This window comes from Salmo trutta, chromosome 33 (assembly GCF_901001165.1).
Source record: "Salmo trutta chromosome 33, fSalTru1.1, whole genome shotgun sequence".
Lineage (NCBI taxonomy): Eukaryota > Metazoa > Chordata > Actinopteri > Salmoniformes > Salmonidae > Salmo > Salmo trutta.
Window position 1 is genome coordinate 2964529 of NC_042989.1, and position 144179 is coordinate 3108707.

Below are 144179 nucleotides of genomic sequence, written 5' to 3' on the forward strand. Positions count from 1 at the left end.
ACTTCATTTGCACACACTGTATATAGATTTTCTTCAACTGTATTATTGACTGTATGTTTTGTTTATTCCATGTGTAACTGTGTTGTTGTATGTGTCGAACTGCTTTGCTTTATTCTTGGCCAGGTCGCAGTTGTAAATGAGAACTTGTTCTCAACTTGCCTACCTGGCTAAATAAAGGTGAAATAAAATAAATAAATACAGTTTATAGATTTTCTGATGTCTTTTCTTGCCCGATCATGTGACATATGCAATTATCATTGCAATAGAAACCAGGTGTGTGTGCTGATAATTTACACTGATGAAGGCCTGAGGCTGAAACGTTTGTTTTTACCTTTAATTGATGCACTATCTTGCACTATGATATATTCTTTGGGCACCATGATGTTGCAATAAACATCTTTATTTTGCATTCAAGCCTCAGTTTTGGATCTATTCCTTTTTTGGACAGTGTGTAGATCTCTTTCTTCCAGTAAACTTAATTGTGGTAATATCAAAAGTAAGTCAAGCCATTGTTTATAGGAAAAATACGAGCAGAAGAGCAAATGTAAACAATGAAAAAACAACCTACCCTCCCCTGTGCCCCCCCCCCCCAAAAAAAAGAAATCACACAACCCTCCCCAAAGCAATTTTTGGGGGGGACAACCCTCCCATATTTTTCACCACCCCTCCCCCCAGTAAATTTCAATCTGTCCCCCACTTGTAATGTTTAAAATTGAAGGTGTAACATGGAAAACAAAATGTATTGTCACGTCCTGACCAGCAGAGGGAGTAGTTGTTTAGTATTTTGGTCAGGACGTGGCAGAGGGATGTTTGTTTTGTATGGTGGGAGATTGTTTCTTGTTTTGCGTGTGTGAGCCTGACAAGACTGTTTTGTTGTTCGTGAGTTCTTTGTTTGTTATTTTGGTGTTCTCTTGGTTGAAAATAAATACAAGATGAGCATCCACATTCCTGCTGCGTTTTGGTCCTCCATTCCCGACGACAACCGTTACATGTATGTTACTTCATTACCAGATCAAGGTGTGAATAGCCCACTAGGCTATGTCATTTGTTGTCATTATATCCAGAATAATTAATAGGAATAGTGTTGAGTGTTGTGCAGTATTCTATCCTACACAATTGTGCACATTAAAGTCGGTGTCCAATCCGACGCAAAAAAACATGGACTCATTACCTTGATCCTTTCTCTGTTAAATCGAACTAAACCCTGCTGTATATCAAGCAGACAACAGATGATCAACATCAATTCGCTAGGGATATTAGATCTAAAGTGGATCCAGGCACAATTAGGGTACTAGGGAGTAACTAGCCCCCCCTAAGAACAATGTCTAATTGCTAACACAAAAAAACTATGTTTGGAAAAGAAATTGTATGTGTATGAAGGTCATGCTAAGGCGAATAAACTATAAAGGGAAATAAATCAAATCAAATTATATTTATCACATGGGTCGAATGCAACCTTACAGTGAAATTCTTACTTACAAGCCCTTAACCAACAATGCAGTTAAGATAAATAAGTGTTAAGTAAAAAAAAAGATAAGTGGGAGGGGCAATGCAAATAGTCTGGGTAGCCCCTTGATTAGCTGTTAAAGAGTCTTATGGCTTGGGGGTAGAAGTTGTTAAGAAGCCTTTTGGACCTAGACTTGGCACACCGGTACCGCTTGCCGTGCGGTAGCAGAGAGAACAGTCTATGACTAGGGTGGCTGGAGTCTTTAACAATTTTTAGGGCCATCCTCTGACACAGCCTGGTATAGAGGTCCTGGATGGCAGGAAGCTTTGGCCCCAGTGATGTACTGGGCCGTACACACTACCCTCTGTAGTGCCTTGCGGTCGGAGGATGAGCAGGCAGTGATGCAACTGGTCAGGATGCTCTCGATGGTGCAGCTGTAGAACCTTTTGAGGACCCATCCCAAATATTTTCAGTCTCCTGAGGGGGAATAGGCTTTGTCGTGCCCTCTTCACGACTGTCTTAGTGTGTTTGGACCGTGATAGTTTGTTGGTGATGTGGACACCAAGGAACTTGAAGCTCTCAACCTGCTCCACTACAGCCCTGTTGATGAGAATGGGGGCGTGCTCGGTCCTCCTTTTCCTGTAATCCACAATCTGCTCCTTTATCTTGATCACGTTGAGGGAGAGGTTGTTGTCCTGGCACCACACGGTCAGGTCTCTGACGTCCTTCCTATAGGCTGTCTCATTGTTGTCTGTGATCAGGCCTACATGTACCATTGTTGTGTCATCGGCAAACTTGATGATGGTGTTGGAGTCGTGCCTGGCCATGCAGTCATGAGTGAACAGGGAGTACAGGAGGGGACTGTTGTTACCTACCCTTACAACCTGGGGGCGGCCCGTCAGGAAGTCCAGAATCCAGTTGCAGAGGGAGGTGTTAAGTCCCAGGGTCCTTAGCTTAGTGATGAGCTTCGAAGATACTGTGGTATTGAATGCTGAGCTGTAGTCAATGAATAGCATTCCCACATAGGTGTTCATTTTGTCCAGGTGGGAAAGGGCAGTGTTGAGTGCCATAGAGATTGCATCATCTGTTGATCTGTTGGGCCGGTATGCAAATTGGAGTGGGTCTAGGGTTTCTGGGATAATGGTGTTGATGTGAGCCATGACCAGCCTTTCAAAGCACTTCATGGCTACAGATGTGAGTGCTATGGGTCGGTAGTCATTTAGGCAGGCTACCTTAGTGTTCTTGGGCACAGGGGCTATGGTGGTCTGCTTGAAACATGTTGGTATTACAGACTCAGTCAGGGAGAGGTTGAACATTTTGTTTTCTGTTTTGTGCTTCTGTACCTGACAGAACTGTGCGCTTTCGTTTCCCTTTGTTATTTTTGTTCGAGTGTTTGTTTGATTCAAATAAATTAATCATGAACACGTGCCACGCTGCATCTTGGTCCCCTCTACGACGATCGTTACAGAACTACCCACCACAACTGGATCAAGCAGCGTGCCCGGGTGGAGATGGATTCCTGGTCTCTGGAGGAGTTGGAGGAGAGGAGAGACTGGACTTGGGGGCAAGTATTGGAGAGATACAGAAGCCTGCCGGGGAAGCAGGTGAAGGCAGCAAGAGAGGAACTAGCACGGCAAGGACGGAAGCACGAGAGGCAGCGCCCAAATTCTTTTTTGGGGGGGGGGCACACGGGTAGATTGGCGGAGTCAGGGTTGAGACCTGAGCCAACTCCCCATGCTTATTGTGGTGAGCATGTAACTGGTCAGGCACCGGGTGGTGTGGTGATGCACGATGTATCTCCAGTGCGCATCCACAGCCCAGTACGTCCTGTGCCTGCTCCTCGCACTCTCCCTGCAGTGCGCATCCACAGCCCAGTACGTCCTGTGCCTGCTCCTCGCACTCTCCCTCCAGTGCGCCTCCACAGCCCAGTACGTCCTGTGCCTGCTCCTCGCACTCTCCCTCCAGTGCGCCTCCACAGCCCAGTACGTCCTATGCCTGCTCCTCGCACTCTCCCTCCAGTGAGTCTATTCAGCCTGGTACGCCCGTGCTCCACGTACCAGGCTGTCAGTACGTCTCCTCAGTCCGGTGAGACCTGTTCCGGATCCACGTAAGAAGCCTCCAGTGATGATCCATGGTACGAAGCCTCCAGTGATGATCCATGGCACAAAGCCTCCAGTGATGATCCATGGCAAGAAGCCTCCAGTGATGATCCATGGGGTGGAACCTATAGTGATGATCCATGGCACGGAGCCTGCAGCGACTCTCTCCAGTCCGGAGCCTTCAGCGACGCTCTCCAGTCCGGAGCCTCCAGCAACGCTCCCCAGTCCGGAGCCTCCAGCGACGCTCCCCAGTCCGAAGCCTCCAGCGACGCTCCCCAGTCCGGAACCTCCAGCGACGCTCCCCAGTCCAGAGCCTCCAGCGACACTCCACAGTCCAGAGCCTCCAGCGACGCTCCACAGCCCGGAACCTTCAGCGACGGCCTGCAGCCCGAAACCTTCAGCGACGGCCTGCAGCCCGGAACCTTCAGCGACGGTCTGCAGCCCGGAGGTTTCAGCGACGGTCTGCAGCCCGGAGTCTTCAGCAGCGGTCTGCAGCCTGGAGTCTTCAGCGGCGGTCTGCAGACCGGAGTCTTCAGCGGCGGCCTGCAGTCCGGAGTCTTCAGCGGCGGTCGGCAGTTCAGAGCCTCTGGCGATGATCCACGGTCTGGTTCCTCCGGTGACACAGAAGCGGGGGGATCAGCGGGCGGAGCCAAGAATAGATGCCCACCCGGACCCTCCCCTATAGGTTCAGGTTTGCGGCCGGGAGTCCGCACCTTTGGGGGGGGGGGGGGGGGGTACTGTCATGCCCTGACCTGAGAGAGAAGGTTTATTTCTCTATTTTGTTAGGTCAGGGTGTGGGGTGGGCATTCTATGTTTTGTATTTCTTTGTTTTGGGCCGAGTGTGGTTCCTAATCAGAGGCAGCTGTCTATCGTTGTTTCTGATTAGGAATCATACTTAGGCAGCCTTTTCCCACCTGTGTTGGTGGGTAGTTGTTTTCTGTTTTGTGCTTCTGTACCTGACAGAACTGTGCGCTTTCGTTTCCCTTTGTTATTTTTGTTCGAGTGTTTGTTTGATTCAAATAAATTAATCATGAACACGTGCCACGCTGCATCTTGGTCCCCTCTCTACGACGATCGTTACAGAACTACCCACCACAACTGGATCAAGCAGCGTGCCCGGGTGGAGATGGATTCCTGGTCTCTGGAGGAGTTGGAGTCTGTCTCTCACTGTTCAAATAAACCTTCCATTAAAATTATAGACTGATCATTTCTTTGTCAGTGGGCAAACATACAAAATCAGCAGGGGATCAAATACTTTTTTCCCTCACTGTATAAACACCATGGGACCACGCAGCCGTCATACCGCTCAGGAAGCAGACATGTTCTGTCTCCTAGAGATGAACGTACTTTGGTGCGAAAAGTGCAATCCCAGAACAACAGCAAAGGACGTTGTGAAGATGCTGGAGGCAACAGGTGCAAAAGTATCTATATCAACAGTAAAACGAGTCCTGTATTGACATAACCTGAAAGGCTGCTCAGCAAAGAAGAAGCCACTGCTCCAAAACCACCATAAAAAAGCCAGACTACGGTTTGCAACTGCATATGAGGACAAATATTGTACTTATTGGAGGAATGTCCTCTGATGAAACAAAAATAGAACTGTTTGGCCATAATGACAATCGTTATTTTTGGAGGAAAAAGGGGGAAGCTTGCAAGCCGAAGGACACCCTCCCAACTGTGAAGCAGGGGGGTGGCAGCATCATGTTGTGGGGGTGCTTTGCTGCAGGAGGGACTGGTGCACTTCACAAAATAGATGGCATCATGAGGATGGAAAATTAATGTGGATATATTGAAGCAACATTAAAGCTTGGTCGCAAATGGGTCTTCCAAATGGACAATGACCCCAAGCATACTTCCAAAGTTGTGGCAAAATGGCTTAAGGACAACAAAGTCAAGGTATTGGAGTGGCCATCACAAAGCCCTGACCTCAATCCTATGGAGAATTTGTTGGCAGAACTGAAAAAGTGTGTGCGAGTAAGGAGGCCTACAAACCTGACTCAGTTACACCAGCTCTGTCAGGAGGAATTTGCCAAAATTCACCCAACTTATTGTGGGAAGCTTGTGGAAGGCTACCCGAAACGTTTGACCCAAGTTAACCAATTTAAAGGCAATGCTACCAAATAATAATTGAGTGTATGTAAACTTCTGACCCACTGGGAATGTGATGAAAGAAGTAATAGCTGAAACAAATTATTCTCTCTACTATTATTCTGACATTTCACATTCGTAAGATAAAGTGGTGATCCTAACTGACCAAAGAAAGGGAATGTTTACTAGGATTAAATGTCAGGAATTGTAAAAAACTGAGTTTAAATGTATTTGGCTAAGGTGCATGTTAACTTCCAATTTCAACTGTACGTACTGTCACTGTGGGGACGATGTCGTCGATGTACTTATTTATGAAGCAGATGACTGAGGTGGTGTACTCCTCAATGCCATTAGATGAATCCCGGAACATATTCCAGCCTGTGCTAGCAAAACAGCCCTGTAGTGTAGCATCTGCATCATCTGACCACTTCCATATTGAGCGAGTTACTGGTACTTCCTGCATTCATTTTTGCTTGTAAGCAGGAATCAGGAGGATAGAATTATGGTCAGCTTTGCCAAATGGAGGGCGGGGAGAGCTTTGTATGCATCTCTGTGTGTTGAGTAAAGGTGGTCTATCATTTTTTTTCCCTCTGGTTGCACATGTGACATGTTGGTAAAAATTTCGCAAAACTGATTTAAGTTGCCCTACATTAAAGTCCCTGTTGGTTGAGAGCGGTCTTAGTGCCAGCTTCGTTCTGTGGTGGTAAATAGATGGCTACGAATAATATAGATGAGAACTCTCTTGGTAGATTGTGTGGTCTACAGCTTATCATAACGTACTCAACCTCAGGCAAGCAATACCTCGAGACTTCTTTAATATTAGACATTGCGCACCAGCTGTTATAGACAAATAGACACACACCCCCACCCCTCGTCTTACCAGACATAGTTTCTCTGTTCTGCCGGTGCATGGAAAATCCCGCCAGGTCTATATTATCCGTATCATCGTTCAGCCACGTCTCGGTGAAACATAAGATATTACAGTTTTTACTGTCCCGTTGGTAGGATGATCTTAATCGTAGGTCATCAATTTTATTTTCCAACGATTGCCCGTTAGCCAGTAGAATGGAGAGCAGTGGGTGTTTACTCGCTCGCCTATGGATTCTCAGGAGGCAGCCCGATCTGCGGCCCCTTTTCCTGCTTCTTTTCTTCAAGCAAATTATGGGGATCTGGGCCTATTCCAGTGAAAGCAGTGTATCCTTCTCGTCAGACTTGATTAAGAGAAAAGTTTCTTCCAGTCCACGGTGAGTAATTGCTGTCTGATGTCCAGAAGTTATTATCAACCATAAAAGACAGTAGCAGCAACATTATGTACAAAATAAGTTAAAAAAGAAGCTACACAATAGGCAAAAAGACAATAGCACAATTGGTTGGGAGATTGTAAAACGTCAGTCTTGTTCTTCGGCTGCATCTTTTGATGTCCATTGCTCATGTTTCTTGGCCCAAGCAAATCTCTTTTTATTATTGGTGTCCTTTAGTAGTGGTTTCTTTGCAGCAATTCGACCATGAAGACCTGATTCACGCAGTGTCCTCTGAACAGTTGATGTTGAGATGTGTCTGTTACTTGATGTTACGTACGCCTCTTGGAGGAGGGAACGCAGCACCCTGCTACACCTCAACTCCCCGTGGAGTGAAAAAGTAGGTGACCGTAGGTGTGGGTGAAGTTGCTAGCTAGCAAGTTAGCATAAACTAGCGCCTACTGGGCAAGTCAGGTAGAAACACATTCATAACCATAAAGGGGTAACTAGCCCCCAGTTGCCCCCAACACACTCATTCAACATTTTACTACTTTACTCAAAAAATGATGTGAATGTTTCCTTCTAAACAAGTGGATTATTTATCTTAAGGCTTTCCTCCTTGTATATTAAACAAAAAATTAGATCAAACTTCAATGGAATATATCTACAACTTTTTCAAAATGTAAAAAAATGGTTCAATTTAGCACAAAATCGTTTCGTTGAATTATCTCCAAATGTTGTGATGAAACAGGAACATTTTTGTTGAGCAAGAGCAGTGGCAGCCAGGGAAAGTGTTGGGAAAACAGGGGAGACACAAATATTCTGGACGTTCTTCGTGAACACCTTCTTCTTCTTTCAAAATCAAATTAAATGTATTTATATAGCCCTTCTTACATCAGCTGATATCTCAAAGTGCTGTACAGAAACCCAGCCTAAAACCCCAAACAGCAAGCAATGCACGTGTAGAAGCATGGTGGCTAGGTTTTTCCTAGCCACCATGCTTTCCTAGCCACCACTCCCTAGAAAGGCCAAAACCTAGGAAGAAACCTAGAGAGGAACCAGGCTATGAGGGGTGGCCAGTCCTCTTCTGGCTGTGCCGGGTGGAGATTATAACAGAACATGGCCAAGATGTTCAAATGTTCATAAATGACCAGCATGGTCAAATAATAATAATCACAGTTGTTGAGGGTGCAACAAGTCAGCACCTCAAGAGTAAATGTTAGTTGGCTTTTCATAGCCGATCATTGAGAGTATCTCTACCGCTCCTGCTGTCTCTAGAGAGTTGAAAACAGCAGGTCTTGGACAGGTAGCACGTCCGGTGAACAGGTCAAGGTTCCATAGCCGCAGGCAGAATAGTTGAAACTGGAGCAGCAGCACGACCAGGTGGACTGGGGACAGCAAGGAGTCATCATGTCAGGTAGTCCTGAGGCATGGTCCTAGGGCTCAGGTCCTCCGAGAGAGAGAAAGAAAGAAAGAAAGAAAGAGAGAATTAGAGAGAGCATACTTAAATTCACACAGGACACCTGATAAGACAGGAGAAATACTCCAGATATAACAGACTGACCCTAGCCCCCCGACACATAACTACTGCAGCATAAATACTGGAGGCTGAGACAGGAGGGGTCAGGAGAGACTGTGGCCCCATCCGACGATACCCCTGGACAGGGCCAAACAGGAAGGATATAACCCCACCCACTTTGCCAAAGCACAGCCCCACACCACTAGAGGGATATCTTCAAACACCAACTTACCATCCTGAGACAAGGCCGAGTATAGCCCACAAAGATCTCCGCCACGGCACAACCCAAGGGGGGGTGCCAACCCAGACAGGAAGACCACGTCAGTGACTCAACCCACTCAAGTGACGCACCCCTCCTAGGGACGGCATGGAAGAGCACCAATAAGCCAGTGACTCAGCCCCTGTAACAGGGTTAGAGGCAGAGAATCCCAGTGGAGAGATTCTCTCTCTCTGGCCGGGAACCGGCCAGGCAGAGACAGCAAGGGCATAATTGTTGAAGAAACGTTAATGACAGTATCGATTTAGATTTTAAGTATCAAGGTAAGGTGACTCTTTCGTTTAGAAACATTTTTCACCCCCTAACATGAGACACGAAATGTTACACTACATTTCTGAGATCTCTATACATAAAAACTGTCTGACAGCTAGATCCAGGATTCGTACAGGGTTCAAATTCAATGTCTAAATTAACTGATTAATGCTTAATACTGTATATGATATAATGACAACTAATATTGTCATAAATGAAAAGACAGAAAAGTAATGTAACACAATTTTGGGCAAATCTGTCAACACACCAGCAGTGGTGCGTGGGTAAAATCACGGGGGAAGCCAAGCAAGTAAAAAAGCCATATTACAACTTATGTTGTGATAATTGCATTGTTTGCTCTGCAACCCTTTCGCAACCGTGATATACGATATGGTCGTGACAACAAAAAGACAACAGTCACACAGTGGCGGAATAAATCAAATCAAATTTTATTGGTCACATACACATATTTAGCAGATGTTATTGCGGGTGTAGTGAAATGCTTGTGTTTCTAGCTCCAACAGTGCAGTAATATCTAACAAGTAATATCTAACAATTTCACAACAATACACACAATACAACCAATTTAAAGTAAAAGAATGGAATTAAGAATATCTAAATATTTGGACGAGCAATGTCGGAGCGGCATAGACTAAAATACAGTAGAATAGAATAGGATGCAGCATATACAGTTGAAGTCAGAAGTTTACATACACCTTAGCCAAATAGATTTAAACTCAGTTTTTCACAATTCCTGACATTTAATCCTAGTAAAAATTCCCTGTTTTAGGTCAGTTAGGATCACCACTTTATTTTAAGAATGTGAAATGTCAGAATAATAGTAAAGAGAATGATATATTTCAGCTTTTATTTATTTCATCACATTCCCAGTGGGTCAGAAGTTTACATACACTCAATTAGTATTTGGTAGCATTGCCTTTAAATTGTTTAACTTGAGTCAAACGTTTCGGGTAGCCTTCCACAAGCTTCCCTTCCACTATTCCAGCACCATTTCAACTTAAACATTTAAACATCATCAAATCAACAAGGGTATATATGCTTCGTTTAATACACTGAAAACAAACATAAGTTATAGGCTACCTAGCTAAAATGCTTTCTAGCCTAACTTCCTTGCATGGGCAACAATGAACCAGCTATGTTAGCTAGCTAGTTATCTAGGATACCTATTGATCATCTCAGGCCAGTGGCACAAGATAATTAATTTATGATTAGATCAGAATCGCTGTCATAATCATTGGCCTGTACAGAGAATTAAGTCAAAACCACAAGTTCAAATCCACATCTCCATCCATGGCTTAGGAAAGCGCCAATTTAGCAAGGACATCAACACAACATCAACACTTGCGAATTGACGGAAAACACAGAGAGAAGAAAGATACATTATTTTATCATTTAGATTTTTTTATTGGTCAGATTTTTGGGGAAGCTTAGCTTCACTTGGCATCTATGAATACACACAACTGCAAGACACCAACCACGAGAAAGGGTTATTAAGCAGGTTTTAAATCAACTTGTGAATTTAATTAAATAGATAGCTATGTTCCACCTTTATATCTTAATGTAATGACATGTGTCACTATTTCTGTGTTATTTGATTGTTGTTTCCTTAGGTTACCGCTGGAGGGCACCCTTACCTTGTTTTCTAGTTTCCAGGTCACCCTGATTATTACTTATTGGATTCACCTGTGTTTAATTACTGTCACGTCCTGACCATAGTAAGATGTTATTTTCTATGGTAGAGTAGGTCATGGCGTGACGGGGTGTTTTGTGTTTTTCTATGTTTTGTATATCTATGTTTAGGTTCTAGTTTTCTATTTCTATGTTTTTTTGGGGGGGGGTGATCTCCAATTAGAGGCAGCTGGTCCTCGTTGTCTCTAATTGGAGATCAGACTTACGTTTTTTTTTTCCCACCTGTGTTTGTGGGTAGTTGTCTTCTGTTTAGTTTTCTGTACCTGACAGAACTATGCGCTTTCGCTTTTAGTGTTTAGAGTTATAATGAGTATTCATCATGAGCAATCAACACGCTGCGCTTTGGTCCCCTCTCTACGACAGCTGTTACAATTACCTTCTCTGTTCACCTGGTTGCCTTGTTATTTAGGTTTCTCAGTTGGCCTGTATCATTGCTTAGGTCTCATGTTTTATTAGTGTGCTCTTGTGCGGTTGCCTTGTTTTTGTTAAGACTCTTAAGTAAATGTTCTGGATTTACCCTTACCTCTGCTTGCTGTGTTTTTCTGCGCCTGGGTTGGAGTTCTTACTAGCATAATTTGTTACAGACATGAACAAAATTGGCAGATTATTATCAATGACTTATCAACAGCTGTAACAAGTTGTCCAGAGTAGGAAATCCTCACTGGTAGCCTAGTTTATAGAAAGACCCATATGCATTTCAGCTGTATACCTCAAGAGGGCTATAGATCCAACCCTGCTCTAACACACATGATTCTACTCCTCAGCTGAAGGACAGGGTTTGGGGCCTCGCGGCTAAGGCCTGTTAAACTGTCTGCGTTCATCTCATCTCAGATGTTCTGTTCAAATGCTCCAATTAGTCTCCAACCCCCTCTGGCAATAACATTATTAACCTAACTACACACACACACACACACACACACACACACACACACACACACACACACACACACACACACACACAGAGAGTGAGGTCCAAAAGTATTTGGACAGTGACACATTTTCTGTTGTTTTGGCTCTGTACTCCATCACTTTGGATTTGAAATTATACAATGACTAAGTGCAGACTGTCAGATTTAATTTCAGGGTATTTGCATCCATATCAGATTAACTGTTTTGAAATTACAGCACTTTTTGTACATAGTCCCCCATTCTAAGGAACCAAAAGTATTTGGAAATATTCACTTACAGTTGAAGTTGGAAGTTGGAGTCATTAAAACTTGTTTCTCAACCACTCCACAAATTTCTTGTTAACAAACTATAGTTTTGGCAAGTCGGTTAGGACATCTACTTTGTGCCTTTAAACAGCTTGGAAAATTCCAGAAAATTATGTCATGGTTTTAGAAGCTTCTGATTGACTAATTGAAATTGACATTGACTAACTGGCTAATTGACATAATTTGAGTCAATTGGAGGTGTACCTGTGGATGTATTTCAAGGCCTACCTTCAAACTCAGTGCCTCTTTGCTTGGACATCATGGGAATATCAAAAGAAATCAGCCAAGACCTCAGAAAAATAATTGTAGACCTCCACAAGTCTGGTTCATCCTTGGGAGCAATTTCTAAACGCCTGAAGGTACCATGTTCATCTGTACAAACAATAGTACGCAAGTATAAACACCATGGGACCACGCAGCTGTCACACCGCTCAGGAAGGAGACGCATTCTGTCTCCTAGAGATGAACGTACTTCGGTGCGAAAAGTGTAAATCAATCCCAGAACAACAGCAAAAGATCTTGTGAAGATGCTGGAGGAAACAGGTACAAAAGTATTTATATCCAAAGTAAAATGAGTCCTATATCGACATAATCTGAAAGGCCACTCAGCAAGGAAGAAGCCACTGCTCCAAATCTGCCATAAAAAAAGCCAGACTACGGTTTGCAACTGCACATTGGGACAAAGATCGTACTTTTTGGAGAAATGTCCTCCGGTCTGATGAAACAAAAATATAGCTGTTTGGCCGTAATGACCATCGTTATGTTTGAAGTAAAAAGGGCGAAGCTTGCAAGCCGAAGAACACCATCCCAACCGTGAAGCATGGAGGCGGCAGCATCATGTTGTAGGGGTGCTTTGCTGCAGGAGGGACTGGTGCACTTCACAAAATAGATGGCATCATGAGGATGGAAAATTAATGTGGATATATTGAAGCAACATTAAAGCTTGGTCGCAAATGGGTCTTCCAAATGGACAATGACCCCAAGCATACTTCCAAAGTTGTTGCAAAATGGCTTAAGGACAACAAAGTCAAGGTATTGGAGTGGCCATCACAAAGCCCTGACCTCAATCCTATAGAAAATTTGTTGGCAGAACTGAAAAAGCATGTGCGAGCAAGGAGGACTATGAACCTGACTCAGTTACACCAGGAATGGGACAAAATTCACCCAACTTATTGTGGGAAGCTTGTGGAAGGCCACCCGAAACGTTTGACTCAAGTTAAACAATTTAAAGGCAGTGCAACCAAATACTAATTGAGTGTACTTCTGACCCACTGGGAATGTGATGAAAGAAATAAAAGCTGAAATAAATGATTATCTCTACTATTATTCTGACATTTCACATTCTTAAAGTAAAGTGGTGATCCTAACTGACCTAAAACAGGGAATTTTTTACTAGGATTAAATGTCAGGAGTGTTGAAAAACTGAGTTTAAATGTATTTGGCTAAGGTGTATGTAAACTTTCGACTTCAACTGTATGTGTATATTAATGTAGTTAAAAGTTTAGTATTTGGTCCCACATTCCAAGAATGCAATGATTACATCAGGCTTGTGACTCTACACACTTGTTTGAAGTATTTGAAGTTTGTTTTGGTTGTGTTTCAGATGATTTTGTACCCAATAGAAATGAATGGTAAATAATGTATTGTGTCATTTTAGATGAACTTTTATTGTAAATAAGAATATAATATGTTTCTGAACACTTCTACATTAATGTGGTTGCTGCCATGATTGCTGATAATCCTGAATGAATCATGAATATCGATGAGTGAGAACGTTACAGATTCACAAATATCATACCCCCAAGACATGCTAACCTCCCCTCTTATTGGTAATGGTAAAAGGTTAACATGTCTTGGGGGTATGATCTTTGTTCCTCTGTATCTTTTTCAGTCATCAGTATTCACGATTCATTCAGGATGATCCGTAATCATGGTAGCATACACATTAATGTAGAAGTGTTCAGAAACATATACATTATTTTCTGTTGGACACAAAATAATCTGAAACACAATCAAAACAAACTGCAAATGCATCCAACAAGCTTGTAGAGTCACAAGCATGATGTAGTCATTGTGTGCTAAGAATATGGGACCAAATACTAAATATTTGACTACTTTAAAAGGGAATTAAGTGCACTTACCCCAACCAGCGATTCACTTCCTCATACTTGTTGTGCAGTACAGGGGCTCAGAATATTTTTTTAAAGACCAAAAACATTTAAAGACCTGCATCACTGTACTGAGAGCTTTTCAGTTTCTAAAAGGACATATTTGAGTGTTTGTGGAGCATTTGTTCATGAGCCCCCGTACTGCACAACGAGGATGAGGAAGTGAATCGCTGGTTGGGATTTCTCAAAAACAAGTGAAAAAAAGTATCTGGACCCTTCTATAACATGCCATTTACATCAAAAATAGAGATTTGGTTGTAAAAAAATATCCTTTAATACACATTCTAAGTTAATTTGTTCAAATACTTTTGGTTCCCTAAAATGGGGCGACTCTGTACAAAAGGTGCTGTAATTTCTAAACGGTTCACCCAATATGGATGAAAATACCATCAAATGAAATCTGACAGTCTGCACTTTAACCTCATCGTCATTGTATAATTTCAAGTGCAGAGCCAAAACAACAAAACATTTGTCACTGTCCACACACGCACACACATACGCGCGCGCACACACACACACACACACACACACACACACACACACACACACACACACACACACACACACACACACACACACACACACACACACACACACACACACACACACACACACACACACACACACACACACACACACACACACACACACACACACACACATCCTGAATGTTTTAGAGCTGAAGCTGTGTAAATGAATTTACTCATGAAGGAAATCTATATCTGAGTGCACTGTCAGTTCAACTGAGCTTAACTCTGATGTAGCCTGAATGAATCCTGTCTGGCACTGAGGTTAAACCCACACTAAGCCAATATTACACACACACACACCCACACAAACACATGGCTTTTATCATCCCTAACCTGGCCCTGAGGTCAAACCCTCAGTAAAGCCTATATGACAGTGTAACACTAGAGAGGAGCCAGTGGATGACAGGCTGTGTGGTACAGTGCGTTTGTTAACCAATCTCTGTCTGTTCACTGGCCAACACACACACAGGCAGAGAGACTAACAGGAATGCACGGCAGTACACAAACACACACACTCTGCTGCTGCTCTCTCGTCACGTGGTTAGGACCGAAGTGCTCTTAAAGATGTGTTATGTTTGTTGCTCAGTTCTGGTTGAAACCTCTAAAAATGGTGGACGGGCAGTCTGAGAGAATCTCTCCACACGTCCATGTTGTTTCACACACAAACACATACACAGAGACAAACAGGCATACACACGCACATGCACACGCACACTCGCACGCACACACGGTTGGAGAACAACATGGAGAGCAACATCACATCTATAGAGAGCAAGCATTGTCAACACAACTCACAGAAACAAAGATCTTTGTAACCTGAAGGCAGATTATTTCTTAGGGTTAGTGGAGGAAATTCTTTCAGCACAGAGAGACAATGGCTGAAAGGTTACATAATGATCCTCCAATGAGATAGAGGCACAGAGGGTTGTGGGTAAGTGAGGGGCCGCAGTGCGCACTAACGACACTGAAATGTCCTGTACGCCGCTACGTCGGCATAGTGACAACTCTCAAGTGCACTCCATGACCCACTTATCAGAGAAGTGTTTACTTTTGAGAGCACTCCATCTCCATTGTGCAGTATACTGTATCTATATAAATCGAATGTGACTAATTCATGTGAAGCTTCTCACTGGAACTTTAAGGCAGGGGTTTTCTCCACAGAGAAAGAGCTACCCTTGAGCAGAGCTACCCTTGCCTGTAACTTGAGCTCAGTGGGGCTCACACTTTTAGCTCAGTGGGCTCACACAGTCTTGAGTCGTGCAATCATCTGCCATTGCGACATGTTAATGTAATTTTTTGTATTAACACCGCTAAAAGTGTTTTTATACAGTATACTGTATGTGCTGGAGAAAAAGGGAGGTGTATTTTCCCTGACGTGACCTCTATCTGAACGCCAGTCTTGGTCGGTTTGGGTTTTTGGCTCAGAGACAGTCCCTTCATTATTTTTTGAGATGTTTGTGTGTATGTTACGTAAGTCGTGCTCATGCACAGTGCTAATCGAATCATTCCCATGACCGAGTCAGCTGGAGCAGAGGCCCAATCTGACTCTTCCTCTTCCTCTCCTCTCTATCCAGATTTCTCTCTCGGGCTTTCTCTCTTTCTGTGAGTGCCTCTCCTAATCTAGTCATTAATATGTTGTTAACATGTAATATGCGTCATTCGAATGAGCATTTCTGCATCTCACCGGTAGACACGGGCCATCTACATTTCCGGGTTGTAAGCAAACGACAATATCCAGAATTGTGTTCGTAGCTCCAACAGCGCAGTAGTATCTAACAATTCACAACATTACACACACATCTCAAAGTAAAAGAATGGAATTAAGAAATATATAAAATATATACAGTATATACAAAGTTGACACACACACACACACACACACACACACACACACACACACACACACACACACACACACACACACACACAGACACACAGACAGACAGACAGACAGACAGACAGACAGACAGACAGACAGACAGACAGACAGACAGACAGACAGACAGACAGACAGACACAGAGAGAGAGAGAAAGAGAGAGGACAATCATAGAGGCACACAATAGCTGTTCTCACACAGAGGACTGAATGGCTGCCCTGTTGGCAGGTCAAGAGGTAGGTGAAATGGGGTTGTGTGTAGGTTGTATGGTGGTTGTGTTGTTCTCTTAAAGGTTGTGTGAGAGTTGTGAGCGATGGTGCGTTATTGGTCAAAGTTGTGTATATTGTTGTTCCCTAGGGAAAAAGTTGTATTGGTATGTTGTGCATTACTAAGGTCTGGTAGAATAAATTATGCAGTCAACAGCCTTTTCATTCAACAGAGCGAAAGACAGATGTCATGTTTCCTTATCATCTAACACTGATGGCATTTGATTGGCTCTTTCAGATTCTTTGATCATTGTTGCAGCTCTCAGACACACACACACACACACACACACAAGTATCTCAGTAGGAGAGTTTTTCACGGCATATTTAAAAGGTTCACAAGGGTTAGAGGTCAAAGTTTTTCTGCTCCCAGGTGTGTGTGGTCGGGGCAGTGGGGGTGGGTGATCGGCCCACTGGATCAGGTGACAACAACAGATAACTCAGGGTTTTAAGCAGACATGGGCAAGACATCTGGAATAACTATTTTGTCTACGAGATTAGTGTGTGTTTGTGTGTGTGTATGTGTGTGTGTTATAGCATCTGATGTCCCAAGGGAATGTTCTCTGGAAAATTCAGCAGGCAAATTCCCAGTCAAAGCTGAATGAAATTCCCATGTCATACTCACTCCTCCCTCCCTCTCGCCCTCTCTTTCTCTCTCTCCCCCCTCTCCTTTGGCTTCTCTCTCTCTCTGTTTCTCTCTGTCTTTCTTTGTGCCCCAGTGTTGCTTTCTCTCTGTTCAGTATAGTCAGGTTGAGTGGTAGGAGGGGGAATGTATGGCAGAGACTGAGGGTCTTACTGAGTGTGGGAGACGAGAGTGTGAGGGGTTTTTAGGAAGAAGAGTGTGAGGGGATTATAGGAAGACGAGTGTGGGGCAAGGGAGTGTGTGTATTTGGGAGTGAGGGTAGTGTGTTTGTGAGTGTGTGTGTCCGTGGGGGTGAGCTGCTCGCGTGTCGCATTCCAGCTTCCAGGGCTCGACCCCTGTCTACCGGGAGACGGACCTGGAAAACTTTGAAAAATCATTCTTGGAAAACTGTGTGATTGTAAAACCTCTGAAAACCTGTACATCTCTGTGACTTTGAACTGTTGCTGGTCTCGCTCGGGAAAATACTCATCTGTTGAAGGAGGGATTCTCTCTACTCTCCACTTGCTCTGTTTCTGCTGCTGGGTCTCTGGGCTTTGGATAGTGGTTTCACTGGTGCCGCACTTACCACGGCTCAAAAACAGGACGGGAGGAGAAAAAAGAAGAGGGCAGATGAAGAAAGGAGAACATGAAATGTAAAAAGTGTTTCAGTGGAATGGATGAATAATCTGGATCATGGATGTGTAAGTATGAACAGTAGCCTATTTGTTGACGTTAATGTTCCCTTAACGTTTCTGATGGATGAGTGGGACATATAGCATGTGTCTTTGTGTGTGTATGAAGTTGTGTGTGTGTGTTGGATAATGTGTGGCATTTAGAGAAGCATAATAATCTAGTGTGTCACATTGTGACTCCACTGCTGGTCTGTGGGTTTGGCTACAGGATGCGTAGGATTGTATGTGTGTAGGGAACACACACACACACACACACACACACACACACACACACACACACACACACACACACACACACACACACACACACACACAGGCACCAGCAGAGAGTTGTTGAGTTGATTTATGAATGGGGGGCTCCTACAGTGTGGTTGTGAGGGGAGGGAGGGGGCAGTGCAGACTCTTTCTCTTTCTTGCTCTCCCTCTCCATCTTCCTCTCCAACTGTCTCGCCCTCTCGTTCAGTCAAAAGGTGTGATCTATATTTGCTTTGAAAAAACTGGTGGCCTGTAGTATTGCTGTGTTTGAACTGTAGCATGTTCTAACTACAATATCCTCTCTCTGTTTCCATTTATTTTTCTCTGTATTCCCATTTGTTCTTTAAGCAGGTTAATGAGATGGTTGTATATTAAAAGCATACAGGGAGGAAAGTCCAGTGTCACTCTGCAATCGTCTCAGAGTCAACACACACATGCACGTGCACGTGCACACTTTTTTGGCTAAATTTGGTCTGAAAGCTAGAGGCATGGCTTCTCTGGAATATTAATGGTCAGAGCTCTGTGAGTGTGTGTGTGTGTGTGGGGGGGGGCTTATTTTTGTCAGAATTCTGCACACACTGGTCGGAGTCATGCCAAGGTGGGGTAGGAGTTGAGCATTATAGGAGAGAAATAGGAGCCCAGTTTAAAACAGCACAGGGACTCTGCACTACAATGGACTATTGTGCTGTAAGACTGTCTGTCTGTCTCTGTTTGTACACATCTCTGTCTATCACCAAGAAATAGGTTTTCGTCTGCACCTGCAGTCTCACAGAAACAGAGTAGAAGAAGAAGAAAAAGGAGAGAAGAAGGAGACATAGGAATGGAAAGGAGGAAGAGGGGAGAACGAGAGAGGAAAGAAGAGGCTAAAAAGGAGAGTTCATGAACTGTGTTTAGTCGAGTCATTCTAACTGTATTAGACTGTAATCCATTGAGTTGAGTGTTCTAATGAGGTCTAACGAGCTGTAACCAGTTTTAACGAGCTGTGTGTGAGCCAAGTCTGACTCTTCTAAAACTCACCTATCATTATCAGCGCAGTCTGTTTGATAAGGACATCAGACAAACCATGCCTGGATAATAGATTTCATTTCACCTTTAGCTGACCTATTCTGTTCCCCTCTTTTTCTCTTTGTTTCTCTCTCCCCGTCCATCACAAAGCAGCCTTCATGGATTGTTTCACTGACAGCCAACTAAACTCAGTCTGAGTTCCAGAGGTGGGACCAAGTCATTGTTTTACAAGTCACAAGTAAGTCTCAAGTCTTAGCACTCAAGTCCCAAGTCAAGACAGGCAAGTCCGAGTCAAGTCTCATGTCAAGACCGTCAAGTATCAAGTCAAGTCTCAAGTCCTAAACTTTGAGTTTCGAGTCCTAAACAAGTCATAATGTGCTCTTCACCAAATGTAATACCATTTCATATTTTTAACAAGAGTAATAGTATATTACATTCACGCAAATCATGAATGCTTTTAAAAATATCTATATATTCTTACTTTCCAAATAAACGTTATATTTCCATGGAAATACATGGGTAGCCATGAGAAAGACACACCCTCACCAATAGTGATCGACAATCGAGGATCGCTATGGGGGCGCAATCGGGCGATGTAGGCTTGTACACAATCGCCCAACCTTACACACACACACACACACACACACACACACACACACACACACACACACACACACACACACACACACACACACACACACACACACACACATACATACATACATACATACATATATACACACACACACACACACACACTATCTCTCTGTGTGGTTACAGTAGGCTAACGTATATCAATGGTTTTAGGAACAGCAGTAACATCAGGCAGGATTTAGGCTACCAACTGCCTAGCCTGTTGTAGCTCAATCTTGGGTGCAATGATCACGTTCCCACACTGACTGTGTGGAGGCTCATTGATTTAATGTTACGTTAGCCTACATGATACCCCAGTAAAGTAATAAAATATATAGCTGTTTTGTTGATACAGCGTCGTCTATATATCCAAAAATAATAATTGTGGGTATCATCTTTCCAAGAGCTCCATCTGAATTCACCCGCCGATGTTCCTCTGCACTGCCACGCACAACTTTTTCTCAGCTGGCACAATTTGATTGGCTGCTGTCCGATTCAAACTGTAATCTGTTAAATGAAGAGTTGATGCGCTGCACACTTGTTTAATAGCATCATTTTTTATATTTGGGCTTGGGGAGGGTATCAAGTCAGGTCGAGTTATAAGGCTTAAGTCCAAGTCAAGTCACGAGTCATTGGTGTTAAAGTCAAAGTCGAGTTGCAAGTCATCATATTTGTGACTCGAGTCCAAGTCATCTTACTCGAGTCCACACCTCTGCTAAGTTCACACGCAAACACACACACATGCATGCGCACACACACACACACACACACACACACACACACACACACACACACACACACACACACACACACAACCAGCTGTGATACTGTGTAGTCTACAGTTCCCTGTTCCTCATTTTCAGTACTGTCCAAATCATCTCCACAGAAGATAGATGAATATGTACCTGTCATAAATTTACACAGGGTTTTCTCCCTTATTTAAGTTATTTCTTTCCTTCTTTCTGTTGAGTGTGTGTGCATGTGTGTGCTTGTGCCTACGTGGGCAATTGCATGAGTTTATGTGAGAAAAGGAGAGAAGACATACCAATGCAACTTTATTTTCTCTCTGGAATATGAGTCCTATGTGTGTAGGAGGGAAGAGAATGAGAGGGGGAGCGGAGGAAAGAGAGAGAAGGAGAAAGTGGGTAGAAGGGGAAATGGAAGAGGGTGTGTTTTCTTCAGGGTTGCAGGTCTGCTATTCTGATCAGACAATGACTCATGGACCCTATATTACCACACCTTCACTCTCTCCCTCTTCTCTCTCTTTCGCTCTTTTTCTTTCTCTCCTCTCTCTCTCCCTCTCCTTGGAAAACCGTAACCCAAGGAACAAGGCTTTATAAAAAATAAAAACATATATTTTTTTAGAGGGAGTATCAGTTTTAATATTGCGGATAGATTGTTGCTTCCATCAATGTAATTGTCTGCATCATTTCCAATCTCCCATATATTTTTGGGGTAAATATATCTAAATACATGCATACATACACATACCCATATACATATACAGTTGAAGTAGAAGTTTACATACACCTTAGCCAAATACATTTAAACTCCGTTTTTTACAACTCCTGACATTTAATCCTAGTAAAAATTCCCTGTCTTAGGTCAGTTAGGATCACCACTTTAGTTTAAGAATGTAAAATGTCAGAATATGTCACGACTTCCGCCGAAGTCGGTTCCTCTCCTTGTTCGGGCGGCGCTCGGCGGTCGGCGTCGCCGGTTTTCTAGCCATCATCGATCCACTTTTCATTTTCCATTTGTTTTGTCTTGTCTTCTCACACACCTGGTCTCAATTTCCCTCATTACATGTTGTGTATTTAACCCTCTGTTCCCCCCATGTCTTTGTGCGGAATTGTTTATTGTAAGTGCATGTGGACGTTTTCTCTGGTGAGCGACGGGTTTTGTACCCATTTGTTTGTGGTTCTGGTTTCCGGTGGTTTTATGAATAAAACTGCTCCGTTGATTACCAAGTTTTGCTCTCCTGCACCTGACTTCCCTGCCGCCAGTTACGCACTCCCTAACAGAATAAAAGCAGAGAGAATGATTTATTTCAGCTTTTATTTATTTCATCACATTCCCAGTGGGTCAGAAGTTTACATACACTCAATTAGTATTTGGTAGCATTGCCTTTAAATTGTTTAACTTGGGTCAAACGTTTTGGTAAGGCTTCCACAAGCTTCCCACAATAAATTGGATGAATTTTGGCCCATTCCTCCTGACAGAGCTTGTGTAACTGAGTCAGGTTTGTAGGCCTCCTTGCTCGCACAGTTCTGCCCACAAATTTTCTATAGGATTGAGGTCAGGGATTTGTGATGGCCACTCCAATACCTTGACTTTGTTGTCCTTAAGCCGTTTTGCAACAACTTTGGAAGTTTGCTTGGGGTCATTGTCCATTGTCCATTTGGAAGACGCAAGCTTTATCTTCCTAACTGATGTCTTGAGATGTTGCTTCAATATATCCACATCATTTTCCGTCCTAATGATGCCATCTATTTTGTGAAGTGCACCAGTCCCTCCTGCAGCAAAGCAACCCCACAACATGATGCTGCCACCCCCATGCTTCATGGTTGTGATGGTGTTCTTCGGCTTGCTAGCCTCCCCCTTTTTACTCCAAACATAACAATGTTCATTATGGCCAAACAGTTATATATTTGTTTCATCAGACCGGAGGACATTTCTCCAAAAAGTACGATCTTTGTCCCAATGTGCAGTTGCAAACTGTAGTCTGGCTTTTTTATGGTGGTTTTGGAGCAGTGGCTTCTTCCTTGCTGAGCGGCCTTTCAGGTTATGTTGATATAGGACTCGTTTTATTGTGGATATAAATACTTTTGTACCTGTTTCTTCCATCATCTTCACAAGGTCCTTTGCTGTTGTTCTGAGATTGATTTGCACTTTTCGCACCAAAGTACGTTCATCTCTAGGAGACAGAACGCGTCGCGTCTCCTTCCTGAGCGGTGTGATGGCTGCGTGGTCCATTGGTGTTTAGACTTGCATACTATTGTTTGTACAGATGAACATGGTACCTTCAGGCGTTTAGAAATTGCTCCCAAGGATGAACCAGACTTGTGGAGGTCTACAATTTTTTTTCTGAGGTCTTGGCTGATTTCTTTTGATTTTCCCATGATGTCAATTAAAGAGGCACTGAGTTTGAAGGTAGGCCTTGGAATACATCCACAGGTACAACTCCAATTGACTCAAATTATGTCAAATACAGTGCCTTGCGAAAGTATTTGGCCCCCTTGAACTTTTCGACCTTTTGCCACATTTCAGGCTTCAAACAGAAAGATATAAAACTGTAATTTTTTGTGAAGAATCAACAACAAGTGGGACACAATCATGAAGTGGAACGAAATTTATTGGATATTTCAAACTTTTTTAACAAATAAAAAACTGAAAAATTGGGCGTGCAAAATTATTCAGCTCCCTTAAGTTAATACTTTGTAGCACCACCTTTTGCTGCAATTACAGCTGTAAGTCGCTTGGGGTATGTCTCTATCAGTTTTGCACATCGAGAGACTGAAATTTTTGCCCATTCCTCCTTGCAAAACAGCTCGAGCTCAGTGAGGTTGGATGGAGAGCGTTTGTGAACAGCAGTTTTCAGTTCTTTCCACAGATTCTCGATTGGATTCAGGTCTGGACTTTGACTTGGCCATTCTAACACCTGGATATGTTTATTTGTGAACCATTCCATTGTAGATTTTGCTTTATGTTTTGGATCATTGCCTTTTTGGAAGACAAATCTCCGTCCCAGTCTCAGGTCTTTTGCAGACTCCATCAGGTTTTCTTCCAGAATGGTCCTGTATTTGGCTCCATCCATCTTCCCATCAATTTTAACCATCTTCCCTGCCCCTGCTGAAGAAAAGCAGGCCCAAACCATGATGCTGCCACCACCATGTTTGACAGTGGGGATGGTGTGTTCAGGGTGATGAGCTGTGTTGCTTTTACGCCAAACATAACGTTTTGCATTGTTGCCAAAAAGTTTGATTTTGGTTTCATCTGACCAGAGCACCTTCTTCCACATGTTTGGTGTGTCTCCCAGGTGGCTAGTGGCAAACTTTAAACAACACTTTTATGGATATCTTTAAGAAAGGGCTTTCTTCTTGCCGCTCTTCCATAAAGCACAGATTTCTGCAGTATACGACTGATTGTTGTCCTATGGACAGAGTCTCCCACCTCAGCTGTAGATCTCTGCAGTTCAACCAGAGTGATCATGGGCCTCTTGGCTGCATCTCTGATCAGTCTTCTCCTTGTATGAGCTGAAAGTTTAGAGGGATGGCCGGGTCTTTGTAGATTTGCAGTGGTCTGATACTCCTTCCATTTCAATATTATCGCTTGCACAGTGCTCCTTGGGATGTTTAAAGCTTGGGAAATCTTTTTGTATCCAAATCCGGCTTTATACTTCTCCACAACAGTATCTCGGACCGGCCTGGTGTGTTCCTTGTTCTTCATGATGCTCTCTCCGCTTTAAACGGACCTCTGAGACTATCACAGAGCAGGTGCATTTATACGGAGACTTGATTACACACAGGTGGATTCTATTTATCATCATTAGTCATTTAGGTCAACATTGGATCATTCAGTGATCCTCACTGAACTTCTGGAGAGAGTTTGCTGCACTGAAAGTAAAGGGGCTGAATAATTTTGCACGGCCAATTTTTCAGTTTTGTATTTGTTAAAAAAGTTTGAAATATCCAATAAATTTCGTTCCACTTCATAATTGTGTCCCACTTGTTGTTGATTCTTCACAAAAAAATACAGTTTTATATCTTTATGTTTGAAGCCTGAAATGTGGCAAAAGGTCGAAAAGTTCAAGGGGGCCGAATACTTTCGCAACGCACTGTAGCTTTCAGAAGCTTCTAAAGCCATGACATAATTTTCTGTTATTTTCCAAGCTGTTTAAAGGCACAGTCAACTTAGTGTATGTAAACTTCTGACCCACTGGAATTGTGATACAGTGAATTATAAGTGAAATAATCTGTCTTTAAACAATTGTTGGAAAAATAACTTGTGTCATTCACAAAGTAGATGTCCTAACCGACTTGCCAAAACTATAGTTTGTTAACAGGACATTTGTGGAGTGGTTGAAAAACGAGTTTTAATGACTCCAACCTAAGTGTATGTAAACTTCCGACTTCAACTGTACCTTTATTATTACCCGCAAACCCTACCACCCCTCCCCCAATTGGAGTAAACTAATAAACAATAACACTTAGGCTTTTACCTTCAGTTTATACATATCATAAGTTACACGCTTTACAGACACAATCCATTTAACAATAGTTATATTTTGTTTGTTTTTAGTCCTTCCTCGATTTCTGATGTCCATCCAGTTTGATTTCTATTTGTAACTGTGCTATTTCACAACATTTCTGAACCTATATGCATTTTACAGAGCCAGTATGTTTTACATTGGTTATCTTGTTGTTAGAAGTCCCACCCTTCAGCTCCATTCAACCCCTCCCATCTATCGCTTAACACCATCCATTTTGGATTTCTATTTGCCATATATTTTTCAACTGTGCTGTGATGCTTCCCAAAAGTCCTGAACCTTTCTATTCTTATAGTTTCTACAGATTGTAAATTAAAGATAAACATTTTTGCTAAAATAATTATTATATTATTGATTGATTGACTATGACTTTTCAAATCCCCCAGTATTGCTATCTGCAGCATTTGTTCTAGGTAAATGTTGCAATTCTTCATCAGATGGCACTCATAGGACTTCATGTTACACATTTACATTACATTTACATTTACGTCATTTAGCAACGCTCTTATCCAGAGCGACTTACAAATTGGTGCATTACACAATACATGTATGTTTTGTTCGATAAAGTTCATATTTATATCCAAAAATCTCAGTTTACATTGGCACGTTATGTTCAGTAATGTTTTGCCTCCAAAACCCCCGGTGACTTAGCAGAGAGCCACATCAATTTACAGAAATACTTATCATAAACTTTGATAAAATATACAAGTGTTATGCACAGAATTAAAGATACACTTCTCTTTAATGCAACTGCTGTGTCAGATTTCAAAAAAGCTTTATGGCGAAAGCAAATTTTGCAATAATCTGAGTACAGCGCTCAGACATCAAAACAATCCATACAGATAGCCGCCATTTTGGAGTCAACAGAACTCACAAATACCATTATAAATATTCACTTACCTTTGATGATCTTCATCGGAATGCACTCCCAGGGATCACAGTTCCACAATAAATGTTTGTTTTGTTCGATAAAGTCCATCTTTTATGTCCAAATACCTCTTTTTTGTTCGCGTTCCGTTGAGTAATCCAAATGCACTGTGCTCGCGCAGTTAGTTCAGACGAATAGTCAAAAAAGTTATATTACAGTTCGTAGAAACATGTCAAACGATGTATAGAATCAATCTTTAGGATGTTTTAATCATAAATCTTCCATAATATTCCAACCGGACGATTCCTTTGTCTTCAGAAATGAAAAGGAACACAGCTAACTCTCACGGGACTGAGGAGCAAGCAGTTTACTCTGGGCACCTTCTTCATTCAAGCTGCTAAATACTGCCACCCATCCATAAGAAGTTTTAAACAGAAAAATTTGAAGTTTTGAATCCGGCGTCAATTTGCATGTCAATTCATAAACCATGTGCCATGGAATCGGTACATCGAAAATCTCTTCCCAACAATTTTGCAATTTATAAGGCACAGCTGTCAATTTTTTGTTGGTTAAATTAAATTGGTATATATTTTTATTTATCACAACGAGGCTTGCCAAACCAAAAAGAAAAGCAGTGCTGCCTTTCTAACTTTACAGTGTTTACACATTTTTTCCCTTCACTAAATACTACCGTTGTGTCCTCTCCTTCTGATTGGGTGGAAGGCCACTGTGTTTGGATAACATCTAAGTGGTATATCTGGTGTAAATTAAGGCATTTTGTAGTGCTTTATTGACTACATAACTGCAATGGCATGTTTACAAGGGGGGAAAGTGGAAACCAATGATTATCTCAGGCTCTGTAATTTTTTCTAGACTCGTCAGACAGACCCTCAATCATCCAGAGCCATCAGAGTTTGAGACAGGGTTCATCGCTTGCTCAATGTTTATGTGACACTTTTATTTAACATGTGGCTAATGAGGAGATACTAGGATAGGGACATTTCTCAGACTTTCTTGTAAATCATGCAATAATTATGAGATCATCTAAAATTATCTTACTTTGTCACTCACTACTCTCCTTCCCTCCCTCCCTCTCTCCCTCCCCCCTATTTGAAGCCTACAGTGACAGAGAAGACTGCTGTGCTGTGCTGTTCTCAGCTGAGGACAAGAGAGAATTCAGTTCAGACATTATGGAAGGGGGTAGCCAGAAGATCTGATGATGCCCTAAGGGTTCAAATATTGTTTCCATAAAACCATCTAGGATTAAAGACCAGAGTCAGCCGAGTCTGGTTTATAGACAGAAGATACTAGCTTAGACCAGAGAGGCCAAAGACACAGTTAGTGACATCATCATGAATGCCCCGCCCACAGGAAGTCCCAGCCCAAATATGGAGGTGAAGGTGGTCTCCCAGGAGATGGCGTTGTTTAGCAATGCCCTGGCGGCCTACACCTTCATAGCAGGTAAATATTGACTGTTACAACAGTTGTACAGCACAGGATGGTGCTGAGTGGAGGAAGGATCATAACAATGGCTGGAATTGAGTGAATGGAATGGTATCAAACACATGGAAACCATGTGTTTGAAGTGTTCAATACCATTCCATTGATTCCGTTCCAGCCATTACTATGAGTCCATCCTCCCCAATTAAGGTGCCTCCGGCTGCCTGGATTGTACAGGTGTTATTGCTATTGTTTGGAATATATTTTTGTTACAAATGATGATTGAAAAACATAATACTTTTTTACCTTTATTTAACTAGACAAGTCAGTTAAGAACAAATTCTTATTTACAATGATGGCCTACCCCAGCCAAACCCTAACCCTAACCTACTCACGGCCGGGTGTGATACAGCTTGGAATCGAACCAGGGTCTGTAGTGATGCCTCTAGCGCTGAGATGCAGTGCCTTAGACCGCCGCGCCACTCGGGAACTTGACAGGTGCCTGCCAGTGTTACCTGCATATATAAAGAAGATTACTCTTATTAATCTCAGCAGGTAGCCTAGTGGTTAGAGCGTTGGACTAGTAACCGTAAAGGTTGCTGGATCAAAACCCCGAGCTGACAAGGTAATAATCTGTACTTCTTCCCCTGAAAAAGGCAGTTAACCCACTGTTCCCTGGTAGGCCGTCATTGTAAATAAGGATTTGTTCTTAACTGACTTGCCTAGTTAAATAAAGGTTACATTTAAAAAATATATTTTCTGCTCTCATGCTCTTTGTTTGTCTCTCTTTCTCTCTCCCTCTCCCTCTCCCTCTTGTCTCAGACCAGCCGGAGCGAGCAGCTCTTGTGTTTGTTAGTGGTGTGTGTGTGGGTCTCCTTCTCACCCTCTGTGCCCTGGTGGTCCAGATACACTGTCGCACCGACTGTCACTACAGTAACCGACGGCGACATCACCATCAGCATAGAAACAGGACTCACCACCATCACCATGGGGACCATCACTGTCACCACCATCACCAACCTGGCAACCCTAACACAGGCAACCCTGGCGTAACCACGGAAATGAGTGAAGACAGCGACTCAGAGGACTGGGACGACAGGAACTCTGACCTTACGGCTCGACGACGAAGGCGCTTTGAGAGAACGCTGCTGCAAACCAGCGTTTTCACCTCCGCAGAAGGTAACACACACACTGTGGAAACATTTTAAGTGCTTTGTTGTTTTTTTGTTGTTAAGTGTACAGTTTATTATTAAAATGTTCTGGAAGCAGTTGAAATAAAGATGGTTGTGTTTTGTTTTGTTCTGAAGAGTTGGAGCGAGCTCAGAGGGTTGAGGAGAGAGAGAGGATCATGCGAGAGATCTGGATGAATGGACAGCCTGACGTCAACACTGTCACACGCAGCCTCAACAGATACTACTGACAGGAACGGAGAGAGAGAGGAAGAGAGAGACAAAGAGGGTGATGGATACACATACGGATGGAAGAAGAGAAAAAGAAAGGATAGGGAAAGGATGCAATTTTAGACAATGTCGCATTGAAGGGTGCGTGAAGCCTACAAATCAAATCAAATATTATTGGTCACATACACATATTTAGCAGATGTTATTGCGGGTGTAGCGAAATGCTTGTGTTCAGTAGTTGTGGATAGAGACAAATGGGAATGGATGAGGGAGAGGACAATGACCTCGATCCAGTCCCTCTGACACTGGGCACAGAACCATGAGGTTTAGGGTGTGTCTGGCACAGTGATGTAGTGGGAAAGAAATAGGTGGGCATACGCTGATCACCTTCCCAGTGAGTAAAGTAACGTTCCTTCAATGCATTTTCCACAAAAATTGCGCAAAAATAAAAATGGTGCGTAAACGTCTTTTACGTGCGTTTACCCTCTACCACACCACTGGTCTGACATGACACCAGGCTTACGCCAATCTAAGGCTTTTGTGCACTTCACACTAGAGGAAAGAAGTAGGTCATGAGAATGCAGCAGCCTAATAGTTGCCCAGAATGGTTCCTCTGGAGTCAGCCCCCGCCCCCGCCCGAGACCTGAGGTGGATGTTGTCATCAACCTGTGTGTAAACTGTGACCTTCCTGACGTCATCACCATCACCGTTGACAACGGCCCACAATTCACATCTATGGAAATCTCTGTTTTCCTGGGTGAACGTTCTGGTTTTTGTACTTTGTTCCAGACTGGTACTGACTTACACAGCACAGTTCACTACAAGGACAAGGACCACAGAGAAAACCTGTCAACTGGAATGACATTTTTTTTTACCTTCACTCAATCTTAATGTGTATTTCATTGATTCACTGTTGTACTTTGTGGATGAATTCCTTTTTATAAAATAGCAACACTTTCTTAGTTTGTCTCAGGGATGCTTTTAAGGGTTGTCGTTGGGGAAATGTTTGTATTTTGAAGATGAAGCAACAATCATTCCTTGGAGAGACTGTGACTATAAAACCGCGTCAGTTTGGTTTGTCAGCAGGAGTGTGCATTCGTTAGGTAACTAGCACGGCTGTGTGCCTTAAATGTAGTCACGACTGCTCCAATTCAGTCAGCTCCTGAACAGTGCCCTTCAGATAACAAGTGCAATACGGTCCCCATACAGCCCTAAAAGAAGCCACCACCACATTGCTAACACCTATCTTTTCCCTTCAGATGTGAAACACTGAAGAGGTAGCTAGAGTCTCTACTATATGTGTTGCTTTTGGAGTGACGCGGGGTGGTGCAACACTACCTTGTGATGTTTTTCATCGGGTAAATGGCGCAACACAACAGTGTTATTATCTCTGCAGTGTTTCTGGGTGTTTCCCCCTAGCTTGTCGTCTGTATTAGAAAAGCTGTCTGTGAAGTGAAAAGTCTGTCTGAGAGAGAGGTTCTGTATGCATCCTTCCTTCCTCTCTTCCTTGAGGGAATCACGGATCTGAGAGAGGTGTATAGGTGAAAACAGTAGGATAGAGGCCTTGTTCTCACTTATCCAGTCAATACAGATCAGTGATTTCCTCAAGGAAGGGAGAAAAGAAGGAAATAAAGATTGCATTGAAGGATACTTTAATTTAGTACTCAAACAGGGACTGTGAATGACTGAGACCAACACACTGACTTTTTATTGAATAATAAAACCCTTTAGAAACAAATGGTCTGGCTGTTTTGGTCTGTCCTGTGGGATTATACTACCATCCGATGTTAACTGTAATGTACTACACCACTTGTTCAATCCCTCCAAAACTAGATGGGATGGATGAAGGGGCTCCCTTTCCAATTATTTGGTCAAATTCTTAGTTATTTGGTTACAAATGCCACCACGAGACAAATATTGTATCAACTATCTAATACAGGACACTAAATACTGTATTAACTATTTATTATAAAAGTCATGCTTTACCAATGTTATTCATTTGTTGAAATGACAAAAATCTGAGACTTTGCCTTTTTAAAGGGGCAATCAGTAGTTGAAACAATAACAAAGCCACACCCCTCCCCTTTCAGTAAAAAGCTGAGGGACTGGACTGGATAAGTGTAACCACTTATGGACTGACCATCCATGATATGAACATTATAATTGTAACCAGGGTTGAGGCTATATAATGTTTGTTTACAAACATTGGAACTAATATTTAGGATTCTGATGGGGAAAGACAGTTGTACTAAGCTCATGAGATATTAATAAGGTATATTCTTCAAGAATCAATGGGTACATATCATTAATTTATACGTCCCAAAATAGATGTAGCATCTGCAGATTGACTTTTTAATGGGCCATGACGGGCCATGACGTCAGAAGCCATCTTCGAAGGACTACGGATCCGAGCAGAGAGCCGGGTACCCTCCCTACCTTGGACCGGATTATGCTGCATGGGACTCATCACAATAACAACACAACAGTTAAAGATTCTACATATCCGTGATGAGACAATACACCACTTCCCGGGAGAGGGGAGGCTCCTGCGTGGCCTGCTGCCAAGTTTGCGTTTTCGCGTTTACTGCATTTCTCATTGTGGCTGAGCGGACTGCGCGTAAGTTTAGCACTGCCGTTACCGAGAACGACCGAAACACACCCCTCCGGTGATGGAGATAGGCCTGTTATATCTCTCACCACACCTAGGCTACACGTCAAATCATATAAGTACAGTGTTATACCACGAAAGGCTGCATGCATAAAGGTTTAATTCATTCATATTTCCTAAAGTATAAAAATGTTAATCTGCATTTGCAGATACATTCGAATCTTTATAGGTGCGTGCATCACTGGTGTTGTTTTTCTATATTTACCCAGGTGATTATGAAACCATGCAGCAGCACAGCCGCGAACACGTTGCAGCTGTAGCTTTAGTCATGCTAATAGAAAAGTGGCGCATTTTTGTCATATTCGAGCGCTTTTTCTGGGTGCCATGAATGGATAGCGGGTTGGACGGACCCTACTCTACCCTCTCTCCTATACCGCCCATCTGGTCCGGCAGATGGTTCATATTACTGGGACAGGAGAGGGAGAAAGAGGGAGGGCAGGGGAGGAGAAAGAAAATGCAGATCTGAAGGGAGAGAGCACTGCATCGTTCATTCAATGGTTCTCCCAGACATGAGGAGCGTGCATTTTGTAGCCAATTAGAGACAGGAAACAGCGCAGAATCTCCCAGTCCCTACCCTGGCCTCAGCCTATGGTCGTGATGGAGGTCGCACACACACATACTATGCTGAAACTGCCTTTGTTCAAATGCTTAGCACACGTTTGTGGTCTCGAGTGAGAACAGATATTAATTAGGATATTAATTACACATTAGTTCGATGTTAATTACATATTGATTACATTTTGCCTGTTCACATTTGTACATAAACACCATCAGCAAGTAGACTACAAAAAAAGTGTACATGTGTGTAGATGTACTGTATGTCATCTCTAATCAATTACCTGTGCATGTGTCTCCACAGTGATCTACTGTTTTGTGTACTACCTGTGGGTGGGGCATAACTATTGCTATGGCCACTGGGCGGGGCTTACAGCCTTGTTTCTCCTCCCTGGATGGGGCCCCCAGTTGCTAAGTTGGCTGTGGTACCAGGCAGATGGACGTATATGCAGCAAAGATCTCAAATGGACTCACATCCTGCACCTGGGCATCTTTAGAAGGTAATGTACTGTACAGCAAATTGAGCAGTGTTGATTTTTCAGTGTAACATTTCTAGTGTTGATTCAGGAGTTAAATTCACGCTGCAAGTGTGAAATTAACACTCAGTGGCATAAAAGAGCCCCCAGTGTTGGTGTTAATAAACAGAGTTATTGTTTTACACTGTGGAGAGTAAAACAGTCCCATACACATTATTATATTTCCCAGCATGCTCTACTGTAGGTAGAATTTTTAGGATTGTTTTTAATATCTGTATTTGCATGTACATTGATTCATCTTATACACTAAGATAAATAACATACATTTTTCAAAACAAATCCAATCAGTTAGTTAGATTTACTGCACCCGTTTACTGATTTAAATGGTTTACGTCTTTAGGTCATCTTTTTTATCAAGTTTTCTAACCCTGGCAGCCATTCTGAATGCAGTTTGCGGGTGAATAAAAACTGTTGGATATCCTAACTCTGGATTTCAATAGGAATTACACATCACTTTGCAAGCCAGCATAATGTGACTTGCAGGCCTGATGTGGCCTGTAAACCTGGAGTTTCCTAACACCACTGTGTTAAGGCGTCCGCATCCTTCCCCTCTGAAACAGTTTGTGCATATATTATGACATTTTGTCTTCGGCAAGGGTTTGTGAACACAAGAAAAATTCTCGAGGCAACTGTCACGAGAATTTTGCTATCTCAATGGTTGAACTCAACTATCACTCAAGCTTTGACCAATTCCCAGAGGTTGTAAGGCTCTGGTTAATGAAGAATTAGACAAAGTCTCAGATTCTGCAATAGATCAATACTTTTTTCAGAGAGCGCTCTGTCTTCAAAATGAGAACACAATCTTTTTATAGCACACACACACACACACAAATGAACTCACATCAGTAGAAACTCCACCTCTCTTTAGGTGGGCTGTATTTTTCCAAAGTTCACATACATTGTTTATCACCCTTCTGCAACATGTTTCATTATCTTCTGCAAGCCTAGCCATTTCTAACAGTTTTTCTCCTCCCTAGGGTGGGGAGGCCTCTTTCCAGTTATTAGTTTCACCGTTATCACAAGTCGACAGTTCAGTTGTCCTTGAATGTCTCAACTATACCCAGTTCATATTGCGAAATAGTAACACAATGGCCTAGTCATACACATTATTGGATTATGACTCTAACACATTTCATACAATTATATGGTTTCAGGGTAGAATACTTTAGTCATTATCTTAAACATACAAATTCTTCTATCATCAACGCCGAAGATCGGAAGCCGAAGTCTACGCCGATTCGATGGTGATTGGTCAACAGTAGGGATTCTTTAATAAAGTGTTTGTTGTCATTCTATCGATAGACGACTCGTTTTCATGAGAAATACTGCACCAAACATCCTAGTTAGATGTACAATTACACAACTAAGCTTTCCTCTGCAAAAACGTCAAAATATATGACAGATTTCTTGAGTTATCGTAGATTAATTCTCACTATTTTGAGGGAGTGTATACTGGCTATGTCGTTTCAAGATGGACAAACAGTACTTTTTGTGAAGAGGCGACTCCAGGATGCTGGCCTTCTAGGCAGGGTTCCTCTGTCCAGTGTCTGTGTTATTTTGCCCATCATAATCTTTTCTTTCTATTGGCCAGTCTGAGATATGGCTTTTTCTTTTCAACTCTGCCTAGAAGGCCAGCATCCCGTAGTCGCCTCTTCACTGTTGACGTTGAGACTGGTGTTTTGCGGGTACTATTTAAGGAAGCTGCCAGTTAAGGACTTGTGAGGCGTCTGTTTCTCAAACTAGACACTCTAATGTACTTGTCCTCTTGCTCAGTTGTGCACCGGGGCCTCCCACTCCTCTTTTTATTCTGGTTAGAGCCAGTTTGTACTGTTCTGTGAAGGGAGTAGTACACAGCGTTGTACGAGATCTTCAGTTTCTTGGCAATTTCTCGCATGGAATAGCCTTCATTTCTCAGAACAACAATAGACTGATAAGTTTCAGAAGAAAGTGCTTTGTTTCTGGCCATTTTGAGCCTGTAATCGAACCCACAAATGCTGATGCTCCAGATACTCAACTAGTCTAAAGAAGGCCAGTTTTATTGTTTCTTTAATCAGAACAGCAGTTTTCACCTGTGCTAACATAACTGCAAAAGGGTTTTCTAATGATCAATTAGCCTTTTAAAATGATAAACTTGGATTAGCTAACACAATGTGCCATTGGAACACAGGAGTGATGGTTGCTGATAATGGGCCTCTGTACACCTATGTAGATATTCCATTAAAAAAATCAGCAATTTCCAGCTACATATATATTTTTTTTACATTTGAGTCATTTAGCAGATGCTCTTATCCAGAGCAACTTACAGTAGTGAATGAATACATTTCATACATTTTTCTCTGTGCTGGCCCCCTGTGGGAATCGAACCCACAACCCTGGTGTTGCAAACACCATGCTCTACCAACTGAGCTACAGGGATGGTGTAAATAACAATAGTCATTTACACCATTAACAATGTCTACACTGTAGTTCTGATCAATTTGATGTTATTTTAATGGACAAATGTGACAAAATGTGCTTTTCTTTCAAAAACAAGGACATTTCTAAGTGACACCAAACTTTTGAAAGATAGTGTACTGTATATATTTATTTTTGGGGACATAAAGCATTGTAAAAACACCAGCAAATCAGCTCAGTGATTTTAATTTGGAAATCTGTTCTAAAGTATTCCCACAAATAATAGAGAGATATATGTGATTGTATAAAAATGTAAGCAAGGTTTGAAATTATTATGTTTTAGTCAAATATTATATCTGTTTGGAATTTTTGCGGTCTACAAATTATTTTAATTATGTTCCGGCCCCCTGATCATCCGCTCAAGGAAAAATTGGGCCACGGCTGAACCTAGTTGATGATCCCTGCCATACAGTGTTAAAACAACACCCAAAATGACTTACTGTAACAGTGTTTTTGTTTAACACTAATAGTGGTTAAACACTAGGATTGAATATAAATAAGTGTGAGTGTTAATTACCCCATAGTGTTAAATATGAGTAACACTGGCAAGTATATATATGCAGTGTACATTTTCTACAGTACAGAGTGTTACATTAACACTATAATCAGAGCACTTTTTACACTCAGAGATAGTGTTAAAATGAACTATTTAAGTGTTGATTTAACACTGCAAATGTTGCTGTGTGCTACTGTAGTACCTCTTTAGGGTTAGGGGTCAGAGGTGAGAGGTCAGCGATTAAACAAAAACAGTGAGCTGAACTCTGTGTTGAAGTGTCTCACTCCCTCTAACTCTGTGTTGTGTGTGTGTGTGTGTGTGTTCAAGGTTATGGGAGACTATGACATCCACTGGAGTGGATCGGTGTAGTGAGATAATGCAGCAGGCTGATGTTTCAGCTCTCCGCCTGTTGGAGGCGCTGGTGGTAACTCTGCCACAGACTGTCTTGCAGACATATGTCCTCATCTGTACCGATGTAGGACTCTCTTCACCAGGTACCACTTGTCTGTGTGTGTGTGTCTGTGTCTGTATGTGTGTTTGATACAATCACCCTACAGAGTATTCATATTATCTCTTCCTCCACCTCTCTCCCCCTTCCCTCTCTCTTTCCCCAACCTCTTACTCTCTCTCTCTTCAGTGTCAGTGTGTTTTGCGGTGTGCCTGCTCTCCCTGGCCTGGGCCTTAGTGTTGTATGCCAGAGCCTGTTCCCTCATCAGACCTGGACATCTCCCCATGACCCCTGCTGCTATCGCCTGTAGACTGCTCTGGAGGGTAGGAGGGCTGGCTGGACTGGGTGTGTGTTTGTGTGTGTGGGAGTGTGTGTGGGATAGTAACAGACTTATTGTATTGTGTTTAGGTCAGTATGTTGGGAGCACGTCTCGCCACCCTCACGCTCTTCACACGCCTGTTCCGCCAGTGGGTACTTGGAGTTATTGGTGAGTGTGTGTATATATATATACATATGTGTGTGTGTGTCTCTTTTAGTGTGCGTTTGTAGATAGATATATGTGTGTGTGAACATTCAGTGATGTTTGTCCTGCTCCTGTGTGTCTCAGGTCTTCACTGGTTGGGTGCTACGTTCTGGTTGGTGTCGCAGCAGAGTGACATCATTAAAACGCCATTGCGCTGGCGCCTGTTCAACCTGGTTCTGGGAGCTGTTCACATCTTCCTCTTCCTCAACGTCAAAGACGGAGCCTCCAGATGCCGCATGGCCGGCTTCTACTTGGTGTGTGTGTGTGTGTGTGTGTGTGTGTGTGTGTGTGTGTGTGTGTGTGTATATGTAACTCTCTACTCTCTCCTGCAGGCCATGTTTATCGAGAACGCTCTTCTTCTGCTGGCAGGTTCCGACTTCTTCAGTGTTGCATCATGGGATAGCATGGGTATCCCAGCCGCCGTGTTCTGTAGTTTCCTCATTGGTGAGACGCGCGCGCGCGCGCACACACACACACACACACACACACACACACACACACACTCATACTCACACACTCATATGGCGGTCTGTGTTATTACAGGAGTGATAGCCTTAGTCCTATACTACCGGTTCCTCCACCCTAAGTCCTTTGAGATCTTCCAGAGCATACGTCACCATGGAATGGGCGGAGCTTGTGCAGACCGGGGCTCTTCTCTCTCATTGGAAGAGAAGAGCCATCGCCACGGTCAACTTGTGGGTGGCGGGAATCTGCTGGAGCTCCCTAGCCAATGGCAGGGCTGGAAGCACCACCACTGGTTGCTGATTCGCCTAGCCATGAAGACAGGTGATGTGGCTAGAATAAGCCATGCCTATGGTGAAGGGGGATTGGTCGGGCTGCTGGGACTAGAGGAAGAGACTCTGCCAAGGTCCCCAGACATTCCGCAACGTTCTCTCAACGTTCCACAAGATCCCCCCATCGTTCCACAATCTTCTCCCATCGTTCCCCAGGTTGACCAGGTCAGACAGGTGGAGGAGGTGAGATGAGCACCCAATTCCATTTGTCCCCCTTCTCCTTGAAGTGTACCCTTGACAGGTTGTTGTTTTTGTCAAGTTCCTGTGTCATGTTTAGATGTTCAGAACTCCTATCTTTTCCAAATAAACCCGCACTCTGGTATCTGCTTTTGAATGTTCTGTTTTCATGTGGTTGAAGCGTTGTTTGTCTTAAAACAGAGCAGGGTGCGGATTTATTTGCTATTCTCTACTACTGTTGGATGTTCTCTGATAAGTTATCTATTTCCTGGATGTGAAAACAGGACAAATATAAGCACCAACCAAATGATTATTATTATAGAATATCATTCACCATAGCTGTCCTTCTTCTACCTAGGTTATAAAGGCAGCCCCAGCCAGAGACATCATCAGTGAGGTTAGACAGGCAGTGAGACAGGGGGAGGTGAGACATGTGCTGCCCTCACCATCTCCCATCCAGGAAGTCAACCCGCCGCTGGTGGAGGTCCTAGTTGAGGAGGTCAGAGGTCACCTCTCTGAGCCCTCCAACCCGCAAGACGACTCCAGCCCCCCTCACTCCAGCCCCCCTCCCTCTGAAGAACGAGATGACGAAGACTTCCAGAGCGCAACCTACTGCTCCCCCACACCCTCTTCTCCCAAGTACCCAGACTACCGCCACATCGACAGCAACGTGGTCACCTCGAACACCGAAGGGTCATCTTCTGCAGGGTCACTGGATGTCAGACGTGATTCGTCTCCAGAGAGATCACCGTCCCTGCTGTTGGGAATGGGAAGCCCCCAGCGGAACTTTAACCCCACGGAGTCTGGCACCGCCTTGTACTTCAGCACTGATGCAGTCTCCCCACCCAGTGGCAGTTACCTGGGCTGGGGCTCTGAGCTGTCGCCCATCTCCACCTACCGGAGCCCCTACCGCATCAGGGAGCCCCTCTTTACCTCCACTCCCAGACAGGAGCCTCGTGCTGTTCCAGAGGAACCAGGTCCTAGCCCCTCTACCACCGCCACCACCACCATGCATGCTAGAAAACAACTGGTCCAGTTTGTAGACCATAGAGAAAAATTGATCTAAAGGGGGACAATGGGTGGAGTGAGATGGTCAGACCTGGTGAAATACATGTAAAATACTGTCAAATACTTATTGAGGTGTATTTGATTTAGCTTGACCGGTGTGCTGCTTGGTGGGTGAGATTTACACTTTCGGGACTATTTAATTGGTTCCATTGTACCACTGTTCCATTCTATTCCAAGCTAAATCAAGTGTGCCTAAAGTATTTAACATTATTGTATTTGACCCAGGTCTAGAGATGATATAGAACACAAAATATAGAGAGTATGTTACAAGATATATGACGTTAGCCTGAGTGTAAGGCTGGTTCTGTATTCAACAGTGCTATTACAACATCGTTGTCATGCCAGACAACTGGTCTATTACTAGCCAAGGGCTTGTTGACTAAATTAGAACCAGCTCGGCCCCCAGGTTAGCCAGACGTGTTTCACACTAAATAACAATAGCTTGTCTTGAGTGTCCATTTTAATTAGCCAGTGTGAGGTTGTGAATCCACATGTATCTATCACACACAGACACACTAACATAGAAACTGCACTGGAAGTAGTCTTTAGTGAAGGAACAGAGGGATGTCCTTTGCTCTTAGGCCCCAATTCAATCAATCACAGATAAAGACAACTGCACTGTGAGTATACTCAGAATGTCCATGCAGTATTATTTTAATAACAGATGCGGTTTCATGTTGACATTGAATGATAACGTCCGTGAGAGTAATAGCGTGTTTGGTGTGTCAGATTTAACATGGTTAACGCCTCTGCTAGAGCATATACCATAGAAATAGAATCTAAAACTAGAATCTAAAACTAGATGATATTTCTATGGCATAAAAATTGTGAGTGAACCCTCAGTGTGGTTTACTTTATGCTATGGATTGAATTAGTGCCATCATAAAGCGTTATGATTCATCATTAGGCCATAATAGCTTAAGTTGTGGGTTATTAAGGTTTGACAGAGAAGAGAGTGTATATGTTTGTCTTTGTTTCTTTCTTTCAGGCAGTTTGCACTTTTATGAGGTATTATGATATGGTTGGGATAATTGAAGGGGTGCTAATAGTTAGTCAATGGAGACACTCTGATCACTTGTTAGGTTTTACTGTACTATTATAGGCTACTGTATATACATGCATTATTATAGTATTCAAATGTGATATTTAATCTAAAGGTAACCTAACAATAATAGGTCATGTACGTAAATACTTTCATTATGTGAAATTTTAACTGATATTCTTACTGCTATTTACAATTTGTTTACAGCTAGTCCCGACATGTCAAGCAGACCTTTAAGTCTGATAGGTACTAGTATTTAAATATATACAAAATGATTCAAATGTGTTCCGTGTTCAATTCATTTCGGTCAGTATAGGTGCTATTTCTAAGTCTCGAATTTACCTCAAATGGGGAAGATATAAGATCTTTGTGAACCATTGTAGGGAGAAATCATTTCTACTTCTATGAGACAGGAGAAAGATCCAACTAATGGTATCTATTCAAGTGGCATCAAAGCAGACTGTATCTATCAGTGTGGAAGTGCCTGAAACAAGCTGCTAGTAGTATTGATGAGCTTCCGGATCCTCTACAGCCTGGTCCTATTCCTATCCCTATCCCTTACCTTAGTCCCTAAGGGGGCCTTTTGTTCCTAGAAGGGGCTAGGGAGAGAAATAGAGCTAGGCCTATCTAGAGGTTATACGTCATGTGCTGCCATGGATGTTTGGAGGTCAGTGTTATCAGAATGTTGTGTTTTTTACATTGTTTTTTACTGTTTTTTATTTTGTTTGATTGTGTTTATAGTGAATTCAGAACTAACTTTGTACCCAGCTCGGGGCGAGATCAGTTCAGAACTATTGTTTTATCTCTGTTGATATAAAGGGAATGTGTGAGCTACCTAGAGCTGAGGAAAATGGTACTGCTGCATGCTCGTCCTTATTTTTATACAGCCTGACAAAGACAGTGTACTGTATCTAATGATAGATGTGAAAAGAGAAATCACTTACACACACATTGCATTAACCAGCTTTTAGAATGTATGTCTATGCAAAGTTAATATACTAGCTAATATAGCCTACTAATATCAGTATGGACTTTTAAATGTATCTTGGTGCACAAACACGCTTTAGAACGCTATCTCAATGCCTGGCATGATAATGAAATAATCAGCGCTTGCTTGCCTTGTAGAAATCACAGCATCAGCTGCAATGGCTGTCAGTCTCATTGCCTTATCTGTATATGCTCATCACAATGAATGGAATGGTGCACTTCAATTTCCAGTTTCTTGCATTGTATACATCTTTCTTTTTTTTGTTGTTGCCCACATTTACTGTATGAAATGTGTACAGTAGTGTGATTCACTGTGTTTTGACTAGGTAAAGTTTTATATCTGTACTTGACAATGTATTAACAAGATCTTGTTGTTGTCGTTTTGGTGATTATTGTTATACCAGGTGAATGTGATGCATCTGATTGCTTCATCGTAATGTCATTATTCAAATAATATAATGGTTATTAGTAATTGTGTAAAGTACACCTGAATAAACACTAGCGTTACCACGATGGAAGGATGCTGTGTTTCTATTGTTTATCTAGTCATGCAGACGACCAGGGTTCAAGCCCAATCTGTCACACCTTCTTAATTCTGTTTCTTCATGATTATCTAACACGTTGTTTGTCAGCTGAGTTAAACTAACAGAGGAACAGAAAGAAGACTGATCATTCATTAGTTACACAATAGCTTCGCTGTGGTTTACGTCTTTTGCCCTCTGATGCTTTATTTTATATGATGACTTTGCTTGTTTTGCAGTCACAAGTTGTTCTTGAAACGCAGTCTTGTGTAGATGATCCTTTAAACGTATCCTGATGTGTGTTAGTGAATGCAAATCCTATAGGCCTACGTTTCTGCTTTACCTGCATCGAGGGGCCTGTTCAGGAGGACAGTGTATTTATTTTATTTACCCTTTATTTAACTAGGCAAGTCAGTTAAGAACAAATTCTTATTTACAATGACAGCCTACCAAAAAGAAAAAGGCCTCCTGTGGGGACGGCCTACCAAAATGCCTCTTGCAGGGACGGGGACTGAGAATAAAAATAAATGAAATAAAAATATAGGCCAAAACACACATCACGACATAAAGAGAGACCTAAAACAACAACATAGTATGGTAGCCATGTAACAGCCAACATGGTAGCACCACAAAACATGGTACAAACATTATTGGGCTAGAACAGTCTGGCATGTAGCGATAATTTCTGTCTGAAATGGAGCCCATTTCATCTCACCTGAATATACCCCCTACTCATCATAGTTGTTATAAATAAATAGGCCTACAGTAGTTACATCACCGGCCTACTGTGTCAATTCACTCGTTACCAAATCTAACGTGCATCAGCCAGAATCACGAGGACCGTGAACGCGAGAGGCTCATGACAAATCACGTGATTGACCGGATTTAAACGCCGGGCTCCGGAATGCGAAAGCACTTTGAGAAAGGTGCATGTGTAGTGTAATTGTTCTTCGGTACACCTGACAAGCAGACAACAGGTAATGTATCTGATTTCACCACTTGAGGAACGTTAAATGTGGGAACTGGCAACAGCGTTACGTAGTTTACGTTAACTACTGTAGGCAACAATAGCGAAATGTAGCTACGCTAACGTTAATTCGCAAGCTAGCGAGGTTGTCCTCTTGGATAAGACGACAATGGATAGATAACGTTAGCTAGTTAGTATTTATTTCCTGATATACGTTTTGTTGTGACACACAGATCGATATTAATGTTACTTAGAATGACTACCGTTATGCAGTTTTAAAACGCGGCGGTGTTGTTTTGGGCGGTGTGTTTGTCAGCCGATTACGTTACTTTCAAAGTGCCAGATCTAAAATTAGTTGATAGCAACCTGATGCTATTCTTGTCTCACAACTTGTCTTCGACTTACGCGTGTGCGTGCTATGAATTGTGCAATGGCTAGATAACTCTAGACCTTATCTCAAAGGCATTTTCTGAAAGGGCTCGGATAAGTTCCCTACCTTATGTAAGCAACATGTCTGGACTGGTATGTCATGGAAATCCTGGTTTCATTGTAAACAAGTCGGATAGCCCTGGATAAGAAATTGAAAGCCAGACACTAACATAGTAATTGGATCTCAAAGTTACTCTTGTGGTGTCGTGAAGTCAGGTGATCTAAAATACCTGGGCCACCCTCACTTCATACGCGGTGTTCTTCACTCCTGTCCTGGTCACCCTGTGTACAGGCATTTGTCCAAGTCTACTAGCCAAATACCTAATTCAACTAACTTAATGTCTTGATGGTTATTTGATTGAGTAGCTAGCTCAGTCGTGAGTGTTGGTGTTTAGCCAGAGCGAAATCCTGTACATACAGGTTCTATCCAGACCGTTATATGCGGGTGCTGCAGACCGACCAAACAACGTTTGTCAGTTAATTTTCCATGTGATGAGGCTAGTGATTCACGTCAAAGCAGAACAATAAGCCACTGCTGAGAAATACTCTTTCCATTTCCTCTGTGGGTTTATGAATGGGTGGGTGCAATTTGTGGTACGTTCCAACAGGAATCTGTTCCAAAAAAACTTCAATAACAAGGTTGATAACAAACAACGCATATAAAGTTGTATAGCGGCAGAATAAGATGTCCTCACTCTGGTAGCCAATGGAAAAACATTTTAAGAATAAACTACGTGGTGGGTTGATGCCTATTCGGCAGCTAGTTAGCTAGGTGAATTGATCATGCTACGTTGTATGCCTTGTTTGTTGGCGTCCTTGTACATGACGAAGTTATTGGAACGGATTCCTGTTAGAACGTTCCACCCTTCATGAATGCCTCCTGACAGAAGTTCAGGTATCTTCCCCTTAAACGTTGCCCTGTTTATCTCCTTTCGAGACTAGTTTAGACGTGGTTGGAGTTAGTCTATGCTTGACCTACTGATGGGAGACATGGTGCTGCTTTATCAATTGCCAGTGGGATAGCTTGTTGCACCAGTCTCAGACAGGATGGAAAAACAATGTCTTATAGGCATGTAGCAATACCCTTAACTTTCATCAAGTAAAAAAATGAAATCGGAAATGTCTTGGTGATTCATATATTCCTCTACCATATGACCAGTAGTCCTGTGCTTTAGGGAACTTCTCTACTGGCCCTGCCTATTGAGTAGAGGCAACCATCTTTAGAGAAGTAGTACTTGGCTGCCAGCCTGGCTGAACCTTGTCTATGTTGAGAGGAGACATAGGCAGTCATGTTGTTGAGGGGAATTTCCTGTTGAATTGCTTACCCTTTTTTTACATGATTTTGCTGCTGACTCATGCCTGCCATGTGACTTCAGTATTGCACAGCCCCCCCCTCCTTACCAAGAATGACTGCAGTATCTGAACCTTGCACACACCCTCTCTGCCCTGGTATTGATCTGTGGGCCTGAACCAAGTTTATTTTTTCCCTCCAGTTAAACGGAAGATCTCTTTCTGTCCTCTTGATCTGATTGTCCTGAGTGGTCTGTTTTGTGGCCTTGCTGCTTTAGTTCAGCTCAAGTGACTGCATGCTCGTGTCACAACACTTGTGACTACCTGACGCCAGTCTGCAGGTGGTAGGTCTACATGTGGTATTATCTTTGTTATTAACTAGGCGATTACGCACCAAACTTGTGTTGATTTGGGCCTAGCCTTCCCTTTTACAAGGATCACATGGAGTGGAGAGACTAGTCTCTTTCAACAGTTGGTGGGACAATTCCCATCGTCAGTCGACGTCTCTGTAAATGTGCCACAGTCAACATTTTAGTTATGTCTAATTTCCACATGTGGGTGTCTAGATACGGGGTTGACTTGATCTGGGCACGCAAATGTCAAACTACATTGCCTTACTCTTTAGTGTTTGAACTCCAGTTCCCATGATGCCTTTATGTCCTTACAGGAAGTGATGTGGTGTGCGTTGTTCCTGGTGCTGGGGTCTGGGCTGTCAATCAGCTGGGCCCGGCCCCACCTGCCGCCGCTCTCCCACGAGATGGTTAACTTCATCAACAAGGCCAACACTACATGGAAGGCTGGCCACAACTTTCATAATGTGGACTACAGCTATGTCAAGAGGCTGTGTGGCACCCTGCTCAAAGGACCCAAACTCTCCACCATGTGAGTGTCAGCGGTGTGTGGGTTGTATTGAGGGAATGTACTAGCTAGTGTGTTTGTGCTGAATCGAGACTACAAGGAAGTGAAAATGGATCAACTTCAGGTTGACTCCGCCAACAGTACACATATTCAGCCTTGGTCCTCTCCTGTTCTTTCTCCATGGCTGTCTCTCTAGAGGGTAAGGTAGGGTTAATGACCATCTTGTTCTCTCCTTTGTAGGGTGCAGTATACAGAGGACATGGAGCTGCCTAAGAACTTTGACCCCAGACTGCAGTGGCCCAACTGCCCCACTCTGAAGGAGGTCAGGGACCAGGGCTCCTGTGGCAGCTGCTGGGTAAGAACACACACGGATATTCCTCTGACTGATCCGTGAAGTTGAGTGCGTGTTTGACGCGCTTGTTCCTCTGAAGGCGTTTGGTGCTGCGGAGGCCATCTCAGACCGCGTGTGTATCCATAGCAACGCCAAAGTCAGCGTGGAGATCTCCTCTGAAGACCTGCTCAGCTGTTGTGAAAGTTGTGGCATGGGGTATGTGCATGTGTCTCGTTCACCTGCTGTGTGCCCTGGGGTTGGTGGGATTTGTGCGCTTGCATTGCTAACGGTGTGTTCTTAGATGTAATGGTGGTTACCCCTCTGCTGCGTGGGACTTCTGGACTAAAGAGGGGCTGGTCTCTGGAGGACTCTATGACTCTCACATCGGTGAGTAGGGTGCACACTTTCTCACTGTTTTCAGTCATCCCTACTCCATCTTCTCTGAGCATCATGTGAAACACACTTACTCTCTCTGTCTGGTCTCCTCTCAGGTTGCAGGCCCTACTCCATCCCTCCCTGTGAGCACCATGTCAATGGCACACGACCCCCCTGTAAAGGAGAGGAGGGTGACACCCCACAATGTACCAACCAGTGTGAGCCCGGATACACACCTGGCTACAAGCAGGACAAACACTTTGGTAAGACGCATGCATTATGTATTACTTTGAAAATGAATGATTTTAATCTGTACAGTTAGTGTATTCAAGCAAGGCTCTGGCCCATGGAGATGCACATGCCCTCTCGCCTGTCCTCTAGGTAAGCGTTCGTACAGTGTGCCCTCTGACGAGAAGGAGATAATGAAGGAGCTTTACAAGAATGGGCCTGTAGAGGGTGCTTTCACTGTCTATGAAGACTTCCTGCTCTACAAGTCTGGTGAGGTCATGCACTCATTTTCCACTCTTTCTCTCTCATTTACCCACTCACTTTCCACTCTATCAAACATGTTCCTATTTCTCACACCCTAAAACTTATCTCTCTATAGGTGTTTACCGGCATGTGTCTGGCAGTGCAGTAGGAGGCCATGCCATTAAGGTCCTGGGCTGGGGAGAGGAGGGGGGAATTCCTTACTGGCTGGCTGCTAACTCCTGGAACACTGACTGGGGAGAGAATGGTGAGCCACTATCTGTTAACTCTGGTCAAATAAGACCTCACCTATTGTTGATAAGAGGTTTTTCTGGTGTCTAATGTGTTTCCCTCCTGTGACTCAGGTTTCTTCAAGATCGTGCGAGGTGAGGACCACTGTGGCATTGAGTCCGAGATGGTGGCTGGCATCCCTTTGTAACGGTAACAGGATGTGATGAGAGAGGAGGCTGCAGATGCGCCAGTTTCCTGTCCACTAGACAGAGACCCCCCCCCCCCCCCCCCTCCCGGGGCAACTCTGTAGTGCCAAAATCATTTAAGAGAACTCCACCCTATCAGAGGGAAAGATGGAGCTGCTACCATATTGCTCATACCTGTCCTATTCTGATTTGCTTATCAGATCTGAGTAGTGTGTAAGAGTAGTGGCTAGGGTTCTATTTGGACCATGGCTTAGTCTGAACTAAAAACAATGTTTATCACTTTTTTTTGAACTACAGGACAGAACACTACTAATGTCTGTGGTACAGTGTTATACCTATGGCTCATGTTACACGTATGACCGACTGTCTCGGGGTGGCTCTGGGTAAATGTCACACAGGGTGTCTCTGTAGTGGCTTCCCCCTCTTGTATCTGACAACACAGGATCGGTGAAGGCAATATGGAGGATCTCTGTGATGTATATGTCACCGGTCCAGTTGTGTTGTCAGTGCAGGGAGAATACGCCACTATAGACTATTGAGACCGCCCCCAGTGAGTGACTGGTTTCTATGATGTTGCCAGTGATGGCAAGGTCATTAGCTGTGCTAAAATACTTCTGTCCCCGTTTGCATTTATTTAATTATGCTTTTAAAGTGTTAAACCCCTTTTTTAGAAGATATTTTTCATTCGACGTGATCAGTTGTGCACAATTTGTTGGATCATCATTGAGATATGTGGATTCGTTTTTTTTTGTACTGATGGGTTGTGATTTTGAATGCTTTTTCTTCTAATGGTTCTCTCCCTACTCTGATCAAGTGTTCTGAGATGCTTGTTTGAGTTACATGATGAAATAAAAGTTTACATGTTATGCTTGGCCTCAAACTGTCATGTCCTTGTTTAGTGGATCCTTTTCTTCTCACCCCCCAGGACTTGTTGTTCTAAACATCCAGCTAACTTTCTATACATGAATGCCTCGGCATTCTTTGTTTTACTTTGACCCATCTGGTGACTGAATTGTCATTAGTAGGTGTGGACCAATACGCACTTGTGGATTTTAATAGTGTAAGCAACATGGTGAAACTTCCACATACTGGTAGCTTAGATGGGCAAGGTGGTGAATATTACCATATTGCTTACAGCTGTCAGATCCTCTTGGCTCTAAGTGCTTAGGGGCCCAATTGGGATTTTGGCATAGGAATCCCTGAGTGGAAATGTTGTAACAGCAAAAAAGTGAGTGGACATGCCCTTTTTAAACAAGGTGCAATCAGTACCTAGTGACCACTGTGATAGAAACTACACAAAGGTGGCAGTCATGTTGGCTTTTTTTTTTGTCAAATATACACACCTTCCAATTCAGGAAATTTACAGCAAACCAAATATTCATTCCATGTTCCTAAATCATTGTTTGATTACACTTCTCCCCAAAGTGTATATGTGTTTACTCCCCTCGTGGATTTTAAAGGAACAAGTGCACACTTCTAGAAGTGAGACTAAATTGGGCTCTAGTACTGTTGTGGCTGAGCAGGCAGCAGAGCAAAAAATATAATTTGTGTAAATCACCAGATGGCACTTTAGTTTATAGGTCTCAAGTGAAAAAGCCCTGGGGTTTTTGACCTGGAAAGGGGAGAATCTAGTCAACAGCTGCTGTGACAATGAGAGCCCAATTCTGAGTTAAAGGGATTTTTCCACTGAATTTCTTAAACCAAGCCACTCCTTTTGCATCCATGAGGGGGAGTGAACATTTTTTTTTTTTTTAATATTGCACTGGAGGGGGAATACTTTTTCTCCAAGTATCATTTAAAGGCATTGCGTTTGACATGTTCATACATGCAGTCCATTAACTTTTCAGATTGTCCATTCCAATATGGCTTCATTTTCATAGCTTCAACAGAAAGCAACTATTTACCCCAAAATCAATAAACTAAAGGTCAAACTGTACTATTTAGCAGTATCTTTTGGCAAAATACATTTAATACTGAATTATATTCTCACTTGATCTTCAGAATTGCAGTGTGTTGAAATATAACAGCAACTTAAACAATATGGCTGATATCTCAGTTTACAATTCTTCAGTACCAAAGAAAAATCCCTCAATGTGAAACAAACAAGCCCCTCCCCCCCAAGGTAGATGAGGGGCTGTGATTTGCTAATTCTGCTGTCAGTCAAAGGTCTCCTGCTATTGACTGACCCCCTCGGTCTGGACGGAAGTATTGTAGTTGTGTTGGAGTGCTGTTTGCGTGTTATTGTGTGCGTTTACATTTCAGGCTGCCCCTGATGAACAGGAGCAGGCCTATTTTGCTCATGATCAGCAGCAGGGGCCTCGGGGATATGCAGTCCTTCCTCCTCTGCCTGTATCGGATGTTCATTGGTCTTAACTTCCTGTCTCTCAACTCCTGGCTTTGACTCTTCTTCCTTGGGCTGTTCCTCTACATTCATCTCTTTCTGCACTGCATTTTCTTGTTTTGGTTCCTCAACAACTTTGACTTCCACCTGCTCCTGGGCCACACTCCCTCCCTGTTCAGGTGCACCCTGGGAGTCTGGTTGTTGTAGTTTGGGGGGAGAGAGTAGCTCAGGGGGAGCTATTAGACCATCCATGTTTAGATCCTGAGTCTGCAGGAGAAAGTCTACCATGTCCACCACCTGGGACGCGCGCACACACACAAAAAACATTGGCTTAGTGTACATATTCACTAACAAACACTGTACAGTCAATTTCAGCATTAGTGGAGATTCACTTACAGCTAAAGTGAGTCCAACAGTAACATCTTCATACCGACACAACAGTACAGGCTACATTATCTATTTGAATCCTGATACACAACCCTTATATTATGTCCTGCTAGCTAGTTGGACAAACTGACTAAGACAAAGTTACAAAATCAGTCAGTACAATAAAGTATGTCCTAACCATAACACTGAAGATCTTTTCTACAGATGTTCCACACACACACACACACACCGCTCTCACCGGCTCAGCTGACTGTTCTCCAGGTGTATTGTGGGAGTTGTATTCAGAGAGCAGCTTCATCATCTCCAGGCCATCCATGTCACCGCTGCGGTCATAGTCATGGAGACTGAACAGGAAAAACACCTCTGACCAGCAGGAAATAGGAAGATGTTGATTCATTATTTAGGTCAATTATATATATATATTTTTTTTTTGTGTGTGTGTGTGTGTGTTTTTACCTTGTTCCCAGGTGCTATCTGGTCCTCCCTGTCCCTCCTTCAGGTTGGCCTTGATGTAGCTCTGCAGCAGCCTAACACACACACACACACACACACACACACACACACACACACACACACACACACACACACACACACACACACACACACACACACACACACACACACACACACACACACACACACACACACACGTTAGAGGCCAGCAGTTACAGTTCAGAGGTTAGGGCTTGGGATAGAAGGTTCAACCTCAGGCCCACCTGACTGGGTAGCACGTTACTTCACTGTACAGAAAGTACCACTGTAATCTAGTCTCAACATGTCTCAAGGTTTTACAAACAAGCTCTCTGTTCCCTCCCTGGTGTGTTCTGTGTACAGTAGGGATACATTTTTTCCCTGTTTTTTTCAAATGTTTAATCCTGAGAATAAATCACTTTTCTCCTGTGTAAGCAGGTATTTTCCCACCCAAACCGGAAGTGTCATGTTAAAACATTACGAACACCTTCCTAATATTGAGCTGCACCCCCCCTTGCCCTCAGAACAGCATCAAATCATCAGGGCATGGACTCTACAAGCTGTCAAAAGTGTTCCACAGGGATGCTGGCCCATGTTGACTAAAATGCTTCCCCCAGTTCTCACACGGGAAACGGTTGAGCATGAAAAACCCAGCATTGTTGCAGTTCTTGACACAAACCGGTGCACCCGGTACTATACTCAGTTCAAAGGAACTTAAATCTTTTGTCTTGCCCATTCACCCTCTGAATGGCACAAATACACAATCCATGTCTCTATTTCCTCAAGCCTTAAAAATCCTTTTTTAACTGTCTCTCCTTCATCTACAGTGACTGAAGTGGATTTAACAAGAGACATCAATAAGGGATCCGTTTTCACCTGGATTTACCTGGTCAGTATATGGAATGAGCAGGTGTTCTTATTGTTTTGTACACTCAGTGTATAAAGCATAGAAATATGTCAGGATCTGATTAGAGCTTTGATCAGCATGAAAATTCAAGCCTGATGCTACCTGAGCCTGATGAGCCATACATTAAAAGACATTAAGATCCTTAAGCCCAAAAAAGCCCAAATGATTTTGTCGTTATCCAATACATAGCCTATGATATATAGGCTACCGCACATTATGCACGACAGAAAAACATAAATGCCCATAGATGTAGGCCTGCCAATACTGTCTTGGGTAAATAAATGAAACAACTCCAGTAGGCTAAACCTTTGTGTGGACTGTAGGCCGCATGTCCTGCATCAGCGTCACATGTTCTCCCCCAGCTTCATGGATTGAACGAGGTGCGTAATTCCAGTCCATATAACACAGTACAATACAATACCGTAACTAATACAAAGTTACAATTATAGGCTAGCGAATTTCATTTTAATTTTGAAATATAATAGGGCCTATTTTACATGTTTATAATTGGTAGGCCGACGCATATATACCTCTCATCATATTTCCCCTAATGTTGTGCGGCGTGCGTATTAGCCTACCTCCTCTTTCTCTCGCCATTGTCGCGTCATTCCTTCCTCGACTTTCAACAGTTAAATGAAATACGTCTCGTTGTCCTTATCTTCATCATTGTGATGACATGCTTGAATAAATATAGGACTAGAATAAGATGCAGACGGCTTTCTCTTCTCTTAACAAAGATTGAATGGTTATGGGTCTGAACAAATAACTGCTATAGCCTACCGCCATCGCGCGATCTCTATTCTTTCACTCGCCGTGAGTTCTACTGGCTGCTGTATTTAACAGTCAGAAAAGGGACGCAAGCTCTTGTTTGCTAATAGTCTATTAGTATAAGATTTGTTTTATTAAGTCCAGCAAGCTATTCTAGTCTAGCATTTCCTGGGACTCCAAGAGTTAAGGAGCCAGCGGAGTGAAGGTGCGTATTGTGCAAGAGACAGAGGCAATAAGTTAGAAGCTTATGCATAACCCATCATTCATTAGCTACATTTAAGGCTAATACTGCGTTGAATGCATTACCTGAAACAGGGTAGTCTAGGACATCTACATATACAGTACACTGCGTGTACAAAACATTAGGAAAACCTTCCTAATATTGAGTTGCACGTCCTTTTGCCCTCAGAACAGCCTTAATCGTCGGGGCATGGACTCTATAAGGTGTTTTCCCATGTTGACTCCAATGCTTCCCACAGTTGTGTCAAGTTGGCTGGTAGTGGATCTCTACTCCAAATAGCTTGTTCCGTCTCATCCCACAGATGCTCAATTAGATTGAGATCTGGTGGCTGGGCAGGCCACTGCAGTAAACTGAATTACGTATGGATACACTGCTGCCATGAAGGGATGCACCTGATTGTCAATGCTGTTCATATATCCTGTGGCAAACGTTGCTCCACTTTTATCAAGGGGCCCAATGTATGGAATGAAAACACACCCCACACCATCACTACCAGCCTGCAATGTTGAGATGAGGCATGATGGATGGATGTAGTCATGTGGTTTTCTCCATACCCTAGTCGTCCCATCAGCGTGAAACAGCAGGAACCAGGATTCATCAGACAAGGCAATGTTTTTCACATTCTCCAGTGTCCAGTGTTTTCGTTCCTTAGCCCACTGCAACCGCAGTTTCTTGTTTTTATGCTGAAAGAAGTGGAACTCTGTAAGGTTGTCGGCTGCCAAACCCCATTCGAGTCAAGGTACGATGAGTTGTGCATTCTTTTATTGGTCTTTGGGCACCAATGTTGTACTGGACTGTCAGTTGACTAACTGTAGCCCGTTTGTTGCTCTGCACAATTCATGCCAGCCTCCTTTATCCTCTTTCATCAATGACCCGTTTTCGACCACTGGTCTGACGTTGGCTGGATGTCCTTTGGGTGGTGGGCCATTGTTGATACACACGGGAAACTGTTGAGCATGAAAAACCCAACAGAGTTTTTGACACACTCAAACCGGTGCGCATGGCACCTACTACTATACCCAATGATCCCTCAAAATGTTTTGTCACTGAGCAAATTTCAGGTCTGCTGAGCGCAAGCTTGAACGTTGTGAAAATTCTGTGCAACTTCCAGTGCGCGTTGACTGTGAACACTGAGGCTGTACCCACTTTAAGTTACAGTTTGAACAGTGGTCAACTAGGCTACTGTGGATATTTGATCATAATGTAGGCCTACCAGAGTGCCCTACCATTAAAAACAATGGAGAAAATGCATCCCATATCATTTTAACATGGAAATAGTTGTTCTGTCGTTCCGCCTCCTGTAGCAGCCAATGTATGGTGTTCAATGTAGACCTACATTCCAGGAGACTTTTGAAAAATACATGCAGGGCTTGACATTAACCTGTTTATCCACTTGTCCTTCAGACAAGGAGGTGACTGAAAATGTTGTTGTGTTGTTTGATGCAAGAAACCACGTTACAAAATCAAATGCATTATTGTTCCCATATCATTATTACAGAGAATCAGACAAATTATGTTGCCCTCTGCCTATTGGCTACTTAGCTTATTCAAGCCTGCCTCAAAATACAACACTGCCCCTTTATGACAAAAAAAAGCTCTTTACCTGACTCGCTTTTCAAAGATGTCTAGAAATGTACATATTTTGTGTCCTTGTAGGCATTCACTACCCTAATGCGGACTAGAAGTTATCTATAACCAGGCTAATATCTCACTAACTAGCAAAGGAAATGAGCAGAATGTGCACACATGGTTACATGGAGCTCTTGCTTTGATCTTTAAACACAGTACAGTTCAAAGTAAGACCCATACATGGCAATGGTCTATTTGCATATAGGCCTACTGCAGCTCTGATTTGTTATGCCGCGCCGGTCTGGGCTGAGTCGTGCGCAATAGACTCCTACTCCGATGCGTTCGGCAAAATCTCTTGCACAGTTCGTTTTGTTTCGATATGTTGCAATGAAAGCGGCTAATATTGCGCTGATTTGATCTCTATTGCCACAGTAAAGGGAAACGTTGACGAGTGTGGCTGAAATAGCCGAATCCACTCATTTGAAGGGGTGTCCACATACACTATTTATACAAAAGTATCATCTTGAACATAACTATCTATTTTGGATGCAATTTGAATGGAATTAATGGCGAGAGAAAGACTGCGAGAGTGCTCGCGTGCACACTGACTTAAAGCAACAATATTCAAGCTATATGCTGTTTTAAAACTCTGCAGCTGCAATTACATTTTAAAAAAGCTGACCCCTGAAAGCCAGATGGAGATGTGTAAATTAGATGCAGATTCAGTACTTATAGCCTATTAATGTAGCATAGGCTATGCTGCAGCACATGTAGGCCTGTCTGTAGGCCTGTCTGAGATGCCCTGTCTGTCCCCACCCTGAGTGATGATGATTGATCAAGCCGATAGCAGAGAGAAGTCCGTAGACAAGACAGATTTAGACATTGCATATCATTTTAAAGTTCCATTTCACATCATGCTGTTCATAGAATTATTTATTATAATTTACCGGTTTCTCGCAGTTATTTATCCCGGGAAAAGGGAGTGGGTTCGGACTGAAATCCGCTATTCAACCCCTAGTGTACAGTTAGCATGCCCTTGTGCTCACCTGTCTTAAATCACACAGTAGGCCTAGTCAGTGGCGTGTGTGAGCTGCATATAAATTGAGGCCTGGACAGATCACACACCTAGACAACCTTTGACCTTTTACAGAACACAACTAAATGGGGTAATTGGGTAATAGCAGAAACTATTTCAGTCATTTGTTTGTTCATTCGTTTGTTCAACCAGATTGTTGTGAAAATAGGCAAACATTATAACAGCATCCAAAACCTGTGTTTGAACATAGCTACATACAGCATCTTATCTGTCTGGGAGACACATCATAACACCTACTCAAAGTCCAGAGCTGATGGTGTGAAATAACTTAATACATGCCCCTGTCAGATTAAAGGGTTAAATTAGGGCTGGAGCAAAGCCCTGCACACCCAGCAGCTCTCCTGGAGGAGGGTTGGCCAGATTTGGCCTGATTAAACCCTTTATTTTGTAGAGTTGACCACCCCTGTAATAATTAAAGTAAAAGGTGCCACTCACCTGCGCTCCTCGTCTCCAGAGCCAAAGGGATTGGCCAGTGTGAGAGGGGCTCCTGCTGACTCTACTCTGTGGGACAAACACAGAGAGACAGAGACAGAGACTGTTGTGAGAACAAATACTTTATGTTGGTTTTATTAATAGGATTAAGTGCAGGGAAAGATTACCTTTGACCTCTACCTGAGGTGCTATATAAACAGGCTCACTCGGAACTCTGACCCCTATTTCTCCTCTGTTGTTGTTACCACCCAGGGACAGGATGTGATGTAATTCCCTTAACATTATACTTCCTGTCTTTGTTATTCCTATATGACCTTATCAGTGTTTGTTTTTTTTTACTTCAGGTGGCATCACTCCTACACAACACTAGTCCCTCAGTGCTGGCTGATGGCTGAATGCTGTCAGGGGCGCTACACATCATGTTGTCTGACTGGTTCACCAAATAAACAACAAATGAAAGACAAAATATACCCAAGCCAACAGGAAACCTAAACTTGCTGGAAAATCCATCTTGGTTCATATTCAAAACTTGAGGCCAAACCCTATACCTTCGATGTGTGTGTAAGTGAGTGTGTGTCAGGGCCCACCTTTGGTCCCCGGGCACCTGTGGCGCAGAAACACACTGGTGCGCGAGTAGGAGCAGGGAAAGCAAACCGGTCACCAACATGTCAGCGCCAGTCTCCAACGATGCACCTGCAAGTACGAAAATAACTGGGGCTGTCATTCTGCTCCGACATGAAACATTTCAGGCGTATTGTAACATTTAGGCCGTTCATTTTGTTATTCAAACATTTCTGAATTATGTTCTGGAAGATGTAACTAAGGCAATAACCGTAGGCTATGAGAAATAATTGATGCTTTCAGCCCATCAGTTCTGCATCCGTAGGAAGGCCAGACGAGCGTAGGCTATTTTACAATTGCAGTGATTTGGCATTTGTGTCCAACGTTGAATTATTAAGCGGTATCAATATAACATACAGTAGGCCTAGTGATTTAAAACATCTCCATTATTACTAGAGATAGCTGTGATGCTAATGCTGCAACATTGTATCCATCTGATGCTACAACGGTAACGTAGAAATCGCTCACTCAAAACGTCTCTCAAATAAGTTATGATGCATCGTTTTATATAGTTGCAATCTTGCCATATCCTACCTGATGGCCCTTTTGACGAGTAGACAGAGAAACGCATGCTAACGTCGTGTTGTAAGTTGAGGTTGTGATTTCATAGCGGGAGATTCTACCGTTCAGCCCTCCCGGTAATATCTGCACTGCGCAGCGGCGAGATCAAGTCACCGGTCGAATCATTTCAATATATCCTTATTTTCTTCCTTTCCTTTAAGTGTTCACTGATCTGACGTAACAGCAGAGGTGGACGATATATAGGGGGAAGGATGTATTTGGAAAGTATTCGAACTGGCCCACGGGATCTGTTTTGGTCAATGACTGGGTCCACGTGGAACTCCGGGCGAGGAGAGGACGTGTCCTGGTCCAGTGCGGTCTCTCTCTTTCTCTCAATTTCAATGTAAGGGCTCTCTTTCCGCCCTATACTGGCGATGCCACGTATCTGCAGCTGACTAGGCACGACTCAGTCGGGGAGGGAACGACAGTAGTGTGTGCAGCTGCGCTGCTACTGTTCTGTAGTGTAATTTCCCCCTGCCTCTCTTTCCCGTGTAAGCCCACGAACTGCACTTTTCTACATGGATTGGGAGCACGGATGTCCCCCGCTACCGAGCAAATGGTGCACGGCAGGGCGCTCATCCTCGGCAGCCAGCAGCCGCTACAGTAGCTCACTCACACATTCTCACAGGCAGACTACAAGACTACATTGGTCCAATACCTACTTTTCATCATTATAACTGACACGACAACATTCACCTTCATTTATAATGTTTCTTTTGACTACACAGCTACGAATTTCCCTTTGGAACAAATGTATTGTTTTGGGAAATGTAGTCTACTTGTTTCTCTCTCTGTTGGAAAAGCTTGGTGCAGTAGGGTGTGGCTGCTTGGTCAGAGAGTTGGAGCAATGGTTGGTCCAAAGGGCGATATATACCGAGTATACAAAACATTAAGAACACCTGCACTCTCCATGACATAGAATGACCAACTGAATCCAGGTGAAAGCTATGATCCCTTATTGATGTCACTTGTTAAATCCACTTCGATCAGTGCAGATTAAGGGAAGGAGACGGGTTAAAGAAGGATATTTAAGCATTGAGACATGGATTGTGTGTGTGTGTGTGCCATTCAGAAGGTGAATGATGCAAGACAAAATATTTAAGTGCCTTTGAACGGGGTATGGTGGTAGGTGCCAGCCGAACCGGTTTGTTTCACGCTCAAAAGTTCCGTGTGTATCAAGAATGGTCCACCACCCAACTTGACACAACTGTGGGAAGGATTGGAGTCAACATGGGCCAACATCCTTGTGGAACCCTTTTGACACCTTGTAGAGTCCATGCCCTGACGAATTAATGCTGTTCTGCGGTCAAAAGAGGTGAGGGGAGTCAATATTAGGAAGGTGTTCTTAATGTTTGATATACTCAGTGTAGGTTTCCGCGTGTGTGTTTAACCACATTATTGTAGTGTTCCACTGTAATGATTTGCTTTGACCACTAGATGGCAATATTGTCTTACTAGAACATGTGGTATAGGGAAGGAGAGAACAAACAGGGCCACAGTCAAATTAGGGAGAGTGAGGCAGAAATCTAAGGGAATACCCCCCTGATTTGGACAAAATAACATGGCAACATATTGGCATAGCACGAATCATACACACGATTGCAAAAACCACCCAAAGCGGCCCATCTCCGGGCCAATCATATGGCAATTTTCCGATGGCAATTGCCAATTGTAACACCCCAAATTTCCTTTAGATGGCGAGCGTGCTCCACCTTGGATTTTCATACAGCAAATGATACCCAATTCTTACCCAAGTCTCAGATTTTGATAAAATGATTTTTTTTTGAAAACTTAGCACCTTGTAAAAAAGTGGTTTCTGGACCGTTTTTCGAATTTTTTTCGATTGTTATGTCAATTACACATGTATAAGAGCTGTATGAACATGCTTCTGACGTTTTTTATTGATGTCGTTTTTTGGGTTGCTTTTGCTTGTGCACAAGGCATATGTTTTGTGCATTTTTAATATGATTTCATAGGAAAAAAGTGACATTTTTGTATCTTTTTTTTTGCAAAATGACATATCCAATGCTTTTTTTTGTCAATTGTGGAAGTATTGCATGTGCCAAATCACAGGAAATATCCAAAAGATAGCTAGAGCTCTCCGCAGTGAATTTTCATATTGCAAATGTAACACAATTCAAGTCCCAAGAGTCAAATTTTGAAAAAATGACATATTTTTTGAAAACTTTTCAACCCTTAAAAAGTGGTTTCTGGACCGTTTTTCGAATTTTTTTTGATTTTTATGTCAATTACACATGTATAAGAGCTGTATGGACATACTTTTGACATATTTTATTGACATAATTTTTTGGGTTGTTTTTGCTTGTGCATAAGGAATATGTTTTGTGCATTTGGAATATGATTTCATAGGAAGTCAAAAGTGACATATTTGCTTGTGCATAAGGCATATGATTTGTGCATTTGGAATATGATTTCATAGGAAGTCAAAAGTGACATATTTATATTTTTTGCCAAATGCCATTAGAAATGTGCAAATGAAATGTCCAATTCTTTTTTTGTCAATTATACATGTATGAAAGTATTGAATGTGCCAAATCAGTATGTTTGTCCGTTTGCCATGTACGATCATAGGAAGTCGGTTTCCAAACCCAAAAGTCAGTGAACCATGGTCCAAATGGCATTTATACTGCCCAAATGATATATATCCCTATGTTAAGCCATGAATCAACGCAGATGGTCTACTTGTCATGTATGATGAGGGAGAAGTGGGACTCTGTTGCTTTTAACATTTTTAACAAATTTGACATGCTCAGAATGCATAATTGACTGGCCCGATGATCTCGGGATGGCCGTGCAGTGACTGTGGTTCCTCTCCATCGCTCGTTGTGTTGATTTCATCATGTCAACTTTGGTGATATTTTTTGCTGTTGAATCATATTGCAAAAACGCGTTACATTTGCAATATTGCGCGTTACGTTTGCAATATGATTCAATGGGCATTTAGCATCACGAATTTAGGCATGCTCAAAAATACTGCAGAAATGCATTATTGACTGGCTCGATGAACTCGGGATGGCCGGGCAGTGACTGTGGTTCCTCTCCATTGCTCGTCACCCAGCAGTCAGCGTCCATCAGTCAATTAGATGTCATTTTGACACCAAGCAATGGCCTTAATTGGTGCTGAAAATCCACTTTTTCAGGGCGTTACTACGGGGTCCCTGAATGAGCTATCGGACAGAGACATTGGGGTCCGTCTCTATGGGCCGAGGCGGTTTCAATGCACCTAGTCTTGCGACTCTGGGACATTTCTACATGTCGCCATGTCCGTGATATTCAAAATGAATTGAAAATATTGCAAATGTACCAGGCGGTTTCTCGGTCAGAGAACCTTCTAGAGCCCCATAAATCACCGTGCACTATCGACTTGAGCTCTAGAACAGGTTTCTAAAATTTCGGAGCTCTAGGTCTGATGGTTCTTGAATCGTTTGAACGAAAGTAACTATTGAAGGTGGTATAAGCCTCTAAGCCCCACACTATGTACCTATGGCCAAATTGTGTGTGTGTGTTTTTGTTTTTTTTGCAAAAAGAATAGACACACGTTGTCTTTGGGGTAGGCATATACAGAATCCTGAATATGAAGTCTCTACCTTAAGAATTGACTGAATGACACATGGTTGAGTTGTGTGATTTTCACTATCTGCAGGTGGCAATATGACAATAGCTCTTGGGTGATTTTAACCACTTCCGGTTGTCACAGGAAGCTCTTGCTTCACACACGTTGTCTTTGGGGTAGACATAAACAGAATCCTGAATAAGAAGTCTCTACCTTAAGAATTGACTGAGTAACAGATGGTTGAGTTGCGTGATTTTCACTATGCGCACGTAATATGACAATAGCTCTTGGGTGTTTTTACCACTTCCGGTTGTCACAGGAAGCTCTTGCTTCACACACGTTGTCTTTGGGGTAGACATAAACAGAATCCTGAATAAGAAGTCTCTACCTTAAGAATTGACTGAGTAACAGATGGTTGAGTTGCGTGATTTTCACTATGCGCACGTAATATGACAATAGCTCTTGGTTGTTTTTAACCACTTCCGGTTGTCACAGGAAGCTCTTGCTTCACACACGTTGTCTTTGGGGTAGACATAAACAGAATCCTGAATAAGAAGTCTCTACCTTAAGAATTGACTGAATAACAGATGGTTGAGTTGCGTGATTTTCACTATCTGCAGGTGGCAATATGACAATAGCTCTAGGCTATTTTTAACAACTTCCGGTTGTCACAGGAAGCTCTTGCTTCACACACGTTGTTTTTGGGGTAGACATAAACAGAATCCTGAATAAGAAGTCTCTACCTTAAGAATTGACTGAGTAACAGATTGTTGAGTTGCGTGATTTTCACTATGCGCACGTAATATGACAATAGCTCTAGGCTGTTTTAACCACTTCCCGTTGTCACAGGAAGTTCTTACTCAACACACGTTGTCTTTGGGGTAGACATAAACAGAATCCTGAACATGGAGTCTCTACCTTAAGAATTGACTGAGTAACAGATGGTTGAGTTGCGTGATTTTCACTATATGCAGGTTGACCATATGACAATAGCTCTAGGCTGTTTTAACCACTTCCCGTTGTCACAGGAAGTTCTTACTCAACACACGTTGTCTTTGGGGTAGACATAAACAGAATCCTGAATAAGAAGTCTCTACCTTAAGAATTGACTGAGAAACAGATGGTTGAGTTGCGTGATTTTCACTATGCGCACGTAATATGACAATAGCTCTTGGGTGTTTTTAACCACTTCCGGTTGTCACAGGAAGCTCTTGCTTCACACACGTTGTCTTTGGGGTAGACATAAACAGAATCCTGAACATGGAGTCTCTACCTTAAGAATTGACTGAGTAACAGATGGTTGAGTTGCGTGATTTTCACTATATGCAGGTTGACCATATGACAATAGCTCTAGGCTGTTTTAACCACTTCCCGTTGTCACAGGAAGTTCTTACTCAACACACGTTGTCTTTGGGGTAGACATAAACAGAATCCTGAATAAGAAGTCTCTACCTTAAGAATTGACTGAGTAACAGATGGTTGAGTTGCGTGATTTTCACTATGCGCACGTAATATGACAATAGCACTTGGGTGATTTTAACCACTTCCGGTTGTCACAGGAAGCTCTTGCTTCACACACGTTGTCTTTGGGGTAGACATAAACAGAATCCTGAATAAGAAGTCTCTACCTTAAGAATTGACTGAGTAACAGATGGTTGAGTTGCGTGATATTTACTATATGCAGGTGCCAATATGACAATAGCTCTAGGCTATTTTTAACAACTTCCGGTTGTCACAGGAAGCTCTTGCTTCACACACGTTGTCTTTGGGGTAGACATAAACAGAATCCTGAATAAGAAGTCTCTACCTTAAGAATTGACTGAGTAACAGATGGGTGAGTTGCGTGATTTTCACTATCTGCAGGTGGCAATATGACAATAGCTCTAGGCTATTTTTAACCACTTCCGGTTGTCACAGGAAGCTCTTGCTTCACACACGTTGTCTTTGGGGTAGACATAAACAGAATCCTGAATAAGAAGTCTCTACCTTAAGAATTGACTGAGTAACAGATGGTTGAGTTGCGTGATTTTCACTATGCGCACGTAATATGACAATAGCTCTAGGCTGTTTTAACCACTTCCCGTTGTCACAGGAAGTTCTTACTCAACACACGTTGTCTTTGGGGTAGACATAAACAGAATCCTGAATAAGAAGTCTCTACCTTAAGAATTGACTGAGAAACAGATGGTTGAGTTGCTTGATTTTCACTATGCGCACTTAATATGACAATAGCTCTTGGGTGATTTTAACCACTTCCGGTTGTCACAGGAATCTCTTGCTTCACACACGTTGTCTTTGGGGTAGACATAAACAGAATCCTGAATAAGAAGTCTCTACCTTAAGAATTGACTGAATAACAGATGTTTGAGTTGCGTGATTTTCACTATATGCAGGTTGAAAATATGACAATAGCTCTTGGCTGTTTTAACCACTTCCCGTTGTCACAGGAAGTTCTTACTCAACACACGTTGTCTTTGGGGTAGACATAAACAGAATCCTGAATAAGAAGTCTCTACCTTAAGAATTGACTGAGTAACAGATGGTTGAGTTGCGTGATTTTCACTATCTGCAGGTGGCAATATGACAATAGCTCTAGGCTATTTTTAACAACTTCCGGTTGTCACAGGAAGCTCTTGCTTCACACACGTTGTCTTTGGGGTAGACATAAACAGAATCCTGAATAAGAAGTCTCTACCTTAAGAATTGACTGAGTAACAGATGGTTGAGTTGCGTGATTTTCACTATCTGCAGGTGGCAATATGACAATAGCTCTTGGGTGTTTTTAACCACTTCCGGTTGTCACAGGAAGCTCTTGCTTCACACACGTTGTCTTTGGGGTAGACATAAACAGAATCCTGAATAAGAAGTCTCTACCTTAAGAATTGACTGAATGACAGATGGTTGAGTTGCGTGATTTTCACTATATGCAGGTTGACCATATGACAATAGCTCTAGGCTGTTTTAACCACTTCCCGTTGTCACAGGAAGTTCTTACTCAACACACGTTGTCTTTGGGGTAGACAGAAACAGAATCCTGAATAAGAAATTTCTACCTTAAGAATTGACTGAGTAACAGATGGTTGAGTTGCGTGATTTTCACTATGCGCACGTAATATGACAATAGCTCTTGGGTGTTTTTAACCACTTCCGGTTGTCACAGGAAGCTCTTGCTTCACACACGTTGTCTTTGGGGTAGACAGAAACAGAATCCTGAATAAGAAGTCTCTACCTTAAGAATTGACTGAATGACAGATGGTTGAGTTGCGTGATTTTCACTATATGCAGGTTGACCATATGACAATAGCTCTAGGCTGTTTTAACCACTTCCCGTTGTCACAGGAAGTTCTTACTCAACACACGTTGTCTTTGGGGTAGACAGAAACAGAATCCTGAATAAGAAATTTCTACCTTAAGAATTGACTGAGTAACAGATGGTTGAGTTGCGTGATTTTCACTATGCGCACGTAATATGACAATAGCTCTTGGGTGTTTTTAACCACTTCCGGTTGTCACAGGAAGCTCGTGCTTCACACACGTTGTCTTTGGGGTAGACAGAAACAGAATCCTGAATAAGAAGTCTCTACCTTAAGAATTGACTGAATGACAGATGGTTGAGTTGCGTGATTTTCACTATGTGCAGGTTATATGACAATAGCTCTTGGGTGTTTTTAACCACTTCCGGTTGTCACAGGAACCTTAGAATCAACACAGGTAGACCTCACAGTAGCCTGATGGATTGTTGTAGAAGACAGGTTCATAAGGCATTCATAACCCACATAGGCTTCAGGTTGAATTTTGGAGAATAGTCTATGTGTTCCTATGGGGAGAGAAGTCATTGCACACAGTTTGATCTAAACACCTTCTTTTCACTGTGAAGGGTTAATGCCACAGGGTCAAGGTTGGCTTGCACAGATCGGGAGGACCTCAGGAACGCTCCTGGTTCCTCTCCATCGCTCTTTGTGTTGATTTCATCATGTCAACTTTGGTGATATTTTTTGCTGTTGAATCATATTGCAAATACACGGATGCGCATTTGCAATATGATTCAATTGGCATTTAGCATCACAACTTTGGCATGCTCAAAACCACTGCAGAAATGCATAATTGACTGTCCCGATGAACTGGGGATGGCCGTGCAGTGACTGTGGTTCCTCTCCATGGCTTGATGGTGAGTTTTTTTTTGTGATTTTTTGAAAAATGTCCAAAATGACTAGGTGCGCCCCATACTGGTTGGGCACTGATGGAAGGTGCTCCCTACCCAACTGTGGACCCCTTGCACCACCCTAAAGGCATTTAAAACCCTTCTAAAAAATTACTCCTGGTAACCCATTTCGGGTCACCATGTGCACTGATGCGCATTTGCAATATGATTCAATGGGCCTCAACATCACGAATTTGGCATGCTCAAAAACACTGCAGAAATGCAAAATTAACTGTCCCGATGAACTGGTGATGGCCGGGCAGTGACTGTGGTTCCTCTCCATGGCTTGATGGTGACATGAGAGAAGTGGGATTGTCGTTTTTTAGCGATTTTTTTTGAAAAATGTCCAAAATGACTAGGGGCGCCCCATACTGGATGGGCACTGATGGAAGGTGCTCCCTACCCAACCGTGCACCCCTTGCACTACCCTAAAGGCATTTAAAACCATTCTAAAAAATTACTCCTGGTAACCCATTTCGGGTCACCATGTCCACGGATGCGCATTTGCAATATGATTCAATGGGCCTCAACATCACGAATTTGGCATGCTCAAAAACACTAAAGAAATGCAAAATTGACTGTCCCGATGAACTGGGGATGGCCGGGCAGTGACTGTGGTTCCTCTCCATGACTTGATGGTGACATGAGAGAAGTGGGACTGTCTATTTTTAGCGATTTTTTTGAAAAATGTCCAAAATGACTAGGGGCGCCTTATACTGGATGGGCACTGATGGAAGGTGCTCCCTACCCAACCGTGCACCCCTTGCACCACCCTAAAGGCATTTAAAACCATTCTAAAAAATTACTCCTGGTAACCCATTTCGGGTCACCATGTCCACGGATGCGCATTTGCAATATGATTCAATGGGCCTCAACATCACGAATTTGGCATGCTCAAAAACACTGCAGAAATTCAAAATTAACTGTCCCGATGAACTGGGGATGGCCGCGCAGTGACTGTGGTTCCTCTCTATCGCTCATTGTGTTGATTTCATCATGTCAACTTTGGTGATATTTTTTGCTGTTGAGTCATATTGCAAACGCACGTTACGTTTGCAATATAGCGCGTTACGTTTGCAATATGATTTAATGGGCATTTAGCATCACAAATTTAGGCATGCTCAAAAATACTGCAGAAATGCATAATTGACTGGCCTGATGAACTCGGGATGGCCGGGCAGTGACTGTGGTTCCTCTCTGTCGCTCATTGTGTTGATTTCATCATGTCAACTTTGGTGATATTTTCTGCTGTTGAATCATATTGCAAACGCACGTTATGTTTGCAATATAGCGCGTTACGTTTGCAATATGATTTAATGGGCATTTAGCATCACAAATTTTGGCATGCTCAAAAATACTGCAGAAATGCATAATTGACTGGCCTGATGAACTCGGGATGGCCGGGCAGTGACTGTGGTTCCTCTCTGTCGCTCATTGTGTTGATTTCATTATGTCAACTTTGGTGATATTTTCTGCTGTTGAATCATATTGCAAACGCACGTTACGTTTGCAATATAGCGCGTTACGTTTGCAATATGATTTAATGGGCATTTAGCATCACAAATTTAGGCATGCTCAAAAATCCTGCAGAAATGCATAATTGACTGGCCCGATGAACTCGGGATGGCCGGGCAGTGACTGTGGTTAATCTCCATTGCTCGTCACCCAGCAGTCAGCGTCCATCAGTCAATTAGTTGTCATTCTGACACCAAACTGATAGCATCTGACACCAAATCCACTTTTTCCAACTCGTATAGAAGCCAACTATCACATATGTCAGAGAAGGCCCATAATTCACAGTGCTTTCAATTTTAACAATAAAAAAACATAAAACACATAGTTACGTTATAGCTGCGGGTCCAGCTCTGACATTATGTGTAGGCCTATGTGAGGCGACCCCGAATCCCAAGTTTCGGCTCGATAGGTCATTCGGTGCTCGAGCAATGGCCTTAATTGGTGCTGAAAATCCACTTTTTCAGGGCGTTACTACGGGGTCCCTGAATGAGCTATCGGACAGAGACATTGGGGTCCGTCTCTATGGGCCGAGGCGGTTTCAATGCACCTAGTCTTGCGACTCTGGGACATTTCTACATGTCGCCATGTCCGTGATATTCAAAATGAATTGAAAATATTGCAAATGTACGAGGCGGTTTCTCGGTCAGAGAACCTTCTAGAGCCCCATAAATCACCGTGCACTATCGACTTGAGCTCTAGAACAGGTTTCTAAAATTTCGGAGCTCTAGGTCTGACCGTTCTTGAATCGTTTGAACGAAAGTAACTATTGAAGGCGGTATAAGACTCTAAGCCCCACACTATGTCCCTATGGCCAAATTGTGTGTGTGTGTTTTTGTTTTTTTTGCAAAAAGAATAGACACACGTTGTCTTTGGGGTAGGCATATACAGAATCCTCAATATGAAGTCTCTACCTAAAGAATTGGCTGGATGACATAGGGTTGAGTTGCGTGATTTTCACTATGTGCAGGTTATATGACAATAGCTCTTGGCTGTTTTTAACCACTTCCGGTTGTCACAGGAAGCTCTTACTCAACACACGTTGTCTTTGGGTTAGACATAAACAGAATCCTGAATATGAAGTCTCTACCTTAACAATTGACTGAATGACAGATGGTTGAGTTGCGTGATTTTCACTATCTGCAGGTTGACCATATGACAATAGCTCTTGGCTGTTTTTAACAACTTCCGGTTGTCACAGGAAGCTCTTACTTCACACACGTTGTCTTTGGGGTAGACATAAACAGAATCCTGAATATGAAGTCTCTACCTTAAGAATTGACTGAATGACAGATGGTTGAGTTGCGTGATTTTCACTATCTGCAGGTTGCTTATATGACAATAGCTCTAGGGTGATTTTAACATTTTCCGGTTGCTCCAGGAACCTTAGAATCGACACAGGTAGACCTCACGGTAGCCTGATGGATTGTTATAGAAGACAGGTTCATAAGGCATTCATAACCCACATAGACTTCAGGTTGAATTTAGGAGAATTGTCAATGTATTCCTATGGGGAGAGAAGTCATTGCACACAGTTTGATCTAAACACCTTCTTTTCACTGTGAAGGGTTAATGCCACAGGGTCAAGGTTAGGCTTGCACAGATCGGGAGGACCTCAGGAACGCTCCTGAGGTTGAATTGTGCTTCTAACCCTAATGGTTCTCTCACTGTCACCCATAAGCACTTGACATATTGGTGCAGGCCTCATTTTGGGCCTAGTTTTCTCACGGTCGCTGCGCTCATACCGAGCAAGCTACGGTCAAGCGGGGCGTCTCATTGAACTCGTCTCAGCCTAGAGATAATGGTAATGCCATTGCAGGCTCTTTGTGTCTTTAAGCACCGCACTGTGTCACTCCGTCCTTGCTGTGTGTGTGTTTGAGAGAGCTTTTCTTTGACATCTGATGGGATAAATGACTGATTTACAGTTCATGAGGGTTGCCTAGTCACACATATGAAGTTGTGGAAAGATCTGACCTTTTTAACCCTTCAAAACAGCCCCTATGACACCATTATAAGGCATTTCTGTTTGACACAGGAGTCTGAACGTTAGGCTCTTATAGAATATTGAGTTTTAAGTGTTTCTGTTAAGAACTGACTTATTTACAGAGGGTTGAACAAGTGTGTGTTGTTTCAGAAAATCACAGAAAATCACAGAAATCTCGCAGAGCTCCGAAACCTGCCTTAACGGACTCATCTGAACACGCTGCAACTGGATATGTAACTTTTTTGAAAAAAAACCCTCTTGTTGTTGAATATCACCAATGTGTCATTGTATAATTTCTCTGAAATGAACATTGGTAAATGCATGGTTCCTTTTCTCCTGACACCGTAGGCTCATGTAGTTTGATGTGAAGCGGTCAAATCAGCACTCTATTTTCCTGTTTGACTTTCAATCCCAGAAAAATAGCCTTAACTCGAAAAGCGTCGAGGCCTCGACTCCATCCTGTTCGGGGCCAACTGCCCATTATGCCAAACCCACGCAGACCGAGTTTCGTCTTCGAATTATCTTCCGTTTAGGAGAAAAAGCCGTGTCGCGATTGGTGATATATGTTACATTTGCAATATGATTCCATACGCCCTCTCGTGGAATAATCCGGGACTGCAAGGAAATGACCAAAATTTGAAAATTTAATTAAACGGAAACGGAAGGTCCGAGAGACTCCGTTCGATGACTTCCTGGAAGATCCGGCCCCTGTGAGCGGCCCGACGCCGTCCGCGGATTTATCGGACGTGGTTGGACGTCTAGTAAGGGAGCGTACATTTGCAACATGGACTTTCTCACTAACCATACGGATGGCGCACGTGACGTCCCTTCATGTATGGAAGGATGGTGAGAGGGGTGGATGGAGAGCAGGAGAGAGATGAAAGTATTGGGTAACAGCGGGAGCAGGACACAATCTCAGCATGATCCCTGTGCTGGAGCGCCAGATTGGTTGTTAGGGAGAGGCTGACACGCACACACGTACTGAGGCAAGGGCACAGACACGCGCACACACACCCACGCTAGAGATGCGCGGGTCAGCTGTTTGTTCACGCACCCGCCGGCTATTGCCAATAAACCCATCCGCAACCGCCCAACTATAGGCTACAGTGATAAAGTTCGCATTTTAGGATTAGATAGAAGAGAAGCTGCATGTAGGCTATCATTACTTGTTGCCCTAGGCTAAATAAACCCTTGCTCACCAGAATAATGCTTCAATCTAGTTGACATGGGTAAAGTTTGTTCATCTATGCTTCTCATATGCGCAGAAAAGACGCTTAGGGACGGGGAGAATATGCCAACCCCCCAAAAAGGCCAATGATTTTCCGTTAAAAATGTCCAAATTACATCAGTTTGTTCGGTTTTAAGGGACTGTATGTTATTTATAATGCAGGACACCTGGAGAAAATCGTATCTCTCTGAAATAAAAATGGATGGCCCTCCCTTCAGTCAAATCTCTCTCACAGCTGCTAACTGGGATGGTCAGCGTGGCCTGTATGATTGCCTTCAGTGATGGGAACTTTAGGCCTAAATGCTCAAGCGTACACGCATTTGTTCTGACTGTCTGATCAGACTTAACAGCCTCACCTGTTGTTCCTGTCAATCAGACACGCAGTGTCAACCAATGAACCAAAGCTGCGTGAGGGAGGGACGAGCCAACTCACTCAGTCACACACTTAGCAGCCGAGGAGAGAGAGGAAGGACAGCTGTGAAAATAATAGCTGGAAAATGATTCGGAAGCACAGTAGCATTTGGATGCATTTTAATAATGTAGAGCACAGTGTAGAATTTGCCAAAACAAAATCTCATATTAAGCCAGTTCTACGCACAACCTACACCGGCATATGGGAACTGTGCACCCAACTGTGAAGCTAGCTGTAGCGGAGCTTCGAGAAACTAGCGGGCCTGCTAGTGATAGTGGTGGAGCCAGCACCTCCACACGTGGAGATGTATCCTCTCAGTCAAGTAGACCTACTCCGTGACCCACAGCAATGCAGTCTTCTATGGACAAGTTTATGCCAAAGTCTATGTCTGTAGCAAAACATGGCCAAATTGATATTGCATTGGCTAAAATGATTGCCACCGATTTCCAGCCATTTTCCACTGTGGAGGACAGAGTTTTTAGAAATTATAGCAATAGTCTAAATCCAATGTACACAATTCCAAGCAGGAAAACCCTTTCAAAATCACTTATTCCACACTGTACGAGAGCACACAGGCTTCAGTGTGGGAAAGAGTCCAAAATGCTACTGCAGTTTGCCTCATCACTGACTGCTGGACATCAAGGGTAACCATGTCGGTTACATGTCACTTCATTGACGATTTTTCGATGTCAAGCTGTCTTCTGGACTGCTTTGAGTTCAGCGACAGACACCCCAGAGAACTTGACAGAGGAACTGTTGAAAATGGCAAGTAGATGGAAAAGTGATCTGTTGTGTTAGCGACAATGCAGTTAACATAACCAAAGCCATGAACATTTTAAAATGGACCCATCATCCATGTCTTACCCACACAATCAACCTGATTGTAAGAGAAGCTCCGAAGGTGATGAAGCCCACTGTGGACAAAGTGAAAGCAGCTGTGGAATACTTCCACAGGAGCACAGTATGTGCTGAAAAACTAAAGTCCACACAATGCCAGATGGGGATGCCTGAGCTGAGGCCTAAACAAGACTACACTACAAGGTGGAATTCAACATTTTATATGTTGAAGCAGTTTCTTGAGTTAAAGGATGCCATCATCTCTACCCTGGCCATTGTCAATGCACCTGTTGATGCTCTGTCCCAAGAGGAATGGGAGGTGGTGGTGTGCAGAGTCCTGGAACCCTTTGAGCAGGTCACTGTGGAGATCAGTGGAGAGAGGTACAGTAAGCAGTTATTACTACATCATTATTTAATCCAGTATTATATATGTATATGAGCAGTAGATGAGAATGTAGTATCAGTAGACAAACCATGAACTTGAACTAATAAGTTACTGTTCTCTCTTTTCAGCTATGTGACAGCCTCAAAAATGATACTCCTGTGTAAGGGTCTGCTGCGAATCTCAGCCAGCCGCCAGAGAGAAGCAAATGCAAATGTAGCCACAGAACATGTGACAGACACCCTATGTTCATCAATGGACAGAAAGTTCCACAGAATGAAATATAATCACATGCTATCAGAAACCGCTGCACTTGACCCCAGGTTTAAGAAGTTAGTCTTCAGTGATGCCAGAGCGATTGATGAGGCTCTTCAAAGAATAACCTCAGCAGCAGGGAGGGACAGCCCCAGCAGTCAGCTGGCTCAGGCACCAGGGCAACAGGAAGAAGAGGGATCAGATGGAGCAGAAGCACCAGCAGTACCACAAACGTCTGCTGTTTGGATGCTGTTTGACAAGAGAGCAACTGGGGATGCAGCACGAAGGAATCCCTCAGCAGATGCCATAATGGAGGTCCGATCCTATTTGTAGGAGTCCCTCCTCCAAAGATCTGCAGATTCTCTGAGCTGGTGGAAGAACAAGGCCTCTGTCTACCCACGGCTTCCTAAAGTCCTGACAGGGAGACTCTGCATAGTGGCCACATCCATTCCCTCTGAGAGGGTCTTCTCGAAAACGGTACAAATAATTACTGAGAGAAGAAACCACATTAGCCCCTCGAAAGTGAGGCAGCTTCCATTTCTGAATGCAAATTTCTCATAAAAGCAAAATATGGTCAGCATTGCTGTGTGCTGCTGGTTATAACATGGCAATAAAGAAGAGAGAAAAGAGGGACCAGTTTAATGTTTTAAATGGGATGCTGCAGTTTTGAACATTGTTATTTATTTTTCTTTGATATGGTGCAATATTCTATTATGCTGTTCAGATAGCATTCATTTGGAATGGTTACATTTATATGCACTTTGTTTAAATACATTAAAAACGTTATACTTTAAATGCAAATGTTTAATAGCATTCTTTTTCAAAACAAACAAATGCATTTTTAAATACATTGTGGTTAAGGTAGAGTATGATTTCATGTAATAATTTAATTAGAATTGTTTTAACACCAATCATAGTCAAACTATCACAAACTGTTTGATTTGAAAAAATACAAAAGATATATTTTTTAAAGAGCCGTTTGGGAGCCAAAAGAGCCAGAATGCCCATCACTAGTCTGAAGTTCTGTTTCCTGGATCTCCTATATTATTACAGAGACGGCACAATATCAGTATCGTAGCAATATGGAGTATTTTGAACAGACAAACACACACAGAAGTAATATACACACACACACACAACAGGCAAATGTTTACCTGAATTGAGCTAAAGGTCAAATCTGGGATAATTTCTGTTCCTTAATGATATTAGCAGTTCACTCAATCTTAAACCTGATTAACATTCAACTGTCTTACCCTTCACTGTCCACAATACTTGTGTTCTTGCTTTAGTAACAAAAATCAACATGCGTGCAACCATGGGGCAAAACAGATGAGTGCACACTTGTTGTTTCAAATACAGTACCAGTCAAAAGTTTGGGCACACCTACTCATTCAAGGGTTTTTCTTTATTTTTTACTATTTTCTACATTGTGGAATAATAGTGAAGACATCAAAACTATGAAATAACACATGGAATCATGTATTAACCAAATAAGTGTTAAACAAATCTAAATATATTTTAGATTCTTCAAAGTAGCCACTCTTTGCCTTGACAGCTTTGCACACTCTTGGCATTCTCTCAACCAGCTTCACCTGGAATGCTTTTCCAACAGTCTTGAAGGAATTCCCACATATGCTGAGCACTTGTTGGCTGCTTTTCTTTCACCCTGCAGTCCAACTCATCCCAAACCATCTCAATTGGGTTGAGGTCAGGTGATTGTGGAGGCCAGGTCATCTGATGCAGCACTTCATCCCTCTCCTTCTTGGTCAAATACCCCTTACACAGTCTGGAGGTGTGTTGGGTCATTGTCCTGTAGAAAAACAAATTATAGTCCCACTAAGCGCAAACCAGATTTGATGGTGTATCACTGCAGAATGATAGCCATGCTGGTTAAGTGTGTCTTGAATTCTAAATAAATCACTGAGTGTCACCAGCAAAGCACCCCCACACCATCACACCTCCTCCTCCATGCTTCACGGTGGGAACCACACATGCAAAGATCATTCGTTCACCTACTCTGCGTCTCACAAAGACATGGTGGTTGGAACTAAACATAAAAAATTTGGACTCATCAGACCAAAGGACAGATTTGTTTAACACTTTTTTGGTTACTACATGATTCCATGTGTTATTTCATAGTTTTGATGTCTTCACTATTACTCTACAATGTAGAAAATAGTACTGGTACTGTACATCATTACAGTTGTTGGTTAGCTACCTAGCGAATTTTAGCCATATTTGCATTGACATGAAAAATAATTGCCAAATCAGCCAAAACACCTCAAAATAAGACATGGTATCAATAACATGATGAAACATGCTGAAAGAAGCCACTTATTTCCCACATGGCAGTGTCATTCTTGCTCACGACAGGCTGACTTCTGCCCCATGGAAACGCGCACATCGTTTTCGTGACGTACTACGAAATAAGGGGCAAAAGGTGGCGTGCCAGTGCACGGTGGTGTGTGAATGAATATACAGTGTATATTCATATTATTATTAAATTGGAAAGGCAAAAGGCAGTATGAGCAATGTGAGCTGGGGAACTAGCTTTCAGAATGCGAATGTTGGCACTGTTCAATAACTGGTAAACGGAGTGGTGTTTTCCAAAATTGACATTGCCATTATCTGCTGCATAGGCTGTGATTTGTCTAATATCCAGTTCATGCTTTTCCCGACAGTTCACCAGAGCTTGATGTATGCCATTAGCAGTATCATCACTCTCTTCATAAAAGTCAAGTAACTTGTACTGCACTCCATCAGACACAGAAATATCTCAAGCACACTGGAAACATTTATCTATTTCCCTTGTTTGAGGCATCACTGGCAACTGAGAAATACACGGGCTCGCCTTCGGTAGGAGGCATATCATAATTTTCCGCAGTTAACGTCACGAAGAAATCACCGATGTTGCTAGCACCTTTAGCTAGCGTGGCCTTCTTGTGCCTTTCGGTGGATGCATGCTGAGTTAGGTCATTTTCCCCTCCGTGGCTATTGAGAATTCCCGACGGCATAAAGTACAGAAAGCTTTCGTCGAGTCACCACCGACGGTTTTAACCCACGTCTTTTTTGCTTCCCATTGTTTGTTGTAGCCGCACAGTCTTTTCTTTTTTGCAGGTTTATCCATATTTCCTTGATATGTCAAACCGACCGAGAAACAACAGAAATGGCTTTGCAGGAATTGGCGCGTTTACGCGATACTGTGATTGGATGAATATACGGGACAAACCAATTTAGCCCAATATGAGGGACATCGGGACAGTTGGCAACCCATCTATGTAGCCAGATGCTAAATAATTGTATTGTAAACACACACAAAATATATTCACTTACTCCTGCAAATACAACAACCGTCTCTGTATTTGCTGAGCTGCATCTCTCTCAAGAAGAAATTCCGTATGTCCATCTTTTATAAATCGGAAACAACGTTAACTCTGCTATCCACCATTTTTTTACGTTAGCTAGCTAATTGAGCTGACGTTACCAAAAGTAGCTAACGTCATGTTAGCTAGCTGTCTTTACTAGTCATTTTGTTAATAGTTGGACAGTACTTGGTTAGACAATAATTGGTTAGTTAGTGATACTTTGTTTGGTGGTGAACAGAGTTCCAGCAGTTGGATTCAGTGTCCAGATAGCTACTGTCAAAACCCTGCTCATAAAATTTGCTAGGTTGCTAATGAAGCAACACTGCTGCTAGCTAGACTGGGTAGTCCCTCGCGTTAATTAGTTTAACGTTATCTGTCAGTGCAGCTTTTGAGTCAACATGTTGAAACATAAATTACTCAAATCTGGCTTACTGTGAGGTCAATAATTGAATAACATCATCACGGGCTAACAAAATGTGCTATGGTAATAGCAAGCTAACAAAGTTTACCTCCGGTTCTCATCTTTGCCGTCGGTGCACCTGAGCTCAATTTCGAGTCTCATAGCAAAGGGTCTGAATACTTATGTAAGTAAGGTATTTCCATTTTTTATTTGTAAGAAATTAGCAGCAGAAATGTCAAAAAACCTGTTTTCGCATGGTCATTATGGGGTATTCGTGTGTAGATTGATGAGGGGAAAAACTATGTAATACATTTTAGAATAAGGCTGTAACATAACAACATGTGGAAAAAGTCAAGGGGTCTGAATACTTTCCGAATGCACTTTATATTCTAGGTTTGATAGTCAGGACTTTAGTACTGAGAAGGATGAGCTGCTGTGTGAACTCTTATCACAGCAATAAGCAGTTGCTACATCCATTTTTTGACTTTATTTAGTATTTTTTTATTTAACCTTTATTTTAACAGGGCAGACATATTGAGACCTACAGTCGGTCTCTCACAAATGCGCCCTGAATATACTTGTCCCTTCTACTCCCGCTCCCCCTGCTCCCCCTCTCCTGCAGGACGTAGCCTGTCTACCTACCACCGGTCCTGGCAACCCTTTATTACGCACACCTGCGCCTCATCGTTAGGCACACCTGGACCTTATCACTTCCCTGATTACTCCCCCTATATATAGCGCTCCGTTGTCATTTCACGTCATGCGTTATTGTCTCTGTTTATGTTCTCATGTCCAGACGCTTCTGTTGTTTTTGTTTTACATGTTCATTTATATTAAACTCTCCAACTGCACCTGCTTCCTAACGCCCTGAGTCTACATTACAATACAACATGAATATATACATTATACCCAAACTATAAATATACCGTATACAGTGCATTCGGAAAGTATTCAGAACCCTTTACTTTTTCCACATTTTGTTACGTTACAGATTTATTCTAAAATGGATAAAAAACAAAATTTTTCTCTCATCAGTCTACACACAATACCCCATAATGACAAAGCAAAAACATTTATTTTTTTTAAAACCCCCCGGAAATATCAACGAAATTCAGAAACTTGACCCGAAGCCAGTCCTGCGTTGTCTTGGCTGTGTGCTTAGGGTCGTTGTCCTGTTGGAAGGTGAACCTTCGCCCCAGTCTGAGGTCCTGAGCGCTCTGGAGCAGGTTTTCATCAAGGATCTCTCTGTGCTTTGCTCTGTTCATCTTCCCTCGATCCTGACTAGTCTCCCAGTCCCTGCCACTGAAGAACATCCCCACAGCATGATGCTGCCACCAGGTTTACTCCAGCTGTGACGCTTGGAATTCAGGCCAAAGAGTTCAATGTTGGTTTCATCAGACCAGAGAATCTTCTTTCTCTGAGAGTCCTTTAGGTGCCTTTTGGCAAACTCCAAGCGGGCTGTCATGCGCATTTTACTGAGGAGTGGCTTCCGTCTGGCCACTCTACCATAAAGGCCTGATTGGTGGAGTGCTGCAGAGATGGTTGTCCTTTTGGAAGGTTCTCCTATCTCCACAGAGGAACTCTGGAGCTCTGTCAGAGTGACCATCGGGTTCTTGGTCACCTCCCTGACCAAGGCCCTTCTCCCCCGATTGCTCAGTTTGGCTGGATGGCCGGCTCTAGGAAGAGTCTTGGTGGTTCCAAACTTCTTCCATCTATCTAGCTGGCCAGCTAATGCCAACTTCATAAAATTGCTAGGTGGCTAGTATTACAAACAAACAACAAAACATGTACAGTATGTGGTATTTATACATCAAGAAGGAATCAATAGGCTACATAGCTTGATCAAATGAATTTGCCACAAACTTACTTCCTGCTAGTCCTGGCCATCACTGGCAGCTAAAATCAAATCAAATGCTGTGTGTCACTCATAACACTCTCTCTCCTTCTCCACTCATGATACTGTCTACATGAATATCTGCTCTGTGGTGCACCTTGGAAGGACCACTTACTAGTAGGGAGGATAAGGGGGATACTCTTATTTATTGTTTTACCCCTTTTTCTCCCCAATTTTGTGGTGTCCAGTTGGTAGGAGGAATGTGTCGGAGGAAACACCGTACACCTGGCGACAGTGTCAGCGTGCACTGCGCACGGCCCACCACAGGAGTCGCTAGTGCGCGATGGGACAAGGTCATCCCTGCTGGCCAAGCCCTCCCCCAATCCAGACGCCCCATGGGTCTCCCGGTCGCGGCCGGCTGCGACAGAGCCTGGACTCGAACCCAGAATCTCTAGTGGCACAGCTAGCACTGCAATGCAGTGCCTTAGACCACTGCGCTACTCAGGAGGCTACAGCTGACAGATCTTTTTAATAAATAATTATGATATGTGGGCTTAAAAATTAAGTTTAGAAAATGTATTTAACATCTGAAAAATTGAAAAACAGGACAAATCTGAAAACTAAGCTAAGGCTACACACTAACGCCAGATAGTAAAAGATAAACCTCAATGTAGCCTACAGATATGAACTGCACAAGAATGATACATTTATGGATTTTGAATGCATTGGTTTCTCTTTATTCAAACCACCCACCCTTTATCCACACAATATTTCAGGGCCCTAAACCCGCCCACCCTGCGGATATAACCATGGGGACTGCAGGTTGTGTCAACCCATGCATTGCTATGAGAGATTGGTCCTCTATGAGAGATGGGTCCTCTAGGACTCATCAGTTACTCTGTGGAGACGTAACCTCCTGACCCCATAATGGCTCCTTGGGGAGAGAGCCATTGTCTAATTTCCTGCTCCCAGGTTGCATTGGGGTCAAAATTGAGTGCCTAATTCCTAGGGATAATCCCAATTGGGCAAAAGTCTGTTCTCTCCCCGTTCTTCCGTCCTCCTCTGCTCCGTGACCTGGAAACTGATAAGTGGTCGAGGAGAGTGCCAATTTATAGTAGGCGAACAAAGGAGTGTCCTCCTCCTACCAAAGAAGCACAAGTGTATCTCAGCTCCTTATCGCAGATGCGTTTTGAAAACTGCCACGTGTTTGTGTGTGTGTGCGTGCGTGCTTGATGGGAAGGTTTGTGGAACGGTTTCCTCACAGAATTGAACAATGGTGAAATTCTACTCATCATAAACACACACATCAGGTGTGACTAATTTCCTTTTTAACCCCATTGTTTTCTGTTTGAGGTGCGCAAGGGAGGTGACGCACACCAGAGGTATGGTTGTTCAAGGGGGCATGTTGTAATGGAGGCTTGTGAGTTTGAGGAACAAACTCTTGCCTCCTGGGCTGCACCACCTCCTGTGCCTTTGGGTTTGGTTAGACTTTAATATGCAAGGTTTATTGGTTGGGTTTGATGTGTGAAAAGAAAACTAAAGATTACATATCACATTCTGAGGCTGAGAACAGTTACGTAAACCATGCCTTCATTTATTAAATGTTTGAAACTGGTCCTTGATGTCTGTGAATGGCTGCATTTAGACAGGTAGCCCAGTTCTGATATTTTTTCCCCACTAATTGTTTTTTTGACCAATCAGATCAGCTCTGAAAAAGATCTGTGATTGATGAAAATCAGAATTGGGCTGCTGATGTAAACTCAGCCTACTTCACTCTGCCTGCTAAAATCAGATCCAAAATAACTTGTCACTTTTCCACTTTATGACACACACACAGCTCACTGGATAGGCTGAGCTAAACCAACTCAGCCATTCAGTGGAATTCCATTCAGAGACATCACCACATAACTGAAGCTTAACTCTTCTCTCTCACCGCTCTATAGCCCTCTCGCTCTCCTATCTCGCTCTCCTATCTCTCTCACCGCTCTCTCCTCCATTATCCCTTTGCCTCTTTGCTCTCTTTTCCTCACGTGCTCATTAAGATTCATTTTTATCCATCTCTCTCTGAAGTTGAGCCAGCCCATCAGACGTTCTATTAATAGGTGAGCCTATCAGGGCAGTCCTGATAATTAGTGACAGGTGTGTGATTGCATGAGAGTCAACAGGTGAAATCCACTTGCTTGATCAAGTCCATCTCAGCAGTATTCTGCTCCACTCGGAGGGATTTTGTACAGCCGTCCCTAATGTGTGTTGCACATTTCTAACTGGTAAAAGCTCAATGCAGTCCTTTTCTTTATTGACTAATCTAATGGCTAAAGTGGCCCTTCTGTGGCATTCTGGTGTGCGACCCTGGTGGGCGTTTACAGTGATAAGCTGGCATATGTGGGCCGCCTCTCCATGTTAGGACCACTTGTTGGTCAGGAGCGGTGTAGGCATGGCAGAGTAAGCCACTTGGGCAGGCTCAGGTGAGACCCCTTGAATGGGTATATGGTAGGCCACCTCTTGGACTGGCTCGCATAGCATCTCGTGGCCTACCATGTACCCAATCTGGGTCTCCAATGGGAGAAGCCAATGTCTTGAGCATTAAACCAAGAGGGCCAACGCTGGGTTTCTTTTCTATTATACATTTCTCTCAATCTCATAATATTGACTGTTCAATTATCAAACGTTTAAAAATGTTAGTTAATCACATATACACAATTCTGCTGAAATTGAGCTGTAATTTTATATAATTTTTTATATAAAAAGCATTACAAGAATATTGACATCTTTATTTTTTTCAAAGTAACAGATAGCAAAATCTGGTAAATTGATAAAGCACACTTTTTTATCAATGTCAATTTGTTTTGGCATGACATTGTAATTTTTAGCTGTATAGATAATGTATTTTTGATGTTTTCTGGGTGTTTTTAATACTTTCAGACCATACAATTAAAGTATCTGTTTACATTTATTCCAATAGCAAACATTCATACATTTTCAAATACATAAAAATTCATTTTCAGCCTGTGTATTAAATGCAACAAAAACCAATGGACAGCTAACAATAACAGAAGCAAAAAATAGCTAGTTAGGACAAAATGGAAGGCTAACTATCGCCTAATAGTAAGCTAGCTAGCAGTTAGCAAATAGCATGCGACCATTAGATACAAATGTCATAAAAAGTAGCATTCTAAAATATATATCATGAGCATGGTTGGGGTTTTAGGCTGGGTTTCTGTACAGCACTTTGAGATATCAGCTGATGTACGAAGGGCTATATAAATAAATTTGATTTGGTTCATATGTACACATGTAAATACACTCAATATGAGCCCTCATTTGTAAAAAAAAAATTATAATAAAAAAACATTTGATAGCCAAAACATTTATAATGGAAAATAATACATCTTCCAAAATGCCATCTTGTTCTAATTGACTTGCATACAAAAGTGAGCTAGCTAGCTAGCAACTTATAAAAACAATTAAAGTAACTGTCCTGTGAAAATCTAACATTTAGAAGTTAATACTCTGTTAACTCATACCCAAATAATGTTGTTGACTCATCCGTATGTGTGGTCAAAGCATAATTTGGAGAAAAAACATAAAAACCCCCACCTCAAACTGGTATCGAAAACAGACCATTTTAAAATGCTTGCTATTTCCTAATATAGTATGATGTCATGAGGAGGATGAGCTGGCCAATCAGAGGTCTAGAGGAGGATGAGGAAAACCATTTTTTGAAAGGAAAAAATTTCAGTCATATTGTAAGTAATTATAGGTAATTTTTCATAGAACGTGAGTTGGCTTGATATAGGTTGAGTTCAATAACTACAGGCAGATGTAGTTGGGGCTCCCGAGTGGCGCAGTGGTCTAAGCACTGCATCTCAGTGCCAGAAACATCACTACAGACCCTAGTTTGATTCCAGGCTGTATTGCAACCGACCGTGATTGGGAGTCCCAAAGGGCGGCGAACAATTGGCCCAGCGTCGTCCAGGTTAGGGTTTGGCAGTGACGGTAGGCCGTCATTGTAAAAAATAATTTGTTCTTAACTGACTTGCCTAGTTAAATAAAAAAATTAAGATGTATGGTGAGATGCCAGAGGAAGCTTTGAATAGGTCAGTAGCCTACAGAGTAATATGAGAAGAATGCAGTTGTGTAATTTATCTAGATATTCTAAAGTAAGTGTTTTGATAACTTTCAAATGTAATAACAGGTCCGAGCAGAATTAACAACCCTTTACATAATACCATAGAAGCAGTTTTCAGCTAATATAACAATGTCCACCTTTCACCTTTCATTGTCATTCCCAGCAGATACAGATACTGTGTCTTTCGGCATTTTGTCTGGTGGTAATGGCAAAGTGGTCAGAGTGGTCATACCTTCCTGTGTGGTGTCCCGTATACAACAGGAGTTCCCTGATCCTGGTGCAGAATACACAGGGTTTCTCCCTCCCAATATTGACTGATACCATTCAAATCAATAATCAATTCAATAATTGAAGTATAAGTTGTGTCTAGTAAAATTGTCATGCTGAGTGGCAGGTCTCTCCATTTAGAGACATCAGTATCAAGCCCGTCTGTCAATCTGGACTTCATCACATCATTTTGCAAGTCTCCATGTGCTGGCTCCATACATGTTTCTGTGAACACATACACACATAGTCACAGTTCTATCACCAATGGCAGGAAGGATATATAATATCTGACTCACAAACAGGTACTATGTGGAAGTTTGAAATACTGGGCATTTCTGCTGTCCTGTATTATTAGTAATTACCTTCAGCCCTACATTGTGGATGTAAGTGCCTATCTCTCGGTCATGTCTCCAAGTTCTGGGTCCATAGATGCATCTGTGAACACATACAGTACACAGTCATTGTTCTATTACCAGTGGCAGGTAAAATAGGTGTAGTCTCACGTTGCCATACCTCCAAAATCACATCGTTGTCACGCCTCCCTTCGGGGTCTGGAGGATTTTGTATTGCAAAAACGGTTTGAATGGTCCGCTGCCTCCCAGAGGCAAGATTTTGATTGTATGTTACATTTCAAGAACACTCCCCCCACACCACAGGAGGTTGGTGGCACGTTAATTGGGGAGAACAGGCTCTTTCTAATGACTGGAGCGGAATTGGTGGAATGGTAACAAATGCATCAAACACATGGTTTCCAGGTGTTCAATGCCATTCCATTTGCGCCGTTCCGGCCATTATTATGAGCCATTCTCCCCTCAGCAGCCTCCTGTGCCCCACACACCCGTTGAAGGGGGTGGTGCATGTTATGTTAGTCACTGTTTTCCGACCAGGTAGGACACATTATGTAGAAAGTTGTTCCATATGCTAGCTAGTTTGCAACATTGCAGAAAATTGATGTTTCAGCATGATCATGCACGGCCCCATGTCGCAAGGGTCTGTACACAATTCCTGGAAACTGAAAATGTCCCAGTTCTTCCATGGCTTGCATACTCACCTGACATGTCACAATTTGAGAAGGTTTGGGATGCTTTGGATCGACGTGTACGACAGCCTGTTTCAGTTCCCGCCAATATCAAGCTACTTCGCACAGCCATTGAAGAGGAGTGGGACAGCATTCCACAGGCCACAATCGAAAGCCTGATCAACTCTATACAAAGGAGAGGTGTCGCGCTGCATGAGGCTAATGGTGGTCACTAATGATCCCATGGCACTTATCATAAGAGTAGGGGTGTTAACCCCAGTGTCCTGGCTAAATTCATACCATCGTGGTCACCGAATCATCCCCAGCTTCCAATTGGCTCATTCATCCCTCCTCTCCCCTGTAACTATTTCCCAGGTTGTTGCTGTAAATGAGAATATGTTCTCAGTCAATTTACCTGGTTAAATAAAAAGAACAGAATAACATATTCTGAGTTGTACTTACAGTTGAAGTCGGAAGTTTACATACACTTGGTTGGAGTCATTAAAACTCGTTTTTCAACCACTTCACAAATTTCTTGTTAACAAACTATAGTTTTGGCAAGTCAGTTAGGACATCTACTTTGTGCATGACACAAGTCATTTTTCCAACAATTGTTTACAGACAGATTATTTCACTTATAATTCACTGTATCACAATTCCAGTGGGTCAGAAGTTTACATACACAAAGTTGACTGTGCCTTTAAACAGCTTGGAAGATTCCAGAAAATGATGTCATGGCTTTAGAAGCTTCTGATAGGCTAATTGACATAATTTGAGTCAATTGGAGGTGTACCTGTGGATGTATTTCAAGGCCTACCTTCGAACTCAGTGCCTCTTTAATTGACATCATGGGAAAATCAAAAGAAATCCGCCAAGACCTCTGAAAAATAATTGTAGACCTCAACAAGTCTGGTTCATCTTTGGGAGCAATTTCCAAACGCCTGAAGGTACCATGTTCATCTGTACAAACAATAGTACGCAGGTATTAACACCATGGGACCACACAGCCGTCATACTGCTCAGGAAGGAGATGCATTATGTCTCCTAGAGATGAACGTACTTTGGTGCAAAAAGTGCAAATCAATCCCAGAACAACAGCAAAGGACCTTGTAAAGATGCTGGAGGAAACAGGTACAAAAGTATCTATATCCACAATAAAATGAGTCCTATATCGACATCTGGTCTGATGAAACAAACATAGAACTGTTTGGCCATAATGACCATTGTTATGTTTGGAGACAAAGGGGGGAGGCTTGCAAGCCGAAGAACACCATCCCAACTGTGAAGCACGGGGGTGGCAGCATCATGTTGTGGGGGTGCTTTGCTGCAGGGGGGACTCGTGCACTTCACAAAATAGATGGTATCATGAGGATGGAAAACTATGTGGATATATTGAAGCAACATCTCAAGACATCAGTCAGGAAGTTAAAGCTTGGTCGCAAATGGGTCTTCCAAATGGACAATGACCCCAAGCATACTTCCAAAGTTGTGGCAAAATGGCTTAAGGACAACAAAGTCAAGTTATTGGAGTGGCCATCACAAAGCCCTGACCTCAATCCTATAGAAAATTTGTGGGCAGAACTGAAAAAGCATGTGCAAGCAAGGAGGCCTAGAAACCTGACTCAGTTACACCAGCTCTGTCAGGAGGAATGGGCCAAAATTCACCTAACCTATTGTGGTAAGCTTGTGGAAGGCTACCTGAAATGTTTGACCCAAGTTAAACAATTTAAAGGCAATGCTACCAAATACTATTTGAATGTATGTAAACTTCTGACCTACTGGGAATGTGATGAAAGGAATTAAAGCTGAAATAAATCATTCTCTCTACTATTATTCTGACATTTCACATTCTTAAAATAAAAGTGGTGATCCTAACTGACCTAAGACAGGGAATTTTTACTAGGATGAAATGTCAGGAATTGTGAATAACTGAGTTTAAATGTATTTGGCAAAGGTGTATGTAAACTTCCGACTTCAACTGTATGTAAGGCCCTGATCTGGCTATGCCATATGGGTGTGGGCTACACTCATTTAGTGTAGCCCACAGCCAACATATGAATTACCCTTTGCACAACGTTCGGCGCAGGTGTATGGCGAACCATTTACCAACACCTGTGCCGAACTTTGTGCAACAGGTAATTCATATGTTTACCCAAGTAGTTAGATGGTTTGTCATTAAATGTATTAGATAGACATGCTTCTGATATCTGTACATTATTGACCCATGACTGACAATTTTGAAGTACGTTAGCTAAAACGAGGTGACGTCAGACCGTCTTCTTAAGTAGGCAATAGAAAAAAAGCCTGTGTATCATGTTCTTTGATTGGGTTAAGACGAACCGTCACTCCAAAACTAGCGGACCAATGGAGACTCATTGTCTACGCCTCCCTTCACGGGTAAATAATGGCAAAACTCGCAATCGAAAAGACTGTCAGTGAAAGCAAAGAAACAGACATCGAAAGCAAAGATATGAGTAGCGCAACCAAAAGGTTGTACATGCAGGCAAGAGTGTAGGCAAAATGTATTCAATAGGATTGGTTGCTTGGAAAGTTTAACCAAAAAATTATTTTTTGTTTTCAAATATATATTTTTTATCATTTGTCATAGAGTTTTGCTCTTGCTTTAAAAGTTTTGGGGTTTTGTTTTGTATTATTTTTGTTTGCAATTCTATACATTTGGCTTTCAATTGTTTGTTTTTTTGATTTCAAGATCCATTATTTCCTCGAAAATATGTTTACATTCTCAACTTTATTTTTCATGTTCACGATTTATTTTATTTGGAATTCAATACATATGGCGTGAAATTGACCCCATACCCCTGCCCTATTGCTTGCATTAAAGATACCAAATTAAAAACTCTTACCCTCAGTATAATTGTGAAGAGAAATGTATAAACATTCTCGCCCCAGGCGTTCCTTTGTGATCTACATTATTCAGAGATTTTTTCTACTAGCTGCATACCAGACCCTGTTTTGACACTACATTTTCTCATCCATTTTTACCTCTGGCTGATAAACCAAACTAGCCCATGGTACTCTGCTGTACTCGCAGACCTCTTGATAAGAAATCGAGCCTTGGCCATCGACCAACTGGCTAGTTAGCTGATTGGCGGCTATTTAGTCACTTGAGATATAGGTGCACTGCCTCAGTTAAACAGGCTAAAACAAACTACTTCCTTAGCACTATTACTGACAGTGATCCCTCTAAATTCTGGAAAGCCGTTTGTTCATTCACTGAAGCTAGTGTAATTTCTCTAATTCCCTGCCTAAGCAAGTCATTTTAGACTCCTGCATCATTACTGTAAAAGGTCAGATTTGTAATGTTTTTATTCCGCATTTTATCTCAGCTGGTTTCCTGTTTGAAAGAAATGTTATTCATACTGCTCTTGGCCAGTCAGTTGACTGTTCTTCCCACATACAGCCTCCAGTTGTCTCCTAGCAAGAAACCAAAAATTGTCACTCAAACAGAAGGAGGAACTAACAAAAAGTCACTAACTAAAACGAAGCAGGTGAGCGTTTTGTAGGGGTTCTGAAAGACATGAGGGTGGCCACTGAAAGTTGACTAGCAACAACTGGGCCCTAAAAAACATAAGCACCCACTACATTTGCCCAAACAAAATAAAAACCACAGGAAGCAAACCAAAAAGTGGAGCAAAACAAAAACAGGGAAGATCAGTTAAAGGATTGTTTTTTTAGAAATCAAAATAGGGAGACGCCAACTAAAAGGTGTTAACCCTCCATGTCTCTCAAGCCAACTGGCGCACTGGGCCAGCCGCTCTTAAATATCACCTATGCTGGCAGGTTCACCTTCTGAGATGACAAGCCAGCACAAGTGTAACACATACTGACTAACGAGGTGACACCAATCGGTGTGCCCAACGCGCTAACGTCCAGACTCTAAATATAAATGGAAAAACCAAAGCCTTTAACACCTTCCCCCTTAAAAAAGCTAATTTACGCACAACCAACTCTGTGGGCTCTATGCAGGCAGTCGAGTTCTTCCACCTAATCTTGACAAACCATTTCTTTATGGACCTCGCTTTCACCAATCTGTTGTCACAAAGTTGGAAGCACAGAATCGTCTAGAATGTCATTGTGTTCGGTTGTGTTAAGATTTCTCTTCACTGGAACTAAGGGGCCTAGCCCGAACCATGAAAAACAGCCCCAGATCATTATTCCTCCTCTACCAAACTGTACAGTTGGAACTATGCATTGGAGAAGGTAGTGTTCTCCTGGCATCTGCCAAACCCAGATTCGTCTGTCGGACTGCCAGATGGTGAAGCGTGATTCATCACTCCAGGAACGCGTTTCCACTGCTCCGGAGTCCAATGACGGCAAGCTTTACACCACACCAGCCGACGCTTGGCATTACGTATGGTGATCTCAGGCTTGTGTGCGGCTGCTCGGCCAAGAAAACCCATTTCGTGAAGCTCCCAATGAACAGTTCTTGTGCTGACTTTATTTCCAGAGGCAGTTTGTAACTCGGTAGTGATTATTGCAACCAAGGACAGATTATTTTAACGCGCTTCAGCACGCGGCGGTCTCGTTCTGTGAGCTTGTATGGCGGCTGAGCCGTTGTTGCTCCTTGACATTTCCACTTCACAATAACAGCATTTACAGTTGACCGGGGCAGCTTTAGCAGGGCAGAAATTTGACGAACCCGACTTGTTGGAAAGGTGGCAATCTATGACAGTGCCACATTGAAAGTCACTGAGCTCTTCTGTACATGCCATTCATCTGCCAATGTTTGTCTATGGAGATCGCATGGCTGTGTGCTGGATTTTATACACCTGTCAGCAATGGGTGTTGCTGAAATAGCTGAATCCACTCATTTGAAGGGGCATCCACATACTTATGGCCAAGTGTATGTAGGGAATCTAATTTCAGGTGTTTCTTTTACACCTGATAAGTTAGGTTAACCTATGGGTAAACAGGGTTGATGTGTTATGCTCAACTCACTCAGTTTTCCACCACAAAACACCAGAAAATTGCCAAAAACAGTAGAACCGGCTCATCTGCTTTTTCACTATGATTTGACCATTAGATGTTCACTGTTTCTTTTGAAAAAAAACATTAAAAAGGAATAGTTTCACCATATTAAAACAAGACCTTAAAATGAGGGACAAACATAAATGAATCACTGATGAAATAAATAATCTTCAGAGATGATTTTGTCAAAGCAACAAAAATAGCTAGGGCATACGATGATGGGGAAAAGTGTGAGAATTTTTGGGGGTTAAAATCTCACTAGAAGTCACAGAGGATTCACCGAGGGACATGTCAACATTTCTACTTAAAAGGCATTCTTTTTGTGGAACGACCCACATGCGTCTCTAACTATGTTGTGTTGGTTGTTCCCATCATCCAGCATGGACTGCTCTAACTGAAGTTACAGTCAGGCAACAAAATCGCTGTGTTTGTCCAAGACATAGCGTAAGTGCATTCACGTGCATGTCCCACAGAAACAGGACACGCGTGCACACACGTACACACCGAGCACCCCACCGCCCCATTAGTTATGTAACATAGGGTCAGAGGGATTATCCCTTACCCTATCTCTGACCCTGTGAAAAACACTAGGTCTATTTATAGTCCAGGAGTAATAATAGTCATTGTTGGATTTATAGATTACTTATGGGTGACTTATGGATGGGAGCCTCCTGACCTGACAATGACAAGGACAGTTGTTAGGAGCTGCTTCGACCCATTCCCTAATTAAGGTTTTTGGGTCATCGTGGAAATGTCAGGGTTGCGACATTGACGAGGTCAGGGCTGTTTTCCAACTGACTCTGAGGTGGAACCCTACAGGCACGTGCAGAAGTCTGACCCTGAAGTGGCATCATCCACAGCCAAGAGAGACTTTAGTTAAACATCCATCAGAACAGATAACATAACAGCTAAGATCAAATCTATGGTGGAAAATTATTTAGGGGGCTGTAAATGTTTTTGACCCCTAGTTGAACCACTCCTCCCAAAACCAATGTGTTCAATGTGTAAACTGATGTTTTTCAACTGTAGTGCTTTGTGTTTTACATTTAAATGTGTACAACTTTGTGCTGCTTTTGGCCAGGTCTCTCTTGCAAAATATATTTTTAAACTCAATGGGGTCAATTCAGACTTTGGAAATGTATGCCTTATTTACATGTTTTGATTTAAGCTGCCAAAAACCCTCCCACTTGTTGGCCAACAGATTTTCTCATGGAGTTTTCATTCAGTAGGATTTTCAGTACAATTATCTAAACTTTTCTCGACAGACTCATGAGAATATATTGAGAGAATGGGTTCTAAGTATTAGGGATCAATGAAGAAAGCCATCCAAATGTGCCTTTGTCTCTGTTTAGTAGATTAAAAAATACTCTGATTTATAGATAGTTTAGGGTTATGAAAGTATTTATGAATCTACCTAATTCATAAAAAAGAAAACAAGTTTGGAAATCCTTTATGCACAAAATTTTGGGGAATCAAAAATACAGATTCATCCTGAAAGTTGCCATATTCAGTAGTTTAATCCATGAAATATTAGAAGGGGAGAAAAGTGTACAATAGTAGTTGAACATTAGTCATATAAATCTACCTCAATCTTCACTGATTATGGGACTGTGATAACAACGGTCCAGTCGTGAACAGTATGCCAAGCTCCAGGTTTAAACTGCCACATTTGGTTTGTGTTGCATAATGATTCAAATAGGCTACATGTCCCCCAAAAATGTCCAACTTTTAATGAAATATTATCCCCTATTGCTAGCGATCCTCAGCAACGCCCATATACAGGGCATTCAGAAAGTATTCAGACCCCTTGACTTTTTCCACATTTTGTTACGTTACAGCCTTATTCTAAAATGGATTCAATTACTTTTTCTCCTCATCAATCTACACACAATACCCCATAATGACCAAGAGAAAACAGGTTTTTAGAAATACCTTACTTGGTTAAGTATTCAGAGCCTTTGCTATGAGACTCGAAATTGAGCTCTATTGATCATCTTTGAGACGTTTCTACAACTTGATTGGAGTCCACCTGTGGTAAATTCAATTGATTGGACATGATTTGGAAAGGTACACACCTGTCAGTTGACAGTGCATGTCAGAGCAAAAATCAAGCCATGAGGTCAGTGGAACTAGAGTTTTATACATTGGGTGGCCAAGGCTACTTCAGGGGATCCATAGACCATGACAGAAAATTAGTGTGTAACCCTAACCTGGCATCTAAGGAGCATGAATGAATCCTATGATTTCTGATTAGAGGTAGAAGTGATAATTCACTTAATCCAGAGTTCTTCAATGTGGCAGATAGTGTGGTCCAAAAGGGTTACTTCACTAGAATTCTTTAACATACTATGAATAGTCAGTGTCTCTACCTCGGATCTGCAGCTTCATTTCTCCCCCCCCCCCCCCCCCCACACACACACACACAGTACTGTACTCACATACTGGAGAGACTTTTGTCACTCTGTTTTCATGAATATATATAATCTGGGTCTATAAGTGTTGAACGTCCAAAATATTTTCAGAAAATAAAGCTCAAGCACCGAGGAGATAAGATAGCATTTGTGTTACATAAATTGCATAGTTTATTTACAAAAAAATACATTTACAAAAAAACACTGCAATTTGACATACCAGGTATCAAGCAGACATGGACTTGAAAAATATAAATAATTTTGGTGCCCATCAATATTACAAACTTACAGTATCATATTTATGCTGATATATATTATGTTAACTAATAGCAAAGAAAGTTTTGGAATTGGCCTAATCAAGACCAAATTATATATGTGTGACATGATACCCTCTGGATTTATCATTTTAGAATGTCAGTGTACTAGCTAGTACACAGTGCAGGTTTTAATCATGACCAGAGGGACCGCCTAAATGCCAAATTCTCCTAGGTGGATTTAAAACAGCATAATTCTGGTGAGAACTGGCAAAATATTTCACAAACTCATCCATGTTGAGGGAGCGGGCCCTCCTTGACTCAACACTGAGAATTCTGAGGTGACAAAACCTGTCATCAACCATTGTTGTCCTAAGGTGGGTTTTAATCCGTTTTAAAGCTGAGAAGCTTCTCTCGCAAGAAGCACTGCTGACTGGTGTAACAACAGAAACCTTACAAAGTGGAAATAACCCATGGAGACCTCTTTATAAGGTTCTAAAAACACAACAAAGTCAAGGAGAGTAGACGGTCTGTCCCTTCCACTTTTCTCTCTCCTATCAAGAAGCTGCTTGGTTTGATGAACCTCTTTGTTTGAGGTCCTCTAAATCTGACTCAAAGGTCTGAGCAAAGGCAAACAGAGGCTCCTCATTCAAGAATGTTGTACTCTTTGGGTTGAGAGACTGGACCCCTTGCATTATCTTGCAATTTTTCTTTGAAAAACGCCTCTGCAGCTCAGCTGTGAGACTGTCAAGCACCTGATAAAAGATAGCTCTTTGGAAGCTCTCACCATCACTTTGGTCACTATTTTTCTGTCCTACAGTGCTCATCATCAATGAGTCATGAAATCTTAAGCTTGTTTTAGGCTGTCTTTTACACGCTGATGTACACTTATTTTGCAGTGCTCTGCAATCTCTGCAATCTCTTCAACCTCTTTCCATAGTTCTCCAAAGTAACCCTCACTTCTGTAGTCCTGTAATGTGTCTGTAAGGGAACCTACTAGGTCCACAGCCCTTGCTAGGTCAAGAGAGCTTGATTGGAGCATGTCAGAAAGACATTTGGCATCACCAAGCACTTTACAAAAGGTAACCAAAAGCCCTATGAAATGTAAATCTATCTGAGAAAGAAGGCCCCTTGCCTCCACTGATCCATCACCACTATTTTCAAGTGTGATATCCACTATTTGATATGATGCTCTGCCTTCGAATGGAGCTTAAACCCAGAATCTTTAAACAGCGCCTTTTTCCAGTTACAAAAACCTGACTGTGATGTGAAGGCAGATTCAGGTGTATTGAACAGAGAAAAATGCCTACAGGCGAAACAATAAGTCCAATCTTGACTTACAGAATATTCAAGCCATGAATTGTCCTTATACCAGGAGCTGTTGAAAGCCCTTTTCCTAGTGCCATGCTGAGTTCTGGGAAATGTTTTCAAACACGGCTGTACAGGATCCTCTTCTCTGGTCGGAAATACACGTTAAATAATGTGTCATATCTCTATGGAAATGTATACATCTATACAAATGGTTACATCTAAGCATCCAATTACCCACATTTTAGTCAAATCTCAATCTTAATTTCAAATCCCCATTATCATAACCTTACCTTAAAATCAACTACCAGCCTAAATTACTAGTTAGATCATGGCTAGCCCTACTCTGCAGTAAGTAACTTAGCTAGCTATAATTTCTTACACCTTTACGATAGCAAACAGGCTATCTGCAAATTGTGGTAATCTTTTGAGTAACGTTAACAGATTGATAATAACAATTGTTCGTTTTGAGTTCAAGTATCGAAAATCTGAGTTAATGGATTTCAAATTGCTGAATGTTATCTTGCTGAACACTGACAGCTGTAGCGTACTAGTTACCCCACATTAGCTAAACATTTGTATACCGTAACTTACGACACTGCACTGTATATGCGTGTATTACTAGCACAAATGTAAACATAATGTTAGTCTAAATTGGGAACCGATCTCTCTTATCTGATTAACTGTCTGTTAATGGAGCCAAAGGTCTAACGTTAACTTACACAGCGACTCAACTTTCATAAACGTTGTTCAGGAAACCTAAACCCGACGCTAAACCTTAAAACGTACTTCAAATATGATGCTTTCGCCAATCGCGAAAAGAGCTTGTGGAGCTGTGGAAAGATTCTCTCTTCTTCTTCCGTATGTTCTTCTTATTCTTATTCTTCTGTATCTCGCAACCAACGTTAATATTCTCTCTTCCTCATCCTCGATTTGAAAAATGCGGGCCGAATGTCAAAATAAATGCTTCTTTCAACAAGAGGTGAAATGAGATGTCAATCAGCATCAAACTGCCAGTAGAAAATGACATTTTGGGGTGGCACCCGGGGTGGCCAATCAGATGTCACCCCGGACACCCCTCTGGCTCCGCCCCTGCATGAGGTGGAAGGAATTGTCCGTATTGAGGCACAGAAGACTAGAGGCTGTAATCACTGCCAGATGTGCTTCAACAAAGTACTGAGTTAAGGGTCTGAAAACTTATGTAAATGTGATATTTCAATTTTTTGTTTGTAATACATTTGCAAAAATAAAAAAAATAAAAAAAATATTTGTCATTATGGGGTATTGTCTGTAGATTGATGAGGGACAAAACACAATTGAATCAATTTTAGAATAAGGCTGTAACATAACAAAATGTGGAACAAGTCAAAGGGTCTGAATACTTTCCGAATGCACTGTAGATGTGACAGAATTTATAAAGGAAACAAATAAAGGTAGGCTAAATCGAACAATGTAATGTGATGATAAGAAATGTAGGGTAGGCCTACCAACTGAAGGGAACTACCCCTAAATTGGCAGTTAAAAGGTGTGGTTATTACTTACGGACACTACCGATAGTGGCTAATAATATTTAACAATAATTTAAAAATAGGAAATTGCAGGAAACAGCTAAAGTCTGAGAATATGATTAAAACATTGTAGGGCGCATAAAGGACACATTTGGCACAACTGTCATTCTGCTCGGCTTTGCCTTGCATCTTACATCTCCAAGATTCATCTCTGAAAGTTATGAGGCTATACAGTTTCAATTCTGCATAATGGCACATCATTTCAAACTTCACTGTGGACAAAGACCATAAATACCTGTCATGTTGATATGCTTTTCAATTTGCAGCCATATTTGTCTCCAGCGATCATAAGGTAAAATATATATAAAGCAATTCTAATTTATATTTACAATCCCTTTATCCAAACGGATTACTTATTTACCTAGCTCTTATCAATAGCTCTTATCAATTTTTTTATTACAGTTCATGAGAATAGTAGTTTTACTATCGGGGAAAAAATAAAGTACCCTAGATGTCTTTAATAAATAAATAACAGGTCTACTGGTTGAATCTCACACTGGGCAGTTTTTTGTTGTTGTTGTCAGACCTTGGTTAGGGTCTGATTTCCAGCCCTTCTACCCGCTAACCCATTCTTACACCGATTAAATGCTTTTGAATCTTTGAGGAAGTGAATGAGTGCACACTTTGGGGAGAAGGGAAAAAATAAGAAATCTGTAGTAATTTTTTTCCTACATTTTAGCATGGCCATCAACACATTTTATTTATTTATTATTAACCCTAATTTTACCAGGTTGACTGAGAACACATTCTCATTTACAGCAACGACCTGGGGAAAAGTTACAGGGGAGAGGAGGGGGGATAAATGAGCCAATTGGAAGCTACATTCCCCTTTGTGACAATACAGATACAGTGAGTATTCAGACCCCTTGACTTTTTGCACATTTTGTTACGCTACAGCCTCATTCTAAAATTGATGAAATTGCTTTTTTTCTCTCATCAATCTACACACAATACCCCATAATGACAAAGCAAAAACAGGCTTTTAGAAATTATTACTGAAATATCAAATTTACATAAGTATTCAGACCTTTTACTCAGTACTTTGTTGATGAACCTTTGGCAACAATTACAGCCACGAGTCTTCTTGGGTATGACTCTACAAGCTTGGCGCACCTGTATTTGGGGAGTTTCTCCCATTCTTTTCAGCAGATGCTCTCAAGCTCTGTCAGTTATGATGGGGAATGTTGCTGCACAGCTATTTTCATGTCTCTCCAGAGATGTTAGATCGGGTTCAAGTCTGGGCTCTGGCTGGGCCACTCAAGGACATTCAGAGACTTGTCCCGAAGCCACTCCTGCGTTGTGTTGGCTGTGTGCTTAGGGTCGTTGTCCTGTTGGAAGTTGAACCTTCGCCCCAGTCTGAGGTCCCGAGCGCTCTGGAGCAGGTTTTCATCACGGATCTCTGTACTTTTCTCCGTTATTGGTAGACTGCTGGAGAGAAGGTTGTCCTTCTGGAAGGTTCTTCCATCTCCACAGAGGAACTCTAGAGCTCTGCCAGAGTGACCATTGGGTTCTTGGTCACCTCCCTGACCAAGGCCCTTCTCCCCGATTGCTCAGTTTGGCCAGGAGGCCAGCTCTAGGAAAAATCTTGGTGCTTCCAAACTTCCTCAATTTAAGAATGATGGAGGCCACTGTGTTCTTGGGGACCTTCAATGATGCAGAATTTTTTTGGTACCCTTCCCCAGATCTGTGCCTCGACACAATCCTGTCTCGGAGCTCTACGGACAATTCCTTCGACCTCATGGCTTGTTTTTTTTTTCTCTGACATGCATGTCAACTGACAGGTGTGTGCCTTTTCAAAGCATGTCCAATCAATTGAATTTACCACAGGTGGACTTCAATCAAGTTGTAGAAACATCTCAAGGATGATCAATGGAAACAGGATGCACCTGGGCTCAATTTCGAGTTTAATAGCAAAGGGTCGGAATGCTTATGTAAATGTGATATTTCATTTTTTTTATTTTTAGTATGTTTGCAAAAAATTTATAAAAAACTGTTTTCGCTTTGTCATTATGGGTTATTATGTGTAGATTGATGAGGGGGAAAAAACAATTTAATCCATTTCAGAATAGGCTGTAACGTAACAAAATGTGGAAAAAATCAAGGGGTCTGAGTACTTTCTGAATGCACTGTACATTCTACAGACCCTACTGAGTATTCGCTACATTACTTTTACTGCAGCACCCAGAGTAGTACTTGCTGTAAGTCAATATGTATTCCATATACAGTGATTTGCATCGGGGGCATTTATTTGAGCTTGGAACATGTTTAAAAACAGAAATGTAATGCAAATGTCTCTTGAATATGAACAAATATGAATCATTGTTAATGTTTAGACATTTATTTGTCATATATCATGAAAATTATTGACACTTTTTTAGTATTACATGGGGGACTTTTATTTGAAACATTTCAGAAATTCCATGACCCGGAAGTACTTTTTTAGTGTTGCTGACTAGATCAAATCAAAATGTTATTTTATTTGTCACATGCGCCGAGTACTACAGGTGTAGACCTTACAGTGAAATGCTTACTTACAAGCCCTTAACCAATGCAGGTTTAAGAAAAAAAAGGGTTAAAGTATTTACTAAAATAAACTGAAGTAAAAGATAAATAAATGTAAAAGTTTTCCATCTTCACATTTAGAGTTTCTGGCGCAGCACAGAAATGCCCTTATCCAGATGGTGTGACAAATGCATTTCCAAACAGACCTGCTAACTTTCTTTGTTGTTACTTTTAAGGTTGGAACCAACATGCAGTACCTCCAGCAGGAAGAGAGACAATAACCATTCGTCCACCAGCTCAGGGACAAGCTACACTATTCAGAGCCCTGTGTAATGTTCAATGTAATTGCATGCTGGACTCTTTGAAACTTCATGTGTTTGTATTGTTTTAAAAATATACAAATACAAGGAAGATTATGGTTTAAACATGTCTTTAATGTTTATTTGTTTTAGCTGTTAGTGATAATTCCCTACGTGTTAATACATTGTGTTTACATCATTACAGTCTTTAATGTATGTGTTATGAATGACCAAAGGTCTCCGACTTTATAGCAAGTACAGCATCATGGGTGTGCAGAGTTACGAACCGGCTCGTGGCCGGAACAAAGAGGAAGACAACACAGAGATAAAGAAATAACAAACATATTTATTAAACAAAGTAAACTATATTCAAGTAACAATGGTGTGTATAGTTAGTAGTGTAAGTGAGTGGATGTGTGCATAGATGGGGATAAGGAGGGCTGTTGAGAGGTGCCAAAAGAGTCTCCTCGATGTATGGGGGAAAGGTGTATTTATCCCCGGTACACACCCGAGCCCAGGTGTGTCTGATTTCACTGACGACCCTCCTGGCTCCGCCCATTGACATCCTATTAAGAAAAGCAAGAGCAAAGAGAAAGAATTCGGCAGACAGAGTGGGAGGGTCGTCACAGCAGACCTGTGTGTGTGTGTGTGTATGTGTGTGTGTGTGTGTGTGTGTGTGTGTGTGTGTGTGTGTGTGTGTGTGTGTGTGTGTGTGTGTGTGTGTGTGTGTGTGTGTGTGTGTGTGTGTGTGTGTGTAGCCTAGACACACACACACACATATCCTATGTCCTTTACAATGGAATTAAAAGCTGGGGTTGTAATTTATCTTCATAACAACACATAGCAAAATTAAGACACTTGGAAAAACAAACTGTAGTCAGGTTTATTGAGTCGCCTGACTCAGCTCAGACAGTTTATGACTGTACTGTACAGTGTATGTGCTGTAGGTAAATGTGGTAAATATGTTATTACCAGAGGCAGTGGAGAATAAGAGTGCCACATGCAATAATAACTCCATTCCAGCCCATCATAAAATTCTCTATGCAAAGTTGTTTTCTAACTGGTGATGTGCAAGTTAAATTGCATGTTAGATATAATATAAGATCAACCTTTTTCTTATAAAATGACCTGCCTAAATTCAGACATGCGCATTCTCAACCAATGTTCAACATCTTCTTTGGGAGAAACTCCCCAAATACAGGTGTTCCAAGCTTGTAGTGTCATACAAAAGAAGACTTGAGGCTGTAATCGCTGCCAAAGGTGCTTCAACTGTCATAATCGTGTATGTAGGTGGCAGGGAAGTCAGGCGCAGGAGAAACCAAATTGGTTAAACTGGAGTATTTAATGCCAAAAACAAGCTCCAAAACCAATGTACAAAATAACATGGGTAAAATAACCCATCGCACACCGAAACAAAATACACACGCAACATAACATCACAAACAATCACCGACAAGAACATGAGGGGAAACAGAGGGTTAAATACACAACATGTAATTAATGGGATTGGAAACAGGTGTGTAGGAAGACAAGACAAAACCAATGGAAAATGAAAAACTGATCAATGATGGCTAGAAGACCGGTGACGTCGACCGCCGAGCACCACCCGAGGAAGGAGGGGCATCGACTTCGGCAGAAGTCGTGACATCAACAAAGTATTGAGTAAAGGGTCTGAATACTTATGCAAATGTGATATTTCCTTTTTTTTATATATATATACATTCGCTAACATTTCTAAAAACCTGTGTTTTCTTTGTCATTATGGGGTATTATATGTAGATGGATGAGAATTTATTTTTTGGAATAAATCTGTAACTTAACAATATGTGGATAAAGTCAAGGGGTCAGAATATTTTCCGATTGCACTGTAAGTGTTATGATACACGGAAAGTGTTTTAAAACAGAATAGAAGTACTCAAAATACGTTCTTCACTCTGAATATTGGTGTTTTTAAGAGTGTTGTGAAAACACTTTTTCTGGTTGTCGGTACGTGTAAAAGGCAGCATCAAAACACACAAAATATATATTTTTTTTTCAGACTGTGTCTCTCATACAATCAAATGGTTAAGAAATGCACATGGTTAATAGCCCAAATATTGACAAGAGATAAGGGCCTATGGAGAATGCTTTTTGTGGAATTTTACCTTCATTTTTGCATTGCTTTATTTAGGCAGATTAGAAACAGGAAAGAGACAGGGAAGGAGTGAAAATGGGACAGGTAATTGGACCCCCAACTTCTGGGGCAATAAGATGGTACATTACATTGGAATTTTACACACAACCACACAGCCACACTGTAAAATAAAAAATTGAATTGAAATTTACTCCAAAAAAAAACAACTAGCATTTCAAGTTGTTTCAATGATTTGTTAATTTTATTTTGCCATTCATGGGAGAATAAATCCAACTGAAATATCTTTGGTTGTCTTATTTTATAAGAGGACAACCAAAGATAGAGAAAATAGAGTGAATGAACTAGAAGTCTGGTTTTAATTTCCTTGCACTTTCTATCTTGTCACGTGGGGATTGTGGTTAATTCAACATTTTGTTGACTTTATGATTATTTTACACAATGTTGTATGCATGTTTGAAGAAAGAAAAGTATACTTTCAACATTAGCATTAATCAGCTTGTTGTGCCATGAGGTGTAGGTCTAATGGATCATTATAAACGGATATCAAAACCAACCCGGCAAAATAATATTCAATGATGAGAAGACCCATTCCCACATTTCCTCAATGCTTACTGTAAAACCGCCAGTTGCTGTTGGTGGATTGAGCACTATGCTCAACAATTCCTGCCAATTATCAGATTCATAAATCAACGAAAATGCTCCAGAAGAAGTGATCTAATTATGCACTAGAAAGGACTTGAAACACCATTATAGCGATTAGAAGCTAAACAGAGAGGAAACAACGCCAAATGCAAAGGTATCGAATTATGCACTAAATAGTACATTTACATTTTACATTTAAGTCATTTAGCAGACGCTCTTATCCAGAGCGACTTACAAATTGGTGCATTCACCTTATGATATCCAGTGGAACAACCACTTTACAATAGTGCATCTAAATCTTTTAGGGGGGGGGGTTAGAAGGATTACTTTATCCTATCCCAGGTATTCCTTAAAGAGGTGGGGTTTCAGGTGTCTCCGGAAGGTGGTGATTGACTCCACTGTCCTGGCGTCGTGAGGGAGCTTGTTCCACCATTGGGGTGCCAGAGCAGCGAACAGTTTTGACTGGGCTGAGCGGGAACTGTGCTTCCTCAGAGGTAGGGAGGCGAGCAGGCCAGAGGTGGATGAACGCAGTGCCCTTGTTTGGGTGTAGGGCCTGATCAGAGCCTGAAGGTACGGAGGTGCCGTTCCCCTCACAGCTCCGTAGGCAAGCACCATGGACTTGTAGCGGATGCGAGCTTCAACTGGAAGCCAGTGGAGAGAGCGGAGGAGCGGGGTGACGTGAGAGAACTTGGGAAGGTTGAACACCAGACGGGCTGCGGCGTTCTGGATGAGTTGTAGGGGTTTAATGGCACAGGCAGGGAGCCCAGCCAACAGCGAGTTGCAGTAATCCAGACGGGAGATGACAAGTGCCTGGACTAGGACCTGCGCCGCTTCCTGTGTGAGGCAGGGTCGTACTCTGCGAATGTTGTAGAGCATGAACCTACAGGATCGGGTCACCGCCTTGATGTTAGTGGAGAACGACAGGGTGTTGTCCAGGGTCACGCCAAGGTTCTTAGCACTCTGGGAGGAGGACACAAGGGAGTTGTCAACCGTGATGGTGAGATCATGGAACGGGCAGTCCTTCCCCGGGAGGAAGAGCAGCTCCGTCTTGCCGAGGTTCAGCTTGAGGTGGTGATCCATCATCCACACTGATATGTCTGCCAGACATGCAGAGATGCGATTCGCCACCTGGTTATCAGAAGGGGGAAAGGAGAACTTGAAACACCCAAATAATGTTTTCAACCTCTTCTGGTAGTACTCCTTGTCCCTGACAAGGTGTTGCACAACACTTCATTAAGTGGTGTTACAACACACGGTGTCAGGTTTAAAAACATCTCAAGGTGACGTGTTTCAATACTCAAGGAAAGTTAAGGTTTTGACTCCTTTGCGTTGGTGGCAGCTCAGTTGGCATTCGTTTTGGTGTTACAAAGCACTTCATTTTAACAGTGCAGTAGTACAATGCTGTTGGTGTCCAACAGCACTTTTCTGAATTTGCTGGAAGCAATTTGACCCCACCATCAACCCAGAGAGCCCCATGCCTTTCCCTCTCCTCCCCTCTCATCTCCTACCTGTCCCCCTCTCTCCTCCTTTCCCCCTGTTGCCTCCTCTCCAGTGGCGGTTCTAGACCATTTCAACTGGGGGGGGCCAAGCTGGGGCCAGTTGAACTGTTAGAGGGGCCAGTTACATTAGATGTTATTGTTGTCATATCGTTTTCTTCACTGGATTGCAGGCATTAGCAGGCAAAAGACCATGTTCATAATCATCATCGTTTCCACTGTCTAATAATGGATGTAAAAAAAGGAAGATAGCAAAAATTGGTTATGTAAAAATTATTTCATACTCCAAATTTAGGGGGGCCACAAGGGGGTCCAAAATTGTTGTCACAGGGGCACTGCCCCCCCCCCCCCCCCCCCCCCCCAGAACCGCTAGTGCTCCTCTCTTCAATTCCCACTGAGCACAGACGTCATTTCAACATCTATTTCAAGTTGGTTAAAAGTAATTTCATGGAAGTGACTTGGAAACAACGTTGATTCAACCAGTGTGCTCTGGTGCCATGTGGTAACGTCCGCCTGCGCGGATCTGCCCGTGAGCACCGACAGGCAAAGAAAGGGAATTAGAGAAAACGGTAAAAGGATATATAACGTTCAACTAATCACGGAGAGAACGTTTGGTGAGAAGCGGAGAGCAGAGGGCATCGGCTAGCGAAGAAGTAAGTGGCTCACGTTCAGGTCTTTTAATGTTTACCAGACTGATGTGTATGTAGGTGCGCGCGTGTAAGTTACGTGTACGTGCTTGTGTGAGAGGATAAAGACTGGGTGATGATCCAATCTCTAATAGAGAGAGGACCGGCAACTGCCCGGTGTAGACCGTATAGGCTATTGAATGAAAGTGCTGAACGATTGTAGCCTATTATTGTTCAATCTGATGATGCAGATTCCCCTCCGGACGACAGAACTGGCAGCTGGTTCACTGTGGTGAGACAAAATTAGACCAGAGTTTAGTGAAAAGTAGTCACTGCACCAACTTACTGTTCCGTAGATAATACTATTAGCGATGATGTTTTGTTTGTAAAGTTCTGCAAATCATTTCTGCACTTTTTGAGTTTGGTTGGGTTCTGTTGTTGGAGTTCTATGGTGGGATGTGAGTTCCCTTGTGCATTTAGACCATTGGTGTACCATTTTTACACATACCTAAAAAAGTCTAAAATTGATTAGTAGTTCTTTGTTTCTTTCTGAATTTTACTCAAGCAGCACCGCGTTATCCGGTGCGTATGCCTAAGGACAGGTGGAGCGCACTGTTTACGGGCATATTTTATCCCCAGCCCTCAATCTGTGCAAACATGTATTAACTCGCTTATTCTGCACAGTTAGAAAATAATTTAAACAATAATAAGCATTGGCTGTATGTGGTTGAGATTGAATCGCCTGGATATGTCCTAGGTCAATGGATTCCCTTTAGAGGGGTCTGGGGGATGCACCCGGTGAGATTTTGAAGGGAAAATACATCAAAATATTCCTGATCATTTGGCCAATGTAACCCAACCACAACTGAAATACCAATAATTTGTGTATTACTTTAAACTGTTGGTCTAACTAACAGTTCAGAAAGTAATTGAGCTTGGCAATTTATTTGTAGAACGACTGTGAGAAATTCAGTTCTGGGGTGCGTTCAGTTCGATTGAAGCTTGCTACGTTGCGTAATGGCTTGTACTGAATTACACTTTTCCCAAAAAAGTTCTTCAACGTTCTTGAACCAACTTTGAGATAGCCTAAGTTTTCTCTGTTTGGTGTGTGACGGGTGTGGCTTGCAATGAGTGACGTATTTGAAGGGCAGCGGTGTATTTTGAACGCACAATCCAACCGCTCCCTGTTTTTAAACTGGTTGTTCAGAATAGCACTGTTTCTGTTTAACTGAACGTTGTGTTGCGTTTTTTTTGTACTGAACGCAGCCCTGGTGACTTTTCTACTCCAAAATGTATGAAAATAAAATGATGGTGACCGTTCAAATATCATTTTTCCCTCCAGAAATGAGCCTAACAACATATTGGTCCATATTATCAGGCTGGTGTGTTATTTGGCAATAAGCATTATCACCTATTATCGCCTACCAAGTGATTCAGCATAGTGGCTGCAAATAAATAGGCTGAATCATGCCCATCCCAAACTTTTTCAGTCATGGTCCCCCTTTCATCATGGGGGAACATCCAATTTATTTTGTAAATCAAATATAAAGGTGGTTCTGGAAATATTCTTAGGGTGAATATTAGGTTGCATAAACATAATGAGTGCTTTCCCCCCACAATGTTGGCCTTCACATTTATTTTTTAAACATAAGTAAGGAGGACAGGTTGCTGCTGTTGATCAGTCTGTGAGACAGGCAGGCTGCCACTGACTGGGGAGAGAAACAGGCTTGCTTGAGCATACTGCCTGAGGTTCAGAGAAACAGGCCTTCTCTAGTTCTGTAGCCTACTAAAAACCAGTTGTTTCAAAGTTTATAATAGGTCCATGCTATCCGGGATCCTTGGGACGTCCCTACCCATTGAAGTTTAAATGTAAAATTCACACACACACACACACACACACACACACACACACACACACACACACACACACACACACACACACACACTCACACAAACACACACACACACACACACACAAACTCCCAGTAAATGGGTGAAAGCAGCAGAATAGTAGATATGTGTTTGTGATTTACGTTGCCACAGCAGTTTAAGAGCCCTGCTGCTCGCCGACCATGTCTCACACAACATTATTTATTGATACGTTTCTAACATAACCAGCAAATGGGTTTTCATTCTGCTGAAGATCACGTGTCAGATCTACTGTACACAGCACCTAACATAAGGAAAATGCACACACAAAAATGACTCACCAGTCACATAGCTCTGCCCAATTTGTGCTCTCCCTTAAGGCATGTGTATGATGTGATATCAATGAGACTTAAAGTATGAACTAGCTGAGTTTTTAACAGGAAATGAAAGAACATACTTTTAAATGAAAGAACATACTTTTAACAATACACTATCAATGAACCAATCAACTAATAATCTCTGCTCCCTGACCTCCCTGACCTCCCTGACCTCCCACCACACCCCCAACCTCAAACAGTGGCAGCACCTAACCTACTGGATCCAAAATCCGCCACTCATAACAGCAAGCCCTGCCTTTCCTTCTCCGCCAAGTCAATCACGCTGAGCCCTAGAGAGGAGTGTCAGGCCATCGCCACGGTGATGAAGTGGAAGACGGTGTTGGCCATTTTCCTCCTGGTGGTTCTCTACCTGGTGGTGGGAGCTGCCGTGTTCAGGGCCCTGGAACAACCCCACGAGAGGTAGGGGAGACCGGGGTTGGTTGTCACACTTTTTACTCTCGTGTGTATTTCTCAGCACCAGTTTATCTTGCAAGACTCTTTTCAACATTAATACAAAGACCAACATGTTGTGTTGAAATAGGGACCCTTTTTATCCTCACATCTTATTTCAACATGGAGTTATAAGTCATTAAAACACATTCTGTCCACTTGTGACAACTAGCCCCATCGCGGGGTTGGTTGTCACACAGTATAGAGTTGGTTGTCACAATGTTTGTAGATTATTCCTTTTGTAACAGAAAGTGAAGCAATATAGCAAACCGAGTCTTAGAAATAGCCAAGCCTTTCTTTGATCAAACAATATTGCTAACAAAATTCAGCATTTTATACCGTGAGAACAACATATGACAATTTTGAGTAGATTTGTGTGTGTATGCGTGTTTGCACGTGCCTGTGTACATGTGCGGGTGTGTGACAGCAAAATGTGTGTGTGATGCAACAAACCCAGATAGCAAAGATACCTCTGCCCAACAGATGTATACATGATGCATCGGGAAGATGCAGTTTAGACATCGTTAATTGGCAAGACGTCTCACAGATGTAGCCAGGCATCAACATTATATTCTGAAGTCTCTGCGAAGTCTTTCCAATGCGCTAACACACTCCACACTACATATTCCCAACACATTTTGATATGTCAGCCTAAGGTGTTCGTGTTTACTGGGAAGGGAGGTCTTTATAGCAAAAGCAGAAAAGAGCTTGGGATTTATTGTTTACTGGCAGTGGCAATGTCCCCAAACAATATGCTTATAATAGAGTTGATTTTTTATTGATTTATTTCACCTTTATTTAACTTTGCAAGTCAGTTAAGAAAAATGCTTATTTACAATGACGGCCTACCCCGGCCAAACCCTAACTCGGACGACGCTGGGCCCTATGGGACTCCCAATCACGGCCGGTTATGATACAGCCTGGAATCGAACCAGGGTCTGTAGTGACACCTCTAGCACTGAGATGCAGTGCCTTACACCGCTGCGCCACCCTGGAGCCCAACATAGTGACAACCATCCCCAACCCCCCCCCTGCCATCCCCCCCAATGCTCATTAAGATGCTAGTTACCACATGGATTGACCTACTGTAGCAACTCAGAAATAGGTTTGAAATGTAGCTCTCCCTTTCCTGATTTCAACAAACATATTTCTTCATTTATACTCACGTAATTCAAACATTTCAAAAGAAAATACCAAGAAAACGTATTTTTTACTGTCACCTATGAAAAACACTATATTTTGTCATGCTAACATTAATTGACCAGGTGGCTGAGTTCTTTAAAAGAATTCATACTTTTTAATCTTAAAATGATTACACATGCCACCCTCCAGATTGGGAGTAATAAGCACTGTGACAACTAATCTGTGAGATAACCAGCCGTGGTCTCTCCTAGATCCCCCCCCTTATCTCTTTCTCATCCTGTCTTCCTTCTCTCTCTCTCTCTCTCTCTCTCTCTGTCTCTCTCTCTCTCTTGCTCCAGTGCTCAGCGCCTGGCCATCCTGAATCAGAAACTAGAGTTCCTCTCCACACACACCTGTGTCAACCACAGCCATCTGGAGGAATTGGTCAAGGTAACATTGTTACTATGTGTGTTTGCGCATGTGCACATGGAAGGACTCCCGTATCTCTTCAAAGCAGAGCTTTCTCCTCCCTCGCTTTCACCGCTTTCTCTGTACACCTTCTGCACTTTTGTGCAGACTTGTGTGAGCATGTGTGTGTGTAGGATCATGTTTATAGCCAGAGTGACTCATTGAGAATGTATCTCTGCTGTCGATGCTAGTGTTGCATCAGAAAACATCCCTCAGCATGAGATATGAACTACTGGTGATTTCATGTAAATGCTAATATGGCAAAAAATTCGCTAGCTACCCAAAAACTGTAACGATGTATTTGAGAGACAGCAAGTGCTCATTGTGCAAATGAGATAAAATATAGTTCACATGTTGTCAACAATCTAACCCAACCCTGTCTGTTGTGTGAAGTCAAATGTGTGTGTGTCTGTGTGTGTGAATGGCCATGTCTGAAATCTGTCTTGCCTACTACTAACAAAACAACATGCTGTGTACTGAACATACTACATACTATTTAGATTTGACTGTTTAATAAAAATGTGTGCAGTAAACATCATTATACAATAGGTGGTCTAATCCTGAATGCTGATTGGTTATAAGTGCATTCCAGCCGGTGTCTATTCCACAAGTTTCCACTGGCTAAATCTATGACGTTAAATTGCCTATTTCCTCTGTTCCATCTGACTGCACAATCCACTGTCTCATCAGCCCAGCCAGGAAAGTTATAAACTTGATCTCAACTATAAAACGCATCTAGACATTATCTTGCATTTATTTTTTTGTATAAACCTTGCTGTCTGTCTCTCCAACATTTGCAACATTGTTTCAATATTCAAAGTCGATCTCCAACTGTCCCATAGTAATGAACGTGTAGGGTTGGGACTCCGGGCGAGAGAGAGAGGGAGGCAGCATTTCTCAGCCAGTCGAAATCAAGAATTTATGGATATATACAAAGAGATGTCAATTGAAAAAGGGTAAAACGAAACAAGGGCACTGAGTTAGCAGTCTTTCCATCTTCAGTTTGAAGTGATTGTGTTAGCTGTGTTGTTGGCTAGCTCCTCTGAACAACAGTGTCCTAACGAGAGAGCACATTTTCTATGCCAGGCGAAATCGTGCCTCATTAGCTCATTGTTATGGATGTATCGAAATAAATGTCACTAGAAAACAGCTTAAACAAACAACTACTGTTGTTATTCTGTCTGCACTGTTTGACGTGACTGTAAGTTCGCCGTAGTTGGCTAGCTAGCAAGCAAGGGATAAGAACGTTGCCAGCCAGTTTGGCAATAGAACATTTAGAACAAACAACTGGATCATGTCCATAGATTTGTATTTTTTATATTTAACCTTTATTTAACTAGGCAAGTCAGTTAAGAACAAATTCTTATTTACAATGACGGCCTAAAGGCAAAAGACCTTCTGCGGGGACAGGGCCTTGGGATTAAAATAAATAAATAAATACAATATAAATATAGGACAAAACACACATCACAACAAGAGAGACAACACAACACTACCGTAAATTCCGGACTATAAGCCGCAACTTTTTTCCCAGGCTTTGAACCTCGCAGCTTAAACAATGACGCGGCTAATATATGGGTTTTTCCCACTTTCATTTTTTTTTTCTCCAAAAAAACATTTTTTGACGTGCTCAGTTTTTTGGAGAAATGCATATGCATATATATATATGAAAGCATGAAGCTTTCATTAGACCAATGAAATTGCCGAACGGGTTAAGATCAAACAACTTTTTTGTTTACTGTTTAGATTAAATGGAGCGCTCTCAAACATTCCATCATTCTGATTACGGTAGTCATTTTGTCAACCTCATCATGGCAAAGACTCGGAGAAATGCATATGATGCAGCTTTCAAGTTGAAGGCGATTGATCTGGCTGTTGGAAAAGGAAATAGAGCTGCTGCACAGGAGCTTGGTCTTAGTGAGTCGATGATAAGACGTTGGAAACAGCAGCGTGAGGAATTGACTCAGTGCAAAAAGACAACTAAAGCTTACTGCTAATTTTTTATTTTTTGTTACAAGCCGTGTTTCGTTAAAGCCTATTTATTTTTGTTACAAGCCGTGTTTCGTTAAAGCCTATTTATTTTTGTTACAAGCCGTGTTTCGTTAAAGCCTGTGTAAAGTTCATTTGTTTCAATGTACCGGTAGGCACCTGCGGCTTATAGACATGTGCGGCTTATTTATGTTCAAAATAATATATTTTTTTAAATTCAGTGGTTGCGGCTTATATTCAAGTGCGCTTAATAGTCCGGAAATTACAGTACATAAAGAGAGACCTAAGACAACAACATAGCAAGGCAACAACACATGACAACACACCATGGTAGCAACATAACAACATGGTAGAAATACAACATGGTAGCAGCACAAAACATGGTACAAACATTATTGGGCACAGTCAACAGCACAAAGGTCAAGAAAGTAGAGACAACAATACATCACACAAAGCAGTCACAACTGTCAGTAAGAGTGTCCATGATTGAGTCTTTGAATGAAGAGATGGAGATAAAACTGTCCAGTTTGAGAGTTTGTTGCAGCTCGTTCCAGTCGCTAGCTGCAGCGACCTGAAAAGAGGAGCGACCCAGGGATGTGTGTGCTTTGGAGACCTTTAACAGAATGTGACTGGCAAAACGGGTGTTGTATGTGGAGGATGAGGGCTGCAGTAGGTATCTCAGATAGGAGGGAGTGAGGCCTAAAAGGGTTTTATAAATAAGCATCAACCAGTGGCTCTTGCGACAGGTATACAGAAATGACCAGTTTACAGAGGAATATCGAGTGCAGTGATGTGTCCTATAAGGAGCATTGGTGGCAAATCTGATGGCCGAATGGTAAAGAACGAATAGATGGCCAAATAGATACAGAACAAAAAGACTAAACGACTGTGTCGCGTCTCTGGCAACCGAGCCAATAGAACGAACGACCAGCCGTAGCAACCCTAGATTTGTTTCGGGACAATATCTTGTGGAAGGATGAAATAGTATGAATTAATGAATCAAATAACATTTAGAATGAAAATATGTCAATCATTATTTTAATATGTTGGTAACCCATTGTATAAAAGTGATAATGCCCTCCATGCTGGTATTTGGAGGATATATTGGCACGGTTTGCCAATATAACAACACCCGTGCCAATATATCCTCCAAACACCGGGTTCTCAGGCATTATCACTTAAACATACTAGGCTCACCCATACTGAGAATTCATCATCTTATGCACAATGTCGTTGTTACCTGCCATTCATCCGTTTTGGTACAGTGTGCCCCTCAGCTTATTACCAACTGTTGTCAAACACACTTGGGTCTGATAAAATAATTCCTTTCCTCTCGCATGCAGCAAATTCTATTAGATCAAAAACCGAAATGAGTATAACATCCGGGCATACTCAATTTTCGAAATTTCACAGACTAAAAAACGTAAAATTTTCACACCCAATCAACCTACTATTTAGAAGTACAGGTATTCAGACATGGCTTATGTGTGTGTGTCATCCACAGCAAGTGGTGTCAGCGATCCGTTCAGGGGTGAACCCAGCAGGAACTCTGACCAATCTCAGCAGTCTCTGGGACCTAAGCTCCTCCTTCTTCTTCGCGGGGACCGTCATCACTACCATCGGTAAGGGTGTATGTGTGTGTGTGTGTGCTGTGTTTGTGTGTGTGTGTGTGTGTGTGTGTGTGTGTGTGTGTGTGTGTGTGTGTAGTATGATGTGTATGAAATCTAATTTAACCTCTCAGTACAGTCGACATTACAATGTTAAACCACTCGAGTGTTGCTTTAGCAGTATGCTTAGGGTCATTGTCCTGCTGGATGGTGAACCTCCGTCCCAGTCTCAAATCTCTGGAAGACTGAAACAGGTTTCCCTCAAGAATTTCCGTGCATTTAGCGCCATCCATCATTCCTTCAATTCTGACCAATTTCGAACTCCCTGCCAATGAAAAACATCCCCACAGCATGATGCTGCCACCATCATGCTTGGGTTTGCGTGAGACATAGCGTTTTCCTTGATGGCCAAAAGCTACATTTTAGTCTCATCTGACCAGAGTAACTTCTTCCATATATTTGGAGAGTCTCCCACATGCCTTTTGGTGAACACCAAATGTGTTTGCTTATTTTGTTCTTCAAGCAATGGCTTTTTTTCTCGCTACTCTTCTGTAAAGCCCAGCTCTGTGGAGTGTACGGCTTAAAGTGATCCTATGGACAGATACTCCAAGCTCCACTGTGGAGATTTGCAGCTCCTTCAGGGTTATTTTTGGTCTCTTTATTGCCTCTCTGATTAATGCCCTCCTTGCCTGGTCCGGGAGTTTTGGTGGGCGGCCCTCTCTTGGCAGGTTTATTGTGCCATATTCTTTCAATTTTTTTAACAATGGATTTAATGGTGCTCCGTGGGATGTTCAAAGCTCCTGATATTTTTTTATAACCCAGCCCTGATCTGTACTTCTCCACAACTATGTCCCTGACCTGTTTGGAGAGCTCCTTGGTCTTCATGGTGCCACTTGCTTGGTGGTACCCCTTGCTTAGTGGTGTTGCAGGCTATGGGGCCTTTCATAACAGGTGTATATATACTGAGATCATGTGACAGATCATTTGACACTTAGATTGTACAAAGGTAGACTTTATTTAACAAATTATGTGACTTCTGAAGGTAATTGCTTGCACCAGATCTTATTTAGGGGCTTCATAGCAAAGGGGGTGAATACATATGCACGCACCACTTTTCCGTTTTTAATTTTAATGAATTTTTTGACACAAGTAATTTTTTAAATTTCACTTCACCAATTTGGACTATTTTGTGTATGTTCATTACATGAAATCCAAATAAAAATCCATTTAAATTACAGGTTGTAATGCAACAAAATAGGAAAAACGCCAAGGGGGATGAATACTTTTGCAAGGCACTGTATACTGGTCATTAAAAATATTCATGCGAGTAGTCTGCTGACTGGCCAGCTCATCCTCATCAGGAGGATGACATCATCCTCAATGAGGAAATAGCAAGCATTTCTGAAACGGTCTGTTTGAGGCGGGGTTTTTTAGATGTTTTTTCTCCAATTTATGCTTTGGCCACAAATATAAGTATAGAATCAGTCAACAATATTTTTTGTGTATGAGTTAACAGAATATGAACTTTTAAAAGTTCTCTCAGCGTCATGGCAAAATGTATAATTGCAGGAAATTTGCTTTAAAATGGCAAAGTGTTCTTTTTTAAGAGGCCTTTTTTCTTCCGTCCCTCCAGGTTTTGGGAACATCTCCCCTCATACGGAGGGAGGGCGTATCTTCTGTATAATTTATGCCTTGCTGGGGATCCCTCTGTTTGGCTTCCTACTGGCTGGAGTAGGAGACCAACTGGGAACAATCTTTGGGAAGGCCACCGCCAGGGTCGAGAAGATGTTCGTGGTGAGTCCATGTAGAGGTGTGTGTGTGTGTGTGTGTGTGTGTGTGTGTGTGTGTGTGTGTGTGTGTGTGTGTGTGTGTGTGTGTGTGTGTGTGTGTGTGTGTGTGTGTGTGTGTGTGTGTGTGTGTGTGCATCCTTACACGTGTGAGGCCACTCTTAATTACTTCTTTATCCCAGAAGAGTAGAGGCCTGTCTATCAGTCTAACTCAGATGAAGGTTGTGAAATGACAGTTCATTACAGTTAATAACACCCTAGTGTATTGCCAGGAATAATTGGAAGAGAGGTCTGGTGCATTGAGAATACAGTAGCTATTCACTTCCTATGGTCCAATCTGCCCCTCATACCGTTCATCATGGCCACCTCCCAATCCTCCCTAGATTCCAGTTGGCTGACCTGGCAACTCTTCCCCAAGTCGTTGCTGTATATAAGAAATGTGGTCTCAGTCAACTCACCAAGGTTATTATAGTAAAACATTTTTTTAACTTAAACTAAACATAAAAAAAAACCTTTTGTAAACTGAAATAAAGTCATTAACAAACCCGTTTGAAAAACTGAAACTATACTGAAACTATTTGACTCCAAAACTATCTAAAATAAAAGCATAATGAATTATGTTCAGTTGTAAAAAATAAATAAAATCTAATGGAGTTTTCAAGCTTTTTTTCGAATGGGATTTTCAGGCTTCGGAATCTGGCAGGTCACATTGAGATTTACTTTATAATTTAAAAGTAGACTCAGCGAGATGATGTTGCCACAAGCATACAGCCACATAGAGTTTTGCGCATGTGCACGGGTGCGCTTCACACTGCTACAAGGTGGTAGCTACGGGACCAAAACAGTGGAGAAGTTTCAACGCTCCTGGTTGTTGCAGAAATTGACCCAATACTACTGTTTACTTCATGCATCTACATCATCTCGCTGAGTATACCTTTAAACCTGACCCATCACGTTATGCATTAGTGCCTCACAATGGCAAGAATTGACATTCACAAAAACACCAAACTTATACAGTACAATACATAGTTGTCTCCTAGCCTCCCCCGCATAGGCTTCTTTCTGTCCCTAACACTAAAACTAAAACTGAAACTAAATAATATAACAAACTAAATAGAAATGTTTTTATGAAACTTCAACTAAATAAAAACTAGTGGATCTGAAAACTAACTGAAACTAAACTAAAACTATAATAATCTTGGAATTTACATGGTGAAATTAGGGTTAAATACTGTAGATTAATAAAGATCTCTCTTTCCCTTTCTCACTGTAGCAGTGGGATGTTAGTCAGACTAAGATCCGCGTCATCTCCACCGTTCTCTTCATCCTGTTCGGCTGTCTACTCTTCGTGGCGCTGCCGGCGGCCATCTTTAAACACATTGAGGGCTGGAGCGCTCTGGAGTCCCTTTACTTTGTCGTTATCACCTTGACAACCATTGGTTTTGGGGACTTTGTCGCAGGTAATTATCACAAAGATCGTCATTCAAGTCCTAACTTGAAATGTGTATGCTTAAGTACATGTACGCACGCGCACACACACACTTTTTTTGTAATTCTTTATTTACACAGATTTGTTTCATGAAGATATCAATCTCTTCTAGAGACCAGTTGAAGGCTGCAGCAGTCGGCACACATGAAGTGAGCTACAGTAAGAAGGGAGAGACAGTATAGAAGGAATGATTTAACCGCAGCTATCAGTGAGAAAAGTGTCCTGCCTCTGTCCCACTTTCCCCAATCACTCAGGGAAGTAGGGACGGAGACAGAACATAGATAGAATTTACTGCAGGGTCAGAACTAGAACAAGGACCTGGTTAGACGGAGAGATAAAGAGAGAAAGTAAGGGTTTGTGTGTGTGTGTGTGTGTGTGTGTGTGTGTGTGTGTGTGTGTGTGTGTGTGTGTGTGTGTGTGTGTGTGTGTGTGTGTGTGTCTGTGTGTGTGTGTGTGTGTGTGTGTGTTTGTGTCTGTGTGTTTCTGTGTGTTTCTGTCCTCTCCAGGTGGATCAGAGATTGAGTATCTGGACTACTACAAGCCTGTGGTGTGGTTCTGGATCCTGGTGGGGCTGGCGTACTTCGCTGCTGTTCTCAGCATGATAGGAGACTGGCTCAGAGTCATCTCTAAGAAGACCAAAGAGGAGGTATCTATCTATCTATCTATCTATCTATCTATCTATCTATCTATCTATCTATCTATCTATCTATCTATCTATCTATCTATCTATCTATCTATCTATCTATCCATCCGTCTGTCCATCTATCTGTCTGTCTGTCTGTCTGTCTATCTGTCTGTCTGTCTGTCTGTCTGTCTGTCTGTCTGTCTGTCTGTCTGTCTGTCTGTCTGTCTGTCTGTCTGTCTGTCTGTCTGTCTGTCTGTCTGTCTGTCTGTCTGTCTGTCTGTCTGTCTCTCACACATCAATCAAATGTATTTATAAAGCCCTTCTTACATCAGCAGTTGTCACAAAGTGCTTTACAGATACCCAGCCTAAAACCCCAAAGAGCAAGCGATGCAGAAGAACAGTGGCTGGGAAAAACTAACACACACACACACACACACACACACAAAGGATCTGAACCCGGGTCTCGGCCCCATGGGAGAAACCAACGTCTTGACCGTTAAACCAAGAGGAATTGTCCTATTCGGGAACGGGCTGACTCTGATTTTGAAGTCGCAGTCATGGCTACCTCATCACCGTCCCTAATTAAATCAACTACCTATATCCTCTGATAGACATTACTGTGAGACTCTCCAGTGACACTCTCCAGCTCGACAGAGTGTACAGTAACACATTATACAGAAAGAGAGAGAGAAAGAGAATCCTTACTGCCCCCTCAGAGTTATCACGTTGACATCCTGCTATTAACGCAGTGTCATCACTCCACAAGTGACATCACGCTTCCGTCTATGATAGTCAGACGTGTGTGTTTGTGTGTGTGTGCGTGTACATGGTTGTGTGTTCGTGCATAGGGCTGTGGCGGTCACGAAATTTCGTCAGCCGGTGATTGTCAAGCAAATAACTGTCGGTCTCACGGTAATTGACCGTTAATTAACATAAACACATTTAGCATCTCCTGGCTTCCACACATAGAATACAAGCCACTGATATAGACCTTCGGAACATCTATATTTTAAAAAGTCTAATAAATCCATATAATATAGCCTACACCTTCACAATAAATCCATGATTTATTTTAGACAGGTCTAACTAAAGAAGCATGATTCGAAGAAAATGTTGTCTATTTCAGAAGAACATAATAGCATACTCTGAGTTGTCCTTATGTTAGGTCCTAATGTGGCTAAGCCAAATGGCTGTGGGTTACACTAGTTCATTTAGCAGACAAGATTTGCTTAGAATTCCGTGGAATTATTTTATATTATTTTATAGTATGAAGAATACAACTGATCAAAGCTGAATAAAATAGAAAGGACATTTTATCCAAACGATTTGAGGGAGTGCACACATGTGGCTATTCTGTGTTGAGCGGTTAACAAATAAATAGGTATTCCTATATGCTTAATTTAGAGTTATTAATGTAACTTTATTTGTTCTACAAACGTTGAGCTATATGTTTTGATTTTTAATACATTGTAAGGCTGCATGATGAGACTCTAATGATGATTTGAAAAAAGTTGCTTGAAAGGCATGCGCTCTGCTTTGTTTTTTGCGCAGGCTGTACACAATACATCAGTCTCTCATTCACAATTTGACAAGCAATGATGAGGTATATACAGGGGGTACCGGTACCGAGTCAGTGTGTGGGGGTACATGTTAGTTGAGGTAATTTGTACATGTAGGTAGGTATGAAGTGACTATGCATAGATATTAAACAGCGAGTAGCAGCACTGTACAAAACAAATGGAGGGGGGAGGGGTCAATGTAAATAGTGCGGTGGCCATTTGATTAATTGTTCAGCAGACTTATGGCTTGGGGGTAGAAGCTGTTAAGGAGCCTTTTGGTCCTAGACTTGGTGCTCCGGGCAATACCTACCGCTTGCCATGCAGTAGCATAGAAAACAGTCTATGACTTGGGTGACTGGAGTCTCCAAAATTTTATGGGCTTTCCTCTGACACCGCCTATTATATAGGTCCTGGATGGCAGGAAGCTTGTTGGAGCGGTATGTGAATTGGAGTGGGTTTAGGGTATATGGGAGGATGCTGTTGATGTGAGCCATGACCAGCCTTTCAAAGCACTTCATGGCTACCGACGTGAGTGCTATGGGGCGGTAATCATTTAGGCAAGTTACATTCGCTTCCTTGGGCACAGGGACTATGGTGGTCTGCTTGAAACACATATGTTTTACAGACTCGGTCAGGGACAGGTTGAAAATGTCAGTGAAGACACTTGCCAGCTGGTCCGCGCATGCTTTGAGTAAACGTGCTGGTAATCCGTCTGGCCCAGCGGCTTTGTGAATGTTGACCTGTTTAAAGGTCTTCCTCACATCGGCTACCGAGAGCTTTATCACACAGTCATCCAGAACAGCTCTCGTGCATGCTTCAGTGTTTCTTGCCTCGAAGCGAGCATAAAAGGCATTTATCTCGTCTGGTAGACTCGCGTCACTGGGCAGCTCGTGTCTGGGTTTCCCTTTCTACTCCGTAATAGTTTCCAAGCCCTGCCACATTCGACGAGCGTCAGAGCCGGTGTAGTAGGATTCAATCTTAATATTTTATTGATGCTTTGCTTGTTTGATGGTTCGTCTGAGGGTGTAGTGGGATTTCTTATAAGCTTCCGGATTAGTGTCCCGCTCCTTGAAAGCGGCAGCTCTAGCCTTTAGCTCGATGCGGATGTTGCCTGAAATACATGGCTTCTGGTCGAATATGTATGTACGGTCACTGAGGGGACGACTTTGTCAATTCACTTATTGAAGAAGCCGATGACTGAGGTGGTATACTCCTCAATGCCATTGGATGAATCCTGGAACATATTCCAGTCTGTGCTAGCAAAACAGTCCTGTAGCGTAGCATCCACGTCATCTGACCAGTTCCGTATTGAGCGAGTTACTGGTACTTCCTGCTTTCGTTTTTGCTTGTAAGCAGGAATCAGGAGGATAGAATTATGGTCAGATTTGCCAAATGGAGGGCAGGGGAGAGCTTTGTATGCATCTCTGTGTGTGGAGTAAAGGTGGTCTAGATTTTTTTCCCCCTCTGGTTGCACATATGACATGCTGGTAAAAATTTGGTAAAACTGATTTAAGTTTGTCTGCATTAAAGTCCCAGACCACTATGAGCTCCACTTCTGGATGAGCATTTTCTTGTTTGCTTATGGCCTTATAGAGCTGGTTGAGTGCTGTCTTAGTGCCAGCATCGGTCTGTGGTGATAAATAGAAGGCTACGAATAATATAGATGAGAACTCTCTTTGTAGATATTGTGGTGTACATCTTATCATAAGGTACTCTACCTCAGGCGAGCAATACCTCGAGACTTCTTTAATATTAGACATCGCGCACCAGCTGTTATTGACAAATAGACACATACCCCCACCCCTTGTTTTACCAGACGTAGCTTCGTCTCTGTTCTGCCGGTGCATGGAAAATCCTGCCAGCTCTATATTATCTGTGTCGTCGTTCAGCTACGATCGGTGAAACATAAGATATTACAGATTTTAATGTCCCGTTGGTAGGATAATCGTAATCGTAGGTCATCAATTTTATTTTCCAATGATTGCATGTTAGCCTGTAGAACGGACGGCATTGGGAGTTTATTCGTTCGCCTACGGATTCTCAGGAGGCAGCCTGACCTGCGCCCCCTTTTCCTCTGTCTATTCTTCACGCAAATGACATGGATTTGGGGTTTTCCCGGGAAAGCAGTATATCCCTCTCGTCTGACTCATTAAAGGAAAAAGCTTCTTCCAGTTCGAGGTGAGTACTCGCTGTTCTGATGTCCAGAAGTTATTTTAGGTCATAAGAGACGGTAGCAGCAACATTCTGTACAAAATAAGTTAAAAACTAAGTTACAAACAACACAAAAAACTAACAGGAGCATGTAAAACGTCAGCCATCCTCTTCGGCGCCATGGTACACATTGCGCTCCATCACGTGATCGGGTCTTTCTCACAGGCTACAAGTGAAGACAGACACATAGGGGATGCAACTGGGGAGATGCAACCATTATCCAATTCTGTGGTGCGTATTGAAGATATTGAAAGAACTATTCACATTTACTTTTCATCAGCCAACAAGATGAGTAGGCCTAACAAACAGCAAAAGCACTAGCCTATGTCAATATACAATTCCCCATAGTACAAAGTCAACCTATTTTATTCTGTGCGAGAAATAAATATTCCAAACATAGTCGGGGACAGTTGTGGGATGTGATAGATCCCAAATTAATACAACCACTAGCAAGCATCAAAAACATTTTACATTTTAGTCATTTAGCAGACGCTCTTATCCAGAGCGACTTACAGTAGTGAATGCATACATTTCATATTTTTTTTCTCCGTACTGGTCCCCCGTGGGAATCGAACCCACAACCTTGGCGTTGCAAACACCATGCTCTACCAACTGAGCTACACGGGACAAAACCCTTTTTTAAGCAGTGTGGCAGACACATCAGATCAGAACGTTTAGCTTAAAATGTTGATCAACTGTGAGACTATTTCTTCACATTATAACCACAGCAAATGTTCCATTTGCAGGAAAACACCATTATCAAAAGTGACAGCAAATGCGATTTTGCATGTAATGCTTTTATTATAAAGGTTCATTTTTATGGTGAAAATGATCTTACCCAAACTTTAAACTCACGTGCTGCTTATGTATGCCAGTTAGGGTCTACACCCCTTGTAAAGCAGATCAATGTGCTTAATTTTAAGAAGTTATTTGGCCACTTTAGTTGTAATACAAACCTTATCAAAACATATAAGCCTATGGGCTAGTTTACATGAGGTGTGCGACTATGATTCGAAAAAGTTGCAAAAAAAAGTTATTGTTTCTTATGAATGGCTAATATTGTTACCGATCAGACTATTCTTGATTTAATCTTGTCTTTAAATATACTAAATCATATATGTGTGAAATTTGTTTTGATTTAAAATGGACCATTATCATGCACCTGTATCAAAACAGGGGCTGCAGGAAAAAATACGTCATCTATGCACTTAAATGGCAAATGGAGGAAGCTTTTCCTGTGGTTCATTTTCATGCCAGCCAGGTAGGTTATACTCCTGTTATAAATATAAGCAATGTGCTTAATATTAGGAAAGTTGAGAAATAATTATAGTAGGCCTAGCTTATAGAAAGCTGCTGGATCCTCCTCTTTTTAGTAGAGGCCATCATTCTGTTTTCTTGTGCAATTGCATAGCCTATAGAAATGTTGCGCAACATTAGCTCATGGGCTCTCATGAAGTGTTTGATTAGAATTTCGATCACATTTGCATTGATGTCAAAGTGATTAGAGGGACAATAAAGTGCTGACTACCAGGCAGTTAGCAAGTTTGGTAGGTTTCTAATGACCAGCAGCAGCATCAGATCTTGGAGAAGCCTAATTACCGTGACTAAACGGTCACGTGGAATTTGACTGCCTTCAGGACTTGTGACCGCCGGTGTGACGGTAATACCGTCACCCCAACAGCCCTATTTGTGTGTTTGTGTGTTTGTGTGTGTGTGTGTGTGTGTGTGTGTGTGTGTGTGTGTGTGTGTGTGTGTGTGTGTGTGTGTGTGTGTGTGTGTGTGTGTGTGTGTGTGTGTGTGTATTTGTGCGTGCGTGTGCATGGTCTTTCCTCTCCTTTCACACGCTACACTCTAATGGGCTCTGGTCCTATGATCTGATTAAGAACCACAGAGGCATCAGCAATGACACACAACAGTAATGGAACAGATGATATTCCTCTGTCTATCACAATGGAACTCTATTTAATGTGTTTGTTCCAGAGTTTGGTAGTTACCACCCAAACCCACAAATTTTGTCAGAGCTCTAACCTGTCAGAGCTCCGACCTTCTGCAGACTTCTCTCCCCTGGCTTACCTCTTTCCTTTGATAAAAATGTTTTCCAATTAAATTCAATGTTCCTAATCAAATCAACTACCTATATCCTCTGATGAACATTACTGTGAGACTTTCCAGTGACACTCTCCAACCCAACAGTGTACAGTAACACAATATACAGGGAGTGGGAGAGAGAGAGTGAGAGAGAGAGAGAGAGAGAGAGAGAGTCTATGTGTGTGTAGAATAGAATAACTTGCATTTGTCAGAGCTCGAACCTTCTGCACTTACACAGCTCTCTTTTTCAAGTCTTGTTCGCCCAGAGCATCTTTATATCAATACTTTATCATCCCAATAACTCTCTATGTTTGACAACCTCTAAACCACTAAAGATATCACATATGTTGATAATGCCATGGTGTGTGTGTGGCCAGGCTACTGTAATTGAACACACGTTTATTTTATTTATTTCACCTTTATTTAACCAGGTAGGCTAGTTGAGAACAAGTTCTCATTTGCAACTGCGACCTGGCCAAGATAAAGCAAAGCAGTTCGACACATACAACAACACAGAGTTACACATGGAATAAACAAACATACAATCAATAATACAGGAGAAAAATCTATATACAGCATGTGCAAATGAGGTAGGATAAGAGAGGTAAGGCAATAAATAGGCCATGGTGGCGAAGTAATTACAATATAGCAATTAAACACTGAAATGGTAGAATGTGCAGAAGATGAATGTGCAAGTAGAGATACTGGGGTGCAAAGGAGCAAGATAAATAAATAAATACAGTATGGAGATGAGGTAGATTGGATGGGCTATTTACAGATGAGCTATGTACAGGTGCAGTGATCTGTGAGCTGCTCTGACAGATGGTGCTTAAAGCTAGTGAGGGAGGTAAGAGTCTCCAGCTTTAGTGATTTTTGCAGTTCGTTCCAGTCATTGGCAGCAGAGAACTGGAAGGAGAGGCAGCCAAAGGAAGAATTGGCTTTGGGGGTGACCAGTGAGATATACCTGCTGGAGCGTGTGCTACGGGTGGGTGCTGCTATGGTGGCCAGTGAGCTGAGATAAGGCGGGACTTTACCTAGCAGAGACTTGTAGATGACCTGGAGCCAGTGGGTTTGGCGACGAGTATGAAGCGAGGGCCAGCCAACGAGAGCGTACAGGTTGCAGTGGTGGGTAGTATATGGGGCTTAGGTGACAAAACGGATGGCACTGTGATAGACTGCATCCAATTTGTTGAGTAGAGTGTTGGAGGCTATTTTGTAAATGACATCGCCGAAGTCGAAGGATCGGTAGGATGGTCAGTTTTACGAGGGTATGTTTGGCAGCATGAGTGAAGGATGCTTTGTTGCGAAATAGGAAGCTGATTCTAGATTTAATTTTGGATTGGAGGTGTTTAATGTGAGTCTGGAAGGCGAGTTTACAGTCTAATCAGACACCTAGGTATTTGTAGTTGTCCACATATTCAGTCAGAACCGTCCAGAGTAGTGTTGCTGGACGGGCGGGCAGGTGCGGGCAGCGATCGGTTGAAGAGCATGTATTTAGTTTTACTTGCATTTAAGAGCAGTTGGAGGCCACGGAAGGAGTGTTGTATGGCATTGAAGCTCATCTGGAGGTTAGTTAACACAGTTTCCAAAGAAGGGCCAGAGGTATACAGAATGGTGTCATCTGCGTAGAGGTGGATCAAAGAATCACCAGCAGCAAGAGCAACATCATTGATGTATACAGAGAAGAGAGTCGGCCAGAGAATTGAACCCTGTGGCACCCCCATAGAGACTGCCAGAGGTCTGGACAACAGGCCCTCCGATTTGACATACTGAACTCTATCAGAGAAGTAGTTGGTGAACCAGGCGAGGCAATCATTTGAGAAACCAAGGCAGTTGAGTCTGCCAGTAAGAATGTTGCGATTGACAGAGTCGAAAGCCTTAGCCAGGTCGATGAATACGGCTGCACAGTAATGTCTCTTATCGATGGCGGTTATGATATCGTTTAGGACCTTGAGCGTGGCTGAGGTGCACCCATGACCAGCTATGAAACCAGATTGCAATTGAGGTGACTTCCTGGATACGATGGGAACAGCAGTCTGACACAGCATTTCTCCCTCCCCCTCATCTCTCTCTCCTTCTTTTCTCCCCCCTCTTCCTCATCTGTCTCCCTCCTCTCCTCCTCTCTCCATCCTCTTTCTTTCTGTCTCTAGGTAGGGGAGATCAGGGCTCACGCAGCAGAGTGGACGGCTAATGTCTCGGCAGAGTTCAAGGAGACCAGACGTCGCCTCAGTGTCGAGGTCTGCGACAAGTTCCAGAGGGCCGCATCAATCAAACGCAAACTGTCGACCGATCTGGGCTTAAACTCTACCCCTGAGCTTACCCCACCCAAGAGGTTACTGCCCGTCAACTTCACAGATGAACGGGAGAGGGAGCCGATGTTCCCGTATATGACCAAAAATGGAAGTATTTTTCCGAATGGGCTAGGGGGAGAGCCTAGGAGAGGTGACGTGGCTATTATAGAATACCTCAAGTAGAGGTCACAAACGTTCACCTCTGACCCCTGACCCAGCTTCAGCACAAGCCACACCCACCTGGTTACAACAACAAATGGCAGCCATCTTTCAGCACAGGGTGTATGACATCATTAATCCACAACTGCCCTGATGACAGACTATATAACTATATAACTATATGACTCTATGATTATGAAGCGGTTTGATTATTAACTACAACAGAATCACAACATGAAATATGAACTAGGAACATATCTTTATGGATCTGAATGGAAGAGTTACATTCAGGGAGTACATGTAAGGTCAGGGCAAATCTGAATTGACATCCTATTCCTAGTGCACTACCTTTGGCCATAACCTCATAGGGTTCTGGTCAAAAGAATAGGGTGTCATTTCGGCCATAGCCTTGGTTTATGTATCCAATTTATTATGTTGCCATTGTATGAGAAATATTAATGAGGATGTCTATATGCCTTTAATCAGAGAATGTGTGGGTGTGCATATGTGTGAATGGGTTCTATGGGGTTCTAAGAGGGAACCTTTGACTGTTAATCAGAACCGAACCTCTTAGCTTTTTTTCTACTGAAGGAATCACAGCAGTGTCTTAGTCCTTTTCTACCAACAGACTGTACATGCATGTGAATTAACAGTGTTTTCTCTTCTCTATTATCACTCTCTCTCTTGTCATTTTAAACAGCGAGACAGTTTGTCATTTAGACTACGTGACTGTAGTCCTCTGGGCTGCTCTAGGGATGCTGGGAGTGTGGATCAGCAAATGGAGGCTCCACTATGACTGTTTCAGGGCAGACATTTTAAGGCCAGCCACTACAGACTGAAATGACAGTTTTGCAGCTACCTATACATTTTTAGATTTGTTGGTATTTTGGTCAATTAATATTAGGATTTTCAAAAAGTAAACATACAAATGTCCAAATCTTTATGAAAATATACATTTTCTTTAGTTTATCATACTACAGTCAAAAATGTCATGGATTTTAACCACTTTAAAATGGACATATATCCATAATTTCAAAGCTCACTACATTGAATTACACATAATTTAAAAGCCTGTTTCATAAAGAATGTAACAAACTTTACCATATGTAGTAACTTACTTTGAGGAGATGGTGATTGGGTCTTAATAGGTGTTTTGCGTTTGGTAGTCTAAAATCAGTGTACTTGTCTTTAACGGCCACTTCCAGAAAGTCAGACTCTTTCCACACCCCAACTCATTTTCCTCAGCTTCCGAAGCATCGACATTCACCAAATTGTGTATGGTTATCCATGGATATATTCTCAGATATCTATACAGGGGCGTAGGCATGGGTGGGCCTGGGAGGGCACATCCAAATACTCCTCCAAATTTCTGCAGACCCACCCACCAACACATTTCTGTAAAATGTTACGTGCTTTAGCATTTTACACATAGAAAGATGTAAAAAAGTATTTATCCACAATCTGCTCAGAGTAAGTCTGGTCCTGAAGTGGCTTAACAAAATGAAACCAAAATATTTAGGCTGACTTAATCCAGTGTCCCGAAAAATGGATTTGCGGCATAGGAAAATATGTGCATATTTAATGATATTGCCTCATTTGCACATTTTAATATAATGTATAAGAAAGGTGCAATAAAAAAAATATATTATAGTTGACATTGGTGCCAGTTTTTTGCGGTGTCAAAATTGAGTCCTACTACATATGGGGGGTGGTGAGGACATATCGTCACAAATGTTGAATACATTTCTTCTAAACTATTTGGTCTTAATTTAGAGTAGGTTGGTTTTAGGGTAAAGGTTAGGGTATGGGTGACGGGTTAGTTAGCCACAGATTTATGGCGCTGTACTTCTGTCCTCTCTAGGATGGCCAGATAGTGACGGCCATGTAGAGAGGGTGAGGCTAACTGCATTTGGCTGGCAGAAATGTATTCTTAGTCAGTGTCTCTGCTACCTGGAAAGACAGGTCTCACCCTCGTCACCTTGCTTTTAGTTCAACACGTTTCCTAAATCGACAGTTCTGATCAACATCATGTTGCCATATTGAGAGTTATGCCAAATCTGAAGGAGATGAGGGTGTGGCGGTTGACTATCAGGCAGATTTTGCCCAATTATTGGCAAAAGAGCTGATCAGGTTGGTCAAAACACCAATTACTGGAAAAAGATCAGAATTGGGCTGCCTGTGTAATTGCAGCCATAGATACTGTACCTGCTGTGGTCAGAATATGCCAAATCAGATCTGTAAATCATGTTCCCCTTAAAGGAGATGGATGAAGTAGATCCACATGGCTTATCAGTCTGTTCGGTTCTGATGGAAAAGCCTCAGCTCTCAGCCACGACCGTCAGCATATCCAATTATGATTTATTTTTTATCACATGCATATCTATTTTTCATAGCAATATGAGATCTTATCTTATAGCATCCCTTTCTATGTTCAGTGTGACGTACAGTATTTTTGACTGAAACCATAGAGGGGTATTTGAGGAGGAGGGGGTTAACACAGCCGATGTATTCTAGCTACTGAGAGCTAGCCATCGTGCAGTGACGTCACCCGCCCTGAGATCTAGTCAACTGTCACTTGAACTCTTGTGCATATTGTTTGGATGTGTTGTGAATTTTCTGCACATTGCAGACGGATGCACAGGCCAAATTACTTTGAATGTTACTTGAGACACAGCACTTTAACAGGCTATAGAACCATCAACACTCTGCATTCTATACACGCATGCACACTCACACGCACGCTCACACACCTGGGGGTTCTCTCTCTCACACCCCGTGTACACCTGCCATTCAAAATGCACTTTTATTTAACTGCCTGTGTTTAAAGTTACAACATTTATCGTGTTCACGGCTAACTATTTCACCATGAAAGGCTTTCGTATCGTCGTAATGCGGAGATAAACTGCAACGCTTCTCTTTCTAGCGATGTTGCTGCACGTCTAGCACACAGTCCACAGGGTTGTGTTGTATTCATTAACACCAGTGTCAAACCATGGCTAAATTCCATTATCCACATTAGCGTCCCAACGAGAAGGCTAGCTCAATACACTGCTTCATTCTAAGTAGTAGGCTAGACGCTAAAGTGGATATTGGAACAGAGCCCATATGTGAAATCCCTGACATTTCAGAGTACTATTATCTCTGACTGACCATCACTAGTTATTAGGTGGAGAGATATAGAGGAGTGGATAGGAGGATAAAGGACAGTAAAGTACTGTACTAACATGGTCTTAAAAGCCTGGGGAGCAGCACCACACAACGTGTGTGTCATTCAGGTTATGACGATGTGTTACTTGATTGTGTCCACAGCAGTGCCATAGTAGTGGCTTGGTGTCTGTCTTAGATTTTTGTCTGTCCGTGCTACTGTCAGATTTGGGTCCAATATACATTTGTTTTGTTTTAAATACTTCAGGTGCGCTTGATTTAGCTTGGCTAGCATGCAGAGTTTGCACTTGGGACTATACCATTGGCTCCATTGTGCTGGACAAGCTAAATCAAATGCACCTCAAGTATTTCTAATATATTAAATGTGTGTAAATGGCCCAGGTCTGGCTATTATTACAGTATCTTTAGATGTTGTGTCATCGCTGGAATGGGTTCGGTAGAGGCGAAGGTGGAGTCATGCGTCCTCCGAAACATGACCCGCCTAACATCGCTCCTTAACACCCGCCAGCTTAACCCGGAAGCCAGGCATGGAATTAATGACAGTTCTGTTTTTTTTAGCACAGCTAAAAATATCAAACACAGCCGCACCAATGTGTCGGGGGAAACACCGTTCAACTGGCAGCCGGGTCAGCCTGCCCGCCACAAGGAGTCGCTAGAGCGCGATGAGCCAAGTAAAGCCCCACCAGCCAAACCCTTCCATAACCTGGATGACGCTGGGCCAATTGTGTGCCGTCCTATGGGCCTCTCGGCCACGGCCGGGTTGTGGCACAGCCCGGAATGAACACGGGTCTGTAGTAATGCCTCTAGTACTGCGATGCAGTGGCTTAGACCGCTGTGCAACTTGGGATGCCCAGTATCTTTACCTTTGACTTTAATATGGGTTATTGATGACTGTTAGCATGTTTGATATTTTTAGCTGTGCTAAAAAAAACAGAACTGTTATTAATTCCATGCCTGGACTGTATTCTGCAAATCCAACATCAGATATGTTAAGGCTTTTATGATTGTTCATCTTTTTGTTTTCTCTGTTTGTTTGGGACATTTCTATACTGTTTGAGCTCTGGCTTTGTCTGCCAGAGATAAAGTTAATTCTGTAAAATGTCTGTAGAACAAGTCTATACACAATCTAACTGATTTGTTTTTAAATATATATATCTAATGACTTGAAAACATACAGTATTCTCAATTATTTTTCTGTTTACTGTCTTATTCAAAAACACCCATCTGCCTAATGACTTATTCTATTGATATAACTTGTGGTGTTCCAACTGTATAGTGGTTGTGCTCAATAGAAAACATACAAACACAGAACTGATGCTTCATATAGATGATGGTTTCATGGTTGCTTCAGTATCATTTCACAACGATATTTGTATGAAGACTGCAGACTTCTCATTTTGCAGATAGCGTGGGATATGCACTCGACTTTAGACCATTTTTGAGGAATGAAAAGTTGTGACAGGGTTTTGTTTCGGGGTGAACTATCACTTTAATCTGATGATGATAGAGTAGAGAGACACCCCAGACTCTGTCTCTGGTTGGAACAGACGGTCTGTCCTTGTTGACCAATCAGAACAGGCTATTCGGAGCGTGAAGTGATGTTATGTAAGCAGGACTGGGTGGCCAAAGTCAACAGACAGACAGACAGTATGCAGATGCATATTACCGTCTCAGGCCTCAGATACAGCAATCCATGGATATTATTAATCCACCGGCTATTACACACAGGCACGCACGGACGCACACACAGCATAAAGCATAGATATGCATAGCAGTGTGCAAGCATGGAGGATGTTACCATACCTAGCTAGCTCCCACAGTGGATAACTGCATAACGTACAATCACTCAGCTGCTAAATCTTTTGGCAGAAAAGTTATGACCTATACATGTGACAGTAACTAAATGGACTACTGTGGGACCTGAAATCATTAACCAACAACAGCATCTGCAATTACTAGAGAAGTAGTCTAGTGTACTGTAGGCCTAACTCTTTACTCAGTATACCAAAAATACAGTACGGTACTTTATTCTGTGGGATGGAATTACAGTACCATTCGAAATACAGCAGTTCTTTCCCTGCCCACAAAATGTCTCTACAATGCACCATAAATTACAGTATGTTGCAGTAAAACATTTTACAGTATTTTACTGTTGATAATACCCCAAATGACTGTATAAATTACAGTTTTCTGTTACAACCTAACTTTTTACTCAACTACTGTATTGTAGGCCTAACTCTTTATTCAACCTATTGTATTTGTCAAGGTTGTGCGCTACTGGTACGAAGTCAGGTGCAGGAGAGCAGTGAGTTGTGATCAGGCGCACTTTATTTGGCAGAGGCACAAAAGACAGACGCATCTGCATCCAAAAACCTCCAGCCACAGGTAAAAGTAAACAAGCGCGAAAACACTCACAAATATACAAATGTATGACAAATACATACAACGGGTCAAAATACGATTCCCGGGGGAAAACCAGTCTGGCACATCACACTAAACACGTAACAAAACAATTACACACAAAGACATGGGGGGGAACAGAGGAATAAATACATGCAGTGTGATTAGGGAATGTAAACCAGGTGTGCAGGGAACAAGACAAAACAAATGGAACAATGAAAAAGTGGAGCGGCGATGGCTAGAAAGCCGGTGACGTCGACCGCCGAACGCCGCCCGAACAAGGAGAGGAGCCAACTTCGGCGGAAGTCGTGACAGTATTGTAGGCCTAACTCTTTATTCATCCTACTGTATTGTAGGCCTAACTCTTTACTTAACCTACTGTACTGTAGGCCTAACTCTTTACGAAACCTACTGTACTGTAGGCCTAACTCTTTACTAAACCTACTGTACTGTAGACCTAACTCTTTACGAAACCTACTGTACTGTAGGCCTAACTCTTTACTAAACCTACTGTACTGTAGGCCTAACTCTTTACGAAACCTACTGTACTGTAGGCCTAACTCTTTACTAAACCTACTTGACTTGAAGTCTAACTCTTTACGAAACCTACTGTACTGTAGGCCTAACTCTTTACTAAACCTACTGTACTGTAGCCCTAACTCTTTACGAAACCTACTGTACTGTAGGCCTAACTCTTTACGAAACCTACTGTACTGTAGGCCTAACTCTTTACTAAACCTACTGTATTGTAGGCCTAACTCTTTACTAAACCTACTGTACTGTAGGCCTAACTCTTTATGAAACCTACTGTACTGTAGGCCTAACTCTTTACTAAACCTACTGTATTGTAGGCCTAACTCTTTACTAAACCTACTGTACTGTAGGCCTAACTCTTTACTAAAGCTACTGTACTGTAGGCCTAACTCTTTACGAAACCTACTGTACGCCTAACTCTTTACTAAACCTACTGTAATGTAGTCCTAACTCTTTACGAAACCTACTGTACTGTAGGCCTAACTCTTTACTAAACCTACTGTATTGTAGGCCTAACTCTTTACTAAACCTACTGTACTGTAGGCCTAACTCTTTACGAAACCTACTGTACTGTAGGCCTAACTCTTTACTAAACCTACTGTATTGTAGGCCTAACTCTTTACTAAACCTACTGTACTGTAGGCCTAACTCTTTATGAAACCTACTGTACTGTAGGCCTAACTCTTTACTAAACCTACTGTATTGTAGGCCTAACTCTTTACTAAACCTACTGTACTGTAGACCTAACTCTTTACTAAAGCTACTGTACTGTAGGCCTAACTCTTTACGAAACCTACTGTACTGTAGGCCTAACTCTTTACTAAACCTACTGTATTGTAGGCCTAACTCTTTACGAAACCTACTGTACTGTAGGCCTAACTCTTTACTAAACCTACTGTAATGTAGGCCTAACTCTTTACGAAACCTACTGTACTGTAGGCCTAACTCTTTACTAAACCTACTGTATTGTAGGCCTAACTCTTTACTAAACCTACTGTACTGTAGGCCTAACTCTTTACGAAACCTACTGTACTGTAGGCCTAACTCTTTACTAAACCTTCTGTATTGTAGTCCTAACTCTTTACTAAACCTACTGTATTGTAGGCCTAACTCTTTACTAAACCTACTGTACTGTAGGCCTAACTCTTTACTGAACCTACTGTACTGTAGGCCTAACTCTTTACGAAACCTACTGTACTGTAGGCCTAACTCTTTACTAAACCTACTGTACTGTAGGCCTAACTCTTTACGAAACCTACTGTACTGTAGGCCTAACTCTTTACTAAACCTACTGTATTGTAGGCCTAACTCTTTACTAAACCTACTGTATTGTAGGCCTAACTCTTTACTAAACCTACTGTACTGTAAGCCTAACTCTTTACGAAACCTACTGTACTGTAGGCCTAACTCTTTACGAAACCTACTGTACTGTAGACCTAACTCTTTACTAAACCAACTGTATTGTAGGCCTAACTCTTTACTAAACCTACTGTATTGTAGGCCTAACTCTTTACGAAACCTACTGTACTGTAGGCCTAACTCTTTACTAAACCTACTGTATTGTAGGCCTAACTCTTACTTAGCCGACCGTGTAAGCTTAAACCATGTAGGACTGCCATATCCACAATTTACAGTAGAACTGGGAAAAATATTATAAATGCCAGGATGTATGGGGACATCAGAGAATTGAATGTAGATAGTTCTCTACGTTCTAACGTTTTCTGACTGGAGTTCCACTGTACATGTACTCGCACAATCCCTCATGGTGCTTATGTCATCAACATGCATGTAGTGTGTGTAGCTAATGCAGCAATATGACCAAGTCTTCTCCATAGTCATGTTACTCTAGCTCCATTCAGGTTGGGTTGTGCTTCATATACAGTGAGGGAAAAAAGCGCCCTCAAGCTCCCCCTGCTCAAGAAAGCACATATACATGCCCGTCTGAAGTTTGCCAATGAACATCTGAATGATTCAGAGGTCAACTGGGTGAAAGTGTTGTGGTCAGATGAGACCAAAATGGAGCTCTTTGGCATCAACTCAACTCACCGTGTTTGGAGGAGGAGGAATGCTGCCTATGACCCCAAGAACCCTATCCCCACCATCAAACATGGAGGTGGAAACATTATGCTTTGGGGGTGTATTTCTGCTAAGGGGACAGGACAACGTCACCGCATCAAAGGGACGATGGACGGGGCCAATGTACCCTCAAATCTTGGGTGAGAACTTCCTTCCCTTAGCCAGGGCATTGAAAATGGGTCGTGGATGGGTATTCCAGCATGACAATGACCCAAAACACAAGGCTAAGGCAACAAAGGAGTGGCTCAAGAAGAAGCACATTAAGGTCCTGGAGTGGCCTAACCAGTCTCCAGACCTTAATCCATAGAAAATCTGTGGAGTGAGCTCAAGGTTCGAGTTGCCAAACGTCAGCCTCGAAACCTTAATGACCTGGAGAAGATCTGCAAAGAGGAGTGGGACAAAATCCCTCCTGAGATGTGTGCAAACCTGGTGGCCAACTACAAGAAACATCTGACCTCTGTGATTGCCAACAAGGGTTTTGCCACCAAGTACTAAGTCATGTTTTGCAGAGGGGTCAAATACTTATTTCCCTCATTAAAATGCAAATCAATTTCTAACATTTTTGACATGCGTTTTTCTAGATTTTTTTGTTGTTATTCTGTCTCTCACTGTTCAAATAAACCTACCATTAAAATTATAGACTGATCATTTCTTTGTCAGTGGGCAAACGTACAAAATCAGCAGGGGATCAAATACTTTTTTTCCCTCACTGTAAAGGCTGATCAAAAGAGTCCCAGTTAAAAAGGCCAAAGTCCGACCCCTAAAATCAACCCCAGTGGAATAGGTTAAACTCTTTTTATAGTGCATTTACAGTAACATGACTGTCACAAGTAACAACACACACTCAGACAACCCTCAGACACAGGATGTGTGTCAGGGGAGTTGACTAAACCACATACAGATGGGACCAGACCAGACTAGGAATACACTTTAAATTGGGCAAAACAAGGCTCTCTAACTCTTTGACTCAGCATAGGGCAGGGGTCCTCTGGCCTGCTCTCCCACTACAGAAACATCCCCTGGTGTCCCTGGTTCCCCTCTCTCCTCCCTCTCTCCATACCTCGTTCACCAGTCAGTCTCAACTTCCTGCTGTGGCTTGGCTCAGACGTTGGCCCTGGCGACGGTTGCTCAGACAGCGTTGCCGGAGAGAGAATAGAGCAGTTCATGCATACACCGACAAACACACATCAGTCATAACGAAAGAACACATACACGCACCCGTCTCAACGGCAGTCAAAACACACAACAACTCCCAACACACACACCCGTCTCAGTGCCAGTCAAAACATTGCTCGGCCGAGTTAGCACATCATATCCTGTCCCAGCGCTTCTCCCAGGCCCAGTTGTTAATGGCTCAGCTTTTACTGCTGACTTCCACAGACAGAATCAGCAACACGAACAGCACAGCACGGCCCTCCGGGACTGCATCCGCTCACTCTGGGAGAGAGAGAGGGCGTGGGGTGTGTGTATGTGTTTTGGAGTGTGTCGGCTCTTAGTGTGTGTGTTTCAAGTTTATCACATGCGCAAGTACAGTGAAATGCCTTTCTTGCAAGCTCTTTCCCAACGATGCAGTAATCAGTACTAGTACTATAAAAAAAATAAAGTACAACAAAAACACACAAGAAAAAGAAATAAGAACACGAGAAAGTAAGCTACTGTATATAGAGGGTCAGTTCCAAGGTCAGTGCCAAAACCATATTTACAATGTGCAGGGATACTGGAGTGGTAGAAGTAGATATGTGTTGGGGTAAGGTGACTGACTAGGCATCAGGATATATGATAAACAGATTAGCAGCGAAGTATATGGTGATTGGATGTGTGAGTGTGTGTGGAGTCAGTATGAATGTTTGTGCATATTATGTGTGTGTGAGCAAATTAAGTGTGTGTGTAGAGTGTGCATAGAATGAGCGTGTGTATATAATCAAATCAAACTTTATTTGTCACATGCGCCAAACACAACAAGTGTAGACCTTACCGTGAAATGCTTACTTAGAAGCCCTTAACCAACAGTGCAGTTCAAGAAGAGTTAAGAAAATATTTACCAAATAAACTAAAGTAAAAAATTATAAAAAGTAACAATAACATAGCAATAAAGAGGCTATATACAGGGGGTACCGGTACTGAGTCAGTGTGCGGGGGTACAGGTTATTTGAGGTAACTTGTACATGTAGGTGAGGGTGAAGTGACGATGCATAGATAATAAACAGCGAGTAGCAGCAGTGTAGAAAACAAATGGAGGGGGGATCAGTGTAAATAGTCCGGTGGGCATTTGATTAATTGTATAGCAATCTTATGTCTTGGGGGTAGAAGCTGTTAAGTAGCCTTTTGGTCCTAGACTTGGCGCTCCAGTACTGCTTGCCATGCGGTAGCAGAGAAAACAATCTATGACTTGCATGACTGGAGTCTCTGACAATTTTATGGGCTTTCCATCCAGGACCTATCCAGAACAAGTTCTCATTTGCAACTGCGACCTGGCCAAGATAAAGCAAAGCAGTTCGACACATACAACAACACAGAGTTACACATGGAATAAACAAACATACAATCCATAATACAGGAGAAAAATCTATATACAGCATGTGCAAATGAGGTAGGATAAGAGAGGTAAGGCAATAAATAGGCCATGGTGGCGAAGTAATTACAATATAGCAATTAAACACTGAAATGGTAGAATGTGCAGAAGATGAATGTGCAAGTAGAGATACTGGGGTGCAAAGGAGCAAGATAAATAAATAAATACAGTATGGGGATGAGGTAGATTGGATGGGCTATTTACAGATGAGCTATGTACAGGTGCAGTGATCTGTGAGCTGCTCTGACAGATGGTGCTTAAAGCTAGTGAGGGAGGTAAGAGTCTCCAGCTTTAGTAATTTTTGCAGTTCGTTCCAGTCATTGGCAGCAGAGAACTGGAAGGAGAGGCAGCCAAAGGAAGAATTGGGTTTGGGGGTGACCAGTGAGATATACCTGCTGGAGCGCGTGCTACGGGTGGGTGCTGCTATGGTGGCCAGTGAGCTGAGATAAGGCGGGGCTTTACCTAGCAGAGACTTGTAGATGACCTGGAGCCAGTGGGTTTGGCGACGAGTATGAAGCGACGGCCAGCCAACGAGAGCGTACAGGTTGCAGTGGTGGATAGTATATGGGGCTTAGGTGACAAAACGGATGGCACTGTGATAGACTGCATCCAATTTGTTGAGTAGAGTGTTGGAGGCTATTTTGTAAATGACATTGCCGAAGTCGAAGGATCGGTAGGATGGTCAGTTTTACGAGGGTATGTTTGGCAGCATGAGTGAAGGATGCTTTGTTGCGAAATAGGAAGCTGATTCTAGATTTAATTTTGGATTGGAGATGTTTAATATGAGTCTGGAAGGAGAGTTTACAGTCTAACCAGAAACCTAGGTATTTGTAGTTGTCCACATATTCTAAGTCAGAACCGTCCAGAGTAGTGATGCTGGACGGGCGGACAGGTGCGGGCAGCGATTGGTTGAAGAGCATGCATTTAGTTTTACTTGCATTTAAGAGCAGTTGAAGGCCACGGAAGGAGAGTTGTATGGCGTTTTAGCTCATCTGGAGGTTAGTTAACACAGTGTCCAAAGAAGGGCCATAGGTATACAGAATGGTGTCATCTGCGTAGAGGTGGATCAAAGAATCACCAGCAGCAAGAGCGACATCATTGATGTATACAGAGAAGAGAGTCGGCCCGAGAATTGAACCCTGTGGCACCCCCATAGAGACTGCCAGAGGTCTGGACAACAGGCCCTACGATTTGACATACTGAACTCTATCAGAGAAGTAGTTGGTGAACTAGGTGAGGCAGTCATTTGAGAAACCAAGGCTGTTGAGTCTGCCAATAAGAATGTTGTGATTGACGGAGTCGAAAGCCTTAGCCAGGTCAATGAATACGGTTGCACAGTAATGTCTCTTATCGATGGCGGTTATGATATTGTTTAGGACCTTGAGCGTGGCTGAGGTGCACCCATGACCAGCTCTGAAACCAGATTGCATAGCAGAGAAGGTACGGTGTGATTCGAAATGGTCGGTAATCTGTTTGTTAACTTGTCTTTCGAAGACTTTAGAAAGGCAGGGTAGAATAGATATAGGTCTGTAGCAGTTTGGGTCTAGAGTGTCTCCCCCTTGAAGAGGGGGATGACCGCGGCAGCATTCCAATCTATGGGAATCTCAGACGATACAAAAGAGAGGTTGAACAGGCTTGAACAGAGGTTACAACAATTTTGGCAGATCATTTTAGAAAGAGAGGGTCCAGATTGTCTAGCCCGGCTGATGTGTAGGGGTCCAGATTTTGCAGGTCTTTCAGAACATCAGTTATCTGGATTTAGGTGAAGGAGAAGTGGGGGAGGTTTGGGCGAGTTGCTGTGGGGAGCGCAGGTTCTTTTGACCGGGGTAGAGGTAGCCAGGTGGAAAGCATGGCCAGCCGTAGAGAAATGCTTATTGAAATTCTCAATTATATTGGATTTATCAGTGGTAACAGTGTTTCCTAGCCTCAGTGCAGTGGGCAGCTATGAGGAGGTGCTTTTTTTCTCCATGGACTTTACACTGCCCCAGAACATTTTGGAGTTTGTGCTACAGGATGCAAATTTCTGCTTGAAAAAGCTAGCCTTAGCTTTCCTAACTGCCTGTGTATATTTGTTCCTAACTTTCCTGAAAAGTTGCATTTCAGGTGGGCTGTTCGATGCTAATGCAGAATGCCACAGGATGTTTTTGTGCTGGTCAAGGGCAGTCAGGTCTGGAGAGAACCAAGGGCTATATCTGTTCCTGGTTCAATTTTTTTGGAATGGGGCATGCTTATTTAAGATGGTGAGAAAGGCACTTTAAAAGAATAACCAGGCATCCTCTACTGACGGGATGAGGTCAATATCCTTCCAGGATACCCGGGCCAGGTCGATTAGAAAGGCCTGCTCGCTGAAGTGTTTTAGGGAGCGTTTGACAGTGATGAGGCGTGGTCGTTTGAACGCAGACCCACTACTGATGCAGGCAATGAGGCAGTGATCTCTGAGATCTTGGTTGAAAACAGCAGAGGTGTATTTGGATGGCAAGTTGGTTAGTATGATATCTATGAGGGTGCCCATGTTTATGGATTTGGGGTTGTACCTGGTGGGTTCATTGATAATTTGTGTGAGATTGAGGGCATCAACCTTAAATTGTAGGATGGCCGGGGTGTTAAGCATGTCCCAGTTTAGGTCACCTAGTAGCACTAGCTCTGAAGATAGATGGGGGGCAATCAATTCACATATGGTGTCCAGGGCACAGCTGGGGGCAGAGGGTGGTCTGTAGCAAGCACCAACAGTGAGAGACTTTTTCTGGAAAGATGGATTTTAAAAGTAGAAGTTCGAATTGTTTAGGTACAGACCTGGATAGTAAGACAGAACACTGCAGGCTATTTCTGCAGTAGATTGCAACACCGCCCCTTTGGCAGTTCTATCTTGTCGGAAAATGTTATAGTTAGGGATGGAAATTTCAGGGTTTTTGGTGGACTTCCTAAGCCAGGATTCAGACACGGCTAAGACATCCGGGTTGGCAGAGTGTGCTAAAGCAGTGAATAAAACAAACTTAGGGAGGAGGCTTCTAATGTTAACACGCATGAAAACAAGGCTTTTACGGTTACAGAAGTCAACAGATGAGAGCACCTGGGGAGTAGGAGTGGAGTTAGGCACTGCAGGGCCTGGATTAACCTCTACATCACCAGAGGAACAGAGGAGCAGGATGGGGGTATGGCTAAAGGCTATCAGGACTGGTCGTTTAGTGCGTTCGGAGCAAAGAGTAAAAGGAGCAGGTTTCTGGGCGTGAGTGAATAGAGTCGAGGCATAATGTACAGACAGAGGTATGGTAGGATGGGAATACATTGGAGGTAAACCTAGGCATTGAGTAATGATGAGAGAGATATTGTCTCTGGAGACGTTTAAACCAGGTGATGTCACCGCATATGTGGGAAGTGGAATTAAATGGTAGGTTAAGGCATATTGAGCAGGGCTAGAGGCTCTACAGTGAAATAATACAATAATCACTAACCAGGACAGTAATGGACAAGGCACAAGGTAGTGCTTTTAGGTTTTACACAGTCAAATGTAACAAAGAAAATGAATGGGGAAAAAAATCGATACAGTAATATCAGCTCTGTATGTAAAAGATTTACATTTGACATTTTCATCATTTAGCAGATGCTATTATCCAGAGCGACTTACAGTGCATTTTATCTTAAGATAGCTATGTTGTAACGGCTGTTGCAGAGAGTAGACCAAGGCGCAGCGTGTTGAGTGCTCATCATGTATTTATTTATGAGAGAACACTTAAACAAAGAAACAAAACGACAGCCAAACAGTTCTGTCAGGAACATCAACTAAACAGGAAGTAACCACCCACAAAACCCAAAGGAAAACAGGCTGCCTAAGTATGGCTCCCAATCAGAGACAACAATATACAGCTGTCCCTGATTGAGAACCATACCCGGCCAAAACAAAGAAATACAAAACATAGAAAAAGGACATAGAATGCCCACCCTAGTCACAGCCTGGCCTAACCAAAATAGAGAATAAAACCCTCTCTATGGCCAGGGCGTGACAGTACCCCCCCCCCCCCCCCCAAAGGTGCGGACTCCGGCCGCAAAACCTGACTCTAAAGGGGAGGGTCCGGGTGGGCCTTCCTTACGGCGGCGGCTCTGGTGCGGGACGTGGACCCAGCTGCACCTTCGGCTTGGCCCACTTAGGTGGCGCCTCTGGAGTGGGGACCCTCGCCGCCGACCCCGGATAGGAGGGCGAGTCTGGCAGCTCCGGGCTGGCGGGCGACTCTGGCAGCTCCGGACAGGCGGGCGACTCTGGCTTGTTTGTTCATCACTTCATTACGCCTGTTTGGCTTCATGATGTCCAGCTGTGTGCGGAGAGGACTCCCGAACATCAGTGCGGCAGGGCTTTCCTTTGTTGTGGCATGTAGGGTGTTTCGGTAGGAGGCCAGGAACTAGACCAGTTTTGTTTGCAAAGTCCCTTCTTCTCGTTTTGCTGCACAGAGTCCTTGTTTTAGCGTTTGCACAAAGTGTTCTGCCAGCCCATTGGTGGCAGGTTGGTACGGAGCTGAGGTTGGGTGTTTGATTCCGTTTACTGACATGAATCTTGTTAAGTCGTCACTTACAAAAGCTTGCGTGTTGTCACTTACCAGCTACAGCGGCAATCCGAAGCATGCAAACGTCGTTCTGAGACACTCTATCGTCTGAGCTGAGGTGGAGGAGTCAGTGCAAAACACCTTTGGCCATTTGGAATGGGCATCAACTATAACCAGAAACTTGTGCTTTTCAAAGGGACCAGCGTAGTCCACATGAATTCACATGGGTGTACTGGGACAGGAGCAGGCATGTGAAGGGTTTCCAAACATCTGCTACAGTTCTTCGCCATGTTTTCTATCTGTTGATCCAGACCCGGCCATCAGAAATGTCTCCTTGCGAGCAGCTTCATTTTGACAATTCCATCATGACCTTCATGTAGTTGTTGCAAAACCTGATGTTGGCATTTCTGGGGTATCATGACTCTCATTCCCCACATCAAACATCCTTGGTACGTTGTAATTTTGTTTCTCCGCTGGAAATACGGAGTCAGCTCCTTTCTGCCTGTAGCTGGCCATCCTGACATGGTGTAGGTGTATACTTTGACAAGGTCACATCTTTCCTTGTCTCCCGTTTGATAACTGTGCGTGTGACAGGTAGTGCCTCGAGCTGGGAGGTATGGAAAATGTCCACTGCATCCACACTCCTTTGTCTTTCTCCATCTGCATTTGTGTGGCGGGATGACAGCTTAAACTCAATGTCATACATATGACTGGCAAGGACAAGGTGTATCGCTGTAACCTGGCCGGTGTCATTGCCGGAATGCCTTTCTTTGGACTGAAAATGGAAAGCAAAGGCTGGTGATCTGTAACCAGTGTGAAACGCTTGCCATATAGGTTTGCGTGGAATTTCTTGATGCCTCACACTAGCGCCAGTGCTTCTTTGTCGATTTGTGAGTAGTTCTTCTCTGCATCATTCAAGGTTCGTGACGCAAATGCCACTGGCCTCTCTGACCCATCTTTCAGTGTGTGTGAAAGGGCGGCCCCTAAGCCATGAGGGGACGCATCACAAGCCAACTTCACTGGCAGTTCGGGGTCGTAATGCATCAGGACTTGTTCAGATGTGATGAGCCGTTTTGCCTCCAGAAACGCATTTTCACACTGTCCTGTCCACTGCCATGTCCTATTATTTTCCAGGAGCTGATTGAGAGGCTGGAGTACTGCTGAAAAGTTTGGGAGAAATCTTCTGTAGTCATTGATCGGTCCTGTGAAAGATCTCACTTTTGTGTTATTTTGTGGTTGTGGTACCTGTACCACTGAATTGATTTTGTCCTGTGTTTTGTGCAACCCATTGTGGTCGATTTCATGTCCACAGAAGACAGTCTTGTCTTTGAAGAATTCACACTTCTGTAAGTTTGCCTGTGGTCCATACTCTTTCAGTCTTCTCAGGACCTCTTCCAGGTTAGCCAGGTGCTCTTTGTCAGTGCGTCCTGTTATGATCATGTCATCCAGGATACACTGGGTTCCTGGGATTCCTTGCAAATTATGGTCAATAGTTCGTTGCAAATGGCTGGGGCCGATGCAATGCCAAAAACCAGGCGGTTATACCTATATAAATCTTTGTGTGTGTTTATTGTCAGGTACTGTTTGGAGCTCCTCTCAACCCGTAGCTGCTGGTAAGCCTGTTTCAGATCAATTTTACTGAAGTAGCTAGTGCAGCAAAGATGTCATCCAGACGTGGCAGGAGGTATTGGTCCACATGCAACATTGACTTCACAGTTACCTTGAAGTCCCCACACATTCTAACATACCCATATGTCTTTACAATAGGAACAATGGGTGTGGCCCATTAGCTTCTGTCCACTTTCGTCAGGATCCCTGTATCCTGTAAGCGATCAATTTCCGCTTCCACCTTTGGTCTCAGGGAGTATGGAACAGATCTGGCTTTGCAGAATTTTTGGGTTGTGTCGTCTCTCAGTACAAGTTTGGCCGTGAAGCCTTTTACTGTTCCCGTCTGATCACTGAAAACTGTGTTGTATTTCTTTCGCAAGTGTTCCAGTGTTTGGTCTGTGCCTTTCTCTTTGGACTTGAACGTGTGGAGCATTTTCAAGTCACACCAGTTCAGCTTTATTTTTGAAAGCCATTCCCTGCCAAATAATGGCGGGCCAGTTCCAGGCACCACATACAGCTGTAACTGCTGTGTTTGCTCCCCATAACTCACTGTGACCTGCAATGCCCCCATTGGGCTCAATCTCTCTCCCGAGTATGTCTTCAGCAACACATTTGTGTTCTTCAGCTTGATAGCCTTGAAGTACTCATTGTACAGTCGTGGAAATTTTAGACACTGCAGATCCTGTGTCCAGCTCCATTTTGAGAGCTTTGCCTTCGATTGCTGGTGTCACCCATATTTTTCTACTGCTGGGAGAAGTCACTGTGTTTAACTTTGGGTGGCAGGTAGCCAATCATAACATTTAAAAAATATATAAATATATATATACAAAAATAAGACTCATAAATATCAAAAAGAAGTAACAAAGACAAATAGAAACAAATTGTAGTATTTAAATACAAATAAAAAAGAGTATCAAATTATTACACTATTACCCTATTGCTAACAAAAACACAAATAAAACTAAATTGCACAAATCCTATATCACACAAATAGAATAACACACTTATAAAGAGGAGAACCTGATTATTACACTATTGCACTTCAAACAAGAAACACACAAACTAAATTGCACAACTAATTGCATTACTAATTGCATTAGTACTGTACAAAGTTAGAGGTGCACTATTTGATAGATTCCCCCACTGTCATGCGGAGTGGAACAGGTGAACCCAAGAGCAGACTCAGACGAGGAGGGGATGAGGTAACCAAGGTATTTATTTAAACACAGGGGGAAGATTGAGTGCAGGCCAGGGGAAGTTCGGGAGGGTTGCTGGAAACCAGGTGCGGAGGCTGAAGCTGGAGCAAGAGGTGTGGGGACAGGGTAAGCATCCAAGGGAGCGTAGAGTGGGGTATCCAGGACAGAGTTATAGGACTCACGAGAAGTCGGACTGGAGACAGGGACCAGAGTCAGAGCTGTCAGAACTGTAGCGGAGAGAAAAATAGTGTTAGGCAAGGACAACCGGCATATCAGGAACAAATGGCTAGAAACATGGACTGACAGGGCAGAGATTACGATCTGGTAGTGTGGAAGTGGCAGGACTGAGTATTTGTAGAGGTCTTGATTACGGAACAGGTTGCAGCTGGTGGGGATCTTTTCTGACTCCAGCACACCTGTCTCCGCCCATACAATCACACACACACACACACAGAGAGAGGGAGAGAGCACTGGGGGAGTGGCGGCAGGTCAAGAAGACACCGGATGAGCACTAGAGGGCGTGGCAGGAGCAGATGTGACACTTGCTCCCCCTACCTCGGGCTTCCAGTGGGGAGACCTGAGGTCAACCTACCCCGGCCCCCTCCCCATCTCGTACTTCTGAGTGGGAGACCTTCCCAGGCAGTAGCGAGCCTAGCTCACAAACTAGAATCAGGGTGCCCACTCCGACAAAGTTAATTGACCCACAGTCCCACACGGTGACATCATATCATTGACGTGACGTTCAAATGAGCGATAGAAAACCGATCGTGCAAATGTCACCATTCTGAATACATGTTATTTTTATTTTTTTTGCGGGCGCTCCATGCCACCCCCAGCAAGATGCAGCCCTGGGCGGCTGCCCATGTCGTCTATGCCAAAATCCGCCACTGGATCTGAAGATGAAGGCCCATCCCCTACTATGTGTAAGTACTGTTCATTTCACTGGACAAAATGTCTGTTTATGAATGGTGGTGACCTTTGAAACTGAGATTTATGATTCTTAAAAAGGGCATTTTGGGCTAAACTGTCTTCATCTTCTGTCTCTCTTTGTTCTCACACATATGCAGCCACTTTGTTTTATTTAACTACATTCAATTATTTACATTGTATTATTCCTCCTGCAGTTGAGGAGGGGGTTCCACCAGTCTAGGCTATAAAACAATCTAATTTCAACAAATTTCCCTTCGAATGGAAGATGAAGCTTAAAACCTGAAAACTATGGGAGGTTAATGTTTTTATTTAAAACGGTTTATTAATATGCCTCTCTCCTCTCCTAAGGCTCGTTATATCGTTAACGCTGCACTGTATTTTTTGAAGAGTGGTGCAGTCCCACACCTCTCGTCATTTTCTTTCTTTATTGAAGAGATAATAAAATGTTGGAAAGATGGGGGGATAGTGGGAGTCAAAGTAACAGACGTTTAAGGTGCAGTCTCTGTCGGGACCGTGATTAAACCATATAAGCTTTATTCCTCTCCTAGAGTCAGCTCTATCCCTAAGGGAACAGCTTCTTGCGAAGATCCTTTAGGTCAAACTAATGGAAACCCTGCCTGAGAGAAACTACATACGAACAGGGACTGGGAAACTGTGAAGCTATAGTAGAGGAGATTCAGAAGTAGAACCAATGGGTTTCGGCTTTTGGCCTTCAGGGTTTTTAGAGAAGTAAAACAGAAAGAGGCTTTTATAGGTCTGAAAAGGGCCTCAGGGACCGATCACAATGTGTATGCAAATAAAAACATGACGTGATTGGTTAAATCAGTCGTAGAAAGACCAACCAATAGATTGTGAGTGCATGCTGTGAAGTCATAGCACACTGTATGCATTATAGGCCTATGTGTAGTGTACACAACATACACATTTTCCTGAGAGCTTTTTGTTCCTTATGGAATATTATGAACACATTTCAGTCTTTGAATGTATAATTATTTGTGCAAGAGAAACACACAAACTGGGGTCTCCTGTCAGAATGGTATAATGAGTGTTTGTTCTGAGAGGGACCAGAGAGTCTTCCTGTAGGAGAGAGAGCGAAAGAGCGAGAGCGAAAAAGCGATGTATGTGTCAGAAGGAAGAAGCCCTAGGATCAGAATAATGAAATTCAGCCCACGGCTATACACACACATTCCTCCTCCAATCAACATTCAACAATCCCAACTTTCTCTCACTACAGATCTTTCTGCAGCTGGCTTCAAAAGGCAGTATTCCTCTCTGAGACCCTCTGGAGCAGATATATTGATTTCCTTAGCTGTGGGTGTGTGTGTGTGTGAGAGAGAGCCGAGGTGTGTGTGGGTGTGGGTGTGTGTGTGTCGACACACTAGTTGCTGCCTGACTGAATACAGCTGGTAAGAATTCAATCAAAACGTACACCGGTGTGAGACCATGGGTTAAAAGAGAGAAACAAGTTGACGCAAATGTGATCAGAACGTTTAGTAATGGGCTGGTTTCTCAGACACAGATTTAACCTTATTCCTGGATTTAAAATAACTTTCAATGGAACGGATTCTACATTAAGCAGGCTTTTTTTTGTCCAGTAGAGTTAATTTGGGTCTGGGAAACCTTCCCCATAAAAGATTAAAACTCATTCAAATCAAATATACAGAAGTCTCTTGTGCCATTAATGGTATAGAAAATATAGACCAGGTTCCGAGGAAAACAAACACCTCTCCTCGCAGCTGGGGGCAGGACTAACACACAGGCCTTTGCCACCAGTGTTGTTAGCCGACAGGGCTCTGGAGGGAAAGTGGCTTCAGCACCCGCAGGGAGAGGAAAGAAGGGAGAGAAAAAGGGTTCATGGTCTTGTTATGTACAGAGACACGCACAAACTCTCCCCCTCTTTCTAGATTTAAGGGGTATACCACTCCAGCTTCTAAGGTACCTGGTACGATGAGCTAGTTACAACAAAGGTCCTCTGCAACTACCGCAGAGATGCTTTAGGATGTTTCACCACAAGTTAATATGCCCCCAATATGGAGATCAAATAACAGAAGTTATGGAGAGGGTGTTCTTTCAGCGTTACTTCTGAATGTCTTGGGAGAAAATCTTCTTGACCAGAAAGCAGACAAAATCCGGAAGTCGCAATGATGTGAGTGTGTGTCAGTGAATGTGTGTGTAGTCAGGTCTCCAGCCACAGGCAGGAATTTTCTAAACTGAGAGGAGAAGAGAAATGGTCTCCATTGCAGACATGGTGACCCAGGTTAGGATGACTGAATACAACCACTGAATACAACCATCTCTCTCTCCATCATCTCTCACACTTTATTTTAGTGACACACTCAGAATAAACTTTCATACCCTCCCACTCTCTCTTGGGTGACATGACATGGTCAGAAAAAAACTGCCTTTCACTCTCCCTCCCTCCATCTGTCTCCTTCCCATTCTTATTTTCCCTCCCTTCTCTCCAGCTCCATCGTGGCACATTGTTTATCTGGGCTTCTAGCGCCCTCTGCTGGCTAATGATACTCAAGTGTAATTTATCTGCAGTGTGTGGCTCACCTGGACTCTGCTGCCCCCTATGTGTGGACGTGTTTAACTATACAAGAATAGTAAACGAATAGTAAACGAACAAAAATTGACAAACTGGGGACATTTTGTTGGTCCCCACAAAGTGAAATGCTATTAGAGTTAGAGGGTAGGGTTAGCTTTAGGGTTAGGAGCTTGGGTTAGGTTTAGTGTTAATGTTAAGGTTAGAACTGGTGTTAGGGTTAGAATTAGGTTTAGGGTTAGGGGGTAGGGTTAGCTTTAGGGTTAGGAGCTTGGGTTAGGTTTAGTGTTAAGGTTAAGGTTAGGTTTTTGGGTTAAGGTTACGATTAAGGTTAGTGTAAGAGTACGGGTTAGGTTTAGGGTTAGGGGTTAGGGAAAATCGTATTTTGAATGGGACTGAATTGTGAGTCCCCACAAGGTTAGCTGTACAAGTTTGTGTGTGTGTGTGTGTGTGTGTGTGTGTGTGTGTGTGTGTGTGTGTGTGTGTGTGTGTGTGTGTGTGTGTGTGTGCGTGCGTGTGTGTGTATGTGTTTGTGTGTGTGTGTGTGTGTGTGTCTCATGTGCAATGTGGGGCTGTGTTTCTGGCTGCTGGGTGCATGTGGTTAAATCTAAAGGTGTTCTGTCTTGTGTTTGTGTGTGTGTAAAACTAACCTTGTGTTGGGGGGTTGCAGAGGGAGTGGTGGCAGTGTGTCGTGCGGTGGCCGGACGAGGGCTAAAGCACTGAACTGTGGTTCTCCTCATGATGAATTGACTGGCCTCCCCTAGAGGGATATCAGCAAACCCAGAGAGAGAGAGAGAGAGAGAGAGAGAGACACAGAAAAAGAACATGAGGCTAATAGGAAGTAGTTGCTTAAGCTATTAGACCTAAAAAAGAGAAAGATGTTGTAACCCATTATCCATACACTATTTCCTCCAGTCTCACCTCTTTGCACCAGCTCAGGAAGTCCCTCTGGCCTAAACTCCTTCACTTCCTGTTCACTTCCTGGTTTCGGTGTGGTTGCCGTGGCTTTGATCCTTTTAGCAGCATTCAGCAGGGCCTCCTGGGCTTTAAATGGAGTGCTGCCGTTGTCGCTGGCTGCTATTGCACCACAACCCCTCTTCTCCAACGGCCCCTGACCTGCAGGAGCCATGTTCTCAGTCTGCCGTGGGAGCCGTCAAATGACTGAAAGTTTCTTCAAGTGCAGTCGCAAAAAGCATCAAGCGCTATGATGAAACTGGCTCTCATGAGGACCGAGTTCAAGTAACAGACACATCTCAACATCAACTGATGTTCAGAGGAGACTGCGTGAATCAGGCATTCATGGTCGAATTGCTGCAAAGAAACCACTACTAAAGGACACCAATAATAAGAAGAGACTTGCTTGGTCCAAGAAACACAAGCAATGGACATTAGAAATCTGTCCTTTGCTCTGATGAGTCCAAATTTGAGATTTTTGGTTCCAACCACTGTGTCTTTGTGAGACGCAGAATAGGTGAACGGATGATCTCTGCATGTGTGGTTCCCACCATGAAGCATGGAGGAGGAGGTGTGACGGTGTGGGGGTGCTTTGCTGGTGACACTGTCAGTGATTTATTTAAAATTCAAGACACACTTAAGCAGCATGGCTACCACAGCATTCTGTAGCAACACGCCATCCCATCTGGTTTGTGCTTAGTGGGACTATCATTTGTTATTCAACAGGACAATGACGCAACACACCTCCAGGCTGTGTAAGGGCTAATTGACCAAGAAGGAGAGTGATGGAGTGCTGCATCAGATGACCTGGCCTCCACAATCACCCGACCTCAACCCAATTGAGATGGTTTGGGATGAGTGAGACCGCAGAGTGAAGGAAAAGCAGCCAACAAGTGCTCAGCATATGTGGGAACTCCTTCAAGACTGTTGGAAAAGCATTCCAGGTGAAGCTGGCTGAGAGAATGTCAAGAGTGTGCAAAGCTGTCATCAAGGCAAAGGGTGGCTACTTTGAAGAATCTAAAACATAAAATGTATTTTGATTTGTTTAACACTTTTTTGGTTACTACATTAATTCCATATGTGTTATTTCATAGTTTTGATGTCTTCACTATTATTCTACAATGTATAATCAATAAAAACTCTTGAATGAGTTGGTGTGTCTTTTGACTGGTATTGTATACACATTTTTTTAGCTAAACAGGTGGCTCTGCCCCACCTGCCCTGTATGACGGGTCGCCATAGCTCACAGTTAACACAACCTTACCACAGTTAACACATCCTTACAACTGACCAGTATTTATCTCCTGACACTGCACATGGTCCTAGTACCTGAGTTATACAGATGTAAGGTCTAATAGTCCATTGAGTCCACACACAACCCACTATTTCAATTATACAGAAGAAACTCACTATGACTGCAATATGTGGTTGTCTAACGTAGTTATGAATGAACTAAATTTAAGTCACTCTTGATAACATGCATTTCACTACACCTGCAATAACATCTGCTCAATATGTATATGTGACCAATAAAATTTGATTTGATTTTTAATAGTGTGAGCTAAATGAATAAAAAAATGCTTTTATACCGTAATAGCAGGACAATGTGTAGGCCTGCCTAATTTACAGATACATTAAGAGAAAGAGATGGATGGGTGGATGGATGGATGGATAGATGGATGGAGAGAGGGAAAGAAAGAGAGAGAGAGAGAGAGAGAGAGAGAGAGAGAGAGAGAAAGAGGTATGGATAGATAGATTGATGTTACTTCTGGAACACTGGGTCATCTTTTTTTCCTAGACACCATAAGAGGCTCTAGTAGTCCATGAGAGCAGAGCACATACAGTAATAACTACTACAGCTCCCACTCTCTGGTTCCACACTCCAACTGACTCCCACACTGTACCACTCACTCTCCACTCATCATCCAGGACTCAGGAGCCTGAACACGGTGCTGTTACTAATTTGTTATAGTGATTATATGGCTGCCCCTTATGTAAGATTATGAGATCAGTGTGGCTTGCGAGGCTAGTGGCAGCTTCAGGAAAGATTATCTATATACAGTATTGACAAGATAGACTGTCTGTTCTAACAATGGGAATACAGTCGTGGCCAAAAGTTTTGAGAATGACACATATATGAATTTTCACAAAGTTTGCTGCCTCAGTGTCTTTAGATATTTTTGTCAGATGTTACTATGGAATACTGAAGTATAATTACAAGCATTTCATAAGTGTCAAAGGCTTTTATTGATAATTACATGA

General features: G+C 42.6%; 5 protein-coding genes and 1 long non-coding RNA gene across 15 annotated transcripts; 5 read left to right on the forward strand and 1 right to left on the reverse strand.

Moving 5' to 3' along the window:
- The first annotated feature begins 6854 nt into the window (after window positions 1-6854).
- On the forward strand, window positions 6855-30604 carry LOC115172212 (protein eva-1 homolog A). 7 transcript variants are annotated; one of them, XM_029729406.1, is made up of 5 exons: window positions 17405-18005; window positions 18990-19494; window positions 27143-27487; window positions 28289-28645; window positions 28774-30604. In XM_029729406.1, exons 3-5 carry the CDS (start codon window positions 27379-27381, stop codon window positions 28884-28886), a joined length of 579 nt encoding a protein of 192 aa, XP_029585266.1. In that variant the 5' UTR covers window positions 17405-18005; window positions 18990-19494; window positions 27143-27378; the 3' UTR covers window positions 28887-30604. The 7 variants fall into 7 exon arrangements, 6 of the variants coding, with proteins under 6 accessions (XP_029585271.1, XP_029585266.1, XP_029585267.1 ...); XM_029729407.1 differs by having other exon boundaries at window positions 18996-19494; XM_029729408.1 differs by having other exon boundaries at window positions 19407-19494.
- A 660-nt stretch (window positions 30605-31264) lies between these two features.
- Window positions 31265-41128, forward strand: LOC115172213 (XK-related protein 5). The gene is made up of 9 exons (XM_029729412.1): window positions 31265-31483; window positions 32394-32589; window positions 35903-36069; window positions 36213-36346; window positions 36432-36510; window positions 36631-36800; window positions 36879-36990; window positions 37090-37523; window positions 37876-41128. The coding sequence occupies exons 1-9, from the start codon at window positions 31375-31377 to the stop codon at window positions 38581-38583; spliced, it is 2109 nt and encodes a 702-aa protein (XP_029585272.1). The 5' UTR covers window positions 31265-31374; the 3' UTR covers window positions 38584-41128.
- Window positions 41129-41974: 846 nt separating this feature from the next.
- On the forward strand, window positions 41975-47163 carry LOC115172214 (cathepsin B). Of its 2 annotated transcripts, none has more exons than XM_029729413.1 (9): window positions 41975-42112; window positions 44489-44703; window positions 44920-45034; window positions 45111-45226; window positions 45312-45397; window positions 45502-45648; window positions 45767-45883; window positions 45993-46121; window positions 46219-47163. In XM_029729413.1, the coding sequence occupies exons 2-9, from the start codon at window positions 44495-44497 to the stop codon at window positions 46290-46292; spliced, it is 993 nt and encodes a 330-aa protein (XP_029585273.1). In that variant the 5' UTR covers window positions 41975-42112; window positions 44489-44494; the 3' UTR covers window positions 46293-47163. The 2 variants fall into 2 exon arrangements, with proteins under 2 accessions (XP_029585273.1, XP_029585274.1); XM_029729414.1 differs by lacking the exon at window positions 41975-42112 and adding an exon at window positions 44019-44165.
- Window positions 47164-47592: 429 nt separating this feature from the next.
- Window positions 47593-56019, reverse strand: LOC115172216 (cell growth regulator with EF hand domain protein 1). The gene is made up of 6 exons (XM_029729415.1): window positions 55658-56019; window positions 55090-55195; window positions 54506-54571; window positions 49475-49545; window positions 49257-49381; window positions 47593-48928 (listed from the first exon to the last, which is right to left on the reverse strand). Exons 1-6 carry the CDS (start codon window positions 55692-55694, stop codon window positions 48542-48544), a joined length of 792 nt encoding a protein of 263 aa, XP_029585275.1. The 5' UTR covers window positions 55695-56019; the 3' UTR covers window positions 47593-48541.
- An 898-nt stretch (window positions 56020-56917) lies between these two features.
- Window positions 56918-94539, forward strand: LOC115172217 (uncharacterized). The gene is made up of 2 exons (XR_003871408.1): window positions 56918-56999; window positions 94351-94539. It is a non-coding gene; the product is annotated as an uncharacterized LOC115172217 (long non-coding RNA).
- A 4575-nt stretch (window positions 94540-99114) lies between these two features.
- LOC115172218 (potassium channel subfamily K member 2) lies at window positions 99115-121057 on the forward strand. Of its 3 annotated transcripts, none has more exons than XM_029729417.1 (8): window positions 99115-99338; window positions 101758-101977; window positions 103489-103579; window positions 107091-107208; window positions 108827-108987; window positions 110254-110440; window positions 110976-111115; window positions 119103-121057. In XM_029729417.1, coding segments are annotated over exons 1-8 (1242 nt in total). In that variant the 5' UTR covers window positions 99115-99337; the 3' UTR covers window positions 119427-121057. The 3 variants fall into 3 exon arrangements, with proteins under 3 accessions (XP_029585277.1, XP_029585278.1, XP_029585279.1); XM_029729419.1 differs by lacking the exon at window positions 99115-99338 and adding an exon at window positions 99596-99603; XM_029729418.1 differs by lacking the exons at window positions 99115-99338; window positions 101758-101977 and adding an exon at window positions 99555-99603.
- Window positions 121058-144179: the final 23122 nt, after the last annotated feature.

Excerpts from the sequence above, each read along its gene's own strand:
- LOC115172212 (XM_029729411.1), top strand. The coding sequence starts at position 27,379 with ATGAATGCCCCGCCCACAGGAAGTCCCAGCCCAAATATGGAGGTGAAG. Across the intron at positions 27,488-28,288 it reads GGCCTACACCTTCATAGCAG|ACCAGCCGGAGCGAGCAGCT; the intron begins GTAAATATTGAC and ends CTCTTGTCTCAG. Across the intron at positions 28,646-28,773 it reads CGTTTTCACCTCCGCAGAAG|AGTTGGAGCGAGCTCAGAGG; the intron begins GTAACACACACA and ends TTTGTTCTGAAG.
- LOC115172213 (XM_029729412.1), top strand. The coding sequence starts at position 31,375 with ATGAGACAATACACCACTTCCCGGGAGAGGGGAGGCTCCTGCGTGGCC. Across the intron at positions 36,511-36,630 it reads GTGGGTACTTGGAGTTATTG|GTCTTCACTGGTTGGGTGCT; the intron begins GTGAGTGTGTGT and ends TGTGTGTCTCAG. Across the intron at positions 37,524-37,875 it reads AGGTCAGACAGGTGGAGGAG|GTTATAAAGGCAGCCCCAGC; the intron begins GTGAGATGAGCA and ends TCTTCTACCTAG.
- LOC115172214 (XM_029729413.1), top strand. The coding sequence starts at position 44,495 with ATGTGGTGTGCGTTGTTCCTGGTGCTGGGGTCTGGGCTGTCAATCAGC. Across the intron at positions 45,227-45,311 it reads TGTGAAAGTTGTGGCATGGG|ATGTAATGGTGGTTACCCCT; the intron begins GTATGTGCATGT and ends GTGTGTTCTTAG. Across the intron at positions 46,122-46,218 it reads CACTGACTGGGGAGAGAATG|GTTTCTTCAAGATCGTGCGA; the intron begins GTGAGCCACTAT and ends CCTGTGACTCAG.
- LOC115172216 (XM_029729415.1), bottom strand. The coding sequence starts at position 55,694 with ATGCGTTTCTCTGTCTACTCGTCAAAAGGGCCATCAG. Across the intron at positions 49,382-49,474 it reads AGATAGCACCTGGGAACAAG|AGGTGTTTTTCCTGTTCAGT; the intron begins GTAAAAACACAC and ends CCTGCTGGTCAG. Across the intron at positions 48,929-49,256 it reads GAGAACAGTCAGCTGAGCCG|GTGGTGGACATGGTAGACTT; the intron begins GTGAGAGCGGTG and ends CGCGCGTCCCAG.
- LOC115172218 (XM_029729417.1), top strand. Across the intron at positions 103,580-107,090 it reads ATCTGGAGGAATTGGTCAAG|CAAGTGGTGTCAGCGATCCG; the intron begins GTAACATTGTTA and ends TGTCATCCACAG. Across the intron at positions 108,988-110,253 it reads GGGTCGAGAAGATGTTCGTG|CAGTGGGATGTTAGTCAGAC; the intron begins GTGAGTCCATGT and ends TTCTCACTGTAG.